General features: G+C 37.8%; 3 protein-coding genes across 4 annotated transcripts; 2 read left to right on the forward strand and 1 right to left on the reverse strand.

Annotated features, from left to right (window-relative positions):
* Positions 1–19,541: 19,541 nt before the first annotated feature.
* LOC139145139 (uncharacterized) lies at positions 19,542–25,413 on the forward strand. The gene is made up of 8 exons (XM_070716110.1): positions 19,542–19,647; positions 20,851–20,961; positions 21,557–21,709; positions 22,002–22,087; positions 22,585–22,726; positions 23,444–23,670; positions 23,783–23,881; positions 24,375–25,413. Exons 2-8 carry the CDS (start codon positions 20,877–20,879, stop codon positions 24,516–24,518), a joined length of 936 nt encoding a protein of 311 aa, XP_070572211.1. The 5' UTR covers positions 19,542–19,647; positions 20,851–20,876; the 3' UTR covers positions 24,519–25,413.
* Positions 25,414–42,523: 17,110 nt separating this feature from the next.
* LOC139145143 (lactadherin-like) lies at positions 42,524–84,089 on the forward strand. The gene is made up of 8 exons (XM_070716116.1): positions 42,524–42,709; positions 48,807–48,920; positions 74,666–74,818; positions 75,145–75,230; positions 75,703–75,846; positions 81,947–82,173; positions 82,284–82,382; positions 82,752–84,089. Exons 5-8 carry the CDS (start codon positions 75,819–75,821, stop codon positions 82,893–82,895), a joined length of 498 nt encoding a protein of 165 aa, XP_070572217.1. The 5' UTR covers positions 42,524–42,709; positions 48,807–48,920; positions 74,666–74,818; positions 75,145–75,230; positions 75,703–75,818; the 3' UTR covers positions 82,896–84,089.
* A 1,522-nt stretch (positions 84,090–85,611) lies between these two features.
* Positions 85,612–119,905, reverse strand: LOC139145074 (rab5 GDP/GTP exchange factor-like). Of its 2 annotated transcripts, none has more exons than XM_070716017.1 (7): positions 119,770–119,905; positions 105,680–105,883; positions 102,246–102,397; positions 93,588–93,833; positions 92,448–92,675; positions 91,408–91,664; positions 85,612–89,892 (listed from the first exon to the last, which is right to left on the reverse strand). In XM_070716017.1, exons 2-7 carry the CDS (start codon positions 105,853–105,855, stop codon positions 89,503–89,505), a joined length of 1,449 nt encoding a protein of 482 aa, XP_070572118.1. In that variant the 5' UTR covers positions 105,856–105,883; positions 119,770–119,905; the 3' UTR covers positions 85,612–89,502. The 2 variants fall into 2 exon arrangements, with proteins under 2 accessions (XP_070572118.1, XP_070572119.1); XM_070716018.1 differs by lacking the exon at positions 119,770–119,905 and adding an exon at positions 114,199–114,287.
* Positions 119,906–133,610: the final 13,705 nt, after the last annotated feature.

Genomic DNA, 133,610 nt, shown 5'->3' on the forward strand with positions numbered 1-133,610 from the left:
TGAGCCCTCTAGTGGCCAGTAGATACATGTAATTTCCCTCCTTATTCTGTCAGTAGTGTGATTCTTCTTTCTTATCGTGAAACATTTTTATGTCAACAACTTGAACCCTGGTACTGAAAAATATAATTAAGAAAGTAATATTGGCGTTGTGACATCACAATATGGCAAGTGAGTTTGGATTCGGCTAAACAAATACGGAAATAATATATCATTCAGCAAAAGTATAATGTCGATCATTGCCAGATTATGTCTGCAGAAGTGAACATGTTCATAAAAACTCATGAAAATTTGTCCTTCAACAGAAAAAGTCAAGTAGTAACGTTAGATCAAAATATTTTGAGGGCAAACTTTGGGTGTCCGTATCTTTCAGAGACATATATAAGTCTGAAGAAAGATCATTTAATCACAACAGAAATATCTTGAAAAACAAAGTCTAATTTCGAATGACATATTAAACTTATAAGTTAGGGTTTTGCCTTAAAGGGACAAAGTCGGCCATTTTTCATGAATTTTGATTGATACGAGATACTACTTACATTGTTTGACATGAATGAAAGATACTGAATGAATGGGTGACCATGCATATACTCGACCCCGGTTTTAGACAAATTAATTGAAACCATCGCGAAAATGAATTAATTGTCATGACCATTAATTCATTTTCGCGATGTTTTCATGTATCTTGCCTAAAACCGGGGTCGAATATATGCATGGTCACCCATTCATTCATTCATGACAAACAATATAAGTAGTATCTCGTATCAAGCAAAATTCATGAAAAATGATCGACTTTGTCCCTTTAAAATTACTTCGTACTTATCAATACAAAATTTAGGTTTTTTACCCGAAATATGTACCTTGCCATCCTTCGTGTTGATTATTGCAACCGTGATGAACTCAAGTTTCTCTACATTTAAAAAAAATATATTGTATGAGGCAAGGGGTTCATTACTTCTTCGATGAAAAATATTGCTTTGAAATAAAAAAGTGTATCGGTAAAGTACTCATGTGTCAAATTAATCCATGCAAATGTATATAATTCGATTGAAATCAGCATTTACAAACACGTAACAGTTTTTGTCGTCTCCAGGTGCACACAAACTCAATGCCCAATATGTTTACAAATGGGAACCTTTCTTTCTGTTTGCACTGCAGGCGAATTCGGCATACTGATCGCCAAATCTAATTTTTATTACATATCACATGTAGAAAAGGGGGTACTATTTCTATCACAGATGATAATTTTTCATGCCACTTTGTTACAAAGTATATATAGTGTGGTTAGAATGTCGATTGAGAGTGGACATAGGCCACCGAAACACACACATTGGACGTTCGTGCCACGCTATGTAGTGGGGTGTTACTTCTGCCATACCTTAATAAAAGACGCGGAAAAAGACGTCATCAACAGGTCTTACCGACTGACCCAATTTTGGTCCTTATCACTTAAATTGTTCATGTATGGTTCCTCCTTTTTCGAGATAAGCTGTTTAATTACAGAGGTGGAGAAGCGTTCTAACCGATAGATTGACACATATATACGTTACACATACACTGCTTTTGCAGGCGAATCGTCAAAAGATCCAACCAGCCTTTGTCGCACTTCAAAGCAGAGTTTACTCTTAGACTAATAGAAACTTGAATCTTACTTTATTGATCATGTGTACACCTGTATATGCACATATTCCATTTAAACTTTCAAATCAGGATGCAACATTTTTTGCAGCAATATATGAGAATGCCAGCGAAAGACCCATTGCCTTTAAAACACCAATTTGTACTTCTTGGCTTTTAAATACATGTACTGCCTCTATCTATCAACAATGAAGGCCCCAGGAGTCTTGCATGTACACCTGGGGGGATTAACCGTCAGAGGGTCGTACGTGAAATAGTACCAAGCAATGCAACCGTAATGTGTTCTTACTTCTAAGAGTATTGCATCTATTTGTCTCATTTTCACACAATCGCATCCGCTTTTTATCGTGGAACACCAAAATGTATGTTTTGGCGTCTAGCGTGGATGTCCCATGCACTGGGGAATGGTTCCAACTCGGAGGGGGCGGGTACGCACATTTATGGGGAATGTTTGCAAGATCTGGTCTAGCAAACCACTAAAAAATCCATATGAACAACAAAATGTTGAAGGTATCTGAGTTGGTTGGTAGTTCCCTTATATTTGCGTATCCTCCTAATGTGTAATTGGCGGGAGGGCGGGGTTTGACTTAATTCGCCAGTTTGGGAAAAATGTAAGTTAACAATAAAGGGTCAAACAGCTTTTCGGAAATTACAATGAAAACGTTGACAACGGAGCATCGTTATAATATCTGTAACTGACGTCCATAGTGATAGTGTCAATAAACCCTCTTTGTGCGCTTTCAGAGACCTGTTTCTCTGAAATTTTGTGTTTCAAAAAAGGGTTAATATTTGCATTTCGATGTGTCCTCACCAGTCATTTCTTTACACAAGTCACAACTCAAATAGAAAACAGATAGGTTATTCAGTTGCTTGAAAGATTCTAAAGTATGTCACACTGTAATACAGCACACCATTTTGGCTGTTGAGAATCTTGAGATATATCAGCCAGCAAAAGCCAGCCAGAGGTATTACAGCCTTTCCTTCCGCAAGCTACTATGGAAACTTATTTTGACGGCTCCGTTGAAACACAATAGGAGCGTGTACGGGCAAGTAAAGATATTAAATTTTCGCCAGTAGCGAGAACCCGTCGCAGGGTGGCTTAAGGGTTACATTTTGTACAGATTTAGTTTAGGACTAATACACTCACATTGACTGGAGATATCGTGCTTTTGATATCGGTTGGAACACAAGGAGGAAAAAATGATATTTCGATATAATAACTTGTGTTCGAAAATTTATACAAATTCAATGAGACGTAATGTGGTCATTTTAATGAGTTTCTTCGACACCACATACAGCAATAAAGGTTCTAAAAGTAGCATGTACTGCAACACACGCTCATGAGTACCTCTCTTTGGTTGATGTTGGCTAAATATTCCTGAGAATTGTTAGCCAATTTGGCTCAGAGCAAAAAATAGAACAAGAAAACAATATGATTACATCCATATTCCAGTCTTTTGTTCCACAATATAAAATGGTCCAAGGGACTCATTCATCTCTGAGATTATATGAAGGACATCCAAGCCTAGCTGCATTTTTCATTGAAAAAAACACTTCATCTGGCGTATATGTGCTACATATAATTAAACATCACTAAATGAGGAACACTTATTGTTTTACTCTCGCGCCCTATGGAGACATATCACAAAAATTACATTTATGCTTCCTCGAATCTCACATCAAAGAAGCCTTAGGGCATGCTTTCATCGAAAACTTCATTTAACGTTAAAAGTTCATCTTTAAGCATTGTACCTGTATACATAAGTTACATTTTTCATCCTTCATTTTCATCTCCACGTATCGAATAAGTTTGTCAGGCGCGAAAATATCCAGGGAGGCTTTTACAGATAAGTTCCCTTTTTTCAAATTGAGCAAATATTCTCGTCCTAGTGAAATGGATTATTTTTCGAATGATTTTTAAAATATCAGAACTGTTGTTTCATGTTCTTGGGCTATGTTTGACAATGCTCTTGCGTCTTCATTGTTGTTTTACGCAAAAAAATCCGAACCGCTGGGCTAAGCTGCGTGATACTTGAACTATGCATAGTGCTTAGAGGGACTGTGAACTATATGATACTTTCTCACAAAATGACATCGACACGCCAGATACCTTGGAGTGTTGCTATGATGTCACAGCATTTTATTTTTTAAGAAAATGAAATTATTCTCTCAAGATGAAATCTTTGTAACGTGGTACATTTAAGTTTACCAACCAACACACACATGCATATGTCGGTAGGAAAAACATTGAACAAGATTTTGACCAGTTCACGACATATATACAAGGGAGATAGCGAGTGCATATATGTCGTGATCCGGGGAAGTATTTTGGTCAAAATCGAGTGGTATATGGATGCGTGGTGTGGTTTATTATTATTATATCATAAGAGTATACTGAAATTCTGGCATTGAACGTCAAAAGGGATTTTACTCATGCCGAGAGCTCGCCCGTGTGCCAACCGTGCTATTTAGCGATTATACAACGGTTCTTTTCACATCTCGACCAATCAGATCGCTGCATTTGCGCCATCAATGTACTGGTATGATATAATGACAAATCTTGCACAAGATTCAACTTTCTAACCTCTACATATCTCGTCTTTCTATTTGATGTAATCCATTGAAAAGAATATATGCATGTTAAATTTCCTTCCCAATGTATTTTTTACCTAAAGGAAACGAATGAGAGAGAAAGTGAAAGATCCGAGAACATTCAAACAACAAACTGTTCTTCTTAAGAATTTTGAACTGCACGGCGTTTCAATAGAATTCAAAAGAATCACTTTATAGGAACGGCCAATGTGCTAGGCATCCGAGTTCTCTGGTGGTTCCCCTAAACTTCTATATCAGCCTGCGATTTTTTTCTTGAAAGTTGAACCCGGAAACTCTGTATCAGAATACTGTCTTTTTATAACTTGTATCTGGAACATTTATATTTGTGTATTTTGTATGTTAGGGTGGGGATTTTGTTAGGTGAATACATTGCGGTTGGTTGTGAGCTCAAATCTGACGGAGAATATAGTGATGTTTTTGTTTTGAAAGTTGCACGCTTAAACTCAGTGGTCATGCTGACTTTATTCTTTATCGTACACAGACAGTAGAGGGGTTTTCCCTCTACTGTCCATGGTAGATACAAACAAACAACATGGGAAAGTAAACAGCTAAGAACAACAGCGCATGCGCATTAGGAACACTGCTGTTTTACCGCGAATCCGGCAAAATAAGGACATTCAAACAACAAACTGTGCTTTTTAAGAATTTTGAACTGCACAGCGTTTCAATAGGATCACTTCCTTTGAATACTACCTTCCTCTATGAACAATCAAGTTCCTGATTTTCAGCTTGATCTATCATTTAGAGATATCAATTTATAGGAACGGCCAATGTGCTAGGCATCCGAGTTCTCTGGTGGTTCCCCTAAACTTCTATATCAGCCTGCGATTTTTTTCTTGAAAGTTGAACCCGGAAACTCTTTATCAGAATACTGTCTTTTTATAACTTGTATCTGGAACATTTATACTTGTGTATTTTGTATTAATCGGGTGGGGATTTTGTTAGGTGAATACATTGCGGTCGGTTGTGAGCTCAAATCTGATGGAGAATTGCACCCAGAATATGGTTATGGTGGCTCCATTCTTTATCATACGGTGACAGTAGAAGGGTTTCCCCGGGGTTTTCCCATCTACTGTCCCTCTACTGTCTATGCTTGATACAAACAAACAACACTGAAACGTGAACAGCTAAGAACAACAACACATGCACCGCTGCTTTACTCTCGAGCGCGCACCCGGACATATCATTGTAAATTGCGCCTGGCCGAATCCAGCGAATCGCACATCAAATAAGGACACGCTCTCATCGGAGCCCTAACTCATCATTTATTGATCAAAATTTCACCTGTATAAATCGTAAGTAATACATTTTTCATATTTTAATTTTTATTTTCATGTATAACGTTTTTGCAGACGGCGAAAAGTCAAGTTTGCGATCAAGCAAAGAAGCCGAGTGCCTTGCACGTTATGGTGTGTTTGTGTGTGTGTGTGTGGGGGGGGGAGGGTTGTTGACATATAAAATTCTTTCTTTTCATATACCACCGCTTTCAGTCTACCATCGAGGTCCTGGGAGGCTCGTAGTGATCGTGCCCCTACCAGACTCTTCTGTAGCGCCTTTTTTATCGAATTTTTGTCGAGGTACGCCAATCAAATCCATATATCCCATATGATGGGGAATGGTTATGCGGCTTTGGTACATGATCAGTGCCCAGAAAGCATTAAGCACTGCCACTGCAAGGCCAAAAAATTAAGGTCAAAGTTAAAGTTCTCGGTTTTTTTTCAAAGTTTGTTAACATTCTATTTTTGAAAGGGATTTTTATGGTCGTGTGAAGATAAGAATGGACAGTGAAATTGATCCAAATGTTATCACACTTGTGTAATTGGTTTGTAAAGTTGTTCCAAAACTTGCTGCAGTATCAGTACTTGTAATTAACTTGAGGCAAAGAACAGACGGATGATAGTGTTGTTTCACAGCAGGCTTCAGCTGTAATTGCTGAAGCAAAGCAATAAAACCTGTCGGCCGGTAGGAACTGATTAGTGTCTATGTGTGTGGGATAAATGTTTTCTACAAGTGTACACACACTTGTATTTCAGTAGTGGCCATGGCCGAGTACATGTTCAAAGTCGAGTTCTCGTACTATTCCCAAACACGGATAGTGGCCGTCTTCATTTCTGAGGATGACTTACACAGCATGTCTTACGCTGATGACTTGCCAATGCCGGTCACCGCTGATATCTGTCGAAATGACTTTCCATCCACGTACATTTCGAGAACTTTCGCACGTACTGCTTCTGGCGTATGTACACCTCTTTTCCCGTGGATCATGATTTCTTTTGCACAAAGAACTTCATACAGCGCGACGACAACAAGAGTCTAATGACAACTAGACACTGACTTGGCTTTGACACTCAGGGCGGCGGTAAGGAATGTAATATGATTCTGCATATGTGAAGTGCACCGCAAAGTGTACTCCCATGGTGTGTGTTTATTAGGGGTCCATAAAAGCTCTCTGATTTTCACCGCAATTATAACAAGTCAGTGCAACTTCTAAGGCAAGTTTTGAAACAACTTCACAAACCAATTACACAAGTGTGATAACATTTAGATCAATTTCACTGTCCATTCTTATCTTCACACAACAGTAAAGATCAGAAGTGAAATTTCGATTGCTCGACATTTTATTATTAGTCGCCAAGAACGTGCGCTAATTCGTTTTATTCAAAACTTGTTATGCGTTACTTGTAACTTCAAATGGTGAATATTCATATGTACTGTATATCTTTTATATTTTTAAAAAGAAGTATGCACCTCAAAATTTACACTTTTGCTCAAACTTTCCACAATGAAGCTTTCAACCATTTTCTTGACAAATCAAGTTTAAAAATCGAGGGTTAACATGCATCTTCGGGTACTAGAGAAACAAACTACTGATTATTTACTTATATCTGAAATTCAAAATAGCCGCCGTACAGGTGTTAGTTCAAGAGAGAAAATAATGTTTTGAATTTCACAAAACTAAAGACTGTGAAAACTTTCAATACTCATTCAAAAGGTTTCGACGTTGGCCTTAATAAGTTGAGCGATAGGCGAGGAAAGAACTGTAAAAATTTGAGAAGCCGAACATCTGTCCCTGGGCAGCATTCTAACTTAACACGGCCTAGAGTTGTACAATTTTCGCTACTGTTATAAAAGTGAAACATCACAGTGCACTGTGGTTGTCTAAACAGCAAGACTTCTTCGATGACTCCTTCATAAAAATAGCTCTTTGTGTTTATGATTTGCTTTGCCTCATGGGCTTACAAATGAATTTCCCCATTCAGAGCTCCGATAAATTAGCTACTTTATTAGTTCATTATTAGCTCACGTGTGTGAACACGTGGGCTAATGTCATAGCGATGTCTGTCTGTCTGTCCGTGTGTGTGTGTGTGTGTGTGTGTGTGTGTGTGTGTGTGTGTGTGTGTGTGTGTGCATAGACAGTAGAGGGGGAAGATCTTCCCCCCTCTACCGTCTATGGTGTATGTTAGTGTGTCTGTCTGTCTGTTTACACGATAACTCAAAAACGCCTGAACAGATTCACGTCAGATTTGGTACACAGGTACTATATGCTACTTGCAAGAACTGATTAGATTTTGGTTAGTGTGGCTTGCATATTAATGAAGTTATTCAATATCATTTTTTTCCGTACGATGGTTTCCCTATGGAGACAGTAATGACAGTGTAGACATATATCAAGAAATACTGCACAAAATTTCATGAAATTTTTCAGAGATGACAATCTCTGAACATTATGATGATACTGTGAGTGTCATGTCAATTATCTGCTCATTTGCATATTTAATGAACTTTTGTTATTAGTGACATAACTCTGAAATTCCTGCACCAAACTTGATGATACGTGCAACAAATATTGATCTGATATATATCTAAATATACTTAGAAGCATTTGGCAGTGTCAAGTTAATCAATGGCTCATTTGCATATTTAATGAAGTTTTGTAATTAGTCATATAACTCCGAAAGAACTGAACCAAATGTGATGAAATCTCCTGCAGATACTGATCCAAGAGATATCTAATTGTGGTGTAAAGCACTTAGTAGTGTCAAGTTAATTAAGGGTTTATTTGCATATTTAATGAACTTTGTAATTAGGTATATAACTCTGAAATTACGGCACCCATGTCAGTGAATTCTGGTACAGATATTGATCTGATAAATATGTAATTGTACTGACAAGCATTTGGCAGTGTCAAGTTAACAAATAGCTCATTTACATATTTTATGAAGTTTTGTAATTAGTCATATAACTCCGAAAGAACTGCACCAAATGTGATGAAATCTGCTGCAGATACTGATCCGACAGATATCTAATTGTGGTGTAAAGCATTTAGTTGTGTGGAGTTAATTTAGGGTTTATTTGCATATTTGATGAACTTTGAAATTAGTGATATTACTCAAAAATTACAGCATTACATTTGATGAAATCTGCTTCAGATATTGATCTGATAAATATTTAATTGTACTGAGAATTGGGCGTGTCAGGAATTGGGCGTGTCAAGTTAATAAATAGCTCATTTACATATTAAATACAGTTTTGTAATTAGTGATTTAACTCTGAGAGTACTGTTCGAAAGCTGATGAAACCTACTACATATAATGATATAACAGATATCTGATTGTTCTTATTACACGCCTCACACGAATGTCGATTATATTGGTATGAGTTGGGCTTATTGACAGAAATATTGAAAAACATAATACGATAAATCCTCATCAGAGATAGTTACTCTGGCAGTAGACCGTATACACGTCTAGTCTTATCAGAAGTCTGTCTTCCACTCCGCGTTGTGTGCTCAATTGAACTGCTATCAGAATATACAAATGTCTGTCTCTGTTCTTGTGTTTTGGTTTGTGATTATCCTGAGGTCTGCAAATGTTGCATAACATCTACTTGCTCGCTGTTTTGTCACAGGTCTTTGAGATAGGTCAAAGGTGCAATTGTTTTACGCAACTTCATAACAGTAAAAAATTATGCAGTAATTCATGTCATACTGTATTATTTCATGCGTCCAGTAGTGTCCGATAAATGTCAATACATGTCGAGTCGTCAGCAGCCAATTGAAACTGAATACTGTAGATGATTTTATTAAAATGGACAGTGGCTATTTACAGTGAAGCATAAAAGTAGGGTGAGAGACTATGCACAGAGTACAGTGATATTAAGTGCTTCTTTACATGGCCAAGATTCGGGAAAATGGGTTTTCCCATAGATTAAGCAATTTTGGCGGGAAAAAAGTTAATTAACTGTTAACTGCATACATTCAAGATCAAAGTTCACAGATCCTGGATTGTGATACAGATGTGCGGATACAGTGTTGTTTGTTTTATCTTACTGCCACTGGGCAATGCATCTCAGGCTTTCTGTGCAACCATCCGTGCCACTTAAACTTACAAGCCTTGACACTGACACCTTCCAAGTGTCCACTTTTGATCAAGCACAGACTATAAATCTATGCAAACTTAAAACTTATGAACAAGGGAGCAAACATCTTCCACTATCACATTATAAATCAGATGAAAAGCTTTAATTAATGTTCAACAAGGGAACTTAATATAGTTGAAGTGTTTTTTGCTTATAAAAGGCACGGATTTCTGTCATTGATCTAGACAATTGGCTGCAACTATTTGAAAGAAACTTACCCAGAAAAAACGAAACACTGTAATGTGGAATATGAGGCCATACAGTGAAGGTGTAAGGGTAAGAGACTGCGCACAGAGTACAGTTATGTGAAGTTTGGGAAAGGGAGGTTTCCCATTGATAAAACAGTTTTGGCGGGAAAAATGTTAAGTCACGTGGATTCAGGTGATAGTATCACTTACAATCTTTGATTAATTAATTAACTTGGATACATTCATGATCAAAGTTCACAGATGCTAGATTGTGAGACAGTTTGTTTGTTTCATCTTTCTACCACCCCACAATGGAGGCTTTTTGTTCACCCAACCTTGCCAACCGCAATAAATTTACAATAGCCTCTGTTGTGTGGTTAATTGAGATTAATGAATGTACCCGTTGTTATGGCCGAACAAAAAAAATGTGCTCTTCCGATAACCCGATCTACCTTAATTTTTACCTGGCGACCATGAACTTTTGAGAGGTACGTAAACACGAAAGTAAAAAATAAGAAAGAAAAAACCCTTAGAATCACGAGTTCGTTACTTTACATTTGATGTTTGTTTGTACGAGGACGTCTTTTCTGTTTTTTTGTCCTTTTCTACCGGTATATATGATACATTTTTCTGGAAATGTTCTGGCCAGTGTTTGACCGCCCTGAACCCCTAAGAAATGCATATTTAAAATATAAATATTTTGAAAAAATCCTTGCCCATGCTAGTTTGAAAACGATGTTAACTGAACTGCACAATTTATTTTACTTTATTTATTTATTTATTTTTGCCTACTTTCTTTGGTGGAATAAAGACATCAGTTCAGAGGCCGATAGCAACTTAAATTTACAAGCCTTGACAATGATGCCTTCCATATGTCCACTCCTGATCAAGCACAGATTGTAATTGCATAATGATTATGACACCAACTTTGAATAAAGTACTTAATATGTATCACGTGAACACTACAAGTGTACCACATCCGCAAATAGATAACCACACTATTTCAGAATGGACATGCAAAAACGTAGCTACAAAAAACGGCTTCTTAGGCATATGCAGAAGTCCTCAAAGGTACAAATGGTACAAATGAACTTGAAGAACAGAAAATCAATGATTGTCATGACGAAGGCTGTTCGCAAGAAGAGTCTGCTGTAAGGGCATGTAGTGAGTCTATGGTAACTCCACTAGAAATTTCCCAAGGTGAACCTGGAATACCAAGAATCTCCCCAAGAAAGTGCTATTTTTCTTATTCAGCTGTTTCACTGAGATACAAAAGGTAAGGTTCTGAAATCTGAAAATATTTGTTTTGTATTCTAAAAGGAACTCAATTTGTCTCAAATTTTAATACACACAAATATGGACAGAAGTTAAAGAAGGTGACACAAACTTCCATAAGTTCCCAAAGTGTTTTGTTACATGTTATCTGGAAATTTATGTTGAGCAAAGAGTGAATGTCATGGAATTGTTTAACTTTTTCAGGGAACTGGAGTGCGACGATTACAATTCGGCGAATAAGGTGACAAGCCGAAATGTGAAAAAAAACCCGCTTAAAAAGGAGAAGAAGCAACTTATACGCACATACTCGTGGGAGGAGGTAAGTTCACAACCCAATGATATTTTACGGAAAAGGTTTGAAGACTGCCAGAAGAAATGCCATCCATATGCAAACTGTATTGACATGGTTGACCACATTCATACCTTGAAGTGAAATGAAATCGCACAGTGAGGCCTTACTCGTCAGCAGGTCTGCAAAATCTTTGCAAACATATTTTTCTCACGTTGAAACATCACTTTCTACTTTAAGTAGATTGTATATTTCTGACCTTATATTTCAGATTGATGATGCTGTTGCAAGTGTTGGTGACTCTGATACAATATACATCAGTTCTGATTCCTCAGTTCATAGTGAAAGGTAAATATTTCATCACTGTATTCATTTTGTACCAATAAGTATGGTCTCCTACACTATCGGCGTTGATTTCTTCCATTGCTAAAGAATTCCGTCTAATACAAATTGTCTTTATTTTATATGAACGATCATTCTTTGATTGATATGTATGTCTTTTTAATATTGTCATCTGTTCTGATTCTTGAATGTTTTAGGGAAGATAATGGTGATGAGAAAACACCTTTTCAGCAAAGGAAAGATATAGAGTATGAGGTAAGGTAAATTTTGCGCTAGTATTCATGGTTAAAGATAAAGAAATATATTCGCGCTCCATCGCTAGTGTATGCTTTTATGTGACTTTGATTATGGCCACTGCTGATATAGATATCCTCACAATGTTGCAATCATTTTGTTTTTGCAGATGACGAAGACCACCACAACTTTGTCAGCCTTAGAAGAAGTGATAGAAATTAGTTCAGACTCCGAGCAATGTACAGACAGGTGAGCTGAATAAAACATTCTGAACCTTGCGACCGACAGCAGCAGAATTACAATTACTACACGTAGAAAGTAGAGTGTCTTAAAAAAACAAAAAACATTCAACTCAAGAGTGAATCCTGGTATTGACTCACTCAAACCAAACCTTAGTTCATTATAGTTTAAATGATGGTTGGCCCCCAGAAGATTTTCAAATTACATGCATTTCTGACCTATTGTACTATATTATTATTTTTTCAGTGGAGATAAGGGAGCCTTCAGTAATACAGGGGGGGTGGGCCGGGGGAATTGGGGGGAGGGTCACTTTTTAGAAAACAGTTCAAGGGGAGGGTCACTTTTTATAAACCTATCTTGGGGGGAGGGTCACTTTTTGACAGAAGCTGATATTATGGCCAAAACTTTGATTGTCCGTGTGATATTTCCTAGAATAGGAAATCACCAACAAAATACGCACACACTTATAGACCGCCATGCATAGTAATTGACATTTGGTGAGATTCCAAAATCAAATATCTTACACAACCATAGACTTGTAACCACTCTAGTCTAATCAAGAACAATAATATTAATAATCAAGCATACATAAATGTACAGATTTATCTAATTTTGTACTGAAAAAAAATATTCATAGTTTCATCATAGACCCTATGCATAGTGAATCGACATTTTGGTGAAATTCCAAAATCAAATTTCTTGCACAACCATGGACTTGTAACCACTCTAGTCTTATCAAGAACAATAATCTGAATAATCAAGCATACATAAATGCACAGATTTATCTAATTTTGTACTGAAAAAAAATTATTCATAGTTTCGTCATAGACCCCAATGCATAGTGAATCGACATTTTGGTGAAATTCCAAAATCAAATTTCTTGCACAACCGGGACTTGTTACCACTCTTGTCTTATCAAGAACAATAATGTGAATAATCAAGCATGCATAAATGCACAGATTTATCTAATTTTGTACTGAAAAAAAATTATTCATAGTTTCGTCATAGACCCCAATGCATAGTGAATCGACATTTTGGTGAAATTCCAAAATCAAATTTCTTGCACAACCATGGACTTGTTACCACTCTTGTCTTATCAAGAACAATAATGTGAATAATCAAGCATGCATAAATGCACAGATTTATCTAATTTTGTACTGAAAAAAAAATTCATAGTTTCGTCATAGACCCCAATGCATAGTGAATCGACATTTTGGTGAAATTCCAAAATCAAATTTCTTGCACAACCATGGACTTGTTACCACTCTTGTCTTATCAAGAACAATAATGTGAATAATCAAGCATGCATAAATGCACAGATTTATCTAATTTTGTACTGAAAAAAAATTATTCATAGTTTCGTCATAGACCCCAATGCATAGTGAATCGACATTTTGGTGAAATTCCAAAATCAAATTTCTTACACAACCATAGATTTGTAACCACTCTAGTCTAATCAAGAAAATCAATATCAATAATCAAGAGTACAGAAATGCAAAGATTTACCTTTTTTGTATTGGAAAAAACTATTCATAATTTCATCATAAACACCATGGATAGTGAACCGACTTTTTAGATGAAATTCAGAAATCAATTTCTTGTACACAAATGTTCATTTTACTTCCCTATTCAAGCAAAGTACATTTCAATACATTATCAAACATGTATAAAATACAGATATAGCATGTTTTGTGGGGGCAAATTGTCAATAATTTGCCTGATAGACTCCATGTATTATGATTTGATATTTTTGGATGAAGCACTAAATCAGCTACATCTTGCCTTCTTATAGTTGCACAAAATATGGTGACCCTCCCTAAACTGTATGAAATACCATATCTCTTCAAAAATTCTTGCGTGATAAATTGCGACTGTCCCTCCAAAAACACCAGCCCTCCTCTCTGTAATTTGTCCCTAACATAACAATTGAACCAATTGTTATGTAAATTAGCTGATACTGTTTTATTTATTCCCGGGGAGAATACCGCAGTGATGGGGGGGGGGGAGGGTCAAGTTTTAGAATGTCGGACAAGGGGGAGGGTCACATTTTAGACAGGAGGATTGGGGGGAGGGTCACATTTTACAGTACAGGTGTTCGCGAAATTCCCTGGCCCACCCCCCCTGTAATTACTGAAGGCTCGCCTAACACAAGTATGTAATTATCATGCACCACAACTCTACAATAATGACCAGATTTGCCAATCATTATTGAGGGGAAAACATCAGGAATATCAACAGGTAAAGCTGTGTCCTGCTACTGCAACCTGGCAATGAGCATAACATCGCAACAACCATCCCCGATTGTGTTAATAGGAATGTAGCTTTTGTTTGTGACACGAAACATATGGCTAGCTGGAAGGATATTTTATGTGATGGTAATGGGTCTTGGGAAACAAAAGGACAAAGACGTTCTTTTACAAGCACAATATCTCATCTAACAAACTCGAACAGGTAGATGACAGTTATTTTGGTAAAAGGGACGTATTTAAGGTAAAAAGAAGACAGTACGTAAATAAAAGTTCCCCTGATTTTCATCGAGTGGTAATCAGACTCATGAAAAGTGATGGAGTTGAAAACAATTTACATTTGTGCAGTATTTTTTTGATGGGCCTGAGCATAACATCGTAGTTAAGAAACACGGAAATTCAAAGGAAGGTAAGCCATATTACAGAACAAGTGAGTCAACAAAATCCAAAATCAAGTTATTGTCAGCATCTAGTAAAGCAAAGGCAGTTGTTCATCAGGTTATTGAGGATGCTGGTGGTGTCATGAATATCAAATCAGTTGGGCAGTTTCCTCGCAATCGAAAACAAGTGACAAATTTCAGACATGTGACCAAGAGGCAAGAATTTTTAGATAAAGATTCTGTTGTAGAGCTGATTGAAATGGCCAAAAACGATGAATTAGACAAGAAGCATGCGTACATAAGATCTGTAAAAGTGTCTCCAGAATTAATGGTTGTGTTAACCACTGATCAGCAGCTAAGTGACATTAAAAAATTTTGTACAAAATCAGATAACTTTTGTGTGTTAGGAGTAGATCCTACCTATAACCTGGGAAACTTCCACGTAACACTAACAACATTCAGACATTTGATGCTTCAGAACAAACACGGAGCACATCCGGTGATGTTAGGTCGAGCTCTTATACATCAAAGGAAAAACTTTGAAAGTTATTTTGAGTTTTTGTCTGCCTTGGTGAGTTTACATCCACCCACTAGGGGTTTAAAAGCTTTTGGATCTGATGGAGAACACAATGTATATGAAAGTTTTAAGTCCACCTTTCCAGAAGCATTTCATCTTATGTGTGATATACATATGAAAGATAATGTGATGTCTAAACTGACTGACCTTGGCATAAAGGGTTATACATACAGCAAAAGAGTATGTTTCATGATATATTTGGTCGTACGTTTGATGAGAAAAAGGAAAAGGGCCTTGTTGATGCTGTAACCCCAGAAGAATTTGATGAAAAATTAGTAAATTTGCAGAATGAGTGGGTCGACAGGCACCAGAAAGGAGGGGAATTTTTCAGTTACTTTCTGGCAAACAAAGCGGATCTGATAAAAAGTACAATGTTAGCTGATATACGCACTATGTGTGGACTAGGTTATCCACCAAAAATGTATAACCAAAATGCAAATGAGTCAATTAACAGCATGATAAAAAGGGATAACAACTGGCAAAAAAAAGATGTGTTATCTTTTGTCCATTCTATGCGAAAAATTGTGAATCGACAACAAGAAGAAATCAAATTAGCAGTTATTGGGAAAGGGGAATACACTGTACTTCCTGAATACAGCTCTTTCTCTGTGTCTGAACGTGATTTTTGTAAAATGTCTGCACTGCAACGAGAAAGAGTCATGGTAAAATTTAACAACGCTCTGCTAAAAGACAGTATAGTAACAGAGATGGCACAATCGTCAACAAGAGAGCTTACTGTTAAAGCTCATCAGTGTGATGTAGAATATATACCACAGCCTGTGCTTAATGAAATGTTTGATAAGGCTGCCTCATTACTATCAGAAGATACAAATATTTCCCCTGCTCCCGGCACATCTAAGTCGCCAAATGCATGGTTTGTCAGCAGTAGTCGAGGTGTACTTTATCCACATCTTGTTAGACAAAGTGTAACAAATGCGGATCAGTTTTTGTGATGGACAGTGTACACGATACAGTACTTACAAACTCTGTCCACACACAGTTGCTGTTGCTGAACACGTGTCAAGGCTTCAAAGCTTTATCAATGACTGTACACGCAAGATAGGCAGTCAAGATTAGATAAACTATGTGCTGTTGGGATGCCCAAGGGAAGGGGAAAGAAAGCGAACAAAGCTACCCAACGTCGAAAGGGTAAATCTAGCACAAGTCCCTCGGTTTTAGAAACGGTTGTTGATGTGATGGGAAATAAGCATATGGGCAATGAAAACACAGGTAGTGTACAGAAAGTCCCAACCCCAACAAGACCTAGACCCACGGTTGGTTCTTACATTTTGACGCTCCTTAAATTTGCCCATCCGAAAGTATCTAAATGCTATGGTTGTAATGGGCTTTTCAAGGAAATGGGATAGACCCACTGCCACCAAGTGATGCGATTGTTACAACACAGGCGCAAAGGGAATACATGCATAATGGCCAAAACAAAAGGCCAGCGCTTCAAATGTGTACTTTCATTTGAATGAATCTTGCATCAGAACAAAGAATGAATATTTCATTATATCTTTGATTTATGTACCAGAGGATTTAAAACCACATTTATCTGAACAGCATGTTGATCTCTTCAGACGTATGAATGTCAAAGTGTAAGCAGGTTCAATGCTATTAATTATTGTAAAATTTCAGTAATGTAGACTTATCTCATCACCTTATTTCTGCCACTGTATACAGTCAGGATGGAATTATTTTGCAATAAAATGTTGCATGGTGTACAATCCTTATGATTTAGTGGTGCTCGTATTACGTCACTGTTATTGAATTATCTTGCTGTAGATACTCAGATACGGGGAAGATAAATTTAACATTCCTTCTAAGATTTCAGCTTGAGACACCGCTTCCTATCACTGTTTACTCTACCAACCTCAGCTTAAATCTGCTGAGACAACTATGTCTGATCCTTCATGTGCCTTTCTCGTGACTCATAGGCACTTTTCCCGCCAAAACTGCTTGATCAATGGGAACTCACTGTACTGTTATACTTCACTGTATGTAGCCACTGTTCAATATGAGTGAATAAGTCTCCCGACGGCTTTCTCATACCTGGTCATATTCCACATTACAGTGTTGCGTTTGTTCTTGGTATAAAGTTCATACAAATAGTTGCAGCCAATTGTCTCGATCAATGACAGCCTCGGGTTTTCGGAAGAGCACATTTTTTTGTTTAGCCATAACAACAGGTACACTAATTCATTAATCTCAATTAACCACACAACAGAGGCTATTGTAAATTTATTGCGGTTGGCAAGGTTGGCTGAACAAAAAGCCTCCATTGTGGGGTGGTAGGAAGATTAAACAAACAACACTGTCTCACAATCTAGCATCTGTGAACTTTGATCATGGATGTATCCAAGTTAATTAATTAATCACAGATTGTAAGTGATACTATCACCTGAACCCACGTGACTTAACATTTTTCCCGCCAAAACTGTTTTATCAATGGGAAACCTCCCTTTCCCGAACTTCACATAACTATACTCTGTGCGCAGTCTCTTACCCTTACACCTTCACTGTACATAGCCACTGTTTATATAGTATGAGTGAAGTAATTAGTCTGCCGACTGCTTTCTCATACCTGGTCATATTCCACATTACAGTCTTTCGTTTTGTCTGGGTAAATTCTTACAAATAGTTGCAGCCAATTGTCTAGATCAATGACAGAAATCCATGCCTTTTAAAAGCAAAAAACTCTTCACCTATGTTAAGTTCCCTAGTTGAACATTAATTAAAGCTTTTCATCTCATTTATAATGTGATAGTGGAAGATGTTTGCTCCCTTTTTCATAAGTTTTAAGTTTGCATAGATATATAGTCTGTGCTTGATCAAAAGTGAACATTTGGAAGACGTCAGTGTCAAGGCTTCTAAATTTAAGTGGCTATCGACCGCTGAACTGATGTCTTTATTTCACCAAAAATTATCAACAGGTATACCACGTCATTCATCCCAATTTACCACACAACAAGGATGTGGGTTCATAACTTGTAGCTGGCACGGATGGTTGCACAGAAAGCCTGAGATGCAATTGCCAGTGGCAGTAAGATAAAACAAACAACACTGTATCCGCACATCTGTATCACAATCCAGGATCTGTGAACTTTGATCTTGAATGTATGCAGTTAACAGTTAATTAACTTTTTTCCCGCCAAAATTGCGTAATCTATGGGAAAACCCATTTTCCCGAATCTTGGCCATGTAAAAGAAGCACTTAATATCACTGTACTCTGTGCATAGTCTCTCACCCTACTGTTATGCTTCACTGTAAATAGCCACTGTCCATTTTAATAAAATCATCTACAGTATTCAATTGCTTTCTCATAATGATCATATTTGTTCTTGGTAAACTCATACAATAACATAGTTGCAGCCAACTGTCGAGATCAAAAATCCATATCCATGCCTTTTTTGTTTCAAAGCAAAAAACACTTCACCTATTTTAAATACGGCTAGTTTTCAATCGGGTTCGAACCCACAACATACGGCATCAGTCGCCTAGCGGAGAGGCCACAGAGAGAACCACTCGGCTAAATCTCCACTCCCAAAAAAAGAGTGGTTCAATAGCCAGCTAAATTACTTTGTTGAACATTAATTGAAGTTTTTTATCTGATTTTACAATGTGATAGTGGAAGATGTTTGCTCCCTGATTCATTAGATTTAAATTTGTATAGATAACAATAATAAGGTAGGATTACGATATTGTATCTGACAGGTGCATGCCTTCTCAGTTACACAAGGTCTTCCGCACCATCAAAGGGAACCACCCATTCAACTCATGCTAGCAGAAAGGTACACAGTGAGTTCAGCCCTTTAAAGCTACAAGTACATTCAGTAAAAATTAGGATATTTCAAGAAATTGAATGGCAATGAGGAGACATTTTGCCATGGTGAAATTGATAACTTATCGAGCCCTTGAATGAACACAGGTAGCGTTCTAAAATCATTATCAGTTCAATGGTGTGATCCTCGTTATGTAACCCCACAGTCAGTGCTTTATCAGGAGTGGACATTTGGAAGGCGTCACTGTCAAGACTTGTAAATTTAAGTCGCTATCAACCACTGAACTGTTGTCTTTATTTCACCACAAAATTATCAACAGGTACAACACCTTCATTAAACCCAATTTACCACAGAACAGAGGAAGTGGGTTTAAACATTGCGGGCTTGCACAGGTGGTTGCACAGAAAGCCTCCGTGGCAGAGTTGTGGTAAGAAAACAAACAACACTATATCACAATCCAGCATCTGTGAACTTTGATCTTAGAATGCACACAAGGTAATTCATTAGAGATTGTAAGTGACACTATCATCTACGTCTTCATGAAATAATACTTTTCAGTGAATCGGGTACGAAAAAAATGAAACCTCTTAAATCTTCCAGACCCCTCAAGATATCAGATGGTCCACCCCTAATTAATCTGCCGACTGCTTTCTCATACCTGGTCATATTCCACATTACAGTGTTTCGTTTGTTCTGGGTAAGTTCTTACAAATAGTTGCAGCCAATTGTCTAGATCGATGACAGAAACCCATGCCTTTTTCAAAGCAAAAATACTTCACCTCTCTTAAGTTTCCTTGTTGAAATAAATTGTAGCTTTGGTGTGATTTCTAATATGATAGTGGAAGATGTTTGCTCCCTTGTTCATTAGTTTTAAACTTGCATAGATATCAATAATAATGTAGGATTACGATTGTTAACTGACATGTGCATGATATCATCTGTTTATGTACCTGTTGCACATCTATTCAGTCAACATGATATTCTCAGTGACAAAAAAGTCTTCCCACCACCAGTGGGAACCACGGCACCCACTTCAATGCATGCTAGCTGAAAGGTACACTTGATTCATCCCTTAAAAGCTGCAAGTACATTCAGAAAAATTGGGATATTTGAAGAAATAGAATGGCAGACATTTTTGCATGGTGAAATTGACAACTTATTGAGCCCTGTTATATTGTCCTTTGATTTTGAATACTAAATTAAGGTGCACAGTGCTATCCTTTCATTTAATGTGTTAATTCAACGATACACAACATCTCTGAGAGTGCTAGGCTAACAACATTAGGATATGGAATAAAGATTATATTTAAAATTTCTTTCAGAATGCATTTCTGATACACGGGATCACTATGGAAAAATAAAATTCTTGTTCAGTTTATGGACTCAGTCCATAGTTCAGTTTATGGACCCAGTCCATAGTCCATAGTCCATAGTCCATAGTCCAGTCCACGAGTCGAGTCCAGTCCAGGTATTAGATTCTGGGGTCACATTAGCATGTCAAGTTGTTCTGTTGCGTAAATGCTAAAGTCTACTAGTCTGTTTACTGGCTAGAAAACTTTCTGTGAAGCCTGAACCTGTTGTAAAACACGTGAGCACATTCAGTTGATATCTGGTTTTGTTTATGTTTTAGATTTAAAGTTCTGTGGTACTGACAAGATGGCGAAGGACTCCACGCCCCATCTATTTTTGTTATTCGGCCTTCTAGCCACGTTTGTTGGAACCTATTGTAGTGGCCAACATGGTAAGTGTTCTGTTCATTTTTTAACGCTGTCTAACCATGTTCTGTTCATCTTTTTAACGCTGTCTATCGACCATTGATAATATAATTCAAATAATATGCAGTTTGTTTTGGCTGTCATTAACGTCCGGGGCGTCGAAACAACGAAATTGTTCTAGAAGCTGTGTGTATACCACCGTCGAAAGTTGCAGATCGATTACTGAAACAGAATATGAGGATCACAGGCGCACGATTAGACACTCACAATATCGATACACCCAACTGGCATGAAAGCCGAGGTGCAAAGCGTGCATCTGTGGCGGGTATCGTAACGAAGGGACAATATATTAGAAAGAAGTACTTGGAGAATGACAACTTAGTACCGTGACTGCTATTAGTTCTGTTTTTTTTTTAGTAGAAGACAATCGTTAGGCATATAGTATGAAAGCCCATTAGGGACATTTTTTGAAAGAAAAAAATATTATCTCGTGCACATTTTTCAAAAAAAAGAGCAAATTTGTTGACAACATGTTTGCACACCTGTTTTAAAAATTAATTTCTCAAAGTACGCCTGACTCACTGTATTGAGAGGACGCCGGCTTAATGTTTTTCACTACAGCCTGTGAGTCTGGTTGGGATTATTTCAAGGGAAAATGCTACTACGCGTACCAATCCCCACTGTACACATACGATGAAGCAAGGACTGTGTGTATTGCATTGGGTGGTTCACTGGCCAAGATAAATAACCTTGAAGAAAACCTGTGGCTGAGAGGTTGGTCATTTGATAATCGAGACTGAATAGTAATTTGAATACTGCTTTGTTCGTATGGTATTCATTGAAGGAGTCCTATTTCTTTGGATATTGTTTACCTGAAACAGAACTGCTTACCCCTGACAAATGTTAACCTCGTTATTCGTTTACACATCTCAAATCTGATTACTGTTATTGAGAATTACTAACTATCAATTGACTCTTCAACAACATTTAGACATGCAAACTAAACATCCTAAAACAAATTTAGATTGCCCAGTTTACGATAAACTCTCTCCCACGTTTATATCAGGGTATACTGAAGGCAAAGTACATATGTGGCTTGGTGCTAACGATATCGAACAGGAGGGCGTTTGGAAGTGGGAAGATGGTACCCGGGTAAGTCTATCTATCTATCTATCTATCTATCTATCTATCTATCTATCTATCTATCTATCTATCTATCTATCTATCTATCTATCTATCCGGGTAAGTATATCTATCTATCTATCTATCTATCTATCTATCTATCTATCTATCTATCTATCTATCTATCTATCTGTCTGTCTGTCTGTCTGTCTGTCTGTCTAAAACTACATCTGATCGTCTCTACACTGCAAATATTTTTTTTGGTTGGAAAAATGACCTGTGTAGGATTTGAACCAACATTTAGGGTATTCAATTCGGACGCTCTCCCAACTATAAGCTAACGGATCAGTTCAAGTTGTCTGGCGTGTGCCATCCTCTTCGGCATTTTCTTCCGCAAAAGAGACATCTGGTTACTCACAAAGGGGACGTTTTACATATCAGTAAGACAGCGCAGTGTAATTTCATGTTTTTGACTACTTTACTGGGGAACGCACTTATGATTGCTGGGGGAATTCTTCATCCCATAGATTACGTATAGTAATTGGTATACAGACCAACCAAGCAATTATGGTAATAATGAAGATTGTCTGCATTTTGAATATGACTGGAATGCATGGAACGATGCCCCTTGTACGAGTCGCATGGGTTACATCTGTAAAAAGGAAATACGTAAGTGTGGCTACTCTCCTTATACTTCCTTGTCTTTAGATTTTCACTGACCTAACGTAGTTAGCGCCTCGAAATTAAAAAGCTTAGAACTTTGAGCCCTTTCCTTGCGATATCAAGGATAAAAATCAAGGATCACCGTGCAAAATTTGGTACTTGAAAAAGAAATTACCAAATATTTCCTGACACTTGAAATTGATTCAAAATGACCGTCACTCTTGTGAAAGTTTTATTCACTCCTTTAATAAAAAACTAACCCCCTACAAGTGGTAGCCCAAAAACGTATACTAAAAGTTTGAGAATCTGAATATTAGTTCCGAGGCGCATTAACAATTGTACCGTAACATGACATCAATGGACCATGCCCACACTTTGTCTGGGCAACTCATAAGATCTTGCCGTTGGGAATTCTAACGTTAATTAATTGTGTGATTTCCAACTAATTTTATTGTATCAGTACAGTAAACGTTTGATAGAAAATAACGAACTCAACAAACGCACAGTACAGTGAACGAGATTTTCTTTTAATTCTTACACTTAGCTGAAAAAAGAGCTAAATAGTCGTTTCATTAATTCGTTTGTTACAAAACAATGGCTAGAAAGTCATGTATCGTACAGATTCTGGGATGTCCACATCTCTCGCAGGACATGGCAGCTTTCAGTATATTCCAGTTGTTTGTGAAAAACTATCCGATGTACTTGTCTTTTGATATGATGCAGGTGACTCAAGTTGTGGTGCCGTCCCTGTCGGAATTGAGAGTAGGGAAATACCAGACTCGCAGATGACAGCGAATAGTGTCTACAGTGCCAATCATATGTCCCACCAAGGAAGACTGAACTACGTCGGTCCCGGGTCAGATTCCTGGTGTGCTCGGCTTAATACTGTCGGTCAGTGGCTGCAAATCAATTTAGGTCGTGAGAGAACCATCACAAAAGTGGCAACGCAGGTGAGAACATTATTATCACTTAAGTGTACAGTCTTTTTAGGTTACTAATACGATTTAAAATCGATAATTCGATATGTATTATTATTATTAATGTTTACATCTTCATATCCAGGGTAGAGGTGATTACGACCAATGGGTGAAGAAGTTTCATCTGGCATACAACGATGGTCAAGACTGGAAATACGTACAGGACGATAGTCATTCTGCGAAGGTATACGAGAAAACATTCAAGTGTTTGCAGTTCTGCAAATGAGATGTTGCATTGAACATCGGCACAAGTGGGATTATTCCAAGTGGTATTGAAAATAAGTAATTCTCTAAGCCAGTAGAATCAGTCCATCTGCAACTGCTGACATTGCGAAAGAAGTGTAGGGCACTCCTGAAGTGGGTCTTGGTTTTACTACCCATATAGGGCAATTTTGTGTGTTGTCAAACGTTGGGTATGAAATATAGATTATTTGAAGCTGAAGACAGCTCAAATCGTCCATTTTTATTTCCAAAATACAAACAAAACAAGACAAAATAAAAAAAACCGAATAAATAACATAACAAGTGTGCAGATGAGTTGTGGAATATTATTTAGCAGTGAATTCCTAGTATTTTCTCTCCCCGTTTCTTTATGATGAATTCGTAGCATATATCATAGCTAACAAGAAGTCTTTAGCCACGTTTGTCTCTGATATTTTCACTCGCTTGCATTTCAGGTCTTTGAAGGAAACAGCGACAGGAACACTATCGTTTATCACGACTTAGTCACCGACACCTTCACCGCTCAGTATGTCCGGTTTTACCCCTTGACATGGCAAGGCCACATGTGTATGCGAGTAGAACTCTACGCTTGCACATAAACAGTGGTGCCAATTTTATCGATATGAAAAGCGCTTATCACGATGCAGTCGCTTAGCATGTAAGATTTTTATCAGCTAAAGGTATAGCGGTTCATATAGAAATCATAGCAATAATCTGTATTGCCTATTTTACTTTCCTTGATAAATAAAATAGATATTTGATATCATGATGGACGTGACACTAATAAGACCTACAGAGAGAAATCACATTTATGTAAAAATATCAATTCTAAGATGTTGGTATATCTTTGCGTGCAATCGTTGTGATGAAGCTACCTTGTTCAGATATCGACTGGCTGTTTGTTTTACTGTCATCACAATTTTAAAGTAGAACGCGCCACAGCGACATGATATATTTGGACTTTCAAATTGTATGCATTCTATTCTGATCTACCACTTGTGTGGATTTATATTAAAGCTCTTGAACAGTGTAAGAAAAGTTTTCACCTTGTTAGTTTTTCGAAAATTGGAAATTTTATATTACCGCATAGAGTTAACATAGGGATCGCGGCCATTTGGAGTTCAATTAACTGGAAATTTTAGGTAATTTGTCTCTCTGGTACCAAATTTTGCACGGTAATCCCTAATTTTCATTAATTTGTAAAGAGAATTGTCGAAAGTTTCATTGATGAAAGTTTGAGCAAAAGTTCAAGTCTGTCAATTTCGAGGTGCATGCTACCTGTTAAAGCGAACCACCTTTGAACTTTGCACACGTCAGTAGTTTTGGCGGGAAACTCACACTGGTACCTCTGATAGGAACTTTTATCTCACATAGGATTTACTGGATCGCTTGTTGTTGTTGACATCGTCGTTTTCTTTTCTCTTTTATGAATGCGACTATAACTACGTCTTTGTTTTTTTCGTAATAAATTGATAAAAATGCAAATAGAATAAATGTCTCTACTTTTTTTATATGAGCGTAAATTTGCTTTCAAATTGCAAGCATGTGAAAAGTACGTTTGCAAGTTAACTGTCGGAATAGTTTGATGTGTCGATATATGGTACAACTTATGATGCTACAACCCAAATCTAAACGTATCATGCGCTATGCTCTCGATGGTGGATCAACATGTCTTGGAGATTCGTCGCCACACATTCTGCTGCATTTTGTGTTTGTCTAAAGGCCAATAGGCGTCATTTCTGTAAGATATGCTGAAATCAAAATTCCCTGCAATTCTCTCATATATTCTCTGAACACTAAAATGAAAAAGCATTTTACGAAATTCACCTGTGAAATAGTGTATAAGTGCTTAATTAGTTAGAACACGATTGGAACTAATTTGGGATAATTGGATGGTGAAGGAATGTCAGTTTAATCTGCAAATGTAAGCTCATCCGCTTTTCTTTTAAAAAATAATATAACTTTTTTGATAAATTTATACAATCTGAAGATCCAATCATTCCAAAGTAGCTCCAATCGTGTTTTAGTACTTTGACCTGTTTCCGCTTTAAATAAATTTCCCATCAGTTTAATAAAACTCGATATTTGAAAAAAGAAAATGGAGGATACAACACCTATAAGTGGAAGAATGTCACTGTTGTATGTTGCTATGGATGGTGTCGTTTCTTCGATGATTCTAATGGGTATTGCATGCTGTACATTTATTTGCATGAAGTGAGCCACATCTGACGGGGCTGGGTTACGCGTTTATTAATAATCTTGTTCCAACTCATACATGCAGTTTCAGCCCACTATTAAGAATACCCGTATGCAGTTCCGCCATTAAATACATTCGCACAACAAACTTATTAAAGTTGAATTTAAACTCATCAACATGATGTAAAAACTAAGAAACACAGTCCTTTGAAATCAGACACAAATCGTTCAATTCAGCTCTCAAGCGACAGAAAGGGCTGCATACACGTACACACTACCATGTGTAACCTCCATAAATGTAATAATCTCCATAAATGTAACATCAACCACAATTGTAATAGAGTGCACCCATAAATGTAATATCAACCATAAATGTAACAAAAATCAACCATAGATGTAATAAAACACCAACCACAATTGTAATAAATGGTAACCATAAAAGTAATACAAAAAATCACCCATAAATGTAATACTTGTCAACTATAAATGTAATAAATCTATTTTGTCATTGCAATTGAGGAATTAGCCCTTAAATATTTATCAATGTAATAAGGAAAGCAACTCCATACAGTATTCATATCTTAATTGTTTTCGTTTAGTGTGTTTTGTATATTTGAAAGTGTATTTTACGTTTCTCTATTTTGTGTACAGAACTGATTGGCCATGGCGAGACACAGCTGTAATATGAATGTCAGTGCAGTCTCTACTGTAGAGTGGAGGAGACTGTATAACACTACGATCCTTTAACGCCGTTTTTCGAAATTTGCCGTACTTTCTTAATCAGTACAGTCGCCTCAAATTCGTCTTCAGTGGATAAACTGTGTGGAATAATCGATAGATTGTCTGTATTCCTATGTTGTCCCACTTGAAGTTTTTTCCTTCACTGGGGATGCTAGGATGTCTAATTTTGTCCTACAGTGCTAAAGGTAATGTTCGTTTGTTTTTACTGGATTGAAATATGGATATATGTTCTCGTCAACATGTTTTGTGTCGTAAGTTTCTCTTATAAGATTTTTTATTTCTCTGCTATTTGTTCTGAGTCATCTGTCATAAACTTTGTGTGGTATCACTGGTTGACGAGTTATTTTGACGCTTCCTTATTATGTAATTATCAGTGTCCAGAACTGCTGTTCCCCTTCCGTTTGATCGGTACCTCGCCGTTTTCTGATAGTGTTCTCAAAGTATTTTATTCTTTGTTTCGGAAAGGAAACCTAGTTTCAGGTAAGTATGCAATACATTACACTAGTCTTATTAAGGTTATTATTTACTCAGTGCATTGATAAACAAATGATCACATATGCAAGTTTAAGTTTATTACATTTATGGTTGAGTTTTATTACATTTATGGTTAATTTGTTTATTACATTTGTGGTTGCTGGTTGTTACATTAAAGGTTGGCTGGTCTATTACATATGTGGTTGATTTTATTACAATTGTGGTTGATATTACATTTGTGGACATTATTACATTTATGGAGGTTACACCATGCTCGTGTTTGCCATCAGAAAAATGTATAAAAACACAATTGGAACTAAAATGGGATCATTGGATGGCGAAGTAATGTCGGTTTAATCTGCTAATGTAAGCTTATCTGCTTTTCTTTTTTAAATTATACACTTTCTTCTATGATCAATTTGTAATATAACAACATTCAGCTATAGTGTACTAACACTTTTGAGAAATCTGAAAAATATGAAAATCCAATTATCCCAAATTACTTACAATTGTACCAATATGGTACACTTTAATGAGGAGCCCCACACCACAAAAACTCCGTGTCATGGGCGTAGAAAAACAGCACAAAAAGGCAATAAAATTTACAGGAAATTTCAGGCAATGAAGAGACTCATTTTGGATCAAGAAACATAAACAATCGAATTAACACAAAACAGTAGGCTGTCACCAGAGGGCATCCTGGCAATTCATGCACCCAAGTACATTACTGTTACACGATTATTCTTTTGTCAGGCAGGGACGTAAAGAGTTCTGAAATTTGCAGTGGACAGTTCGAAATCGTTGATTGCAGTGGAAAGGCTCTGTCTCTTTCAAATATTTGGCATATTACAAGTTTAGAGTGGAACATTGATATCTGTGCGTGTAATGCTTCTCTACTATAAAGGATGGCGGTACAGGCTAGGCAAGCGCGTGCCCCAAGCGTGCACGTGCACGTCACACGATGGCAGTAATAATTATTGTTACTAGTTTATTTGTTTTATTTTTTCCATGCACAATATCAAAAGAAATATTTCACTAAATTGCCTGCGATGCACGTCTCACATAATATTTACCTCTTGATGTATTGGAACAGTGGATGGATGGTAGGGTGGATAAAAGGTGTGGATGGATTGATGGGTTTGAAGGAAACCGTGAGGAGGAAGAATGAAAGACAGATTGAAGGTAGGATATATAACATTTAATTTCGCTTGATTTTCTCGATGCATTAACATACATAGAATGTGGCGATTTTCCACAGTCTCTGAAGAAATATGTCTGCACATCTCCGAATGATCATCGAACTCTGGTATCAATTAGCGATGAGTACGCCATCACTGTTGGTTGTCTGAAAGGTCGGCAAGGCCAAGAAAAATAAAAAGTTTTTTCTCATCCTCGCGCGCGTCAATTCAGACCCGCCACGTCAACTTTTTTTCTGCTCACAAGGAAATAAAATGAAACTAAAAAACGTCAAAATACGCGACGATCAAAATGTCCGCCCGAAAAGTGTGTGATAAGAATGTGTGTGGTGACGTGTGTAGATTTGGAGAAAATTCATCAAAACCATGCATGCTGCACAAAACTGGAGGAACAAAACTGTCAAATTTTTAAGCGCAAAAAAGTTGCCCGCCAGCATCCTGACTTGGACCATTCGCTCAGCGTGGCAAGTCAGGTGGTATGGAGGCCTTAGGCCGGCAACACACAACCCTGCCACGCAGAGCTACCCGACCATCCAATACGAAGATATAACGGCCTGACCCTTAACTGCAAGGACTAGTTATCTTAACACAAAAATTCGAAATAAGGAGCTGTGCATTAACTTGTAAGTGAAATCGAATATTTCTCCTCGAAAAAATAGACTGGAAGGCTAAAGATTTAGCCATCTGCACAATTTTTTGATATCAGTTGAAACATGATGTCACTTGCTTAGCTTTAATTCGTCTTCGGCATTAGGGAACGAGCACAATTAAAGCAGGGGGGCAGGAAGAGAAAATATGTGGTGCATATATTTTTTACAGGCCCCCCCCTAACACCAGAAAAAATTTTAGTGCCCCCCCCCCATCACCGGCAACAAAATTTTTGTGGCCCCCTCCCCAAAAAAGAAAGATTACATAGGTACAAAGTTGTACACATATATATAATCCTTATAACTTTTAATATATGCTTTAGTGAAAACAACATTCTTGCATTCTTGAAATAAATAATAAACAAATAAATATATAAATAATAAACAAACAAAATAACATATATTCAAGCTTTACTACTTGTAACACCTAGACAGCTACTTTTCAGTATTGTGTTGTGTTGATGTTCAGTTATTATGCTGTGTGTTGTGTGTTTAGTTTGAATACCCTGAAAACAAAATACATTTGGAGGACATTTTTGACAGATTCCTGCACAATCCTAAAGATAAGTGTTTTTATGAGCAAAATTCCATGTAACTTTCCCCCTTCAGTTTAATATAGTTTTAAATAAACCTTTTACTCAAAAGTCATCCGAACAAATGGTCACACAGGGGTCATGTACATATTACCCATGGTATATAGAATGAATGCATTGCCTTTTTAATTTCCAAAGTATGATACAGTAAAGAGTAAGAATTTTAGGACAATTTTGTCACTGAGAAGACTGAACTGAACTGCATAATTATTTTTGAGTCTGTTTGCTGGTAGGCATGTTTAGCATTTCATATACCGGCATGTCTATGCATTACTTCAACTGAGTATCTGCATGATGTTTTCAGATATTGGGGAAAATGTATAACATGACCATTGTGATTTCAATGCACTTTCCACAACCTAGTGTCTGCCTTTCTATGACTACCCAAGATATTCAATGTTACTCCACTGTAATGACAGTCTGCCATTGGAATGGTCCTTCATGGGCTAACTATAAAAGACCAATTAATGTTTTTTTCTCCTTTTTTCAGTATTTTTCCTGTGTGTCCACTTCGTATTCTAGTTCTTCCTATAGCATGATGAAATAACCAGTTTCAACCTAGCCTCTGTATCATTACCAACCATTATTATTGTTGACAAATGAAGTCAATTTTCAATAATAATATTGCTCATTTTACACATAACAACTGCATTGTGAGGTTTAAGACTTGGTATTTCATCATGCTACAAGAAGTTTAACAAGGAACTCCAGCTTCAACAAGGAAGAAAAATGCTGAAAAATATTCTCTGTCTGTCATGGTGTAAAAAATTTTGGTGGCCCACCCCTTACCTTCCCTGGAATTTTCATGGCCCAACCCAAGAACACTCATTTTTTTTCGTGCCCCCCCCTTTTCACTTCCGGCCCCCTGCCGTTAATTGTGCTCGGTCCCTTAGCGGATTGCACAGCGTATTCACTTTGTACAAACAATCACTTCTTTCTGCCCTACCGTGGTCGATAGCCATATAGAAAATCAAATCGACGTAGGTCACTCGATACAGGTTGACACCGTGATAGGGACTGTGATTATATTGAAAATCGACTGTTGAGAAGACTGGGATCACCCCCTCCCGGACACACACATAACCATACCCCGGGCAGAGGTTTGACGGGTTCTCAACGTGTCAAAGGTCATCGCAACACTACGATTCTCTGTTTATCACTGCTATCGATCATTGAACTTTGTTTCAACTTTACTCCCTCCAGAATCAGGATGTTGGCAGGCCAATGTGTGTCCATCCGTGACGACGACGGATCGCGTTTCCTCGGGAGCGCCTCGACAATCCTCGTATCCTGGTTTCTTGACCGGTCTAACTATATTACTGTATACAATGCAGGATTCGGGGCACAATTTTTTTTCGCCGAGGTCTCCGCTACGTATCGATCGGTATCGGGGGTAGCGGAAACCAAATAATTTTGAAATAAATAGATTTCTAGCCGTAATGATGTATTAGTACGCTGGTACAAGTTTTGATTGTATTACATAATAGAAAAGCCGGACTTTTTTCTCTATCTTACACTTGACATTATGACAAGCCGGAACTTTTTTATAAATGAGCACCTACGTTCAAAGTGTCTATAAAACCTGTAAAATGAAATTTGCAGCTTTTGTAATCAAATAAATTGGTGTCGGTTACGACGAATAAATTAAAGGGATGCTTTTGGTTGACCGGAGATTCAAATTAGTACAAGTAAGAAATCTTAAATCGTTTTTTTTTTTTTTTCCTAAACGATCGCAACTTTGCCCAAAATTTTTAAAATAATATAATTACATTTACAGATTTATGGAGCATTATGAGGTAGCGGACATTTTTTTTCCCATTCAGAATATGCTCAAAATCGTAGCCCATAGAACACAAGGTAGCAGAGGGTAGCGACGGGTAGCGGACAAGTTTCAGACTTTATTTTCTCTAAAAGATTGTTTGGAGGAGTCAAAATCGGTAGCCCATAGGAGACAAGGTAGCGGAGGGTAGCGGACATTTTCCCAATGAATCGTGCCTCATATCATGCAATAATTGTATTACTGGTGTGTCAGTTAGTTATCCGATCAAGATGTCTGTAATTATTTCCTATCTTTAAAATGCATAAAAAATATGAAATTTCTCGGGTTATAGTTTTCTTTCCCGCCAAACAAATAGAAATCAATTTTTGTAAGAATAGTCTGCCACAAGAAAATTAACATAATATTTGAAATTTTTGAAAGAGACATCGACAGAGAAAATCACTCATATTAATTCAATTCAATTCAATTATACTTTATTATCCACAATAAATGTAGAAGTTTGCCTTCAGGCTCATCATATACAAATTAAAATAATTACTGGCAAGAGCATTCTATAAAAAGGGACGCTATTCCACATTGAAATGCTTAAAAACACACACAAGGTAGCGACATAGATACAAAAATTGAAACACAGACGGAAACAACTAAGGACCAACTGGAGGTTTAAAACAACTACATCGAGTTTGAGTTTAAAATTGAAACTGCTGATGGAAGAAATTACTTTTTGAAGAGGTTTTTCTTTGCACGAGGAACCCGAAAACGTCTCCCTGACGGGAGCTTCTGGAAGTAACCATGAAGAGGGTGGTCAGAATCATTGACAATGTTGTGCGCTTTCCTTTTCACTGCCAGATGGTAAAGGTTTATAAGGGAAATTTGACGACAGCCAAAAATTTTTTCTGCCATCCTCACAATACGAGAAAACTGTTTCCGACAGTCAAATTTCCATACCACAAAATGATATTATAGGTTAAAACACTCTCAATGAGGGATCTGTACACCATTTGTAAGATATTTTGACTCACATTGAACGATTTGAGTTTCATGAGAAGGTATAATCTTTGTTGGGACTTTTTCTCTATATAGTAATTATTTTCATCAAATATGAGTTTTTCATCTAGAAATGAACCTAAGTATTTGAAACATGAAACGACTTCAACAGATTCATCGTTGATTGTGACAGGAGTAAAATCCTAGCAAACTTTACGACCAATTACAAGCTCTTTTGTTTTACCAATATTCATATCTAAATAGCTATCTATGCACCAGTTCTTTAAATTTCAACATTATGGAAATATTCAGAAAGAGAATCTTCCTTTTTAAGTAGCCCAACAAGAGCCATGTCATCAGCAAATTTAAACAAACAAGATATTGCAGTCTTGCACCTCATGTGATCTGTGTAAATAGAAAATAGAGTAGGTGATAACACGCAACCTTGTGGAGCACCAACATTTAGTACAAGTCGCTTGTACCAGCCAATACCGGAAGCGGTACAAGCGACTGGCGAGAGTCTAGATTTCCAACAATTTTGACTCTTCTCAAAGTAAAATGGCGTTTTATCAGATTGAAACGATCTCAAAACGGTAAATGGTATGAAATTTCAACGATCGAACATTTGATCAGTCATCGAGTCTTTCATTGCACCGAAAATACGAGTACGACAACACACCTTAATTTCTGTGAAGCAACGAGTGAACAAGCAATCATCAGTTGGACGGATATCTCGCGAACGGGCCTCGGAGTCGTATCTGCTCACGAGCTGTTGGGACGAAGACGAAAAAGCTTACACCAACCACACGCGTACTACATACCTTCTTATTATCGTCTATGTCAGGTTTCAGAGCATCATCTCATTCTTGCAAAGGGGCACAAGGTATTATCAGTAATAGCAAGAGTGTAAAAAAAAAATAATAAATTTATGATTATGAATACTGTTTATAAAATTAGATATTTATCATTATATGCATACGTACAAAAGTGCCCTATCCTGAATAATAATCAGTTTTTATGCCAAATTCGTACAGTTGTACTACAGACCCTGTTATTAATAAATGAATATTCTTGATAAAAAATTAATATTTCTGTCATTATTGTATACTTACAAAAGTACCCTACAGCATTCAAATTCTGAATGATGATCAGTTTTTATGCCAAATTGGCGCAGTTGGACTACAGACCCTGTTATTTATAAATTTACGATTATGAATATTCGAATATTTCTGTCATTATTGTACACTTTCAAAAGTACCCTACAACACTCGAATCCTAGATTATGATAACTGTTTATGCCAAATTCACACAGTTGTAGCACAGACCCTTAATTGCAGCAGCAGCATTGCGAACTGTTCAGAGAGTCTGCCGAGCCAGTACAGTGACCGCGCGCATCAAGTTTACCGTGCAATGCTACTGTTGCAACTATATTGACCATATTTCTGAGGGTCTGTGCTACAACTGCGTGAATTTGGCATAAATACTGATCATTATTCAGGGTTCCAGTGCTCATGGGTACTTCTGTAACTGTACAGTAATGACAGAAACATTATTTTTTATTAAGAATATTCATAATCATAAATATATTATAACAGGGTCTGTAGTACAACTGCGTTAATTTGACAATAAAACTAATCGTCATTGAGGATTCGAGTGCAGTGGGTTTCTTTTGGAAGTATGCAATAAAGACATAAATATGTAACTTTTATAGATAGTATTCATAATGATAAATTTATTAATTTTTTTTACATTCTTGCTATGACTGATAACGCCTTTTATGACCCTATATACTTGGAGGCGGCAAGGCATTTCGAAACTTGTGACGTATACTGCTCTCACTTTCGATTGATGAAAAATCCACACTGCCTCATTGAATATATGTTTTACGGCTAAAATAAGGAGAGAAGAGATGTGGTTTCACTATTCGATGACAGGCGATATTTCTATGTGTCATACCTGCTGCTGCGCGATATTGTATTGGCTGCTGTGTCGGCTAAGTACGCATGAGCAAATCGTACATTTCATAAACGTCCGCTATTCTCTATAGATAATTGTCTTTGGATGATTAGTACCGCAGATAACGGGAGGGAAAAAAACTCTCTCCCCTTCCCATATCTATGAAATAACATGCATAATCGTTAGAAATCAATATTTGACTTTCAGTTGAATAGGTACCGTAGAAGCTAATTTCAATCCGATGATATGTGTTCTGAGCTATAAAGTATATGTATTCATTCATCCGTTTATTTTACCAATAAAACAGCTCTCTACTCTGTCTCATTAATATAACCATAGCCGTAGCCTGAGGGGGGGGGGGCAAGGGGCAGCTGCCCTTCCTTCTGGAATTTTAGAAAAAGTGCAAATTTTTCGAAGACACAGCGGTTATGTTATGTTATGTTATATTTATTTATTAAAGTGTCATGTGTGGTCTTAAACAGCTTGGTTGCCACACCCAGCCCCAAGGGCTTACAAGACACTAAAACAGTAAATAAAGTACATAGATATGAATAGCTCGAAATGTAATTTAAGTATAAGAAGCTTTTGTCTCATTGAAAATGCATGATAGACATAGGATGCCAATTGGGATGGCATGTCGCTCATTAGAAATTTGAGTTTCTGATGTACATCAAATGAATCAAATACAGAGCACAAGTTTCTGGCTTTAGAGAACAATTGTTTCCTAATAACATTGTAAAGTGTGCAATCAAAAATAAAATGGAGCTCATCTTCTACTACATTTGGACAAAAATCACATAGTCTTTCCTCTTTAGGCACATTCATGTAACGCCCAGTTCAATTTTTAGAGGTAAGATACCAACTCTCAATTGTGCTAAAAGTGATCTTTTTGATCTAGAAATGGGAAACTGTAAATATTTCTCCATTCCATATTCCGTCTTAAACATCAAATATGTACGCAATTTGGGCTTTTCACTCAGTGGGATGTCCAGTTACTAATATACAACGTTTTTAATGCATCTTTCATGACAGGAATACTACAAACCTCTAAATTACCAAATTTCTCCTGCAAACCAATTTCTGAAAATAAATCAAACATATCTTTAGCCCAGTTTTTATATTTTAAACTGATATCCCAAGTAAAAACTTGCTTAATCATTCTGTTATCAGGCATAACTACTAATCTATTCCAGAGTCTTACCATGTTCAATTTATTTCTTAATAGACAAGGGTCCCAACCCATATCTCCATTTATACAAGTATAGGGGCAAATTTGTGGACACCAAGAAAATATCTAATCGCTCTGTTTTGAATTGACTCACATTTTGAAGAGAAACGGTAGCCCCAAATTGCAGAACAGTAGTCTAAAATTGGAGTAATACAAGAATGAAATAGAGTTGTAAAAGTGTTATATCTAAAATCCTTAAACATGTGTATCTTAGAAATAACTGATCCCAAAGCTCTACCTGCAGCACTTGCTAGGGTTTCAGCAGTCACTTCAAAATTTAAGAACTGATCCAAAACTAAACCCAAATATTTATACTGAGAAACTACGTCAAGATTTGTACCACCAAATTGAAAAATAAAGTCTGTTTTCATTTGTCCCATATTTCGAAAATGAACAATTTGTGTTTTGGACTTGTTCATCATCATACGCCACCTTTTGCACCAATCTTGTAGATGGTCAATCATCTTTTGTAAATTTGTCTCATTTTCAGCAAGCAAAACAATATCATCGGCATACAACATAATATTAATTAATGAGTTACCAACTGGGATACCTAAAGCTAAATCATTAATCTCAATTGCTAAATCATTGATAAAAATAGAAAAAAGTGTTGGGGAAAGTACATCACCTTGTCTGACTCCATAAGTTGTTGCAAACCAAGACGGTAAGGTTTCCGTTTACATTAATACATGATAAAGAGTTACAATACATACTTTTAATAGACTCATAGAACCTCCCATTAATATTATTTTGCAACAATTTGTAGAACAGTAAGTCCCTGTCAACCCAATCGAAAGCCTTTTCATGTCAACAAAAACAGAAAAAGTTGGTAAATTTTGAGCTTTTCTATTTCGTATAATAGAGTAAGTACATAAATATGGTCAAGACAAGTTCTTGTTTTTCTGAAACCATTCTGTTCGTCAACTATTATTTTTTCTAAATCAAGGTATTTCGTTAATCTATTATTTAAAATACCAGAGTAAAGCTTACTAATATTAGACAATAAACTAATCCCCCTGTAATTTAACGGGACACGTGGGTCAGACAGAGAACTTTTTGGGATGGGTTTGATTACTGCCTTTCCCCACTGTGAGGGCACTCTACCAGAAGTAAAACAAAGTTGGAAAAGGTTATGAAGAATCTTAATCGCATGATCATTCTTTAAGATCTCGTATGGGATTTTATCTGGACCAACTGCCTTGTTGCATTTAGAGCGATTAACAACATAGACAACTTCTTGTAAAGAAATATCACTATTCAGATACACATTAAGACTTGCATTATTTGCTAGATACATTGTTCACACTGAGTTTTAGCACCGATGATTTTTGTATAAAAAGAATCATCGAAAGTCGATTCATTCTCGATATCAATAAATATACAATCCCTCAAAATCACTTTTCCATTTATGTAAAACAAAATTAATATCATTAATTATCATACCATTGTCACCATAAACTTCAGAAGGAATGTCCTTCTTACACCTAGGTCCTAACTTATTAATTTTGTTCCAAAATTCTGTTGGATTTGACGCATTTAAATAATCTATATTAGACATCAACTTACGATGATATTCTCTCTTGGCAGTTCGAAAAGTTTTATCAAACTTTCTTCGTGCTGTCAAAAACTCGTGTTTCAAAACTAAACCAACTCTTTTAGAACAATGACTATTCAGAAATTTACGTTCTTTTTCCCTTAAATCTTTCCAAAGACTGGAAGTTCACTCGACCAGAATGGTTTAGACGTTTTACGTTTTCTAGAACAAGTAGGAAAATCTCGGTAATCAAGTCTCGAGTCCATTTCATGAAAAATACACTGACAGAGAGAATCATACAAATTATCAATGACATATTGATTTTGTTGGCTAGCTTGTATAGTATCTACGATTTGAATTATGGCATGCCTACACATATCAGAATCAAGGAAATTAGGTGGGATACTTGAAATATTGTACTTTCTTTGTGTTGCTTCACTAGTGGAACCAGACATATTTGAAGACGCTTTATACATGCAATCCTCGCATGTTGAAAACACAATAGAAAGAATAGAATGATCTGGAGCAGCACGATCACTTAAAAGTCCATGCAAATTAAAACAATCAATCAACTGAGATACTGGTAACACTTTGAATTCCTTACAATACTCAATATTGTTGTGCGGTAGAATAAAATAGTCAACTACCGCTTTACCTCTATGAGAAATTGAAGTAAAATTATCATTGGCAGGAGTAATCCTACCATTCACAATACACATTTTGATGTCTTTCAAAAACTCAATAAGGCTTTCTCCATGTTTGTTGATAGTATGGTCTATACAACATCTTTCACCTATATTATCAATATCTGGTACATAATCTAGCAATGAACCAACTCTGCCATTTAGATCACCACAAATAATAACATTATCAACATCGGAATTTATATAGAGCTGACAAATTAAATGACTAAAAAAAGAAGTTGAATCTCTACCCCAAGTAGAATTCTCGGTGACAAATAACAAGTAAACACCAAAAAACTATAATCTGTAAACTTGTTGACAAATTTGAGACCGAGTATACCATCACGACCTTTGTCAATGATGGACACAGAAAATGAATTGAACAACGAGTTCTTTACAAGTACACCGACACCACCAGATGCGCGAATGGCATTCTTATGCACAGCTGGTCTATTGAAACCAAACCAGGTGTGCCCATCGATTTCAATGGTTTCATCTCTTTTCAAGTGAGTCTCGTTCAGACAAAGATATCCGATTTCTGACATAAAATAATGTTTTCCGGTAGTTCTTTATTCTTTACAGTCCAACCATTAATGTTCCACTGAGAAATTGAAATCAGTGACCCGGGGGCTGGTTCACTCCCATCCGTCTTGGTCGCCGTTGGTTTCGCGTTCGCGTCGTTGTTCGGGTTCTTCTTTTTTAAGTAAACGCCCACTACCAGTAAATCTATACTGATCACCTCCTGGAATAGCGGTACTGATAAAATCGCTAATACATCCAAGACGATTCCCAGCACGTGTGCTTTGAATTGATGGTTTATTGTCAAGTGTCTCTGTACTTACACTGACTCTTCGCTATTGTTTATATTGTAGCTATGGTTTATTGTACGCCAGGTTAATTTGATCAAGTTTACATTTTGTAGTGCGCTGGATAAAATGAAGCTCTTTTGCTGTTTAAACGAATAATTAAAGATCTTTGTGCGGGAAAATGCAAAAAGAAGCGCGCGCACGCGTGGACTGTTCATTCAAGTAACACAGATAAGAGAAGTCGCCTTCATTTGAACACTGTCAACTATCGCAATTTGCCAAAAATGTCACATAGCGAAAGTCCGAAGAAACAACGTCGCGTCTAGCAGTCTATTTTGACATTTGCCAGGAAGCAGGCAGGGTAAGCATACCATTTTGCAGAAGGTCAAAGGTAAAAAGTTGTTCAGCGTGCCGTCAGGTCACCTGAATGCATGGCAGTACAGTGCCTGTACAAATGCGTTCGAGCTAATTAAGGTAGTATGCGCCTCGAAAGTGAAAGGCTTAAACTTTTGCTTAAACTTTCCTAAATAACACCTTCAACCATTCTCTTACCAAATCAACAATAAGAGTAAGGGGTCACCCTGCAAAGTGTGGAAATAGCGATACATAATGAGACAAGAGAATGTGTACACTAAATTAATGTAAACACGATTGGAACTAATTTGGGATAATTGGATCTTTACATTTTTCAAATTTCTCAAATATTTTAGGTGCCCTATAGCTGAATGTTGCAATATTGCAAATAACTCATAAAAAAGAGTGTAACTTGAAAAGAGAAGCGGATGAGGTTACATTTGCAGCCTGAATCGACATTACTTCACCATCCAATTATCCCAAATTAGTTCCAATCGTGTTTGTAATGGATAGCAAAATGTAGCTAGTTGCCTATCCAGAAGATAGAATACTTGAACTTATTAGACACCAGCAAAGAGTAATATGCTTGAAGAAATAACAAATGCACTGATATTGATTGGGTCTGCTTCCACTTCATGCAGAAGCTGGTGCTATACCTTATGATTGAAAGTCATCAAATTTAAAAAATAATCATGTAAAGAATGACACTTTTAAAGAAATACATAAACATTATGCACATGTATACAGTTAAAAGTGCATGTAGTAATGGGTAGTCAAAATGAAGTCAGTGCCTTTAAATGATACAGGTGCGGTATGATGATAATAGAGAATACAAACAATTAGTCTATGTATCGGCCTTGTCATTGAGTCGGGGAATCGCAGAATATATATATATATATATATATATATATATATATATATATATAATATTTCTGAACCTCAATCTGAATTTTATTTTAAGTTATACAAAGATGTTGACGGACAGTCATCATCTTTATATAAAAGGCCTGCGTTTATTTCAACTTCCGGTGAAGTTGTGCCAGAGCCAGTATAGAGATCCACATATCTGTGGAGCAGCGGACGACAACAAGGATGCTAAACGAGGTCGATTCCGGACACAGGATATCATTTACAACGAATTTACTTTCTGCAGGAATGTTTTAAAAGCTGTATCTTGAACTTTAGTCTTTTACCGTGAAAAAATATACACGGACGTTGCATAGATTGGAAGTTGTCTTACCTGCGGACCATATTCAATATATTTCGTCATCCCATATTTAGCAACTTTTAACAGTGCTTTAGTCTCTCTACAAAATCACCAGTCAACGGCTTCATCCATTCTTCGCCGAGCACCAACCTAGCTACATTACTGAATTTCTAACAAAAAAAGCGATTGCATATATCGCTTACTTAAATTTACGCCTCTAACGTATACGCACTTGAAAGTTCATTTCTACGGAACAGTTTGTTCTTTAACGCCGTATCCTTATCAATTTTGCTAATTTTGTCGCTTCTAACGACCGTATCGGTATCAGGATTTTCGGGTCTCCGACTTCAGATTGTATACTTTGTTCAACACGGCCTATGCGGCTTCATAACGATGCCTACAATTCATACGGTTATGTCCCTGCCCAAGGGTACTGAGTCAGGAAAAGCACATGCGTATATATGTACTGCGGGATTGAACGACCCCTTTTCGAGAATGTAGACTTCTTATCAACATTGAATTGAATTGAATTGAATTTATTTCACCAGATGAAAATATATATATACATGTTAAGTAAGTAAACTTATCAAAAATCTGATGAGGTCACGGAAATAGTTCGATCAGAACTAGTCTAGTCCGTGACCCAGACAACTTAATATACATATACACAAGTATGTAACTGCGAAAGACATATAATAAATGTACAAGACTTGCACTAATCTATAACTGTACATATAATTGAAAATGATATTTACATTAAATATAACTGAAAAGTAATAATTATACAAGAAAAGGATGCAAAAACTGTTCAATTGGTGAAAAGGTGAGTTTTTAAGATAGTTTTGAATGTATATCTGTTTGTTGTATTTTTTATGTAGTTAGGTAGAGAATTCCAGTGGCTGGTGGCTGCATATTTTACATCGTGTTTACTTTATGAAAGGTTTACTGTTGGTAAAGGAAAGTTGTCTTGAGTAGCGAATCGGGTTGGGTAGTCATGCGGTAAAATGTAGACTTTTTACTGTTGTATGACTTTTTGACCTATCGCGTAAAGTTTTGACATCGATATTGGGCCAAAAATTGCAGACATTTTAATCCTCGTCTTTTCAGAAAATTGTCGATTTCGTACTTTTATATTCGAAATGTTGAGGGTACAACGGTACCGCATTCGGGACTGAATGCCCGGGCCTCTCCGGGAGTCATGTTTGGATATGTGAGAAAGAACGATTTCGTTGGATGACTGATATGCTTGCAGACTCAAAATATTAAAGAAGGACAATGAGTGTATGGTGATCGTGAAGTAATCAGCTTAGACATTCCATCGTGTGTCTTATGATAAAAGAGTTCACACGTCTGTTAAAGCTGAGTAAATCACTAACATCGTTGTCTAACAGAAACCACATGTACATCAGGCATGTCTAACAGAAACCACATGTACATCAGGCATATATAAGAGAGATTGATAGAATGAAAGTCATAAGGCAGATTGAAAAGCATTATAGTAAACATTTATCAATACAAGGTCGTGTCGAGTCACAATAACACAGTAATCAAGCCATGATATGGTATATTGGACCCTAGGATAAACTGACAAAGTCTGCGCATTAGACCAATCCTTGAAGTCTGCGCATTCGACCAGAGCTTGAAGTTCTCATCCTGCAGAATGTGCCTGGTATAATGTCACTCTATAGAAATGGCAAAACTGGTAATGTTGGCAGGCAGAGAATAAAATTACACTGTGATTGTATCATTTATTGCCGTTGTAATTTATGTAATTAAAATTTGAAGAATGCCATCGTTTAAAGTACACCATTTACATCTACATTAACTGCATCCTTGACATGTAGCGTTTGGTCATCTGCATACATATTTAGAGTATGAAAGTTAACAGATAATGGAAAATCATCAATAAAGATAAAAAACCCACATAAGAATCAATCTATAATCATAAAAACATATAAGCGATGTTATTCTCAGAGGCGCGGTAAACAATTTACTGTTGATGAACAAAAAGAAAGATTTAACAATCTAGTAGCTACATGTCAGACAATACATACATCATTAATGTTGAACAAAATTTCATTGTTTAAGATGATTAAAGCTGTTTAACATGACGGCATTAGGGGAGAAAAATTATGATAAATTTGCACAACTAACCCAGATATGATCGAATTCGCTTTCTTTCCATGAAAACCGGAAAACTGTAAAAACTATTAAACCAGGTTGCAGAGCGGAGGGGCAGAAGTCGTGAGAACATCTAGCATGCGTAGCCTACACTGATATTTAAACCTTGCATCTCGTGTAGAAATATCATTTAAAGTCCAGGCGAGCTGTGTCTCACATCAAAGAAGACTTACTCCCATCAAGGCTTGAACCTTCCTTCAGCGATCAGAAGGGCACCTTCTTGCATCGTAAGTGATAATTGTTTGTTTTATGTTTGAGAATTTACCAATTCAGGTTACATAAGATATGCAAATGTCTTTGCTGTAATGTTTTACTCAAGTTATACCACTCTCCGCCTCGTGCCCATTGTTCTAACCATGCTCTCTAATTTCCATAACCGAATATTTAATTATATACCACCTGGCTTTCTTTTTGTTTAAAAAGTGTCCGATTTACAAGTTCTTTTGTTTAAAAGTGTCCGATTTACCAGTAAATCGGACAGTTCTTTTGTTAAAAACTGTCCGGTTTACTAGTAAATCGGACACTTGTAAAATGGACACTTTTTAAACAAAAGAAAGTCACATGGCGACGAGTAAAAAAAACAAATGCGAGACATTATACCAGAATAAATTTATTTTACCATCAAGTACAGAGTAAAGACACTTTAAAAGAATCACCGGACTGAATTAATTTTGCACGACTGTACATCTCAAAATCAATTACAGGTCACCGTGAAATAGCGGTATTGATTGCAAATATCACTTCTGTGTTAAGGTTATTGTTATCACGATCATTCGAAGCTGAAATTTAAGACTTCAAAGTCAGTTATCAACACTGAATGTAGAGATTTCAGTCGCCTTTGGTAAAGTTAAATCTAGCTACAGGCAAACACACACGCAGTACCACAGTCATTGTGGATCTACACGTATTTTTTTTGTACTTGCAGTTTCTGTTGCGCCTTTCTCTGACGTGGCTGTGTAGCTTGGTCTTCCGATTGTGGCCGTTAGCACTGGCGTGACAGGGGGACTTTTCTTTTCCATCTTTGGCTTTGGTAGTTGAAGTGCACCGGATACAGCTTTCATTTGTACTTCATCCGCCATATCGATATACGTAGAGCGACTCGGCAATGCGTGTATGCTGCTCAAAGTTTTCGACCCAATGAGCAAAGCGTGACTCTAACGTCGATATGCACAACACGCACCTTTTCACTTCATTCAACCAACCAATCAATCAAACATAATTCATACAATTCAAGTCAAACCAGGTGCGCAACCACGTCATCGCACTACAATAGCAACACATGTCAACTTTGTTTTATCCAATCATGGGTTATTTTTTATACTTTCGTTCAACAAGGTGTCAAAACGCGTGAATGTTTTCCTGCCAAAGTTTCAACTTGCACTGCACTAAAATTACAAATAAAAACTTTCGGCGTGCAAACAAGGCTCTAATTCGTGGCAATTCGTGGTATAACACGGTCAGCGAACTCGTAGTCGGCGGTTTACGGAATTTAACGGTACAGTTTGCCATAAAACTCCTCGGCCCTGCGGGCCTCGGAGTTTTACTGGCAAACTGTACCGTTAAATTCCGTAAACCGCCTCCTACTCATCCGCTTACCTATAGGAAACGGACGAGAATGTCAGTGAAAGTACCTCATGAATTTTAGGCTGCGTTCCAAACACTCTAGAGATACTCGGGAAAGAGCAGTCTTTCTTAGATGCTACATGTGCAGCCAACGAAGCTGTTCGTGCAAACAGGTGTTGGTGCGCAGTTTTTCAGGGGGCGGGCAAATTTAAAAACTAATGAGCGGGCGGGGAGAAAAGTCCATATTTATAGTGGGTGGGGAAGAAATTTCAGTTTTTACAGTGGACGGGAAGAAAATTTCTGTCGATGGCTACCGGAAAATAGGTAGAGGAATGGGAATGTCTTGGTCGATAGCACTTCAGGGAAGTCACATGTTGATTTCTCAGGATTTTTACACAGTATGTTGTCTGTGTAGTCCAAAATGAAGATGAAGATGGTTCGAAACAAATTATTTGGAACAACAAAAACGTTCTGTTTGGAAGAAAATCAATTTTCTTCAAAGAATTCTATGATTGTGGTTTTATTTATGTTGGTCAATTGTTTAAAAGAAATGGTAATTTTCTGAACTGGGATGAGATGAAGGACAGGGGTGTTCCCCAGTCTTCCATTCTCAAATGGTTTGGTTTGATGAAAGCAATGCCAAGCAAGCGGAAGAACAATGATTCCATCACGAATTTTACTCTGCTAGATCAACAGATCATTTTTAAAGTCGGATCTATGAAAATTGCAATAAATGCATGTACTACAAGAAATATCACAAAATCCATCATAGATTACTAGTTCGTTTCTCCGAAATCAAATGTTTTTTCAATCATATTTTTAATACAAGTATTGACTGATGGGCTCATCTTTATACTCTTCCTTACAAGGTTACAATCGATACCGAAATTCTACATAACAATTTACCTACCAATAGTGTTCTGTCTAAAATGACCCCACCAAGGGTTCCATCAAATAAATGTACTTTTTGTAAAAAGGAAGTTGAAACATTATCACATATTTTCTATGACTGTGAATTTACAATGGAGTTCTTGGCTGGTTTTCTCATATTATGGGGTAGTAGAGTTGGTCTTAATGTTTTTCCTAGAGCAAGGCAAATACTAATTGGAGAAAAGAACCTCTCGTTTCTAATACTGATTGCCAAATGTCATATTTATCTGGCAAAGATGGAAAATCAAAAACCAAATCATTTGATTTTCAAAAGATTACTACAAAAGATACAGAAAGTAGAATATTGCATAGCATTCAAAAAGAACAAATTGACTTTACACAACAAGAAATGGGGTGGTATTCTAACAACTCTTATTCCTAGAACCGCAATACAGTGAATTTATTACATGTAGTTGGAAAATCTTATGTGTACACAGTCTCTGAGACTTCTTGACTGACGTTTATTGATATCATTGCATGTAGTTTTTGTAATAGACATGTATGTACCCTCCCGCTATTGAGATTGTAAACTATTTTGATGACCTCAATAAAAAATTTGTTTAAAAAAAAACTTCAGGGAAGATTAAGTGCCTAATTTAGGTGGAAGCAATGTCTAAATGTTGAAATGATGTGATCTTTGCTCTCACAGTTTTGCAATGGGGAATTTTAGTGGTGGGGAGAAGGTAGTGGGGAGCTTGAATAGTTGTGGGGAGTGGGGCGCGGACAGACCTTAGATACTGGAGGGCAGTGGGCACCATAATTCAGAGGGAGAGCATATTTTCCGCGTATGGCCATAGGAGGGTAGTTACGAACGACTCTACTTTCCCCTCCAAATTTTAGATCAAGGTAAAAATTACGTAAAATCAGTATATTACCTCTTGAAATATGTTCCGCGATGATTTTGCAAAACTGCAACATTTGCAGTTGGCGGCACTGATGCTACAATCACTACCCTCTCCAGTCTGCCATCAAGGTTCTATGATTCTTATAACAACCCCGCGTGGCCCCCCTTTTACGGGTTATAAGAAGTGACGGTTATCAGAATGTCATATCTCTCATGAGATGCGGAAAGGTCCTGCGTCTAAGCAACGCAGAATGCCCTAGAAGCATGTCAGGAAACCGATGCTGCATAAATCGAGAGTAACGATTTATTGCCCATTACTATCGACTAGGGGAGTTCTAGGCATCGACCTAAAGCCCAACCCGACTGGTCTCATAGTAGTGAAGTCGAAACAAAATCTATCTGCTAAACGTGAAGTGTCCATCCCGGGACTGAAGAGTTTCTCTAAAGTCTATGGCCCAACCAAGAAGCTAAAGACTTGTCCTCTACACTCAAATACTCACTTTTCATCAGATCGTATTACTGGATTGAGTGTTGTTTGTCTATTGTTCAGAAACCACTTTGCTACTGTCAGCTCCGCTGGCCAACGTCACATCTCGCCCACCATATAAGTGTGTGACTTTTCCGTCGGTGTAAATCATCTGCGTCCGTCCGTCGTCTGTAAAAATTAGACATTCTACAGAACATATGTTATGGAGATTATAAACTGACGTTAACTTTGCTATTTTTATGTAATACGTATAATACGCTTGCTACATTTCGCCCACTACACTTATTATCTTTCGCTTGGTGACCATGCAGTAAGTCGAGAACTCATGCATGTAATGATAATGACATTGACGTAGTAGCGTGTGAGCTTGATCTTGTGTATGACATGATAAGTTTACATATTTATTGTTTGCAAATATTAAACCATATTATATTATATTAGACGTAGATTTTACGGATGCAGGCGAAAAAGGGACAACGACTGGCAGTATGTACCATCCATAGAAATAAACTATGTTAGGCCCTCAAATAAATTGTGCTTTTCCGATAACACGGTTTTCAAAAATAGGGTATAGGTAGGTCGGCAGGTTTTTTTCCAAAATATTTTTATTTTTAAGAATGCATTTACGCGTGTGCAGGGCGATCAAACACTGCTGGCCACAACATTTCCAGAAAACGTATCATACATATAAAAGGGATAAAAACATAAAAGACATCCTCGTTCAAGCAAAAATCAAATGCCAGGTAATGAATGCGTGATTTGAGTATGAGGTTTTCCTTCCTTTTTTCCTTCCACGTTTACGTAGATTTAAAAGGGTTAGGGTCGGCAGGTATAAAATGGGGTAGGTCGGGTTATCGGAACAGCACAATTTTTTTCTCGGCCTTTGAAAACTTTTAGTTGTTCAATAACCCCCTCCCCCGGCGACGTCTCGCTGGCTACTATTCTATGGGAGACGGAGTGCTCTTCTCACAAACTCTGGTCCACTTCTTCGATTTGCAATGAGATACCCTGATGCAGATTTGAATAAAGTTTACATATGTAAATGTTTGAGTGTTTCCTTTTCATTTTTTTAAATGCCTTTCTCTGTAGCTAGCCATCGGGTGGCTTTGAAATTGGCGTTGTTGCGTTCTAGACATAAACTCGTTCTGATTTGTTCAAATCAGGATGTAATTTGCATATATTAAGGTTCAGTCACCTTTTTGTCACTGTCGCCATATTATTTACTCATATATAGCTTTCAAATTTAGACTTCATATTCGTAAGGATGACTCCACTCATACTTTTTGTCTTAATGATTCGGTAATTGCATAAATATTTTGGCACTGTTTATTTATCATCTTTGTTCAAACAACATTTATCTTGAAAGCACCTGTCAGACGTTTATCAATTTTGTGCGTATCTTATCATTTTTCAATTAACTCCATCATTGATGTTTTTCGACATTATATTTTCAGAGGTTTTTTTTATATGAAAGCGTCAGAAAATACTTTACCAATTATAAACGTATTTCAGAAGAGTTTTTGTCCTCTACGATGACTTGTATATGCCAAATTTGCTGTAATAAATTGAATAATATTGTTGGACAAGCTTTAAGTGCTGTCGTTGAAAATTTTGTTTTGAATTAAAAAGTGGCTGGTACTAAGCGGACATGTTTTTAGAGAATCAGAACAGCTATTTAACTTGTTAGAATTTATAATTTTCGGTACTATGAACTGATTTTGTTTGTCTACAACAACATTGTTTGTTGTAATTTTCTTGTACATTCAAAAGGTCAGATTTGGGCATGTTTCGCATATCATTTTATAAGAATGAGAAAAACAGCACTCCGTTTAGCTGGTGAGCTTCCTGTTGAAAACAAAGCTAGCTATCAGCAAAACTGACATGCAGCTATCAGTGTTGGAATGTGTTCCTATACTGTAGCCTACAAGATATGATATCATAAAGAAAATTGCGAAATTTTACTTTTTCCTTGGCACATATCTTTAAAGGACAATACAGATATAATCTGAAGCTTGCGGTGTCGCATTATTTCAGTAACTTGATCTTAGAAGGACCATTTCATTCATGAAGAGTTCGTTTAACTTCAAGTTCCTAGCCTTAGAATGCATACAATTCACCATGAATAATTTATTTCATCTCTGGAAAAGTAGGATATTAGGAATCTTGTCTTTGTAATGACAGTGGCAGCATGTAGCCGAACGTTTTGCATATGGTGATCCTTAGAATTGGGAATGTTGTCGATATTCAACAAACGAAGATACAAAGGTGAATTGTTTAAACTGTGTGAGACAATGGGGAACAAGAACAGGTGAAACGAAGTATGAAATACAGAACATTTGACGCATGAAACGCACACTTTCTCTCGCTACTAAATTTTAAAGATGGCTCTTCGTATTTATTATTGTCATGGGCTTACAAATGAATTTCTCCTATTAATAGCTCTGATATATTTGCCAATTAATTATCTAGTTTATTTCTTCATTATTTATTTCTGTTTTAGATTTAAAATTCTTTAGTCTTCCGGACAAGATGACGAAGAAATCCATGTCTCACCATGTCTTGTTATTCGGCCTTCTGGCCACGTTTGTTGGAACCTATTGTAATGGCCAACATGGTAAGTGTTCTGTTTATTTTTGTATAACGCAATCTACTGCCATATGAACTGTGTTGGAAACAACAAATACATTGAGCATCAAGAGTATGTGGTTTCCCCGTAATTTGCATCAATGTGACAAAATTGTAGTAGAAGCTGGATATAGATATGCCGTCGTCGACTGTTGCAGATCCTTTATACAAATGGCGCTATTCATAAGCGGGGCTCTTAGCGAAGATGAAAGTATATGCGAACGGAGTAGGAGAATGGCATGGCAACCAACAGTTATGTGCTGTGTGTAAAAACTGTGTTTGTGAAGAAGCGAATCGTTTGGCCATGCAGACATTTCTATCATCGCTAGAAAATTATAAAAAAAATTCTGTCTGTTGAATGATCCCGGTATCAGTCCGAATTCATCCTTAAGGCTGCGTTCACAAATAACGGTTGGGGGGGGGGGGGGGCTAGAGGATCGCAAATCTCATTGAAATCTCATTTTTTGAGATCTCCCGTGGATACCCTCAAAAATTTTCAAGTTCTCCCGTCTATATGATCAAAAAAGTTCAATTCCCCCCAGGCATTTCATGTATCTGCACATTCATTAGAGATGCACGCGAAGAAAAAATAAACATGTATTTAGCAGTTCTGCTTGCAAATGTTCAACACTACCACGGTTATTAGCAGTTGGCAGAGCCATATTTTTAAGGCAGGTTCTTAAGTTGATTCATTTTTAAAGACAGTGGGTTTTTTGATTTATCAGTCAAAGCCGACTTTAGTTGATCCAACTCGATCTGGCCATGCAAATGGCACCTGCTGAAGAGCACACAAAATGACGATCAGTAGAGAATATGCAAATTGTGAATTCCTGGCTACATTAGATGCTACTTATGAGTTTTATAAAATTGACAATACTGGAAGGTTAAAATATTCCATCAAATAACCTTTTACTCTCTGAAATTTTTGGTGTAATAATGGTAAATTTGGTAAAATTAAAATGATTCCATTTAGTCACTCATTTTTTCATGAAATCAGTACAAAGTTTCACATTTAACACAACTGGAACTAATTTGGGATAATTGGATGAAGTTATGTCGGTTTAAATTAAAAATTGAAGCTCATCTTCTTTCCTTTTTAAGCAATACACTTGTGTTTAGGAATACTTTGTAATATTGCAACATTCAGCTATAACCTAACACATTTGATAAATTTGAAAAATATGTAAAGATCCAATTCTTCCAAATTAGGTCCAATCGTGTTTCTTGTTTTATTTTACGATGAGAATGTGAAAATTTAGAAAATCAAGCATGGTGACCCCAATCTTTTTTCTTAATTATTTAATTATTCTCATATGCCAGGATTCAAAACTCCCTCACAACTTTCAAGTGTTCCGGTCTTGTGTTGCTTTCTGGCCTGATCTTGTGTACAAATATGTTTCACTGTCATGAGTGTCACATGACCCGAACTCTTCTTCAGCTACTTCATAGTCAGAGCTATCTCTCAGTGTCAATGCCGGTATACAGATACAGTGACACTGCCCTTAGGCAGTAGCAAGGCAGTAGCTGTATTAACTTTAATAATTTTGACAATAATTTTGTTCAGTTTATATAACTGCATTCTTGTTCTACAGCGTGTTGAGCTGTCCAGTATTCAGCTTGCGAACACAGCCTGTGAATATCTAATCCGCATTTGTATCATTGACGAATGACTTTCACTCTGGACTCTAATTCAATTATCACCCAATATTCACATATGATGGCTTTGTCGACTAACTGAATATTGTGTTTCAGCATGCTGTAGGGAGACAGCAAGAAACTGCATTTGATGTATTGAATAAAAATATTGAAAAAAATATCAACAGTTGCAGCTTCTGCCCCGATACTTGGCCTACTTGTTTTTTTTGTTTTTTTACGAAAATTTATAAATTTTTAGATTTTTTTGAGACAAAAGTAACGAAACGTGACAAAATGGTTTTAGATCTTGTTTAATGATTAAAAACATTTGCAATTGGATGACATTAAAATGATATTAAATATTCTTGAATTACCCACCAAACCTTGGAATCGTAAAAAAGGGAATAAACAAATTTTCAGGTCCCCTATAGGCAGAGCAAAACTTTCAAGTCCCTCCTCTACTACCCCAAAAATTTCCGAGTCCCCCTGAATTCCTCCAACCAGCCCTACCCCCCAACTGTTTTGTGAACGCAGCCCTAGATGTAATGCGTGTTGTATTGGTCGTTCAGTCTTTGTACCATGACAGGCAGAGTAAATGGCGTTGAGCAATGTTTTCCCCTTCACATTCGTCCCCTGGCATTAGTTTCTGTAATCATTTAAATGTTTACAAACACAAGCTACAGAGTTAACCTTCTACCTTCATCTTTGTATCCAGACCCATTGTATTGAAAGGCAGCCTACCTTTTTCTTATTTTAGCTCACGTGTTAGCTCACGTGATGTAATATTCATACGCATTGTTTTGCATTTTTAGATAAACTAATTACTAATTGGCACATTTAATGAATTTTCTGATTAGACTTATCTGAATAGACTCAGAGTTGACAAAACTCGCTGTGTGAAACGAAAATACTCTCATAACATATTAATGAAAGTCGTTTAGCATTCTTACATCAGCTGGTTACTGATTTGCATATTTAACGAACTGGAATGACTTTACCAAAGTTTATGAATCTTACTGTGGATATTAGTGGTATTTTATAAGTGGAAGACATTTCGCATTTTCATTTCAGGCATTTGGTAACTTGCCGTTCATTGAACATTCAAAATTAGGCATGTAGACTGAAGGGTCAACTTGATCAAAGCTTGTTAAAGTTGCTTCGATAGCTGATTGGTAATTAAGTATCGTTTCAAAATAATAACTGGCTAGTAGTAAAAAGTATGTGTACTTTTGAGATAAATCTTGTTTTTTCCTACAAAACATCTTGTTTTTTCTACATAAACATCTTGTTTTTTAACACAGGGAACTCCCTCTTACGCACATGCGCGTAAAGAGGGAGTTCCTGAGTCAGCGCTAGCTATGACTGCGCCTAACATCAATATATACTAAAAAAGAAAAAACCCAGAACTGCTCCAATATGCAGTAACCCACGGAGCTGGTACGAACTTATTCACACGATAGATAAAATTTTAGAATTTTCCTCCGAACTTAAAATATGTCTGAAGACCATTACTTCAAACAATATGAGACGTTTTAGATAAATGGTACTGATATCTAAAGTGTAAGTAGTTGTATCTTTTTTAACAAATGAAATGTTGTTGGAACTACTTTCTTCCTGGGTATGAGTAAAAATATCTAAATCTTTTCGGTCTTTATCAATAGTTATGAAAATAGTGCAAGGCGTTCTTGAATCTGTTTTTAAAGCAATATTTCCAACTAAATCATCAAACTCATCTCCTGTACCTAATTTTATACATTTGATAACAACTGTACCATGCTCAATTATTTTCATATTATCAGTCATCTGTTGATTGGCTGTCTGTAAATTTAATTCAGCTGTCTCCTCCCCCACACTTTCAGACCCAGTTTCTTTAAAGTGGTATCCCAAATAATCTTACTGGAACCCTGCTAGCTGTATATGAACAATAATTCTCCCCCTCGTTTATCCACCTTCGCAGTGTATTATCTGCCTTCATTATTGTATTAAGAGGACTAATTTTAAGGTGAACCGGTATACCAAGTAGTGCAATGTATGGGTTATTAGGCTTAAGATAAAGACAAAAATCGGACAATTTATATTTGTTTACATTGCTATCAAAATAAATCACATTCGGAGTTCCTGGTGGTTCATCAACCCCACCTACAATTTCACTATCCAATATATCTAAGATGTTACGCGGTACATTATAAGGCATGAATTTCTTACTATCCCCATCCCACGTCAGAGCAAAAGGAGTTGGATCATTCGAAGCCTTTGTAGCGTCTATTATGGACTCATCAATGTCTTTCAGTTCAGAAAATTCTACTGCATGCTCGTGGGTTTGCACCGCGGCAGAGGCTAAGACAAAAAGTTTCTCGCGGTCCTTATAACGAAGGACGTAATCCTTATTATGATTAGTAGCTATCTTAGTATTATTGTTAACTTTAACATCACTTAAATCTTCAAGCTCAAGATTTTGTACACGAATTGTACCTAACCCGAAGTTAATTGAATCAGACATAATTAACCTATATACAGTAAAAATTAAAATAATATACAACGTACAACGATGATCATTGATATTGAAAGCAAAACAGGCAAACCGGTTACTATGTATTTTAACCCTTGTATTGACGCATCAAAGTTTACGAAGATAAGACTGCTCGAGTGTTCACTCTTCAACTCATGGTATAACATAACGGGGGCGAATAGTATATTAAAATATCAAGAAGGCGACCGACCGAAGAAGACTAAATCAATACAACCAGGTAACTACAATATCGATAGGTTAAATAAAGCAATCGGGTTGAAACAGAAAATTAATTTTGAAAAAGATCTGTCGACAGGCCGCGTTCTTCTAACTTTGGATAAAGATGTTAAAGTATTTTTTAATGCTACAGGTAACTTCGCTAACCTCGTCGGCTTTTCAGATAAAAATGAGAACAACCCCGTGACAAAAAGTACTATAAGTCCAGGTCGAGCAGATTTCTTAACAGTCAATAAATATATAGTTCATTCAGATGTCGTTGATTTTACTGGAAGATATGTTACAAAGCGTTCCGATAGTGGCTCGGATGAATACATACAGGGAGTAGTATCGAACTGTTTACAAACACTTCCTATCCGGGATACAAAAGGAATAGGTGAAAAGATCACCTATGATTTAAAAAACAGCTCAATTTCCGTGCCATTGAGAAAGGGTTCAGACTATATAGATTCAATGCGTATTTGGATAACAGATCAGGATGGAAACATGATCAATTTCAATAACTGGCCAATTAGTTTTTGTATTGAATTGCTGTAGTCGTTCCGCCTACCGGTGCGTTCCGAAGGAACCCTATCGGAAGATAAACCATCCCACGACCAATCCACCAGCAATATAGATCATCTCATATTTTTTTTGCTCTTGACTTGGCTGATAATAATCTGAGAATTGAACTGGACTTGACGTAGAGTTGCTTTGCACCGCTTCTGCTTCTTCCAGGATTTCTGCATCTGTATCTCTTAACTCTGCCGCAGCATGTGCATCCTTTGCTTGATTTTCTCTTTCCCAGTCAGCCTGTAGTAATCTTTTTTCTGACCAGACGTTGCGATCATGTTCAAATTTTTCTAATGCTTTATCATGTCTAATTTTCTCTTCAATAAGAGCGTCACCATTCCCAGAAAGCTTTTGTCCGATAATATTTCCACCTGTGAATGCCGTTGCATTTAATACAGCACCAAGAACTGTCATTCCTATAGCTGAAGCCATGGTTGTATATTATTACAAAGTATAAGGTTCTGCAGGAATAATATTTTTCTGTTCAAGGAGATCTTTTGTTGCAACCGCGGCAGCAGTCGCACCGCCTAATTTTGCCAATCGAGTTAAATTTGGACGACTTGGATCGCCCATATCAATTTTTAGAAATTTGCTGGAGATCATAAGATATCCCATCGCAAGTCCTGCGATTACAATACCATCGTACATTGTGTTTACAACTGTTTTAGTATCCATGATTGCTGACTAGTATATAAAAATAAAAATAAAAAATATGGGGGAGAACAGGTTTAACATTAGTCATAATAAATAAAATTATGTATTACTCCATCTCATGCAATGTAGAGGAGCTGGGAACACCCCCCTCCCCCTCCCCTCCCCTCCCCTAGGAACCCCTGTCGGAACTGTTCCGGAGGGAGCCGCTACGGGCTCTGTTTTTTTCGCTTTCTGAAGTGGTTCATCTTTCCGGGGGGGACAAATATGCCGAGCACGCCCCCAATATAGCCCTAATGCAGTCAATGAAACTCCCACAATTCCTAAAACAAGATAACATTTATTATACCAGCTATCACACTGTTCTTTCATTGTAGGCGGTAGGTCTATACAGTTTGCTTCAGTCGCTACCGCATCGCTATCATTAATCATTGCTTGGCGTTTCTTCTCCTTGTTTTGCCTGTTCCATTCCGCTACTCGCTTCCCTGCAGCAACTCTCCCTGGATGCTTCGGCGGTAACGTCACTTTCTCTATGTTGCGCTGTGTCGGAGTCGTTTCCGTTTGCGGTGTGGGAGTCGTCGTCGTTTCCGTTTGCTGAGTCGGAACCATTTGCGAAGTTGAATCCATTTATTTCGGGTACTATGTTAAACCCGATTTTTTTAAAATTTAAATGTTTACCCGTAATTAAACCGGTGGAAATTAGAGCAAGTATGGGCCCCCACGTGTAGGCTATCCGTCCTGATAATCGTTTTATTTCACTGTTTAAAATAAAATCCTTTTTAAGATCAGTGGCATAGTTATCTCCATCATCGATTGGAACTACCTGACTTATTGCACGGGCTCCTAGATCTATGAAACTTTGAGTGATATTATCACTTATAAGAGAACTGTATTTCGCTTCGTACATTTTGAAGGCTCGTGTTATGAATTCATCTTTCCACGTTTCCACTTCTCTAACTGTAAACTCCTTGCCAAAAAATAACTTACTTTGACCACTTGCGATGACACAGAGTATTTTTTCACGCTTTGTTTCTATTATGGATCGAGCGTCCGACGCTGCGGTTGGTAGTGCCACTGTTGTATTTGCCGCTGCCGATGTCTTTATTAAATTCTCCATTGTTTGCAGTATGTTATCTATTCTTAGTAAAAAATAAAAAATTCGTTTAAACCTGAATCCGAAATAAAGTATTAACATAGTCTGGAATGTTAGTACTCCTTACGACGTACGAAGGGATTCCGAAAATTCTCCTCATTAAATCTCCTATTTAAATCTATATGTATATAGAAACACAAATAATGAGTACAGACCTATTCCCAGTTGCTTTTCAATTGAATAAGACGAGCGTACCGACAGTACAGCATGCTGATATTCCTACCAAACCGAATGGAGGAATAAAACCTATTCTCATGGACTTAGAAATATATGTAACACCGCACAGAAAAATTTACTTTTCATCCAAGGGATGTGTTCAAAGATAACGTAATCACTCATCGATCAGCGAAAGAAAGTAATGTCTGGCTGGGCAGCCCGCATATGAAATATTGGGACCAGCAACTGAATTTCGCTGTATGGTGTAGCACTACTGGTTGTGGTATATCATTCGCCCATCTCTTTGATAAGAAATTTCCTCCGCAAATACGATCATTCTGCCGTTTCCATGTATACTTTACAATACGTAGGATCCTTCACGAAATGGGCGTTGCACTTCCAGACGATACCCCCACCTTCAAAGCTGGCGACAATCCGTACAATCTCGTCCAATATGAACTTCTATGTACAGAATTTGGAAATATAAGTCCAACGAAGTCCGACTTTCGTTATCGAAAAGGTCAAAATAAGGGTCTTGGTTATGGATATGAATATTACACTAATCGTGGGCCTGTTTGACAGCCTGCCGCTGTATACAACGGTCATGACTTTTTCCTCTCCTCCGACGGAGGCGTTTTCTATACACATACAATTTTTGGAAAGAAAAAACATGTACTGTCCGACAAAGACCGACCACACTACTATTTCTTTAGAAATGATGGATCGGATGGTCAATACAATAGTTTCATTCCTCTGAAGGGAGACTCGGGACTAACAAAGGCCGGTCTCGCCCGCCTCAATGAAAGCCTTGAAGCCTACGTATATTGCATACTTGGTGCACAAGCTAATATTCGAAGTACCATAGTGGGCGATACTGGCAGTGCAGAGCAAGTTCGAAAAGAATTTGGCGTTCTCCTCGAAGATGAAATTCGTAATACCGACAAAGTAATTAGTTATAGGCGATATCAAGACACAATAATGAATACTGGTGTCAAACTTGATATGGCAGTTTCGCCCAATTTACTTCTCTTACCGTCTGAGATGGTCATTCTTTCGGGCCCGGCAATCTCGGGTTATAATAATGAATTGCAATACGCAACAGAATCTATGGTCTTCGGGGTGAATGGTGATATAAACACGGAAGTTCGAGAAAGTGCTATACATGAGATGGAAGGGGTGGAGGATCCTGTGAAGTGGCAGGACGAGCCCGGAGAGTCACCTCACAATGACACGAGTCGGATTCGGTCCCCGAAGGCCCTATCGCCTTCGGAACGGAAGGCAGCAGCCGTGACCAGCGCAGACCCTATTCACGAATATGGTAAAATTGGTTTGTTATCTTTAGCAATATTCATTACATTTATTTACAGTATATAGATCCATTCCGATGACAATATACGCGACCCCGCCATTCAACATGATTATAACTGGACCGATAGGTTCTGGCAAAACAGAATTTGTAATGGACCTCCTCACCGGTCCGTACCGAGAAAAATTTGAATACATAGTTTTCATTTGCCCGACATTCATGAACAATGAAACATATAATAAAAGATTCATTTTCGCCGATGACCAAGTGTTTGCGTTTCCAGGCGACATCGATGCTGTGGATGATACACTAGCCTACGTACGGAACGAATGGGCCGGTACAAACACTTTAATAGTACTCGACGACTGCGCCGCGTCCAAAGATATAAAGAAGCGCAGTGACAATTTAGTCAAAATTGCTTTCAGCTCAAGACACGACAGATTATCTGTCTGGGTTCTGACTCAACAATATACTAGTATTAGTAAACCATTCAGGGAAAACATACAGATGTTAGTACTATTTTTCACACCGAGCGAGACAGACAACAAGACTATTATAAAAGAATATGGAATGAGGATGTCAAAACAGAAGGCAGATTCCCTAATCAGTCGATTGCAAAATACAAAATTCAGTAAACTAGTATTTTATTTACAGCATCCGTACGGCATAAAATTTTTCGTATAATATAGCAATTATGGCTTCGCCGATAGGACCTGAAGGCAACACTGAAGGAACTCTTAGAGAATTATATTACAACCCGAAAACTGGTTTTGGAGGTGTACAAAAATTGTATGACGCAGCACATGCCAGCGGACTCCACGTTACTAAGAAAGAGGTGCAGGAGTGGTTAAAAACTCAGCTAACTTATAATCTACATAAACCGGTACCTCATACTCGTGGCGCGTTCCGAAGGGGCCGGCGCGTTTTCGTAACATCGATAGACAATTTTTGGCAAGCTGATCTTGTAGATTTTCTTCACAGTTCGCAAAAGAGAATCGTAACATTCGATACATGCTAACAGTAATCGATGTACTCAGCAAGTATGCATGGGCCAGGCCGATACAGTCAAAAACGGCTGATGATACGTTACAGGCGCTACAAGACGTGATTAAGAAATCCGGGAGAAGGCCCGACAAACTTCAGACAGATGAGGGACGGGAATTTACTAATCGAAAAATGCAGGGGTGGTTGGAGGAGTCAGGCATTCATTGGTTTCACACCTACAGTGACAAAAAAGCTAGCGTTGTTGAACGTTTTAATCGGACTCTTAAGACGATGATGTGGAAATACTTTACATATAAACAGACACGAGAATGGCTTTCTATTCTACCAGAACTTCTTGAGAATTACAATAACACCGTACACGGAAGTATCAAAATGAAACCCGTTGATGTCACAGAGGAGAACGATTGGCAGGCATTTTATACACTCTACGGTCCTGAGTTGGCGGCCGCGGGCACCACCCCTGAATTCAAGCCGGGAGAACGGGTCCGAATTACAAAATACAAGACCACTTTCAAGAAAGGATATTTACCAAATTGGACAGAGGAGATTTTCGTGGTTTCAAAAGTTGTGTACGCAGCTGGACTGGGAACGCCGCCAGTTTACAAAATAAAAGATCTGAATGGAGAGGAAATACTTGGCACTTTCTATTCTGATGAACTTCAGAGCGCTGCTGGTGCCGACGAGCTGTACAGAGTAGAACGAATTTTGAAGACGAAAAAAATTAGAGGAAAGAAATATTATCTGATAAAATGGAAAGGTTATCCGGAAAATTTCAATAGTTGGGAGCCAGAGGAAAATGTTATTAGAACTAACGTAAGTACTTCGTAAGTTCCTGTGTTGGTACTTGTCAAGTACTAACGTAAGTACTACGTAAGTACTAACGTAAGTATTTACGAAAGTTATTCAATAAGTACCATGGAGGAAGTCTTAATTTCTTGAAAGAAGAAAGTGTCAGTTTACCACCCCGCTTCCAACCACCTGGCCAAGTATTTATCATGTACTGTCGTAAGTAATGTTCACTTACTGCATCTTTTTCGGCCGTATGTGGATGAGGTGGTACAGGGGAGGATCCTCCAGAGCCACATATTAAGTTTGCAAGATCTTCAAAGCGACTTCTCATGTTGCCCTTATCCGTTCTTTCGAGTCCCCCTTTTTCAGCTTTATCTATAAGTTCTGGCTGAAGTATAATGTACACAACTGACATGAGCCATAGACAAGTAACTTTAAAGTCCACCCTTTTCATCATATCAAGTGCCTGTAAGTCAAAAGAAGCATTATAAGAGTGCACAGATTCACAAGCGTTAAGAAGTTTGTGTAGGTTCTTTAGTGAGACTCGAGGTTGTTCTAGTTGTTCTTGACCAGGTGGATAATAAGCTTTTTCAAGTTCCTCCTTGCTGAAACCGTCTATTAAAAATCCCTGGCTGCCGCCGCTCCATGCAATTCCAAAGTCAAAAGCTCGTGGATATTCTACTGGTCCGACTGTCTCGGTATCAATTGTTGGATTAAGTATATTCTTGAGAAGGAGGGGGGTAAGAGATTGATGAATTACCAAACATGGAAGCCTGTAGTCGTGGCAAATTTCTAAGAAAGTCTGTTTGAACTTGTTGTGAATCTCTTCTAGTTCTTTTAAGGCGGCTATTTCGTACGACCTGGCTCGAGTCAACACATTCCGCCTGCAATAATCCCAAGGCATATCTTTGAATATGATAATGAAACTATGTAAATGGTCAAATGCTCTAGAAACAATCTTTTTTTCTTCCGCTGCCACGCCTCGGATTCGAGAAAAAGTTAGATGTTGAATTATGGAAGAGTCACAAATAATGTAGCGTTCCGAAGGGAGACCCTCCCCAGCCTGACATTGTAAACTAAGAGTATGTTCTATAAACTGATTCTGAAAATCAGCAATCGAAACGTGGCGCCCATTATAAAAGTCGGCAATGTTGCTGGAAAAACTAGTGTCAAATTCTGGTACGTGAGTCTCCGCCAAATTTACTGCATCGTAACTCTTACCACTTCCAATTGGTCCATTTATGAATATGTATGACATTTTGGGGATACTATATCATAGAAAAAAATTTTTTAAATTATTTTATTAAGATATATACGATAAGACAATGACAATACTTTCTATTTCAAATGCAATAAAAATACTTGAAACCGGAGAAAACAATATTCAAATCAGTGACGGCAAACTCATATTTGGCGAATCTTTGGTAGATCCTATTATATATGTAGGACAGTGAGCTAGAAGTAGTTTCCCCATCGGACCTAAGGGACTGGTCAGTTTCTTCGGCCTGGGGGGGGGGGGGGGGCGGTGGATTATTTTTTGCCGACGTCAAAAAGTGGCTGACCCCCCCCTATTCCAAATTTTGAAAACAGGTGACCCCCCTATTCCAAATTTCGAAAACAGGGTGACCCCCCCCTGGGGCGCGACATAGGTAAAAAAAAGGTGGACATGTCGTCATGTATATATATATATATATATATATATATATATATATATATTATATATATATATATATATATATATATATATATATATATATTATATATATATATATATATATATATGTATGTATGTATTATATTTTACATTTTACATACCGGTATATTTATATTTTAAATAGTCATTCTATGTTTTAATGAAATTGTTGACATGTCAGTTGTAAGATAGGACTTTCAAAGTGTCAATCTTAAAGTTTGAATACAGTACATTTTGAATGAGCTGTATTTGAATGAGCTGTGAATGTATTTCACACTTTCTATGCTTAACCAGATGTCCTGAACTGTTGTACAGAAATGGATGTCAATCATTAATATCAAAGAGGAAAAAGCAGTGAATCAAAAACTTTGATGGGTGTTAAGACTTGCCAACCATCCAATTAGATTTCCTGAGGAGCCATAGAGAGCTTTTTTAGCCAAATCTGATGTGTACAGTGTCTGAGAGGATCTTTTCTTGTAACATTGAAACCATAAAAGCACAGCTAATAATGACAAAAACTGCCTTTTTTAACTGTTATTTTGTTCATAAAAAAGCATCTTTCTACAGAAAACCTGTGAAACAAAGGAAAATAATTGTATCAATGAGAAGGAAAGATATCTTGTCATTTTTCTATCTCTAAAATAAGTCACTGTATCAAATATATATATTGTGAAATATTTGTGCAAGTTGCTTTCTCATACTGAATTGTCATAGAGAGAACAGAATTTGTCATCCTTTTCATATGAAATGCAGATTTCGTAATGGTACACTTTCACTTAGCAAACATCAAGATATCTCTGATTTATTCAAGAATGGCGCCCGAAGGGCGCGCCGAAAAATATGAAACATCCTGATATCTCTGATATATATGCCTGGTATATTTAAGTCATGCACCTGAAGGGCATGCTGAAACATAGGGCCAAAGTCCCTGAAGCTACTATAGACATGGATACAAAATTAAGTATTTCCTGACTGTATGAAATTATCTCACTAAGGTCATCCTACGGACAAGTAAACTAAATATTAAAGCTGTCTGACCAGCGGTTTTGAAAGAACAAGCAACTCAACAGTTGACAGAGCTCTGTGAGTTATGTAGAGAATAACCTTTTGTGACACATGTATTGATGAAGAAGGTGGATATCTTTGATTAACATTGTGAGTTCTATTTAATAAGTTGAGACTGTACATACTCAGAGAAAGCACACTGAAGAGACAAAGGTTTGAAACTTAAGAAGTTCAAGGTCATCAAAAGCATTATAAGGAATCATGTTACACTTTCATTGCACTGTTTACACCGATTGCATAATTGCTATAAATAGCACATGAGGAATCTTTATACAGCCCAGCTTTACCATAAAAACCCTATCACTTTGACCACTCTTTTAATTGACCACTCTATTTTTTTCCTCAAAAAGTAATTTTATTTTATCCTTAATACCAAGTCAACCATAAATGGAAATTAGAACTTTCTCTTTCTCTATCTCTATCTCTATCTCTATTGACTATTTTGAGCAATTTCTTTTAGATAACATACAGGGCACAATAAATGACGGTTCAGAATATGTCAAAGTTGGGATTCAGGAAAGTTGCCTTTACATGTTTTAATCCTCCAAGATGGTAAGCATTTCACTATGAACTGTCAAAAAAAGTTGAACTTTCTGATAATTCTACACTAAAATTATTTTGGCTTTGATGATTTCCTAATTAATTCAATTATTTAAAATCATATTAATTATTTTTTCTGGGTGAATTGATAGGGTTTATACAGTACAAGAATTACATACAATGTAAGTCAAATTTTGACCAAAAATGACAAAAAAATTCCTTAAAAATACAGATTTGCATATTTCATCACAATTTGAACAAGTCTAAGTTGGGTTACCCCTAGGGACCTGTATACCAAATAACAAAGCTGTCTGACCAGCGGTTATGAAGAAGAAGATTTTTTACCAAAAACACCTTTTTTGGCATTAATTTGCCTATTTTCAACAATATCAAAAAATTAAAAAAAATAGTTTCTCAAAATCGTATTTTAATCTACACAACAAATATCAAATCAGTAAGTACTGCGGTTCTCAAGATATTTGAGTGGACGGACGCCTCACAAACGGACATACATACATACATACATACATACATACATACATACATACATACAGACATACATACAGACTGACGACGGACGCCGGACGGATACCCATCCCTGAATAGCTTCTATAGACTATAGTCTATAGTAGCTAAAAATGTCTGATATATTAAAGTAATGCGCTTGAAGAGCACACTGAAAAATATTGAACATACAGATATCTCTGATGTATGTATGCTTGATATGTTAAAGTTGGGCGTGCTGAAAAATATGACTGATTATTATAGTTACGCGCCCGAAGGGCGCGCCGAAAAATACAACTGAATGATGAAATTTGTGGCTGACACTAGCATTTTAGGCAATGATGAGCCTGTGTCAAAATTCAAAAACACACTGACCCCCCTATTGGGCATTTCAAAAACATGGTGACCCCCCCATCACCAAAGTCAAAAACAGGGTGACCCCCCCCCCATGAATCCACCGGCCCCCCCAGGCTGAAGAAACTGACCAGTCCCTAAGTACGGTTCTAAGATCCTGCTACATGCGATGAAATGTGTGTCCGTTGGCAACCGAGTCTTCAAAAGTTTACTGATTTAATAGTATTCCGTACCTTAGGTGAAAGTTTCGATGCAAGCACTGCTAAAAGTTATGCTGCAAGCCTAGCCGCTCACTCCAAGAATACTACCGGATTTTACAATCCATCTAAAGTGTATCAGAAGCGAGGGAGCGGGGCGCAGCCAGTTGCGTATTTTAAATTTCTGTTTAAAAGAGGGGGAAACACTTCCGATTTCGCTACATGTATTGATATGGTTCAAGAAATTGACTGCGGTTTTAAAGCAGTGAGCCCATTGCCAGTCCGAGAAAATCCTGCTATTGTACCTCGTAATATCCGGAAAGGTAGTAAGATAGAATTCTTAGCATTTAAACCGCGCTTAAGTAAGCGTGCTCTTTCTTTCACTGTTGAAAGGTTATTTTGTGCTGCGCCTAATAAACCAGAAATTCAAGATGCGGAAGAACTAGTCGACTTAGAAAGATTAGGCGAGATATATAAACAAATAAATGCTGACAAAAATATTATAGTGGATTTTGATGACCTATCATAGAATAATTATTTTTTCATTTTAAAAATTTTAGGATAGTATATATCATAAAGATTATTATGGCCCGTCGATTACATACAGCATTCAAGGGAGCAGTTTTATGAAAAGAATTTCCTGAAGTCAAGCGAGTCAAGGATATCGGGGAGCTGGTGGATATTGAAGGTATGGCCAAAGAAAGAAAGATGTACTCTGTTATACTGAAATGGAAGTCAAATTATCGGATCCGAAAACTGGTAATACACAAAATCGTACATTGCCTGTTAAATTAAAAGATACATACACAAAAGGGTTGGTAGGAGGGTCGGATGTGAAACGACAATTAGTAAAACGCTACGACGATATGCTTGATACAATTGAAGCTGTTGAGGGTTCTGGCCTCGTTCTCGAGGAGATACTTAATTTTGAAGTAATTCTAGTAGAAGTTTTACTCGGTGCCGGGGCTGGCGCAGTCCAACTTCCCGGATGGTTAAAAAATAAGCATTGTGTGAGCGAACTTATTCTACCGGTGGGGGCCGAGAATTGTTTTCAGTATGCCGTCGTAGCAAGTATAAAGTTGAGCGATCCCGAGTTTCGCAAAAAGAAATGTGGTCAGGTAAGGAGAAAATGGAATACGTTTGACAAATTTATTGCTGACTACTGTTGGGATGGAATACCCATGCCCACGCCCGCTGATCTGACCGTGTTCGGGCGCTTCGAGCAGCAAAATCCGAGCACGAAACTTCAAGTGTTTCAGATCTATGAGTCCGATCCCGCCCCGTCAGACATAACTGTGTTATATAGCGGAGCCGAGGGACCCGGCGGAGCGGATCGGGTAGCAAATATATTACTGATAGTTGGTGGGAACGGGGGTCACTTCGTGCCAATTACTTCGTTAAATCGTCTTCTTAATTCTCATACTAATCGAAAGAATGAGCGCAGACAGAAGTGTATTTGTATGGTTTGTAAAAGAGGTTTTAAGTCAACAGAAGAATTAGAAAAACATCAGGTATACTGTGGAACAGACGCCGCCCAGCCAGTTTTTCCTAAGGAAGTATGTCAATTCGAAGGACATCGGAAGAAGGTCCCCGCCCCCTACGTCGTCTATGCAGATACTGAGGCAATTATTGAGAAGGGGACCGGCCGACACATTCCAATTTGTCTTTCGTATGTTATGGTGGAACGGTGGGGAGGGGTGGACCCGGGGCGGCCCACCGTTTATGGTAAAAGAACATTCACGGGGCTCTCCTGTGTTACAGACTTTCTGAAGGATATGAAAGAACGGGCTGAGAATTATTCAAAATCGTATTATTGGAAAATAAAACCGATGAAAGATCCTTCTAATTACGACAATCCAGTCTGTATTGCATGTGGAGAGCCGGCAGGATACCGAGTAGTGAAGGAGGGGGCGACCTTTTATTGCGAGGGATGTCGCCCGTCGAGAACTATTCCTATCTACTTTCACAACCTCAAGGGATACGATGGTTCTTTTATTTTGAAAGAATTACATGAAATAGATGATGGTCCCGGACCAGAGCCTAAAATCATAGCTAAGACGAGCAATGGAGGAATTATGGGTCTCTCGAAAACATTTATTTTTAGTGCCTCAGTTGTTGTCGGCGGAGAGTGGCCGAATCGGAAGAGGGAGATAAAGAAACGTTTCTTTTCTATAAAGTTTATGGACAGTGCTCAGTTGATGATGGGGTCGCTCGCTAATTTGGCAAAGACTGTGCCGGACCACGGATGGACGGCAGTACCACTTTCATACCCGGACATTCAGCGGGTGAAAGGTTTCTTCCCCTACGAATATTTAGACTCAGTTGACAGACTGGTAGAGGAGGAGCTCCCGGAGAGGGGGGAGTTTTATAGCGAATTGACGGAAGAGGGGATTTCTGAGTCTGATTATGAACATGCATTGAAGGTGTGGGACGAAGTTGGATGTCGAACAATTAAAGACTATATGGAATTCTATTGTGAGACTGACGTTCTACTTCTTGCAAATATATTCGAAAATTTCCGTGACACATGTTTAGGGGCATATAAGTTAGATCCGGCCCATTACATGTCAGCGCCCGGCTTGACATGGGATGCTATGTTACTTTACACAGGTAATAAGTTTAAACTCATTCAAGATGCTGAGCAGATGACTTTCATTCAAAGGGGAATTAGAGGCGGCATCAGTCAGTGTAATATTCATTATTTACAGACAAATCATCCAGCTTATGCTACAGACGAGCCTGGCGGAGCTGGGGCAGCTGGTGGGAATTACGATCCAGAGAAGCCGTTAACCGAAATAAAATATCTCGATGCTAATAATCTTTACGGATGGGCAATGAGTCAACCAATGCCAACGGGCGGACTTCATTGGATGACGATGGAAGAGTGGGAGGAATGGGAAGGCGGGGCCCGAGGCGGAGCCGGCGGAGCGTGGGGACCTGGCGCCACCTTTCCACCAAGTTTTCTAGAAGTAGACTTAGAATATCCGGTCGAATTACATAAAGAACACAGCGATTTGCCATTAGCACCGCATCACTACGAATTTCCGAGGCAGGGCAGTCGACTGATTACAAGTCTTATGGACAGAGAGAGATACATCTTACACTACAAGTTGCTGGAATTCTATCTTCGGATGGGAATGAGATTGAAAAAGATTTATCGGGTGCTTGCTTTCGATGAGACTCCGTGTCTCAAACAATATATTGACTTTAACACTGAAATGAGGACAAAGGGGACGACAGATTTTGAAAAGAATTTCTATAAGCTGATGAATAATGCAATGTTCGGTAAGACAATAGAGGATGTTCGAAAGTACAGAGACTTTAAATTTGTTTCGGACCGGAACGGTACGGATAGTGGCAGTAAAAAGATTCAGAAGTATAATCCAAAGACGAAACATATAACTTTCATAACTTCCGAAAAGGGTGGAGATTCCTGCGACAGTGTCCTACTGGAACTGAAAAGGGATCAATATGAATATAAAAAGCCAGTTTTTATTGGTGCCGCAGTACTGGAACTTTCTAAGCTGCTTATGTATGAGAAGCATTACAATTACTTTCGAAAGCGGTTCCCTGGAATACGATTAGCCTACATGGATACTGACAGTTTTGTTTACAGTGTGCCGATACCCTCCCCGGACGTAACTTTCAATGATATAGTTCGGGAAGATGTGGAAAAGAATGGTAAGGAGTCGATCTACGATACTAGTGGGATGAAAGATGAGATGGGAGTTCCGAAGATTAATAAAAAAGTGATAGGTAAATTTAAAGATGAGTTGAATGGTGTACCTATTCTTGATTTTATCGGCATACGCTCGAAAGTGTATGCTTTTCGAACTCCAACTTCCGAGACGAAAAAAAATAAAGGGATAAAAGATGTTTGTGTTAGAAAACATTTGAACTTTGAAGATTATAAAGATTTGTTTGAAACTGGGAAGAAGCCGGAGCCGGCACAATTTGTACAGTTTGTACGGAAAAAGGCTGGAGAAATCCGTAGTGAAAAGCGTAGTAAAATTATGATGGCACCAAATGATATCAAGCGTGTGCAGTTATGTGATCTGGACACGGGCGAATGGCTGGCAGAAACAGATCCGATAGGAATGACCTACGTTACGGTTTAAAATTGTAAAGAATCTAATTTACTATTCTTAATGTCGAGCATTGCATCACTGATAACATAAACGTGGGCAAATATATTATCATCGCGAGCGTCGTCGCCAACTTTTACTGAAGTGTCCATTTTTATTATCTCAAGTTGAATTCCATCCTTTGTGTTCATTACTCTTAGACCATTTCCATGAAATTCAATATCTTTAAAACTACGCAGATCGATAAACAGACAGAATTTATTCTTCAAATAATCAACTTCATCTATATCAATTTCACACCAATCTTTATCTTCAGCAAAATACCGTCGTGCCTCTCGCCAAAATTGTCTTGGTAACATCTTCTGAGCGTACACTTTATTTGCAATGCCTTCAATCATTACAGACACAGATTCAATGGATGGGTTAAAGAAAAGTTCGCTATTAAGTTCTGACTGATTCTGATTTTTAGTGAAGAGTATAGCGATACCTCTAATGCTACGTCGTGGTACATTTATATTTTCATTGATAACCGTGGTTGATTCTTTGAATGGGATTGTTCTAGAATGATGTATATGCTCGTAAAGGTAACTTTTTCCACCGTTGTAATAACCAGCAGTTTCTATCGCGAGTTTGGGGTCAGTTATTGTTTCGTATTCCATTTGAATGTTTTTTAATTTATAATTGGGTGTAACAACATTATTACTAACAAGTAATTGGGAGGCGGGTGCCAACGTAATTCCCCATTCGATATGACTCCCTAACGCTTTTGGATATGCAACTCCATGGCCTGTTACGAGGGGGTGAGTGAGACGAATAGCATATTTTGTTTTATATGTGTCGAAAAGTAAAAGATCGTCCCATTTTGAAAGCCTGTCGGCATTTGCATCGGCTGCGCCACTTCTCAATTTTCTTAGATTTTCGTTCTGAATTCCGTACAGTGTCATGTTCGTTCTCTCCTTTTTATGTTTAAAGAGATCGCGATAACATTCAAGAAGGTTATATCTATTCAAATTGAAAAGTGGCTGACCCTCAAATTTGAGAACCATACGCTCCACCAAATTTTTTGCAACATTTTGAACTACTCGGTTATCTTCATGTCCTGTTACTTCGAGATCAAAAACCAGGTCAAAAGTATCTGGAACTAGTACTACTCCGCTTTCTAACTTTGGACATCGTATGTCAAGTGTCTGGCCTGGATCTGCCTCACTTGGATTATTAGCAATCACATGATGAGTTCTTTCTGACTTCGTTCCCTTCGATATTCGGTTGGTGAAATTCGGTGATAATTATTATTATTATTATTATTATATCTTTATTTCGGACTGAGCGTCCATATAATAGTCAAATAAGGCAATAGTATGAAAATTCAGTTACAAAATTAAATTATGGTTGAAAAGATAGAAAAATTGATTATATCTACATACATAATCCAATGGGTTTCTTTTTAAACAGACATTTAAACATAGAGTAACTTATTCCAGTGTTTTACCATCTCTGAGTTGAAGTACAATGATTTACATACATTTCGTACAATTGCATTGCTACTTTTCAAAAGTCTTTGTCTCAGGCTGTTTATCTGATTTCTCAGAAGAGCCATCAAAGTTGCTTATTCTGTTAGATACAAACATTAGACTCGCGCTGCTCCGTTTCTCATAACCCAATAACAGTCGTGCAGCATTATTGTAAGCAACTTTCAAATTTTCTCAAGACATTTGCATAATAGCTATTCCATATTGGTCCCCCATACAACTGATAACAAAACGCTTTAAATAGAATGCATTTAACATGAAAAGTACACATGTGGAATTTTCTCATTAGCATATTCGCTACAACGTAAAATATCTCGTCTGCCGCTCAATGTCATCATCATCTCTGAAATGGTCAGTTAACACGAACCCTAGATGTTTTTCTTAACAACAAAGGTTAATTTAACCCCGTTCAGATACACACATGGAATGCGCCGAATCTTACTGTGATTCGCAAACACGCACATACAGTTAGTCTTTTTACTGTTGAAAATGATGTCGTGAATATCACTATAATGAGTACAGAGATCTATTAACTTTTGTGTACCTTTGACAGAAGGACTAATCAAGCAGATATCATCCGCGTACATTAAGTGATTAACAAAAATGCCACCAATATTACAGCCAGTATTCAAGTTTGATAAGAGAACACTCAAATTATCAATATAGATATTAAAGAGCTTTGGTGATAAAATACCACCTTGCTTTACACCGTTAGTGACAGTAAAACCCTCAGATAAACATGTACCCCAACGAATAATAATAGTTTGAGTTCGATATCATTTGACAAGAAATCTGACAAGGTAAATGGGAATTTTACGTTGAATTAATTTCTTGAAAAGCGTCCAATGGTTCATTCTGTCAAAAGCCTTAGAGGCGTCCATAAATGTAATAAATACATTACTACCATGTTGTCTATAATAATTGATATTTCCTTCAAAATAAAGACGCACATATCAGTGGAATGTCCTGACTTAAAACCAAATTGGTTATCAGTCGTTCCCAGATAAGAATCAATGTGACGCAATAAAACAAGTTCAATTATTTTAGAAGCAATAGTGGAAAGTGCAACAGGACGATAATTGTTTTTATCTGTAATATCACTATTTTTGTCTTTGATAATTGGAACAAGGATAGTGTTAGAAAGTCGTCTAGGGCAAACTACATGGACAAGCATAGCTGTTAAGCACATACTAAGCAAAACAGAAACTTTCTGACTGGCAAATATAAAGTGCTCAGCGGCAAGATAATCTGAACCAGACGTTTTTCCAGTCTGTAGCTTACTAATTGCATCACTTATGTCACCTGGTAATACAGTGAAATTGTCTTGCAGTGAACAACTGTTCATAGCATCTAAAACAAATTCCTGATCCCTATTATTGTTTACAGAATTATAAATATCATGATAATGGTTACGCCACATTTCAACAATATTTGCATCACCTGTACATCCATTAACATTATTTGGCCTACTCAAATTTTTAGTATTGTTAACAGACTTCCAAAATTTGTCATAATTGCTGGAAGACAGATTTTTCGCCATAGCATCGGCTTTCATCTGTTCCTCATTACGGCGACACAGACGCAGAGCATACTTAAACTGCGCATGCGTGCGGCGTTTAAGGTCATACAATGGACCTGTCCTGGGTTTACCAGAATCACGCCAGAGCTTAAACGAATCACGTGCAATAGAATGAATCTGTCTCACATTGTCATTCCACCCTGGAATATTAGAATTCGTACTTTTGGTGGGTGGTTTTAGTGCCAGCAACATATAAACTATCAATAATATTGTCATAAAACCTCAAGATACAATCAACATGATTGGAATTATACAATGAATATCTTTACAACATAATGCTTCCGTTGGAATATCAACTTCAGAAAGAAGCCTATCTGAATTCACATAATACTCATTGCGTGATTAGTACTAACCTTGGACCAGTTTAAGCGTACCTCTGTATCATTCTTAACAGAGTCATTACTTTCACATGAAGGTATGGTACCAATGTCACACTTAATACTAAGTGGGAAATGGTCAGAAACGATTACATCATACAAAATTTCTACAGACTCAATACAAAGATGAGCTGTGTATGAAGAAATACAATGATCTAGCCAGGATGTTGTGCCATGCACGTCACTAACATATGTGAAAGAATTTTCTGGCAGTAAGACATTATCTGACACAAAATAGTTGTATCGTTACAAAAGCTCAGCAATGATTTACCAAAGAGGGAGTTGTGATAATGTTCTATCGTACCCCATTTTTCGTGTAATGTATATAGTAGTGAAGAAAAAAGAAATTACAGTTAAAAAGAAAATTAATCACATCTTAAGTTTCACTTCGTGTATATAATAACTTAGAAGAAAAAATTCAAAAATCACATCTTTACATAAATATTTCCGTCTGCCTGAAAGATAAATCGATTACCTGTGTCGCGAATCAATCGAAGAACCCAATATTCTTGTAAATGTTGGACTTCCATTTCATCATTGTCAATCTCCTGAAAGACGTTTATGAATTCTAGTCGCTTAAAGAAGTTAGTCTTTTGACATTCCTTCACGAAAGCTAAAATGTTATGATACAGATTATCATCTTTGAGTCGGACACCTGGATTTGCTCGAAGGATATGTCGATTTACCCGCCGAAGTTTGCACCATTCCAATTCGACAGAGAAACCAAACAGGTCTTTATTTTTAGAAAGAAACTTTGCAATATTCTTTTCACCAAACATGTCGATGCCGTATTAATACATAATTTTATTTATAATGACTAATGTTAATCCAGTTAAAAATATCCATAGCTGTTCTCCAACAAATCCGACCACCGATCCCGCTGTTTTTAATAGAAAACTGACAAGGGAACCGATTAAACCTGGTATTGCAGCAGCACTTTTTGCGGCCAATGTTTTTAACCATTCGCCAAATTGCTTTACAATTTCTTTCGCTTTTGTGTATACTTTGGGTGGATCTGTTCCCCCTGTGTTTGCTCCAGTTCCTCCTCCCCCTCCTCCTCCTCTAGTCACAGCCAGGGCAATTGTTGATATTGTCATTCCAAGGGCAGTCAGTATTGCAGCGATTGTAATACCATTTCGTTTAAATAACTCTGTCAGCTTCAGCCTGAGTGATAATTCTGGATCAGAAATTACATCACGAAGAGACCTAGTAGTAGCCAGACTTTCACGTGCCTCACTGATCTTACCATGTTCGTATTCAATTCGATCAACAATTTTAGCTTCTCTTGTTATGAGTTCAGCTAGTAGTTTCTCGGCTTTTTCTTTTCCTGGGTGTGATCTTCAGGAATTTCCTTTAACTGTTTTTCAACCTCTCTTTTCTCTAGCCTTATTTTAACTTTTTCATTGTTAAGCTCACCAAGACGCATATTCGCAATTCTTAATTCATCATTAATAGCTCTATATTCTGGGTTTAGATTGTTCCATTGTTCGATTTTATTTTCAAAAGCTTGTATTTTATCTGCATTACCGGAAGCATCTTGCCGTAAGAATGTCAGTTCATCTTTGTATATACCCATGTCTTCTGGCGTCATCTTCTCAGCCGGTATTTTATCGTTTTTCACATCTTCAGAATACAATGTTGAACTAACAAATTCGGGCTCTGCGCTAGAGTGATATTCGACTCCACTCCATTGGTATACTTTACTTACAAATTCATATCCTCCTTCTTCTCTTTTTACTGTCTCGAGCGATCTAAATCCACGTCCTGTAAGTTTTGATAGCCTGAGGTTTTTATAATACAGCCTTCCATCCCTAATCTCAGCATTCAAAATTAATTCGTTTCGTGCTGCCGGATTTTCAATTTTATTCTCGTTTAAGAATTGTTCAGCCATTTGTATTTTAAGTTCTACTCCAAGTTTAGTCGAAGGATCTACCTGCGGGCTAGCAAGGAAAGGATCAGCTTCTGCAAGGGCATTATCATCGTCTATGAAGTATGTTTCAGCAGTAGCGTCATCATCATTTAAATTTGCATCATCGAAATCCTGGAGTGGTATATTTTCTTCTCCTCCTTCTGCCATATTGTCTTTCTATATTACTACAATTATTTTTTATCCCCCTTACATATACAGTAAAAAAATGCACATCTCAGTTGTTGAAAGCGTTGAACAATTGGCTGATTACATAGAAAGAACAAGTGCTGCATATCGACGAAGTTATAAATTAATGGGTCGAATTGATATGGCTCTCAATATTACTAAGGGAATTCTTGTAAGTTCTGCTGTAATAGCAGCAATTCCGACAGTACCAGTTCTTTTAGCTTTAACTCCTATACCAGGTGTTGTCATTGAGGTAATACAAGGAAAAACTGGTGTAGCAAAAAGACGAGAAAAGTATAAACATTATTACGTCCAATATAAACAGCTGCTTACACAAATACAAGAAAAAGCCGCAACAACAGAAAATGGGTCAGAACTTATTCAAAACATATTTCATCAGGCACTAGAAATACAAAAACAAGAAGGATTTAGTCCACCGCTGGAAAGATACCTAAGACATTATGGATTAAATGGATATGAAACCTAGAATGTTTCATCTCAATCATGACATCACAAGTTACTAAGCAACCGGAACGGTATTGCGAAAGTCCCACTGGAAACGTCCCAATAGGGGTATTGCGCAACATCCCTACGGTTCCGGTAGGGTATGTAGCTGCACATAAATTACATGTACACTGTAGAGGCCAACCACTGACCGTACAAGTAGTACAAGGTCCAGTAACTTCTGTTCATCACGCCAGTGTTAAAAAATTGTTCCAATAACTATATCACGCACTCCTAATTCACTCATTCAGGGCTTCTGGACTCCAATCCATCTGTAGAGCTTGAAAGTGCCAGTCTGTGTTGAAGAGTCTCCGTCCATTATTGAAATGTGACTATTTCTTTCTATACAGATGTTGAAATACCAGGAAAACACTGACGTCAGTTTCCGGTAGCTATTACAATGAGTAATCTGTCAATGAGTGACGTCAGTGCCGACTGTCCACGTACGTGAGGTCACCCTCACTTCATGTAGGGGACCTACCAGCAGCTTTCATGTCTATACATACCACACTGGATTATTTTTAGATAACCATCTGTTAGCTATATCAATAACAAAAGCCCGTTCCGTCTACACGGTTACTGCATATTGGAGCAGTTCTAGGAATTATTTTTAGTATATATTGATGTTAGGCGCAGTCATAGCTAGCGCTGACTCAGGAACTCCCTCTTTACGCGCATGTGCGTAAGAGGGAGTTCCCTGTGTTAAAAAACAAGATGTTTATGTAGAAAAAACAAGATGTTTTGTAGGAAAAAACAAGATTTATCTCAAAAGTACACATACTTTTTACTACTCTGGCTCGAAGTACTTGACCATAATTGATGAAATACTATGTAAATTGATGATAAAGTTGTAAAGCAGCAGTGAATGACATTGTACATTTACGCATCGGCTAATTAACAATTTGCATATGAGTTTTAACAGTTGACCATATATTATAAAACTTGAAGGACTTTACCAAATGCAATTACACTTACTATGAAACGTGGTCATACGATGGTAGCAGTCACAGAAATTCGGTACTTTCATTTCAGTTAAGTACATATTTATATACTTAATGATTTTTTGAATTAATGTTGAATATTGTCCTTGATGTTGACAGTAACAATTACAATGAAGCTTTAAACTTATGGCAAAATTATAGACAGCTGCAATGTTACTGAAACATGGTAGCATTTTCAGTTCATGTCAGGCGAACGTCTTTTGTGTGGTACATTACAGCCTGTGAGTCTGGTTGGGACTACTTCAACGGGAAATGCTACTATGCGTACCAATCCCCACTGTACACATACCATGAAGCAAGGACTGTGTGTATTGCATTGGGTGGTTCACTCCCAAAGATAAATAATGTTGAAGAAAACCTGTGGCTGACAGGTTGGTCATTCTTGTACATAGTCATTGATAATCAAGATTGATAGTAATTTGAATACTGTTTTGTCCGTAAGGTATTCAGCGGAGTCCCATTTCTTTGGATGTCATTTTGTTTACTTCAAACAGAATTTCTTGTCCAACACAACTATATTAGCCTCAATATGTATTAACTCCTCACAAATCTGTTTACTGTTATCGAGGATTACTTACTATCAACTCACTCTTCAATAACATTTAGATATCTATCCTAAATATCCTTAAACAAATCTGGATTGCTCAGAGCCTTGATTCCACTTTACGATGAACTCTCTCTCCAACGTTTATATCAGGATACACTGAAGGCAAAGTACACATGTGGCTCGGTGCTAACGATATCGAACAGGAAGGTGTTTGGAAGTGGGAAGATGGTACCCTGGTAAGTATTCTCTCTCTCTCTCTCTCTCTCTCCTCTCTCTCTCTCTCTCTCTCTGCTACACAAATGCATCTGATTGTCTCTACTCTGCAAATATTTTTGGGCTGGAAAAATGACCCATATAGGATTTGAACCAACGTTCCGAGTATTTAGTTTGGATGCTTTACCAACTAAGCTAACGGATCAGTTCAAGTTGTCTGGCGTGTGCCATCCTGTTCTGTTCTTTCTTTCACAAAGAAACATCTGGTTACTCATAAAGGGGACGTTTTACATATCAGTAAAATAGTGCCGTGTAATTTAATCTCTCTTTTACTGCTTCCCTCCTGTTCTGCTCTTTCTTTCGCAAGAGACATCTGGTTATTCACAGAGGGGACGTTTTACCTATCAGTAAAATAGCGCCGTGTAATTTAATCTTTTTGATTACGTTACGGGAGAACACACATATGATTGTTATAGGAATTCTCATACCCAATAGATTACGTATAGCAATTGGAAGACAGACCAACCAAGCAATAATGGTAATAATAAGATTGTCTTCATTTTCACTACGAGTGGAATGGAAAATGGAACGATGTAACTTGTACGGATCGCATGGGTTACATCTGTGAAAAGGAAATAGGTAAGTGTGGCGACCCTCATTATAGTTCCTGTAGAATGGTAGATGACTGTCTTTAGATTTCCGCCTCGAAATTAAAAGACTTAAACTTTCGCCCAAATTTCCTCTGACAACATTAAGCCTTTTCCTCGCGAAATCAAAAATAAAAATCAAGGATCACCGTGCAAAATGTTGTACTTGAGACCTAAATTACTGACACGTGATATTGATTCAAAATGGCCCGTCACACTCCATGAGCTTAAAATTAACCCCCTACAAGTGGTAGACCAAAAACGTACACTAAAACTTTGAGAATCTGAATATCAGCTCCGAGGCGCATTAACAAGTGTACCGTAACATAACATCAATGGAGCATGCCCACACTTTGTCTGGGCAACTCATGAGATCTTGCCTTTGGGAATTCTAACGTTAAATAATTGTATGGCTTCCAACTAATTTTATTGTATCAGTACAGTAAACGTTTGATAGAAAATAACGAACTCAACAAATACACCATGCCCTGAACGATATTTTTTTTTGATTCTTACAATTGACTGTGGAAAGAGCTGAATTTCCTTTCATTTTGCCGTTTGTTACTAATAATGGTTAAAATGCTTCTGTGGAGAGATTTTATAGACGCTCTATCACATTCGCTAACCTATGAAAGCCCGTAAGGGACATGTTTGAAAGTAAAAAATAAAAAAATTATCTTGTGCTCACGAGATAGTTTCTCGTGAGCACAAGATCTTTTCTTGTGATCACAAGATCTTTTCTTGTGCGCACTAGATCTTTTCTTGTGATCACAAGATCTTTTCTTGTACGCACGAGATCTTTTCTTGTGATTACGAGATAGTTTCTCGTGCTCACAAGATCTTTTCTTGTGCGCACGAGATCTTTCTCGTGAGCACAAGAAACTATCTCGTGAGCACAAGAAAAGATCTTGTGATCACGAGATAGTTTCTCGTGAGCACAAGATAGTATCTCGTGATCACGAGAAACTTATCTCGGGAGCACAAGATAGTTTCTTGAGAGCACAAGATAATTTATCGTTCTTTTGTGGTTGACCTAGGGAGTAAAATTCCAGTCCTTGCATTTTGCGGCCATACAGTTTAAAATTTATGTATCAGAGGCCGCAGTATATGACACTACAATTTCAAATCTCATGCCAATTATATAATAAACGGAATCAGCGATGTTTTTTATGATCTGATTTATACTCTCACTTGTCCAAAATTAGGTTTGGATGGCTTCTAAATTCGACTGCCGAGATCAACAATAATGCTTTATCAATTACACAGTCAAGTACATTTACTGTTTTTAGTTGATAGTACTCTATTCAGTAATATAATGTGCTACCAATATTTGTATATTACTTTTACTTTGATCAATGTCAACTTTAAATTGTATATGTTCATTTTTACACAATGTTACATGATCTTATCGTATAGTGAACATTGAAAGTGTGATCAAATTTAGCATTTATTTGTAATCCATAACTTTCAGGAAATGAATAATTCAATATTCAAGTTTATAAATGTCAACATTTTCATAGCCTAAGTTTTAACTTTATACCTGATCCATCAACTTGGTGATTAGCCATTTGTTAAAAATCAAATTTTCTAAATTCTATAAAATATTAGAATAGGTTGATAATGCTGTGAGGATGATACATTATGGTCGAAATTGTCTCTCCAACAAATTTAAACTTAATTATGGTTATTTCTCGATTTTCAATTTGCATGAAGTAAAAAGTCAATCATTCTGTCATATAATTTTGTCTAGGCCTATAATTCATTGACAAAAAGACCAACTGTAGCAAAATTATAGAAAAATATTTCGACTTGTGCACACAAGAAAAGATAATAAGCGAATGATACACTATCTTCAGATCACACGAAATTATCTCGTGCAGAGAAGAAAAGATCTCGTGATCACAAGATCTTTTCTTGTGCGCACGAGATCCTTTCTTGTGATCACAAGATCTTTTCTCGTGCGCACGAGATCTTTTCTAGTGATCACAAGATCTTTTCTTGTGCGCACAAGATCTTTTCTTGTGATCACAAGATCTTTTCTTGTGCTCTCAAGATCTTTTCTTGTGCTCTCAAGATCTTTTCTTGTGCTCACGAGATCTTTTCTTGTGCTCTCAAGATCTTTTCTTGTGCTCACGAGATCTTTTCTTGTGCTCTCAAGATCTTTTCTTGTGCTCTCAAGATCTTTTCTTGTGCTCACGAGATCTTTTCTTGTGCTCACGAGAAACTATCTCGTGAGCACAAGATCTTTTCTTGTGCTCTCAAGATCTTTTCATGTGCTCTCAAGATCTTTTCTTGTGCTCTCAAGATCTTTTCTTGTGCTCACGAGATCTTTTCTTGTGATCACGAGAAACTATCTCGTGATCACAAGATCTTTTCTTGTGCTCTCAAGATCTTTTCTTGTGCTCTCAAGATCTTTTCTTGTGCTCACAAGATCTTTTCTTGTGCTCTCAAGATCTTTTCTTGTGCTCTCAAGATCTTTTCTTGTGCTCACGAGATCTTTTCTTGTGCTCACGAGAAACTATCTCGTGAGCACAAGATCTTTTCTTGTGCTCTCAAGATCTTTTCATGTGCTCACAAGATCTTTTCTTGTGCTCTCAAGATCTTTTCTTGTGCTCACGAGATCTTTTCTTGTGATCACGAGAAACTATCTCGTGAGCACAAGATCTTTTCTTGTGCTCTCAAGATCTTTTCTTGTGCTCTCAAGATCTTTTCATGTGCTCTCAAGATCTTTTCTTGTGCTCTCGAGATCTTTTCTTGTGCTCACAAGATCTTTTCTTGTGCTCTCAAGATCTTTTCTTGTGCTCACAAGATCTTTTCTTGTGCTCACGAGAAACTATCTCGTGAGCACGAGATCTTTTCTTGTGCTCTCAAGATCTTTTCTTGTGCTCTCAAGATCTTTTCTTGTGCTCTCAAGATCTTTTCTTGTGCTCTCGAGATCTTTTCTTGTGCTCACAAGATCTTTTCTTGTGATCTCAAGATCTTTTCTTGTGCTCTCGAGATCTTTTCTTGTGCTCACGAGATCTTTTCTTGTGCTCACGAGATCTTTTCTTGTGCTCACGAGAAACTAAGACTGATTTGATTATGCCATAGAGTGGAGCAAGAGGGCCGGAGCACTGCGGCAAACACCAAAAGAAGTGACAGCTTCCAGTGTGCGATGTCTGTTGGGATTTTGGTCAATTATTGCTTTGTTTCACACCTTGCGTTGCACTGTACTGACAAACGAACATACGGAACGTGTACAAAGTTAGAGTTCCGATTTTGTTGCAGATGTCAGTTTAATTTTCGTTTTCGCGCATTAACAGTAATCGCCAAACTTTCCAAGATATATAGTTCAAGTCTTCCGCCATTTTAATCTACAGCATACCGTGACCATGATAACAAATTCACTACTAAGGTGTCTACTATGGTCGCCTCAAATTATATCAAACCAAAAATAAATGCACGGGTTTCTTTCCGATCAGTTGATAGACTGTATCCTCTAAATAATTATTGCAAATAAATTAGTTCTTTGCCACTACGTAAACACATAAAACTCGTTCTTTATTTTAAAGAAAACATGTGTTAAACGTAATATTACATTGTCAAAGTTGGAACCTTTCACATGGGGAACCACTGGACATTGTTCATATTGGTAAGTTATGAAAGAGTAAAAATGTTCACTCTAGCAAATGTGTTAATGTCTTGTTTTGGGAAAATGCAACACATACTCAAATGTTATACTAAGGACAATAACATCATATCGCAAAGTCCAACAACCAGAACATTGTCATTGAATACTGTAAATCTGGTAAAATCGAAGGTAAACAAAGAGAAATTATTGGCTTCATTGTTGGAGTTATCGAAATAAAAAAAGCTAATTTTATAATGTGCTGTAACACATGTCATCGCTTATAAATACTAACCATTGAAAGGTAACTGTGATCAAAAAAACTTCTTTGGATAGCATAACAAATAAGCAAACAAGACTAGCAAACACTATCACTAGTAAATCTTTTGTGTGTAAAATGACAAATTTTGGAGCACAAGAAAAGATCTTGAGAGCACAAGAAAAGATCTTGTGCTCAAGAGAAAAGATCTTGTGCTCACGAAAAACTATCTCGTGAGCACAAGAAAAGATCTTGAGAGCACAAGAAAAGATCATGTGCTCACGAGAAAAGATCTTGTGCTCACGAGATAGTTTCTCGTGAGCACAAGAAAAGATCTTCAGAGCACAAGAAAAGATCTTGTGCTCACGAGATAGTTTCTCGTGCGCACAAGAAAAGATCTTGAGAGCACAAAAAAAAAGATCTTGTGCTCACGAGAAAAGATCTTGTGCTCACGAGATAGTTTCTCGTGATCACAAGAAAAGATCTTGTGCGCACAAGAAAAGATCTTGTGATCACTAGAAAAGATCTTGTGCGCACGAGAAAAGATCTTGTGATCACAAGAAAGGATCTCGTGCGCACAAGAAAAGATCTTGTGATCACGAGATCTTTTCTTCTCTGCACGAGATAATTTCGTGTGATCTGAAGATAGTGTATCATTCGCTTATTATCTTTTCTTGTGTGCACAAGTCGAAATATTTTTCTATAATTTTGCTACAATTGGTCTTTTTGTCAATGAATTATAGGCCTAGACAAAATTATATGACAGAGTAATTGACTTTTTACTTCATGCAAATTGAAAATCGAGAAATAACCATAATTAAGTTTAAATTTGTTGGAGAGACAATTTCGACCATAATGTATCATCCTCACAGCATTATCAACCTATTCTAATATTTTACAGAATTTAGAAAATTTGATTTTTAACAAATGGCTAATCACCAAGTTGATGGATCAGGGATAAAGTTAAAACTTAGGCTATGAAAATGTTGACATTTATAAACTTGAATATTGAATTATTCATTTCCTGAAAGTTATGGATTACAAATAAATGCTAAATTTGATCACACTTTCAATGTTCACTATACGATAAGATCATGTAACATTGTGTAAAAATGAACATATACAATTTAAAGTTGACATTGATCAAAGTAAAAGTAATATACAAATATTGGTAGCACATTATATTACTGAATAGAGTACTATCAACTAATAACAGTAAATGTACTTGACTGTGTGATTGATAAAGCATTATTGTTGATCTCGGCAAGTCGAATTTAGAAGCCATCCAAACCTAATTTTGGACAAGTGAGAGTATAAATCAGATCATTAAAACATCGCTGATTCCGTTTATTATATAATTGGCATGAGATTTGAAATTGTAGTGTCATATACTGCCTCTGATACATAAATTTTAAACTGTATGGCCGCAAAATGCAAGGACTGGAATTTTACTCCCTAGGTCAACCACAAAAGAACGATAAATTATCTTGTGCTCTCAAGAAACTATCTTGTGCTCACGAGATAAGTTTCTCGTGATCACGAGATACTATCTTGTGCTCACGAGAAACTATCTCGTGATCACAAGATCTTTTCTTGTGCTCACGAGATAGTTTCTTGTGCTCACGAGAAAGATCTCGTGCGCACAAGAAAAGATCTTGTGAGCACGAGAAAAGATCTCGTGCGCACAAGAAAAGATCTTGTGATCACAAGAAAAGATCTCGTGCGTACAAGAAAAGATCTTGTGATCACAAGAAAAGATCTCGTGCGCACAAGAAAAGATCTTGTGATCACAAGAAAAGATCTTGTGCTCACGAGAAACTATCTCGTGAGCACAAGATAATTTTTTTATTTTTTGCTTTCAAACATGTCCCTTACGGGCTTTCATACTAACCCCACCCCGACAATCTTTACTCTATTTATTTGAAAGATATGTTTAATCACCTCGGAAAAAAATGAAGAAATACGAAAATAACTGTCACTGGAACAGGTTGTATAACTTATGTGCTTTTGGCAGTCTGTAAAGTATTGCTATTTCTATGCCGGCGTTCTCCTTGTTGGTGCAATCCAAGTAATTTTGTATAAACATCAATTCGTGCACTTGCTATTAGGTATCGTACACACTTTAGGATCATCATGCCTGTATCTCACTCAGGACATGACTCATTCCTTTATATTGCAGTTGCTTGTGAATAAAATATGATGTACTTGTCTTTTGATATGATGCAGGGGACTCTCTTTGTGGTGCCGTCCCTGTCGGAATTGAGAATATGGAAATACCAGACTCGCAGATGACAGCGAGTAGTGTCCACAGTGCCAATCATATGCCCCACCAAGGAAGACTGAACTACGTCGGTCCCGGGTCAAATTCCTGGTGTGCCAGACATAATACTGTCGGTCAGTGGCTGCAAATCAATTTAGGTGGTGAGAGAACTATTACAAAAGTGGCAACGCAGGTGAGAACATTGTTATCACAAGTGTATAGACTTTTGAAAACAATAATGATACTTAGCAAAATAAAAAATCGATATATATTATTATTTAACGGTTACATCTTCATATCCAGGGTCGAGGTGATGACGACAAGTGGGTGAAGACGTTTCATTTGGCATACAACGACGGTCAAGACTGGAAATACGTCCAGGACGATAACAACTTTCCGAAGGTACGAAAAAACATTCAGTTTTTTTTTTCAATTGGTTGCTTTGAACATCGGTACAAGTGGGATTATTCCAATAGTATTGACAGGAAGTTACGCTTTCGGCCCGTGGAGAGTCAGTCCATCTGCAACTGCTGATATTGCGAAAGAAGTGTGGGACACTCCTGAATTGGGTCTTGGTTTTATTACCCTGATGGAGGCAACTGTATGTTGTCGACGTTGGGTATCAAATATAGACCATTTGAAGACTTTGAAAAATGTGTTGTGGAATGTTGTTTCTCAATGAATTCTTAGTACGCATCCTAGCTAACGGTCGTGGAAGAAGTCTGTCACCACTTTTGTGTCATTGATATCGTTCACTCCCTTACCTTTCAGATCTTTGAAGGAAACAGCGACAGGAACACTATCGTTTATCACGACTTAGTCACCGACGCCTTCACCGCTCAGTATGTCCGGTTTTACCCCTTGACTTTGCAAGGCCACATGTGTATGAGAGTAGAGCTTTACGCTTGCACATAAACAGTATTGGCGCCAATTTTATCGATGTAAAAACCGCTTATCGCGGTGCAGTCGCTTAGCATGTAAGATTTTTATTAACTAAAGGTATAGCGGTTCATATAGAAATCATAGCTATAATCTGTATTGGCTATTTTACTTTCCTTGATAAATAAACGGATATTTGATATCACGATTGAGGCGACACTAATATGACCTACAGAGAGAAATCACATTTTACTTGAAAAAATATTGATTCTAAGATGTTGTTATATCTTTGTGTGCAATCGTTGTGATGACAGTACCTTGCTTAGACATCGACTGGCTGTTTGTTTTACTGTTATCACAATTTTAAAGTAGAACTCGCCACGGTGACATGATACATTTGGACTTTCAAGTTGTATGAATTCTATTCTGATCAACCACTTGTGTGAATATATTTTAAAGCGCTTTAGTGTAAGAAAAGTTTTCACGTCGTTAGTTTTCGGCGGCCATTTGGAGTTCAATTAACTCAAAAATATCAAAATACCCTGCAATTCTCTCATATATTCTCTGAACACTAAACTGAAAAAGCATTTTACGAAATTCACCTGTGAAATAGTGTATAAGTGCTTAATTAGTTAGAACACGATTGGAACTAATTTGGGATAATTGGATGGTGAAGTAATGTCAGTTTAATCTGCAATGTAAGCTTATCCGCTTTTCTTTTAAAAAATAATACAACTTTTTTGATAAATTTATACAATCTGAAGATCCAATCATTCCAAAGTAGCTCCAATCGTGTTTTAGTACTTTGACCTGTTTCCGCTTTAAATAAATTTCCCATCAGTTTAATAAAACTCGATATTTACAAAGAAAATGGAGGATACAACACCTATAAGTGGAAGAATGTCACTGTTGTATGTTGCTATGGATGGTGTCGTTTCTTCGATGATTCTAATGGGTATTGCATGCTGTACATTTATTTGCATGAAGTGAGCCACATCTGACGGGGCTGGGTTACGCGTTTATTAATAATCTTGTTCCAACTCATACATGCAGTTTCAGCCCACTATTAAGAATACCCGTATGCAGTTCCGCCATTAAATACATTTACACAGCAAACTTATTAAAATTGACCTTAAATTCATCAACGTGATGTAAAAATTAAGAGTCTGATATAGTCCCTTAAAATTTACTTTGCCGATGCCTTTACAATACCGGTAGTTAATCTGAATTTGCAAAAGAAAAAAAAGCAGACAAAATTATTGCAATTGTCAAAAATACAGTTTCATTTATTTAGAAACCTGGGAGAAGTGATATCTGACTTCATCATTATTGCATCGCCTGGTTGACGGGACGATATAGTGCTGGGTTCATATAATAATGTCATTTGCCGTGTTATTCATTATGGATCATGGCGCTCTGCATTATAGTTCCTGGAACACTTGCGCCCCTGTCACTCGACGCTGTCGCCATAGTGACGACAAAACATGTTAACCACAAACCAATAATGGGTGGAAGCAACCTAGACTCAAATTCAAACGGGATTGCCGTACGTCAAGAAATGTATCCCTCTTTGACGTTTGTATGAGTCTCTCAAAAGATTGTAGAACACATTCTTCTCTCTTCTTTAGATCACGAAAAACGAATTTACAAAGTCCGATTGTTGACAGGGCTATAGAGGAGGGTAGTATTTAAAAAAGAAAGTTTCTTTAACAGGCAAGAGATTGTAGAGAGTAGTCCTGAAGTTGAATGTTGTGCAAGGCTGAGAATGATTTTAGATAACTTAAAGCGCACTTCAATGCACGAGATTGGACCTACGCTTGAACAACAACGCAGACTTCAGTCAGGCTGAAGAAAACCTTTATTGTTCATCTAATTTTCTGTATCTTTTGAACGTGTTTGATGAGCAGTTATTTAAAATCTTCTCATCATTGCACGCGTACATCATCGGATATAGAAGCGGACACCAAATATGAGGGCTACCAAATATATCCACTGGACAATGATACAAACACATTATCACTGAATAAGCGTGGAGTACTTTGAGCTGATTCTGCAACGGTTTTCACATGAAATCAAAAATGGAAGGATAGAAACGGCAAAGTCCAAGAAAAATTTACAACTGCAAGACGTTACCCAGGGACGTTACTTATTCACATCTAAACGTAGAGGGCGTTTTGATTGCCAGCAAATGCACTGTGCTGCAACAAGAAGGAAGGAAAGGGGGAGGGGGCGAAGTAAGATGAAGACAAAACGATAGTGCATTGATTAGTGTTTTCCACCGTTGGGGGGGGGGGGGGGGGAGTGCGGGCTTGACAGGGAAATTTGACATTTTTTTCCAAACCACGTCAATTTCCAAATCCATAGGCTACAAAAATGTGAAATACCCAAGGGTGGGGAAAATGGAGGCTACATGCATATAATATAGGACTTTGTATCAGTCACTGTTAAACCTACCATTTTGTGGCATCGTCAATTCCTGCCGGGAGTGTTTTTTGCAATCAAATTCCCAGGATACGATTTGTGATCAATTTCCCATGTTGCCCCGTATTCTTCCCCCCCCCCCCTGCCTCCACTCCCAACCAGGATAAGATAAGATAGGTGCATAGACAAAGGCAGATAAAAACAAGAACAAAAACAAATGATCCCTTTCAAGTGTCTATTTACTAATTCAAATTGCTGTGACAATAACAACTACTGATTGACAAGTCTAGGATACATAAGGTATAAATACAAAGCAATCATAACACAAGTGTATTTGGGCAAGTCATAATTTATTTCCCATGTAGTACAGGACATATTCCATCTAAGTGTATCAGACAAAATGTCATTAAACTTACAATTTTGCACAAAAACCCAAAGCATTGGTTGATAATATTCATAACTCAAATTTTGCACCAATTTGAAATAAATCGCCAAGTGGTTGTAAATACAGTGCAAGATATTTTACACTTCAGAAAAATGCAACTAAAGACACACTAACAACTAAAGCAACTTCTGAAATATTTACAAGGACTGAATCCTGTATTCAAGTAATCCAGACTATGGATATTTTAGGAAGTGCTGGCAAAGATCAGATTTCAAGTCCCCTATAAAGATACTGTACCTATCAAATATATACTTATATTTGATTTGGTAAGAATAAATGGAACAGTCCATTTCAACACCCTCATATGCTCTCGTTCTTTAACTTGTTCACCCCTGTAAACAGGTCCACAACCACCAATGATATAAAACAATGTGCTGGGGCCAAAAAGTGGTTGAGACAGAGTTAAGCTGTCGTGAGCGGTTTTTTATTTCAGTTCCATTTTGCTTTTTAAAGTGACTACCTGTATTGAGTTTATGCTGTATATGACTAAAACATAAAATACACAATGTTTGTATGTTTTGACGGTAACAAATCTTTGGTTTTTGCACTTGCAGCTATGGCAATGTTGCAGTGGATTTTGTCCCACTGGCACCTGGGTTGATAACCTTGTTATCTTAAAAAACTTCTGTGGCTTCACTGGACGAGTCTGTTGTTGATCTGTCATTTTCAACATTGAAAAAATGATTTGTGTGTGAGTGTTTGTGTGTGTGTGTGTGTGTGTGTGTGTGTGTGTCTTAGGAGAAGAGAAAAGAAGTGATTTCACTGGAAACCCTGCCATTTGGAAATGGTGTGCTGGCACTGACCTCAAACTCCAAATACGGATTACTGTTATCATCTGCTTGAAAAAGGGCTAATTACAGATTTTCAGTTGGAGAAAAATTCTAGCAAACTTATTACCCCCATATTAAAAGTATGGCAAATATATTTTTTAAGAGACAAGATGAAAAGTAAAGGATTCTAAAGCTCTACATTGCACAAGTTAAGTAAACTGCAATACCTACATGTATCAAACATAAGTATCTAAACTTGTTATGCAACACACAAATGTAAAGACTTAACAGCTGCATCTGAAAGACATTTTGCAAAAGCCTCATTCTCTCTTCTGACCTTCTAAAACTCCTTCGAGAAATTGGTCTGTGTATCTATTATAGTCATGCCGCCACGGTCCATGTTAGCTATCATAATGTTAGCATGCAAAAACTACATACACTTGGGCAGTACGAGGTTAAACATTTCACTGTGTGAACTGTACTGCAAAGGGACTTTTTGTGTCTCCTCTTTATTCTGGTCTCAAAGGTAAGATTTATTTTTTTTTAATTCACTGCTGTCCACTTTATAATGTCAACTGTAGCACACCAAATATGGTTTCCATAAATACAGCCACACATATGTATCATTATTAATGAAAAAACGCAAGTCTAAATGCTATGCATGTGGTATCTGAAAAAATACTAAAAAAACCTTAGGAATGAAAGTGTTTAGAAGAAAGTGATGGAGGAGTACATCAAAATGAAGGATGAATTATTTTATCAGAGAAGGCAAGATACAATGGCTTATGTGCAATAATCTGACAGTTATTCTCTGCTCACAGTCTTTTTCTTTGTGAAGCTGGTCTGCTTTCAATGTATAAGAATTACATTACACATGTCACCAGTGAGACCAGCTTTACAGGGGCAATGCACATGATGCAGGTTTAAATCCCTCCATCCCTATTTTATTGTACATGGGTCCACACATGCTATTGTACACACAGGGAACGAACCAAATCCTGGTGGTGTGAGGGTCAGAGTGTCTCAATAGTAAGTCAGACTCTGTAGATTTGACTGAGGATTAGCAGAGGCATAGCACTATCAGTGGCATACATTTTTGAACTCTTCATCAAAAGCAAATACTGTAAGTTCTCCCTAAAAACTTGATGTGTTTTTACCCCTTTCCCACCATGATTTCGCAAAAACTAATTGTTATCAATGGGAGGTGTTAAACCGTGTACAGAAAACGGGGAGACAAGGTTAAGCAATTTCTGTGTGTGCTTTCTGTGGCAGTGCAACATTTTCATCACCCCGCCCTCTCTGTGTATCTTCCCACACCTTGTGATAGGAATACCGGTATTCATCTTGTACAACAGTTTTACCCTCGAATGGGTTATGACAAAATCATAAGAATATAGCATGTATGATTGCTCTACCCCGTGTTTGACTGGCAATCCCTGAGATACTGACAGGCATTAAGGTATGAATCAGACTCATGGGTGTTCTATGACCAAAACGAGACTGAAAAGTCTTAACAGTATATGAAGAAGCAAGCAGAACTGGCGTTTCTTATGTACTCTTGGCTACTGGGTTAGACTGGCTACTTGTCAAACACTAAAATGCTCCACTGAATGTGTGTTGTGTATACTGTTAGCAAATAGCTCAAAAAGTCCAAAATAGGATATTTATGAAATTTCTCTGTTACTTTTACTGTGGATTTAGTTTTTACCAAATGAATCATAATGAAAAAGGTGGTACTGATGTATAAATACATCAACTCAATGTTCAGGTGTATGTTTTCCTTGTCCTGAAGTTACAAAGGATGAATTCTTTGAAAATTTCTATATAAGTTCACCAAAGGCCTCCCATACAATTTCATTTTTCTGTAGCTTGCACATCGAACTGACAGAGGCAGTGAAACACTGGACATCACAGAGCTGTGAATTATCTAATCTGTACACCACACCACTACTACAGCAGTAACATAAAGCAGCACTTTATGGTTACATCCCAACACAAGTAAGGCGCTTTAAATAAAATTCTTTGTTTGCCGTCCGGGTGATGGTAGGTTTTCAGAGAAAATTAAGAAAACAAACACAACGTTAACACTATTACAAATAAAAAATATCATTTTTTCCAAAAGAAACAAAATAAACATTGAGCTTATGTTAATACACTTGTAGTTTTTGTCTGTGTTGGTTTTTTTTGCTGGTTGGCTGGTAAGTTTTTCGAAAATTCACAGATGGCAAACAAAGAATTTTCTTTAAATGGCCTAAACATATATGCACAACTTAGTGATAATTTGAACCTGGAAAAAGTCAATATCAAGAGGTACACCTACATGTACATGTCTTTTATAACACTAACGCCGTTAAAATGGCTCTGAAATATACACTGTCTGACAACATTCACTGATTCTTTCAAATTGAAAATGTCTCCCTGGCAGTTGTGTGTGTGATGTTTCACCAGAAAACAGGAGCGGGATGCTAGATAAGGCAATATTATTTAGGTTCTTTTATGCAGCAACAATCGCAGCAACAATAATTGCACATTGGCTGTTCTCCACGAAAATAAACACATTTGAAATGTGAAAACTTTCAAGTTAAGAGCATCATGTTGAGAAATTGCACCATTGATTTCATCTCTCTTTGAAATTTACCATGCTGTCCTTGTGGGCATGAGTCACACAATAGGAAAAACTAAAATATTTGAAGAGGGACATTTGGATTCCCATATTTGGAAATGTAATCTGATGATTGGGTCATGTGATTTTCTATATTTGGAAATCTACAGTGGGCACTGGATCACGTGACTTTCCATATTAGGAGATGTCAAGTGAGAATACATGTAAGAAAATATTGTTTGGTCGTCCACAATTGTGAACATCACCTGTGCATTATAGAAACTTTCACTAAGCGCAATGAAAGTTAAAAAGAGAGTGAAAATTCTCTGTCTTATTGAGGAGAAAAATTGCATATTCTAACATCCGACAGATACTAACTTGGAAAGTATCTCCCTTTCGTTAAAGTCATTTTGCGACAACTTCTGGTTGTAGGGGAGGCGGTAGTCGGTTTGTTTCAGTGCTGTTGTCTTGGTCTAAATTTGCTGGTTGTTTCGGCTGTTCAATGATCAGAGGTTTATTGGTCAGTACATCCTGTACGGCTTTCACGACACTGTCCCTGAAATCCTGGATCTCTCTCTGCAGACTTAACGCATTCTCCCGCAGCCGGTCCTGCCGCAGACGGAGCTCGTCCAGCGTCGCCAGGTTGGCGTACATCAGCCTCAGTCCCTCGCATATGGGCTCACCGTACTCCGTTCCCGGGGGCGTGACCTCTCCCGACATATAGCGGTCGTATTCTTCTTGTGTCAGCGACAGAGACTGCGCGTCCAGATTCTCAATGAATGTGACTGCACAGCACTGGAAGAGAAAATATAGTGATAATCAGAAAAGTGTAAACAATATATTTGTATCGTCAATTTTGTACTTGTAAAACATTATATAGTGTACAACCATTATTACTCAAGAAAACTTTTTAAATACATTGAAAGTGAAGCATTTCTAGATAGTATGTAAATTTCATCGGTTTAACATTTTGTAGCATATTTTGTATAATGCATCATTCAAAGCAATGGATCACGAAGGCTACATGCAACTTTTACAGGAGTTTGCTTATTTTTCTTCTATTAATTTTGAGATATTAAAGACCAAGAAGCTGTAACTTTTTGATGATTTTTTCTATGTTTTTTGTTTTAAATGTCAGTTAGGTTCTTGTTCTACTCCCTAAAACATGTTGTGAGACAGTATTCAGCTTGTTAACTTGGCCTATACATGTGTAAACATAGTTGCTCTTGCCATAGACAGTAGTTTCTCTATTGTCTATGCTATTGCTGACAAGAGAATTCTGATCTGGACTACAATTCAAAATAATAACAGTGAATTTTACCGGTAAAGACACTATTTTGACAAGCTAAATACATATAGTGGCTGTTTAAAAATGCTTTGGGGAGTATAACAATAACTTGGGATTGATATACAACAGAAAAATTCTGAAAAAATTATCGAAAGTTACAGCTACTTGCCAATATTGTAACAAAGCTGACTATTTATGATTACATAAAGACCAAATTAAAACACCTCATTGAAAAGTATTACATTTTCCTTGACTTATAAAAATATCTAATTTCTGTAAAATTGTAATACAGTCTAAAATTTTAGTTAGTTGCTGAAAGGGATTACTTTTCAACACATTTCTACTTTCACAATAAAATTTACACCAAAATTCTGATTGAGTATTACAGGTTACATTGTATTTTGCAGACTATCTTTCAATTTATCCACCCCTTTTTGAGCCAGCAACATTTTCTTGGTGGAGGTTAAAGTGTACTATACTAACATGCCTAGTTTTTGTTTTGTCAACACAGTACAGTGCATGTACATTTGGGTATGTGCTGCCCTTGTAGACAATTGAACTAACATTCTGACAGACGCTCAGTCAAACAATATCAGTTCACAAAACTAATGTACAGGCTGTGTTGACTATTTGGTGTGAGTATTTCTACATACAACAGAGGGTAGACCTGGTTGATACACATGTCCATGAACAAATATTTTGAGAAGCTTGTCATTAAAGGTATACAATCACCTGTATTCTAAATATGCCCATATATGGTCAAAGGGGCGTTTCTTGGTATTCAAAATGCCCATGTGAGGGCGCTGTTTTTAAAAAGCGGCCACCCGCTTGAAATCTGTGATTGGTTGATTTTCTCTTTCCATGGTAACAGTGGCAAAATTGAAACAGGTGACAGTACACCTTTAATATCTGAGGTATTTTAAGTCACCATTTGCTGATACTGGTAAATATATGTATATGTAGGGACTCACATGCATACACAAGTAAATTTTGCTGATTGCCAATGTAAGAGTAAAACTCACCAAATTAGTAAAGTAATAACCAGCTTCTCCCTGCATCAGTTTACTGGGATGACTAAACCTGGTGATGTACTGGATATTGGAGTGAAGTTGTGGTGGGTTGGCCTTCAGTATGATGTATATCAACACAGGGAGAAACTCGTCGGCACTGGCAGGCTGCCCTTTGGATATCCGTAAGACTGTGAAGATGTGCTTGCTACAGCGGACAATGCAACTCAACTTGTCTGCTGGAGAACGCCGTGAATTCATTTCTATTATATCTGTGGAGTAAAGCGAAAAAAGTCGTCGTCAGTCAAAATAGTTATATGTAGGTACCTGGTGTCATTGTTGGCCATTTGCTTTCTATATGCTGGCACTGTGAAAATCTTGAAACGAGATTATATAGCAGTTTCATTTTAGTAGTTTAGGAATATCATTTAGTTACATATTCACACTTACACTTACATGTACATGAGTGTACAGATTACAAATACTGTTTCGCATGTTTGTAAATGAATATTCTATCTTGTGATATAAGTGTAACCATCACAAAGTTTCAAGTATGGCAAAGTGCTTTGTTTCTTTATTCAAACCCTTCACTACAAGACTTTGCTGCATCCCCAGTTTGCAAAAGGGGGTTGGACCTGTGCACATGGGAAATGGGATGAAAGAGTCGAAGGTGACATTCTCACATGACAATACTAACACAACACCCACCACCTACTGTCACTTCACTTCCATATGTTCTACACTGAACGTGAGGCATGATCAAAGACAATATCAGACCATTTGATACCACACTGACAAAACATTTATCATTTCACTTCGTGATAATACAAGGGGCAATCATTTTTAAACCTTCTCCATTTTGCACAAGTGTGCCTGCTCTCTTATATCTATCATGAACTGCCTATCTACCATTCATTATCCAGGCCACAAAGTTCTGTCATGTACAAAATCACAATCATGTTTTCCATTATCCAGGTTTTATACCTATGATGTAACTGACCCTGCATGCATTGGATAGAGTCAACATCTTGTGTCGAGAACACAATTCCACTGACCTGTCTGAGCGCTTTCTATGAACTCAATAACTTCGGGCTTTTTCTCGTCGATGTCTGCATCAATCATTTCGGCCGATATCCAGTGCAGCCTGCGAATCCTGTTCTGAATCGCGAGGTCTTTCTGTTCGTCGTCGCAGAACGGCGGACAGAACACGGTCTTGTACAGCCTGGTCATGATGAACTTCTCCATGTTGTCCATCATTTTTTCATGCTGCTCTGGAGTGGACCCTAGAAATAGCCAAATCATCAGTTACAAAGTCTTTGGATACCATATTTATGCTGGGAGTATGGTTTTGATATTTTGCACTTCCACACAGTGTCACTGCTTGCCTGGTACTGTGGACTATTTTATTTTCACTGGAATTTATTTTAGCTGAAAACAGATTTTTTATGTTTCACTGTGATCTTATTTTCACTTCATCTGGTCTGACTACATGCAAAGTATAGAAAATTAAAATTTTCACTTTGGATTCTATTTTTAGCGGAAAAAAGGTCCAAAAGCAATTGGAAGTGAAATAAAATATCCACAGTATAAGCCTAACTTTTTGGAAGTTTTGGGATCACTTGTTCAGCAATTTGTCCAAAATCACAAGGGGACTTTGCCACTTACTGTAGGTCTTATCAAACATAGATACCCTAAAAAAATACAGTTTGATGATGATACTCTTGTTCTCATTTTGCCACATAATCATGAATTGTACGGCTGAACTCAAAAAGCTGAAAGATGGGTTCTTACGCCAACACAACTCTTGACCTGGACCCCTTTAACCCTTTGAGCGCCAAAGGCAATTTTTGTCACCTTTAGAAAATATACTCCCGTCAATTTTTTTCAGATTTTTGTCAAAATTTTGATAACAACTGTAGCCAATGAAATGTGATATCCATTTGGTCCAAAATTATCAAAAAAATTACAGAAAAATTCATAAAAATTTGTAAAATTTTGCACTAAAATTATGGTGGGACAAAAATTATAGTGCTCAAAGGGTTTATCATTACATTTGGTATTACCTGGTTATTTTCTCTATTCATCTGAAAAGAAGGACTGTTGCAGTCTACAGCGAAAATATGGGTTAAACGATTACAAGATCCTATGCTTGGCTAATGAACTACATGTAATAAGTCATAACATTTCATCTCTACCTTTAAAAGAGGAATGTGCCTGTAGCCTGTCGTTCATGTTCTGGTAGAAATCCTGAATGATTTCCGACTGCTCTTCCACGGCCAGATCTTCGTTCTCTTGCAGTTTATCGATTACCGCCCGGCTTTGCCGGGAAATGTCCTGAGCTGCCGGTTTCTTCAATGCTTTGAGGAATTCTGTGAAGTCACTGGCGGCCTGTTGGCTTTCCAGGCTAGGTTGTCTCTGCCCGGTCCACGGATGAGGAGCATCTGTTAAAAAGGTGAGGAAAAGAGCAGGAGGGGGTGAAAAGGGATGCTTGGTTACATGTACATTTTGGAAGTGTGTGTGTTGATGTGAGTACTCAGTTTTGGCATGTCTGCCATAAGCAGCAGCATCTCCACAGTGCGCACAGGTTCCATCGGCTTATACATGCACTCGTACATGTACCTGCATCATTTTTCTCAAGTATCTCATCAGCTAACAGAGTTTTCATCACAGTTGGGGCACTGTATAGCGATCTAATCTTTTGAATTTTTTTCTTGGTTTCCAAACATCATCAGCCAGAGCACAGAACAGCCCACTGGTCGCTTGGCATTTGTCTAGAACTTTGCTTCAGTGTAGGCAGCAGTTACTGGCTACCCAAGCTTCACGACCCCAACCCCCAACAATCAAGGTGACAATATGCATTTAATCCTGTTGTGACATTGATAAAGCAACTTGGGGCAGGTCTACACAGAGCAGTGAATATGCCCATACTTGCTTGAATTATCCTCATCACCTTAGGGACGGTCTCAGATTGTCGCAGAAGTTCAAAAAGCGAAATTTATTCGTTTAGCGGGGGAGGGGGTTTGACCTCCATTCAATTAGTGAACTTCACTTTCGCACTTTTATTTTGTGATCACAAGTTTTCGTGTGTTTATTTTAAGTTAAAGAAAAACTGCACACTCGTGCCAACAAATTTGTAATTACTGTTTCCATTTCGTTTGTGCCCCAAACACAATTTACCTATAGTAACATTGTATCCTAAACATTTCATTCATCAAATTATACAAAGAAAAAAAAGTATCATTTTTTTAAAAATGTGCTGTTTATAAGCGTCTGCTCTAACCACTAGATGTCTTTATTCTCACTAGTTATGCACCTGGTCATAGTCATTTTAATATGATTGAACCATAGGCCCTCGAGAAAAGCGGTTTTTCTCGAGGGTCTATGATTGAACATGCCTAGGCCCCTTTGTCAAAGCTTCTCGCTTATTTGCCGCCTTGCCGAGTACAAGTTGCGTGTTCGCAAAGACAAAGAACAGCACAGGAAATGCAAAAAGGGAAAGTAAAATAAAATGAAACTTTATGCGGTAAAATGCCCTGTTAGTACTCAAATCTGATCGATAACTTTAATTGTAATGTGGCAAGGGGAATACGTCTTTAGTAGCTATAGCAAAATGCAACATTGTACTCTCAGGCAGACATGAACATTTCGCACTTTTGAAGTTTCGTTTAGGGGGAGGGGGGAGGGGGTTTTGATCTAAACGAAGGAATTTCGTTTCTTGAACTTCTGCGACAATATGAGACGGTCCCTTAGCCGCAGGTGCTTTCGTGATTTCATTTTTATCACATTTATTTCAGTTTAAAATTTACAGCACATGACTAAAAATTGTCCATGCTTATCTCTCCAAAAAATGTTGTTAAATGTTCCTTGGAAGCTTCAACTTAAGGCTTCTCTCATTCTACAGCCTCCACTTTAAGGTTTTGCGGAAGTACGCATGAGCAGATACAGCAGTGGGTGGTCCGAGAAAACAGTATATGTAGACAGTTCCATGGTATAGATAATTACATGTACATGTATGTCTTTAGTTTAGGAAGGATTCTTTCTGTGGGCGTAGCCTTAGATTCAGATTCAAAAAGTGCCATTTATATCACATATTGAAGGTTCAATCTAAACAAGTATCTCTTGAATAACCACTAGAACTCACGCATCATTCTTGGAAAAAAATTGTAAGAACAGGTAAAGTTTTTTTTCACTCAGAGCTTACATTGAAAATATTCTCAAAAGCTTTCTCCTTTTAATCATTTCTGAGAATTTTAATTTCATTATAATTATTGATTAAGAGTATTACTACAGTACTGATATTAGTTTACATGAAGTTGCAGACAACTCGCATTGTCTATCTTGCTGAATTTCAGCTGATGGTTGTTGTTATAACTTTTTCCTTTCATTGTTGCAATCCTGGAAAACGGTTTTAGAAGTTCCTTTAAAACGATCTGTGCTTGAGATCAATTTCTATTGTCAGGAAGGGAGAATAAAAGTTATATTTAAAGACATAAACAAGTGTATGCCAATATAAACACTGCACTGTGGCTGTATCTAAACCAAAACGAACATTTCAAATAGACTTTATCAATTACATGTAAGATGATGCACATCTCTAAGGTGAAACATGTAAGCTTTTGCTATAACTTTCCCTCAAAGTTTGATAAATGACCAAATATAAGGAAAATAATTTTTTTTAGTTTCAAACTTACTCCAAGGAGCTGTAAAAAGAGCCCCCAACCACAAGTTTTACACCACAAAAGTATTGTAAAATTTTGATATCTGTCCCTGAGATTTATCTTAGCTTAACCCTTTTCCTGCCGAGCGCCCTTGTCCGTTATTCTCCCAAGTCAGTAGAAAACCGCCCCATAATATGTGCCTGCAAAAGATTGGCTCTCCTGCATGTTATCCTGCCAGGCATTTTGGCAGAAATCGCCCATTTTCAGGGTAGTTTTAGCCGTACTTATACGTGTTAGACTTCGATAATTTCTACATGCCCGTAGATAGGGGAAGGAGCTCAAGGGTTACTGCAGAAAAAAATTGAGGTCACCGGCTTTGTTTGCCCCTGGGAGTGCGTCATTTTATTGCCGTTTCATGTTTATTTTTTCGGAAATAAACTCCTTCAGTATTACGCACGTCCGCTAGGCACAAACATCACCTCACTCGTCTGTTAGTCAGAGACCCTGAGGGTCGTGCTAGGGGTGCAGAAGCACCGTCAAACCTGTCCTGTTTCCCCAGGGTAGGGTCAATTGACGTATTGACCTTAAACGACTTGGCAGTGTAGCACAAAAACTACGTTTTTGCCGTTGTATTAACGACATGGCTGAGCCATTGAAGCACAGCTCAACGTAGTTTAGCCAGCTCAGTTGGGAGTTGGCTTACGAGTGTTACCGTTCATTACTGACTTAATCGAGTGGTCCTCAGTCAGGTACGGGTTTGTACCGACATGGCTTGGGCTGCAGCTAACCAGTGATAACCAGTCACTACACCCAAGTCTTCAGTTCACTTTTGCGATGCACGGGTGCAACGCAATATGCTTCCATTGTTCTAGCCATCGACGTGTCCACATGCCTGGCAGCCATATTGTACTGCTAGCTGGTTTGCATAACAAAAGCAGTCCCTGCTAAATGCAGGCGGTATCCCCGTACATGTAGCATATTGACCTTATGTCACCTTTTGAATTCTCTGTACGCAAACAGCGTACGTAGTTACCAATGCGTCGGCAAGAGGATACGTTTGCCTGCAAACCAGAGCCAATACTTCAGACGATGGAATAAATAAAAAATCCAAAGCTACGTCCATTGAATGGCACGGCCAAGGCGGTGAAGGACATTGCCTGGCTTGAACTTGCAGAGCTGAAGCCCAGCTTAGTACGTCGGACACCAGTTTGTAATGGTATTTCCGAGTCGTTCATATCCGTTCCATGGGAGGAACAAGTCGAGCCGTCCCGTCAAAAATACGTTCTCATTTTCAGTCACGCACAACTGAATAAGTGACTTTCGTCTCGCACTATCGGCATATCTGCCAAGTCGTTTGCAAGAGGTAGCCTTCTAGATTAGCATTGCCGAGTTGGTCAAGTTCGGCAGCAATCTCTATAGTGCCAGGCAGCCAAGTACGTCCAACTCCGCCAGAAAACGTCACCATGCTATCCTGCCAAGTCCGCTAAAAAGCGGTAAAAAAAAACCAGCCCCCTCGGGTGTGGGGGACTGGCGGACAGGTTTCTGCACCTTTCCCTGTCTATCTACTCCCTGCGAACCCATTTCGAGGGAAAAAGGCGTTCCTTGTCAGAAAACCTCTCCTCGGATGACCCCTAAACGCACAGGGGATAGCAAAACGTAGTGCCGTCGACTTGGCAGGAAAGGGGGTACCCAAAAAGGGCCCGATTTCCACCGGGTTGGGAGAATAACGGTCACCAGTGCTTAGATTCTGGCTACACCGAATTTCAAGCGGATTTTCACCGACTTGGCAGGAAAAGGGTTAAACAGAGCACAGAATGTTAAAGGTATACTGTCACCTGTTCCAATTTTGCCACAGTTACCATGGAAGGAGAAAATCTAATCAATCATAGATTTAAGTGGGTGGCTGCTTTTTAAAAACAGTACCCTCACATGAGCATTTTGACCATACATGTATATTGGCATATTTAGATTACAGGTGACTGTATACCTTTAACCCTTGTAATTTATGGTGTACATGAAGAGTACCGGTATGCTTCTAGAGTCAAAGGCAAGTGCCTTTATGGTGTTTTCTATCCTGTTGAAAACCCCTTGCCATCCCTGTTATGTGCTTCCTTGTTTATAGACTAGATTTTGTAAGCCAAATGTTTTAACACAGTGGGATAGCACCAACTTCTGGAAGCAAAAGGGAGAGAGGGCTTGTTGGAACTGATTTTCTTTTCACCCATCAACCACCATGGCATATGTCAATTTTGGAGTATGGATAACTTTGAAAAGATCTCTGGGCTTAAAGTTAATTATGACAAATCAAAGGTTTTTAAAATTGGGTCCCTTCATCACCAGAGGATTAACTATAACATTCGTAATCTGGTGGTATGGTCGAATGGTCCAATCGATTGTCTCGGAGTTATCATTCCCCTAACTGATAAAGGTACTATTTTTGAGTTGAACTATGTACCCAAAATCAAATCTATGAGGTCTGTCCTCAACACCTGGTCCACAAGAAATCTTTCTCTTCTTGGAAAAATTGCCATTTTGAAAAGTCTTATCCTTTCCAAGCTATCCTACCTTGCTTCTGTTTTACCAAACCCCCCTGAGAAAGTTTTTCAAGAAATAGATCGTATAATTTTCAAGTTCATTTGGAATAACAAAGGAGATAGAATTAAGAGAAGTACGCTCATGAACGATCGAGATTTAGGGGGCTTTCGTGCTCCTAATTATAGAGTGACTTGCAAGTCGATGAAGGTCGGTTGGGTATAAAGACTGGTTGAAATAAAACAGAAAGCCCAATTAAAGGTATACTGTCACCTGATCCAATTTTGCCGCAGTTACAATGGAAAGAGAAAATCTAACCAATCACAGATTTTAAGCGGGTGGCCGCTTTTTAAAAAAAGCGCCCTCATATGGGCATTTTGAATACCAAGGAACGCCCCTTTCACCACATATGGGCATATTTAGATTACAGGTGACTGTATACCTTTAAATCCATTTATAGTTATCTGTTGTCGTCTGTTGGAAGTTTATTTGTGTTCCAATGTAACTTGCATACCCGGGATATCATGTACCATCATGTATTAAAGTATATCCTTTTTTGTATGATATGATGTATTCCTGGTGTACGCTAAATTTTAAGAAGGATGTGTACTCCCAATCAGAGGCTATAGTACCGGTATGGAATAATTCAAATATTCTGGTTGCTGGAAAAACTGTATTTTTGAGAAATTTCCATGACAGTAATGTAAATTTCATTTCTGACTTTTTCCTTAATGGTGTTAAAATGGATTATCAGACCTTCACTAATAGATATGACATATGTATTGATTTCATTTCTTATTATAGTATTTTGAAAGCAATTTCTTTGTATGAGAGAAAACACAATATGACTATGCGTTTGCCAATGAATACTTACCATTCTGATATTTACAAACAAATATTTGATAAGAATTCATCTGGAATTGTGTATTGGAGTCTTATAAAAGGAATTGTAACAATGCCAGAAAAGGCCATGAGTTCTTGGTCGCTTTTATTTTCGACAAAAACATTTGGAAGAAAATTTTTTGTCTTCCATACAAATGTACTATAGAAAGTAAAAGTAGAAGCTTTCAATTCAACCTTATTCATAGAAATATTTTTACAAACACAATTTTAAAGAAAATAGGTAAGATTGAGAGTGAAATGTGTAATTGTTGCTGTCAAACACCCGACTCCCTTCTTCATCGATTTTGGACTTGTCCCATTGTAACTGCCTTTTGGAGAGAATTTACTCTGTATATTTTTGATTTTTTTAACATCGATATCACCCTTGATGCAATGTCTGTCTTCTTTGGTTATGATCTAAATGCTAAGGACATTCTTTTGGAGCATTTACTTATTTTGGCAAAGAAATATGTCAACAACTGTTTTATAAATTCTGCGAGGTTGTCAAGTTCTGCTTTTATAAACACGGTCAGAACAGTGAGGGATGTAGAAAGAAATATTGCTGTAAAGAATGGAAATCTTGAGAAACATTAGTCAAAATGGAAACATTATGTGTAGTCCTTTTGAAGTTTCCTTTTCCTTTTTTTGTGCTGTGTAGTTTGTCCTTTGTCTCTCTTTGTTGCTTGTTAGTTTTTTTGTCAGCTTCGTGTAGCTGTTTTGTCTCTGTATCTTTCCTTTGTCTGCTTCATAATAATAAAAAAGCCCAAAAGCAGGTATAAGTTGTACGCAAAAAAAAATTTTGGAGTATGACAACAGAATATATTTTACTGAATAAACACATTGCCAAACATAGAAACCATAGGCATGCAGATGTACAGCAGATCTGACTGTGCTAAAAGTGGATAGGGAAATGATTCAAATATGAATATAGATGTCCCTGTGTGAAACAAAAATCTGCAGGCTCATCCTTGTTATGAGGTAAAAATATACTGACTAAAAATAAAGATTTCTTGACAGGCGGAGGATTTCTCAAATTCCCTGAGTCCCATACACTGACATATTGAAAACAAGTGTACTGAGTCTGTACAACACTTTTTATAATGTGTTCTTTTTATTCCCGAGTAGAACAATTAGCAATACACACCAGCGGCTGCCGTGGGGCTCACATTCACTGTCAACGAAGAACACGCAGTTTGTAAAAATTTCGGACTCAAACCACTCTATCAACACCAAATAGACCTCATTAATAGTGTTTTACAAGGAAAAGACTTTTTCTTTGCACATGGACGAGCAGTGGCAAGTCTCTCTACCACAAGGCCAGCCGCCCCTCCCCCCAACCCCATTGTGTTTCTTGAATGTTACATGTCATACCCAATCCATAGTGCATTGGTGGTGTCAGTATCAGGTGTAGCCAGTCCCACGCTGAACTTGACCCCGCTAATGTATAGACGTTGCCGACCGCAGGCGTAAAACAACATCGCTGTGTAAATCCTGTTGGTCAAAACCATTGCTCAGAAATTTCCTTGACTTCAATTGATGTTATAACTTTATGTATCAATCACTTCATGTTCACATTGACCGCTCTCTGCTATCGTGCTGTTTGTATAATTGTCCATGCAAATTGCGGGCCCTCTCTCTCAAGCACAGTGGTATGCTAAGCTCCGACTGTCTCTACAGCCAAAATCACAGTCCTCGGCAAATTGTACAGTTGTTCAAGTTAGATATATGTATCATTAATTTGTCATAAAAGTTATGTAAACAATGGAATCAAACCAAGAGGTTACAGTTAGTTTGCTACTTTGAAGAGGGGCAAGGTTGGTTGCAGGCCGGGATCTCTTGTATTCATGGTGTCACTGCTGCGCTTGATCATGGAAGATAAAAGTGTTGATTTTGAAAGCTGTTCACGTTAGTGCTACATGTATCGGAAGAGATGCAACAGAAACAGAGGATCTCAGAGCTGGAAAATTTTCATTTGCGTACACAAAACCCAAATCAATCCACGATCGACCTGACATGACTTTTGTACAATGTAAAATCAATTCGTTCGTGATTGTCTTATTCTGATGACAAATTCTTATGGATAATTAATAAACCCAATTCATACTTCCATGGTCTCCAAACATAATCTGCCAGAGGTTGATTTTTGCATGTGTCTGCGGAGCGGATATCATGCTCTGGCTCATGAGATTGTTTTCACTGAACTGTCTTCACCCATGAGATTGCCCTCACCTTCCAAAATCAGAAACAACTTTGGTAGCGTTTATTTTCTTGAGTATAATACATTCAACTGTTTCTCAACAACAAACTGCATACCCTCACATTTATACATGTATGTGTGAATGGACTTAAAGGATTAATTTTCCCATTTCGCTGAATGGACAAATGGCACGTTGCTCAAGCTATGGACGTGCTCGTGGTACACCAATGCTCAAACTGGGTGAAAGTTTAGTACTTACTAAGTTTAATGGCAAACAATTATCTTACCAAAGTGAGCCCTGAATATAAGGGTTTTTCAGGCTACATATTAATTAAAGGAAAATAAGGCACACTCCTACGAATAGTCTGCGGTTTCATTATCAAAATACAGTATAGAGGTTACACACGTAAGTACTTTACACACAATTATTGCTTGAAGGAGCCATTTCTTGTCCTGGATGATGAAGAAACATGCACGTGTAACAGCAAAAATGTCAGAATGATGATGCACACAATTCACATTCTTTTGGAATAAATCATGAGAACAAATGATCAAAATAGGGTGATCTACCACTATCACCTTACCTTTATTTGGCCCCTGAGCACCTTTCTTGAAGAAGGTCTTGACAGTCTTAGTCTTGGGAGCCTGGTGTTGTTTTCTCTTCTCTTCAAATTTGTTAAATGTCAGGGGTGCCTCCCCATTGGTGCTGCTTGGCGCTGGCTGTCTTGCTGCGAGCCTATTCGGGAAAGAGTGTGACGTACATACATGTAAGCACATTGTCAAGAGATCACATACATCTACAGCAGTCACAACTCGGTTTGTAAATGCCCAAATAACAGATTGAACATAGAGTTCAAATATACGCACAAAAACCATGTTCATAAACATACATAGAAATACATGTCTTTCCTCATGCGTTTGTTCAGATACATGCAGGTTTTACTCATACTCCAGTCACAAGATATCTTGGGAGTACCGAGTCCTTTGGACACCACTTCTGGTACATCCATAGTACACCTAACACGCGCATTTGAAGTGACTCCGGGACAGAGAAAGAAATATCAACAACTGTGACAAATATGGACAGGCAAAAATCACACACATAGGCACACATACATTTACAAATACACTAAACACGATGACTGGATGACAGACACAAGTTCTCAAGGTAAAAAGGTCTCCAATTCTCAGTAAAATCCTTCCAAATGACAAAGAAGGAAATCCCTTACCGACACACACAAATTGCATCAAACAGCTTGGCAAGGAGGCGTAGTCCTTGTTTTGCGAGTAAGTTGAACATTGTCAAGAGATTTTTCTGTGTAAAAGATATCCTGAAAACTGTTGACAATTTCTGTGTCTGTACATAAGCACATGGCAAATTACACCTTAGTAGCAAGCCAACTCTGTACCACTCTCTAGAAAGACCAAGTGCACGGTTGTCTTCAAGGAGACACATGAGTTAGACTATGCAATGGTGTGGGGTGAGCTACATTGTATGTTTCACTGCTAAATCTGGCTTCCAGACACATGGCCCTCACTGTACAGTGCATGTGGGGATTCACGAACACTACTGAGAAGATGAGTCTGGAATACACCTAATCGATGTTGTACATGTATTTGACTTAGTATGCTGGACCACAAATTTAAAGCTTCTCTTCTTTGTCTTCAATGTGGGGACAGCACGAATCCTGTACCATCACTTCCTTGTTAATGCTTATCAGACACAACAGAAATGATATACTTCAGGAACATTTATTCATTTACCGACAGTTTCTTGCAACTGCTGGTTCTAGTGTAAATATAAGTGGTTTTTTCCCACACCAGGCAGTGTGTCTTCAGTGTGGCTGGAGAGATTCAATACCGAAAACAAATGTACATTCTGGTACGATACAAATTTCTCCAGCAATAAGTGGGTCTACTCACATTCAAATTGACTAATTTTGGCGATTTGCATGTTGTGCCTTCTTAAATGCTTGCATGAAAGTCTGGCACGTGCGCCAGAGTTTCTTGGTAACACATTAAGTTCTTGATGTCAAGAAGCCATCAAGACATCAAATTATTGACGTAGAGAAGCCAAGATGGGAACGTCATGATGCCCTTAACTATTGTAAAGAAAGGCAATGTACCCTTGACTCTTCGACATTTGTGAACATCTTGATGCAATGTACGGTACATGTATGACCTTGCATTTCAACTAACAAAAGAGTGACCAGACATCTATGAAAACTTAATTTGCCACATGCATGTATTTAATTTCCCCTTAGTATTAAATAAAACGTATCTTAGGAGGGCATTTTACATGTATTATCATGTCAGTCCAGTAAGGTTTTGTAAATGAAAATTTCAGATGTTAACAGGTTTGCCGGAAAAAGTAAATTAGTTAATACAGGGGTCCAAAGTCTGAATGCAAATCATGTTCTAATGAATATCGAATAATGGTTCTTCACGAAGATTTTATTTTGTATGAAACTGTGAAAATGTAACAAGTAAATCCAGATCATTTTCAGAAGGAAAGTGATTTTTGTAAAAAATGTCAGTTACAACCTTCTTGCAATGATGCTATGTTATATATAAACTACAATAAATGAGAATTTCGCTTTGGTATGGCCCACCATTAGTATGTTTATTACTTATTATCTCTACAATTCAATAAATTCTGAACCAATGCTATTCCTCTGTGTTTTATTAAGCAGCAAAAGAATTGTTCTGTTTCACAGATTGAATACTAGATGAAGATTACGTTGGTCTCGATACAAAATATTCTGATCGATAAATTTTGCCAGAAAGACGAGGACTACTTGGATAACAAGGTGCAATATTACATTCAAAATAACAGCTCATGAGATCATTTTTATGTATTTGCTTGTAGTTTTCATTCTGGTTGTAAAATATCCTTCTTGCTCTACTTCTGAGATGACAAATGTAAAATCATCTACCATCAAACTCATCCACAAGGCCTGCATGTGTCTGCTGTCTGATGTTAATATTGATGACTGAATTTTGGCCTGGATTAGAATTCACTCGTCAACAATATAAATATTGGATATTTTAGAATGGTGCATAGCGTCGTCAACAATATAAATATTGGATATTTTAGAATGGTGCATAGCGTCGATAGTACCATGTACCAAATGTATTTGACAAACTCAAGGGCGAGGAATAAGAAAATAAACTTGTTTAAAGAACAAGGCGATGAAATATTGTGAAATGTGTACAGCTATATATATTGCCCTTGTAATAATCTAAGGTATGAGTTGTCAAGTTAGGAAAATGTACCTCAAGACAAACATTTTTTACTTCTAAATTTTGTCAACAAGACTGGAGACTGTTTTTGCGTATGATTCATTAAGTCACCATGGGTAGCCATTTTTGGTGACCACTCTCACCAAAAGGATGTGCCACTGACTATAAAACAGTGTTCTCTTTGAACAAAGTAAATTTGAAAAGCTCACCTCAATAGGCTCAGTGTTGGGAAACTTTATAACTTTTAGGGTAAGCTTGTAATTGTGAAAGGTACGGGTGAAATTATGCGTTTAAACGCTTAATTCTCATCCCTCCATTTTTGGATCAAACTTTGCCATCAATGGGGTTGGTCTGAACCATTGCAAAGGGATTAATCTTTTCCTGGCTGGCCTGTAACCCATACCATCCTAGCAAGTAAGTCTGCAGCTGTACTGAGCCATAACCTATTTTCACTGACTTGCCAGGTCTCATGAGCAAGACTGTAATGTATGTATACAGTACTTGTGCCCAGCTTGGCAGTTTAAGTCCCCTAAAAATCCACCTACACATATAGTGTGTCTCCCTGGACTAACACTGTAGCTAGAGATTATATACATGTAGCTCTGGACATTACTGAAGTCCAATGACTTGGCCGGATAGTGGCCCCTGAATGCCAGCTTCTGGTCACCCTGAAAATCAATGCAGTTTCCACTGGCTTGCCATGATTAGAGTTATCATTACAGTGATGAGGTGGCCTTGGTGAAGTGAAATTCTTGTTTGGTGTGCCTAGTATTACCTTGTTGCCTTGAGGGCGTCACTCTCTATCTGGGCTTCTTTTGCCTTCTGGTAAACATCCCTGTAGCATTTGGAGCAAAAGCCCTGCCAGGCCTGGTTACCATAGAAACCGCAGCCATTCTTACACAGCAGCTCAGACTCGTTGACGTGGAAACCCTTCTTCTTCTTAGTTGTCATCTTGAGTTGTCATAGAAAATCATAATTTCTGCAGAAGATAAATAAAGATGTGAAATGATCAAATATTGCCTGTAAACTACTTGCATGGAAATCAGTGTTTTTGCTAAGGTTGGCTGGGAATAAATATTGCTTGGTTTTGGGAACCCTGGTAAGATTCCTGCTGTCTGCTAATCTGATTGCATTGATATACCAGGAAGAAGAACCCCAGTACCATTGACCTGCTTTTCACCCTCAACAAAAACACTGGTATATATGGCTATGGCATGTAAAACCGTGTAAATCTGACCACCAGCATAAATCCTGACGTACAGATAAAGAATAACACATAGGGCAATATCGCGATTTGTGGCCTGCCCAAGGGATGGCGATCCTGACCATGATGGTGATGATACCTGAGCTGCAGGCCACAAATCGTGATATTGCCCTATCTTCATGTGTAATCAATTCTATTATACCAAACATTTGAAATCATCACAAAATTCAGTATTTGTAATGTGCGCATCAAACAAAAGGTTGAAATGATGTGCAAATTTTCGAATGACGCGTTTTAAGTATCTCATGCAAGACTTCCTGGTGAATGTACACTACGGGGCATGTGCGAGTTTCGAATAGCTACATGTAGCGCGGGAGAGTTGACGGCAATAGCAAAGTGAAACATGTTAAATAACATTTTTGGAATGTCATATGGCCGAGTTTTAGTCAATCATGAGACAACTGCTATAGGTGGGGTGCAATAATACACATTATTTGGAACTATACAATGTCTAATGTCTACACAGTTATAACAATAACATTGAACAGAATGTCAATGTACATCAGCACCTTACAGCACAGGGCTAATCATCTCATCTGTGTCTTATCACAGGTATTTTGGCAAATTCTGCATCATCTGTGAAACATAACATTATTGCATGATAACTGTAACCCTTTCATCAGAACTCACCATTGATTGACAAAAGCAGACAGTATATTCATGTAGTTGAGAGCATATAAAGCAAGGTACAAAAGACTGGTCAGACGGGCTGTATACTGACAATTATGTCACCTAAAAAGTACCGGCTTGTCCAGCTCACAAGGGGTGTTCAAGCAGTGAAACTGAGAAAACTTCAGCAGAATTTAGAGAGCCAGTTGCTGTAACTTCTGATGGATTTTTTCACTATTTTTTTTGCCTGTAAATTGCAGGTTCTTATAAACAACAACTAATTTGTTTGTCAACACAATGTCTATATCTGTAAAACGCACTGTTGTTGTTTATACATAATACTTGAATTCTAGCAAAGACCAGAATTCACTTGTCAACAATAACAAGACATTCTACACATGCACAGGCTGAGTCGACAAGCTAAATCTTAAAATACTGTGTATCTCTACATACTTTAGGGAGTAGAACTAGAATCTGTAGTTGACATTAAAACAACTGAAGTGAAAAATCAACAAAAAGTTACAGCTACAGTACTTGCCCTTCAGAATACAGAGCATATTTCTCTTTCAGTTGTCAGTTAGGAAAAATACCGTCAATGACGCTGTACCTTCTCTAATGTGTGGCCAGGTCAGGTAATTGGTTGTTGGAATGGAGTTGTTGGCAAATAGTTGATGATGTAGGGGCATGAGGTGGGATATGGACCCAAAGAACCCAAAAGATGATTGAATACATCAATCAAAAAAATTCTAAGCTACAGTATAAACTGCCTAAAGATAGTTCAATGTGGAAAAAAGTTAAATAATTCAGAAATAAGAATTAACAGTTCAAAATAGTAATGACGCACTTCCCTACTGACCTGAGTGCATGTGAAATACTCAACCTGGCATCTGTAAATTAAATGTATACCAAGTGATCATTTTAAGTCACTTATAACTGTTTTTAATGGATTTTCCAAAAGAGTCCTATGGAAATGATGAAAAACGCTTATCTGGTCTTGTGTTTGTAAAACCTCATGGCTGAAAATTGTCATAGTATTGAAAAAAAATTGAAAGTGAAGAAATTACTGTTTTTAATAGGCATATTTTCCTTGAAATACATGACTGTGTAAAGAATATATGCTAAAAGTGTTTAAAAGTAAATTTCTTTTCAAAAAATAATTTAATCTGTGACCAAAGGATTTTTATTCTTTGAGTTTGCAAATTCAAACATTGCAATTTGTTCAATCATCTTGTGCAGTGCAAAATTTATAAAATGACTGAAAAGTAAAAAAATTGGCAGAATTACAGTCTTTGTGATGTAAAATTATGGGTTGACATCACGGTAATTGTTAATCTGTTCGAAGTACTACTATAGTATAATTTAAAACAGAAAAGTTCATGCAGAAACGGTAACATATATTGTCAGCGATGTAGTGTTAATTTTGACTTTACATCAAAATATGCCTTTGCTGGATACCAAATATATAGGGCGAAATATTAAAATCAGACATGTTCAGCAAAATCCACACAACAGCATTGATCCTTTTCTAATTTGATTTGATTTGCTAATGTTATCCTTGTATGACAGTCAGTACAATATGGAACTTGAACACAACACAGTGAATAAGTATGCTGTAAATGAAATGGTGTGGCTGCATCCACATGCAGCAATACGAGTGCCATTGTATCTCATCCCTCATTTCCAACCTGTCCCATCCCTGAAAAAATAGTTTGGTCTTATATTTATGATGTTAATAATTTCTGTATTTGTTAAAATGTGCGCATCTCAAAAACTTTTGATCATAAACATTTTTACTGTTTTTTATGGCTGACCAGTCAGTTAACCTGTTTATTTTGAATATTTGCGCATTTTTCCTCAGTATTTGACATTTTCAGAATACCTTCTTATTCAATTTGTCATTTTCTAAAAGTTAAAATGCTCCTTTGTGTGGTCAAGCTTTCCACAAGCATCAAATGTGGTACGTCATATAGGAAGGTCTGCCTCTAGAGGGCGGGCATCATGAACAGTGTTTGTTAGTTATTTCCTCCACATAAACTTCTGATCGTACTGTAAACATCGAACATGGCCGACGTCCGATTTTCCTGTCTAAAACTTTCACTCATTTTCGTTCACATGACTCTGAAACTCCAGGAAACGATTGGGAAGAAAGAGTTATCTTGAAATATTGAGGTACTCGCCGATATTTTGCAAAATTAAATGAGAAAAAATGCTAGGAAAATGCCGACAGGCTTACACAATGACCGTTTTCAGACTCAGAGGCATATGATCAGCTGCAGATTATGCAACAGGCCCATATCAGGTGAGGCCATGAGGGGATATCCACGCAACTCAGTACCAAACACTAGTAGCGCACACAGAGTGAGCAAATACCACAGGGAATTGAGTAATCTTGTTGTTGTTGTTGTTGTTATTGTTGTTGTTGATGGTGATGATGATGATGATGATGACGATAATAAAAAATATTAAAAAACAATGTGTCATTCCTTGATGTTGTTTGTCGATGTTGTAGATAATTGTAAAAGAAAACTGTTATCGTGACAAAAAAACGACGTAGGTCGCCCAGCCTATAACTAGTATAAGCCACCTTCAAGGACCAGAAAAAACACCCCATTCACGAGCGATCGATTGAAATGTGCTATCATAGGCACTGAAATTTATCTCACTGACCTAATTTGGGCTTCACTTGAACTACCGACCTGCAAACGAGTGGAAAAACGGCGATTTCCAAGTCGTACCCGGTCAAAATCGATCACATTTGAACTTCCCGGTCGATGGTGATGGCTCTGTCGTCACTGGGCATTTAAATTGACCAATTGGGGGCCCTGTAAAGGCTGCTTTACAGTGCCTTGATTAGGGGCATCTCGATTCCACCCTTGCTTGTATAATAGGACGGGAGTGACGTTGGGCGACCTACGTCGTTTTTTTGTCACGATTACAGTTTTCTTTTACAATTATCTACAACATCAACAAACAACAGCAAGGAATGACACATTGGTTTTTAATATTTTTTATTATCGTCATCATGCCATTGCCATTGTCTACAGCCTTTAATCATACATCATGCAGAGATATATACGTATATATACCATCCTTGAAGTTGGGGCATTATACTAGTGATTCCTACATGTAGGTGTACAGTATTTACGCTGATCTGAATGCAAGCAAAACACTTGTCATGCACACATATATATATATATAATTGATAATATCAATACTTCATACTTAATGATTTTATGAAAATGTTTGATTGACAATACTTGTACATCACAATTATTTATCTTTACTAAATGTGTGATGACAAAATGCAGTGGAGTGAGCCAGTGTGATATCCAATTTTACACAACAGGGGACTACACTGTTGCTTAGCAAATACTGCTTTACGTTCACCTACCATTTCCTGACAAGATCTTCATTTCAATGGACATTTTTACTGTAACAATTACAATAAAAATTCTTGCCACTATTGATGATGCAATCATTTATACAGGAGTGCATGCCTTTATTATGCGTTTTACATCAAGCTGTGGTAAATAAATTCAGGCAAAATACACATAAGGGGAGAACCATTTGATTTTTGGGGGGGTATGGAGGAAATGGGTATGGGAGCAAATTTTTTTTTTCCTGTCACAGTGACAGCAATTTTTTTTTCTACTGTCAGAGCTGCGTCAATTTTTTTTTTCAAATGGAGTAGCAATGCAAATTTTTTTTTCTTTGTCATCAAGTTTGTGATGCGTTGTCATTATTTACGGCCTGAAACTCAGAAATTTCGAGTGACACCCCCCCCCCCCCCCCCCCGTCAACCATGATGAATTTGAGTAACTCCCCTCTCTAACTCTGAAATTTTGACTGATACCCCCCACTTTGAAAAGTTAAATACAAATACATGTATTTGTAAAATTTACAAAATACAGCAACAGTAAAGACCTTTGAAATCCTGATGTACTCTGGTAGACTATCGTCAGTTATCTCATGATGGTTCAAAAAAAGTGAACCCATCAATATGAAATTGCAAGTCACAATAAACTAAAGATATAAAAGCTCACGCAGTACCTAACCATATAGTATATTGTTTAATTTGGATGGGTATTATGACAGGGTTTTCACTAGGATATCTGACCGGGCAGAATTTGAAAGTACAGGGGGGGGGGGGGGGAACACGCGAGAGGCTTAGGGGAAAGTGTCACAGGGGCTTTCCCCTATCTTGCATGGAAATTTTTCAGATATTGATGTGTGCAATGATGCAGTCTGATGCAATCTGAGAGGTGTTTTTTTAATTTTTTTACTATGTGAGACTGTTAGAACACCCCAAGGGGGAGAGCACAAGAGGGGGTTTCCCCCTCTCGTATTGGAAATTTTGGGAAATTGATGTGTTTAACCCTTTTCCTGCCGAGCGCCCTTGTCCGTTATTCTCCCAAGTCAGTAGAAAACCGCCCCATAATATGTGCCTGCAAAAGATTGGCTCTCCTGCATGTTATCCTGCCAGGCATTTTGGCAGAAATCGCCCATTTTCAGGGTAGTTTTAGCCGTACTTATACGTGTTAGACTTCGATAATTTCTACATGCCCGTAGACAGGGGAAGGAGCTCAAGGGTTGCTGCAGAAAAAAATTGAGGTCACCGGCTTTGTTTGCCCCTGGGAGTGCGTCATTTTATTGCCGTTTCATGTTTATTTTTTCGGAAATAAACTCCTTCAGTATTACGTACGTCCCTAGGCACAAACATCACCTCACTCGTCTGTTAGTCAGAGACCCTGAGGGTCGTGCTAGGGGTGCAGCAGCACCGTCAAACCTGTCCTGTTTCCCCAGGGTAGGGTCAATGAATACGTACCTCCAACGACTTGGCAGTGTAGCACAAAAACTACGTTTTTGCCGTTGTATAACGACATGGCTGAGCCATTGAAGCACAGCTTTACGTAGTTTTGCCAGCTCAGTTGGGAGTTGGCTTACGAGTGTTACCGTTCATTACTGACTTAATCGAGTGGTCCTCAGCAGGTACGGGTTTGTACCGACATGGCTTGGGCTGCAGCTAACCAGTGATAACCAGTCACTACCCCAAGTCTTCAGTTCACTTTTGCGATGCACGGGTGCAACGCAATATGCTTCCATTTTCTAGCCATCGACGTGTCCACATGCTGGCAGCCATATTGTACTGCTAGCTGGTTTGCATAACAAAAGCAGTCCCTGCTAAATGCAGACGGTATCCCCGTACATGTAGCATATTGACCTCATGTGCCCTTTTGAATTCTCTGTACGCAAACAGCGTACGTAGTTACCAATGCATCGGCAAGAGGATACGTTTGCCTGCAAACCAGAGCCAGTACTTCGGACGGTGGAATAAATAAAAAATCCAAAGCTACGTCCATTGAATGGCACGGCCAAGGCAGTGAAGGACGTTGCCTGGCTTGAACTTGCAGAGCTGAAGCCCAGCTTAGTACGTCGGACACCAGTTTGTAATGGTATTTCCGAGTCGTTCATATCCGTTCCATGGGAGGAACAAGTCAAGCCGTCCCGTCAAAAATACGTTCTCATTTTCAGTCACGCACAACTGAATAAGTGACTTTCGTCTCGCACCATCGGCATATCTGCCAAGTCGTTTGCAAGAGGTAGCCTTCTAGATTAGCATTGCCGAGTTGGTCAAGTTCGGCAGCAATCTCTATAGTGCCAGGCAGCCAAGTACGTCCAACTCCGCCAGAAAACGTCACCATGCTATCCTGCCAAGTCCGCTAAAAAGCGGTAAAAAAAAACCAGCCCCCCTCGGGTGTGGGGGACTGGCGGACAGGTTTCTGCACCTTTCCCTGTCCTTGGACTCCCTGTGAACCCATTTCGAGAGCAAACGCCGTTCCTCGCCCAAAACCTGTCCTCGAACGACCCCTAGCGTGAGCAAGGGTTTGCTACACGTAGTTCCGTCGACTAGGCAGGAAAGGGGGTACCAAAAAGGAGCCCGATTTCCACCGCCTTAGGAGGATAACGGCCGTGGCTGCTCAGCTTCTAGCTACACCGAATTTCAAGCGGATTTTCACCGACTTGGCAGGAAAAGGGTTAATGGTGCAATCTGAGTGGAGTTTCAGGTTGTTTTGCACTCAGTAAAACTGTTTGAAAATGACATTGAACACTGCAATATTTTTTCACATTTTATGCATGATCAGTGTTTGTGTCACAATATTCAACAACCAAACAATGGCAATTCAATTTGTGAAAAATAGTTGTTTGCCAGAGACAGAAGATAAATAAATATACAGGAATGGAAAATCTGTGACCTTCTTGTGTCATTTCTCCAGCTGCCAGCTTCTATGAAAAGCATGAATATGGTATGTTTAACTGTCAAAATGGTCATTGAACTGAGGTAAATGAAAACATGTTTCTGTGATAATAAAGGATGAATTCACAACAGTTCAGTTGATGTGAAATTGATGTGCGCCACGGTGCAGTGTAGTGCAATCCGATAGGTATTTTAAATTTGTCTTTTACCAGTAAAACTGTTAGAAGAGCCAAGGGGGAGAGCAAGAGAGGGGGTGCCCCCCTGACTCGCATTGAAAATTTTGAGAAATGGATGTGTGCAATGGTGCAATCTGAGATGTGTTTCAATTTATTTCGCCAAAAAAAATTGAGTAACCCCGCCCCCTTCTTCCTCTCCACATTTTGAGTAACGCCCCCCTGAAGTTTTCAATTTTTTTAGTGACCCCCTCCCTTGTATTTCATTATATTTGTTGTTCCTCAATTTTTCATTGTCAACTTGTACGTCTTCCTAATATATTTATATTGAGAGAATAATATATTGATTTTAACACTAGTTTATTGACTCCTGTCTTGTGTTTTAAAATTTTCACAATTTACAGAAGTCAAAAAGTCCCCTTTAGATAGTGCCTATGCCATTGAGATATTGCAACAGAAATCCTGAAATATGATTTCTTGGGTCAGAAAAGGGAAGGAAAACATTGAGTGTATTGAGGTGTAAAGTAGACCTATGTAGTGCATGCTCATATCATAAGTGCTGGGAAAAAAAACATAAGAATTGCTTGCGGTAAAAACATTTGCGCCGCCTATGGCGGCGCGCCGGCAAAGAATACATGAGAATAGGGTTTCCAAATTTTGCTAATTTCTGGTGCATTATGACAATTTTTTTTTTCACTTCTGTCTGTTATGACAATTTTTTTTTTCTCAGGCCATGACAGGATCAATTTTTTTTTTCTTCTATCTCACCTGGCGACAAATTTTTTTTTCTCAAAATCCTCCATACCCCCCCAGAAATCAAATGGTGTTCCCCTAAGAGAGAGCCAGAGGACCAGCTGATGCAAATCCCCTGCACTACACTACATGTACATGTACAGTACATTCCAAATACACTATGTCAACAATGCTTTCCCACTTGTGAAGGTGGTTGAACACGGTAAACAAAGTTGTTGTTTGGGGAAATCTACACTAACATGTTCTGATGGAAACATTGGGTCATCGTTGAATCTTACAACATAAGATGGGGCGCCATCATGTCTTTCACTTTGGAGTGATTCTCTCTCTTTTGCTGATGTGTTACTTCAATAGGGGAAACTCCAGGCTGGCATGCTTAATGGGGATTTCCACTTTTTTTCATTATGTTACTATGCTTGGCCACATCTTTGATTGAAAGATACTGTAGATAACGAGTTTCACTTTCACATCCTGTTCACCTTGTTCCCTTCACAGCTTGGAGTGTGCTGTACAATTTCAGGACAATGAATATCCCACTGATAATAATAAGATATTCTCAGTTCACTTGAATATTGAAACAACGACACTTTGCATATTAAATGAGTATTTCTTCCTTAAAGCTAGTATGCGTCTCAAAAGTGAAAGACTTAAACTTTTGCTCAAACTTTCCTATAGGAATCTTTAAAGCATTCTATTTCAAAATCAAGAATAGAAATCGGGGGTCACTGTGCAAATTTTGGTACTAGAGAAACAAATTACCCAAGATTTACTAATATTTGAAATTCAAAATGACCGCCATCCCTGTGTTAATTCTAAGGAGAAAAATAAAATTTTTGAATTTCGAAAAACTAAGCCAGTAAAAAGTTTCCTTACAGCAAGAGCTTTAAAATGAACCCCAACAAGTGGTAGATCAGAAAAGATACTACAATTATACAGTGTCGCTCAAATTTGATCAGAATTGGTATATACCAGTATGGGTTACCAATGATCAACAATAAATGTTGTTTCTATCTGTTCAGTGGAGGAAAATTCTACGTTGATGTTATGACAATGATTTCTGCACAGTACAACCAGTAAAACAACAAGAAATATTTAAACCAGAAAAACAAGAATGACAAAAATAATTAAGGTCTAACTTTAGGTACTGGAGGTCAACTTTAGCAACATGCACATCAGAAACAAGCCCCTCTTAGTTTAGTATAAACGGTCTTCCCCATCTACTGTCTATGGTTGCAGCTGGTCAGTTAATATGTAACAGTTCATAAACAATGACAGGAAATGAGTCAAGATCAGTGGAGTTTGCCTGTTTCTCAATGGCATGCCTCCTGTACATTTGCAGGATTTCACTTTTTCTTACCTCATTTGCACATTTTTGACACTGATGTGTTCATGAGAACAAATTCACATCTCAACCCCTGCATCTACCTGTACACCAAATAATGAGATGGTAGCTTTGGCGGTATGGGAGCCTTTGTGTGTGACGGACATACATCCAAACATACCCACAAATATACAGACATGCAAATCAGATACAAATGAACTGATTCAGCTCATAACCTCACATTGGTAAACCAAATGTGAGCTAAAAAATTGTAAAAGTTTGAGAGTCCAAACATCTGTCCCTGAGGCGCGTTCTACCTCAAAATAATATTTAAGAAACGGCACTTGTCACTGAGGTCAGAATTTGTACCTGAAATCAATATGGGTTTGATCTTCATTTGCATATGAATATTTTTACAAGCACTAGGTATGCAAACATATCAATATGCTGCCCTTATCAGTGCAATGTTATGATGTGATGGAAAAAATGTCACTTACTAATAAAGACTTTTCTGTATTTACAAAATTTACTTCCCAAATCAGGTATTCAAATATTACTTGGCATATCAGTTTTACACACAGAGTATCAATGCCTCTCCCAAACAGGATTCTTGGTATTAAATTTACTTGGTAAACGTGTTTTGTATCAGACCATACAGCTTTTGAACATACATGTTCTTTTGACGTATTTGCAAACCATTTACTTGATGGCTGGAATTTTTTCAGAGTGTATCGTTTTCAAAATCAGCTGTTCCATGTCACTACTATTCTCAAATCAACTTCACAAACAAAGCTTATCTTCGTGTACATAGGACTCTCAGAATTGGTCTGCTTCAAACATTTGACTGCTTTGCTTGCTTGGGCAACGGCCTATAAATTTCACCGTCCACTTGTCTATCATGACTCAGATATTCTGTTATATCTTCGATGTGTGTTTTTACAGTACTGTATGTCACTTGTTACATGAATATTTACAGAGTGAAACTCTCTTGTAAAATGAATAGTAACATAATAAAATAAAATAAACAACTATAAATAAATAAATAATTATATAAAATGAATGGTAGAACATTTCTTTTCCTCTGTTCTGGAATCTGTTATGATGTTCAAATAGGCATGAACTGTTTTGTCCTCAGAAACTGTCATACAACACATCCAACCTGTCCTGCATCTGATGTATCTACAGAATACCGTACAACTTGACGGCAGTCCAGATCCAGTGCATTGATAGGAAAAGCAGGTACATGTACGTTGAAAATCCTTCCAAGGTGATAGGGGACAACTTTACAGACACAATACACAATCCAATCAGTAAGCATTTGATATATTGATTACTACTTAAACGCTAGGACACAATGGATTTTCTGCAAAGTACACATCTGTAGGCTAAGTGATCGGCAATGTTGCGAAGGAAAAACTATCAATATCATTCAATAAAGTGGCCTGAACTGATCATAGTTTCTGAAAGTTTTGTTGGTTACATTTTCAGAGGTATAGCATACGGCTTTCTCTCTTGTTGGGAAATGAAGCCCCAGTCTGGATATCACAACACACTTGCTATGGCAACAGGGATTACAACACTGCTATATTGAGTAAATATGCTTAGCAGTTTGTTTCATATCTGTACATAGGTTAGGAACCGGACCTCCGCTACAGATCCACTGCACAGTCAATGTAAATGATACTTTATGTAACTTAAGTACAGAGTATGACTCAATTATCACATGCACGTTAAGTTGTATATTACTAGTAACAAACAGTACACTATGGCAACCATTGCAAGAAAGCCTATATCGAGCTGAATAAGCGTGACTTTGGCAGCAAATTTTCGAGGTAAAAATATCCAATATTTCAATGGCCATATGGAAGAATGAGGAAAAACTTGTTTGCTCTACCAGAGTACCTACATGTAGATCAAGGTTTGATTATATTACAATTACATTTTAAAGCTGCCAGCTGATGTACATTTTGAATTTCAGAAACAATTCCTCAACAACCACGAACACTTTGTGTGTAAAATAACAAACAAGTGTAAAATTAATCCCAATCAGGATATTTCACTTCCCTGCATTTTTGTAGACCTTTAACCCTTTCACCACCATGGTTTGGCCCAAACGTATTGTTATCAATGGTAATTGTGGACTTGTTTACAGGGAATTGGGGGTGAACAGGTTAATGTAGGTAAATGTTCTGGTTCCAATATCTGAAGTTAATCCCAAAAACTAATTTAATATTACATTCTGTGTAATTTGATATTCCACTTCAAATGTCAGTGTTTTTGCTGTGGGCGGTGAGCAGTTAACTGTCAGCGGGGTTCCCCTTCGTATACTATACATCAATGCAATCAGATTGAGGAACAACAGCAATCTTACCAGGGTTCCAAAATTATTTACCCATATTTCTCAACCTTAGCAAAAATGCTGTTTGTACTACAGCTGGGCATTGGCTGGATAATACCTGTAAACTCAAGATTAAAATAAAATGAAAATTCTGTTTGGCTTTATAAACTGCAAGAAAATTGGTGTATTGAACTTCTATTCCACTGATTTTGCACTTCACAAATGATACCATTGGGAGAAAAGAGAGCAAATTACCTTGAGATAGGACAGGCCTGAAGGGAAAACTTTTGAATGTCATTTGTAACCGCCACACTTCACAGAGCGAAGAAACATGGTACAACTTACTACTAGAAGCAACTTTACAGTTAAAAAGCAGCTTATGGATTTCAAACAATGGAAATGATACATGTCCCGGTATGTATACCTAAAAACAAAACTCTTGACATAAATTGTTTGATCATTTTTTAAAATCAAGCTTGATGTTCAGAAAAAAAGCACCATCATCACTGAACATGTGATTCATGAGTGAAACTGGCAGACTTTCTATTCATTACGGACTGAATTCTTCAAGTGGGGATAAAAAGGAACTACAATATACTTAAACTCTGAGGAGTCAACTCCTACCATATTTATCTTCTACATAATAGTTTTTACTCCCAATAACGGCAGAAAATAAATATCATTATTAAAGGCCACCAATGATTTTCAATTTGCTACTGATGGCCTTGCACAGCTTTTTTTAGCCATGGACTAAAATAACTAACCTGTTCTTGTCTTTACGATAAGAGCAGGCATTTCTCACAGCATAAAAAAAAACACACACACAGGACAGGTTACAGAGGTGAATTCCATTTGACAATGACCTCCCATGTAATTATCAATGAAATTCATGAAATGACCCCGGATGACACATGATGTCAAGACTGTTGATTGAGAAGGCTGAGTCAGCCTTGAGTAAACGTTCAAAGAAATTCTTTCCTTCATTCATACAATCCTATACAGAATATCCTGATTTACTCAATCTCACTGTCAACCAATTTTACTAATTTGCCAAGAGGTACACTTTTGTTGAAATCATGTACCACATCAGTTTACATCTTCCATTTCACAGAGAATAAGGGGCGTTATTATGAGACTAGGTCTTGTAATTGACCCACTTGAAAATTTTGCTCAGTACAGTACGCAAAGAATATACTTGAAGGAATTTAGCTGCTGCTTTAAGTGCATTGTAATCGTAAAGAGAACATCAAGTACATTTAGTAGTAATACTGGTGGTGCTAGTCATGTAATACTGAATACATGTATTATAATATCTAAGGACGGCCATATTCGTTGTCAGCTGCTGTTGTGGGCGGTAGCTGCTTTTTCTCGCCCTTGTATCACGGGAAGCTGATGTTAACTGTTAAACCAAAACCACCCGTGACCCCCATGTCTTCAACATTCAAGCTTGTGGTTGGCCAGTGATGTAAATTATCGCATTGGGCTGGAAAACCTCCTCCTAAAGTTATAACACTCAAAAATACAACATCAAAGACGACACGATAGGTAACAGATGTCTACGCGAATGATGTCACGGAAGTAGGCCACTAGTGCACTGCAGGCGTTCTAAATCAACTCTTTCCAATGTTGCCTGCCATTCGCTGCTTTCGCATCGATGTTTCCGTCCTTGAGAACGTTTCTGTCCGTAGCATAGCGATTTGTATCGTGATACAAAACTGGAAATGTCTATAACGCGTTTGGATTAAAGGTGAACGGCATTTGAGAGGCGATTATTCATTGATCGATCGGCTGTATGCAAGCGTTTGTTCGCTGACAACGCGAAGCCAAACAAGATCTGCGAGAACAAAATGAAAGAGACGAGTGTCGCACGTCACGTGCACCGTACGCTGAGACACTGGATCGCTCTAATGATTACATGTCTCAAGTACAACAGGTCACCGGAACCTGGTGAGATTTACATTTTTGGGATCCACGACTACCAGAAATTAAAATTACGATTTGAACGAAATCACTACGGCCCATGTTACCGGCTAAACAGGAAGAACGCGGCCAGTTGTCGTCGATGAACATACAGATATGTTCCGCCGTTTACAAAATAAGCTGTCGTGCGAAGAATAAGGGAAAAGATATAGATCAAATCGATATACTCACCTAAATTTTACCAAAATATCAGATAACAGCGGTGGAATTCGATGTTTTCAACTCAGATGGGAGTAACAGCTCACCACTATTACCGTTTATGAGTAATCATGTGACTGTGTGTCACCCGATGTTTCGATCCCACAATGCACCGCTCTCAAGTAGTCCTGCTGCTCGTACGTGGGACAGTGTTCGAATGTACACTGTACGATGCAATGCCTCCGCCTTCCCAATACAAATCGAATATAACAAAATAAAAAACTATAAAGTAAACTAATTGAGTTACAATCACTTCAACATCATTACTTCATGCAGCTACAGGGTAAACCTCTTCTGTTATGAGATCGGATAAATTGGCTTAGGCCTAAATATCATTTCCTTGGAAGTGAGGGGGGGGGGGGCAAGCAAGTAGTGATTTGACTCCTTTCAATCTCTATTTTCGTGGCCCTTTATATATAAGTCGGAAAACCAACCGCCTTAGAATGATCATTGTTTGCACATACACGGCAGATACCTCATCATAACACTGTCTTTCCATACAAATGCCCTTTTCATTGTTTTTCATGTTAGGCCGTGTTAATAAAATTCTTTGTTTGCCGTCCTTGGATTTTTGAAAAACCTACCAGCCAGCCAGCAAAAAAAAACAAACACAGAAAAAAAAACACAACACAGATCAATCGCATAAACTCTAACTTTTCCATCGGTTTATGGGTCACAAGTATGAAAAAATCATCTGTTACATTTACAATGCAGTGTTTCTTATGCTCTTCATTAGCATGCTGAAAACAATGCGTGGAAACAAAGGTTATATTTGTATAAGTACAACAAGCATACTTAGAGTTAGGTGACTCTGAGTCTGAACAAAAATTCCATAATAAACAATGGCAATAAACACTATACCAGTACATAATGTACAACATGTACAGTGTGATAGTAATCAACTGGTTGTGTTACGAAGATCTACAGATTGTCTCTGACGGAGATTTATGCACTCAGTCTGGGTGGTCATAGGTGCCAGTAAAACTATTAATTAAAATAACAAGATCTCAAATATGAATAAAAAGCATATTTGCGACAAATGCTACTTACGTATACGAGGATGTTTACAAAGTTTTGAAGAAAACAAAATATATTTGAATTAACACCTAATGAAGGAACCTAAGAATTTCACGTAATGAGTTCAATTTTGCAACGTGTCTAAGTGACATTTGTATATTATTCTTGCAAAACCTGAACATTCCACATATTAAACTGCAAAAGTTACTGAGTATAACAAAGTATAGATGTCACTCAGAAAACAAATGCTAAACATCTTGGTAAAAGGTGAAACTACTGTCTCTTCCATACAACACAGTCCCTCTATCCATAGTGGATAGAGGGACTGTGCATATACAATTAGAATTTTTGCAGTAAGAAGAGTGGGTAGCTGAGCAAATCATAACAGCCTCGAGTACAAATCCTCCTTTTTAAGTGTCAAATAAATACAAGTCCTGAGCACTGTTTCTGCTGAGTTAAATGCTCCATTAGCTGTAACTTTAAAGGCTATTTATTCTGAATTTTGTGTATCAACTAGTCTTTTACCCGAATTCTAATAGCGCTGATCTCGGTGTCAGGTTTGTTACTATATATAGCTGCGCGCGCGACTTCGAACACCGCTGCCTGAAAATTAGTCTGGTTCCCTGACCCATTTCCCCGGTAGAGGGCGTGGGGAAATATAGGGTCAGGTACCGGCTAATGTAAACATGGACGCTATTGGGTTAAAATAAAACAAGCTGTGATTGGATGAAAGTAACACTTGTAACTTTTTCTCATGTTTCTTGGGTTTCGCACTTTCATACGGTGGCCCCTACACGCCACGGAACTCTATTACTTATGAATATAAACTCTAATTTTTCTTGACAATATCTTTAATATTTGTAAGAGATTTTATTTCTCCACCGCAAACTTTTAATTTTGTACGGGCAACTTTATCTTAACATTATCTTAACTTTAACTTCTCGAAAGTATTTTTAGTTTTGACCATAAACAAAATATGTTTCTCAAAAGTATTTTTTATTTTGTAAAACAAAAGTAAAATTTTTTCAAGATAACAAACTCCTACACGTCATGGAAATTTATTACTTTTGAACATAAACTCATATTTCTTGGCAATATATTTAATTTTATTTCTCCACAGCAAACTTTTATTTCTGAACGGGGAAACTTTATTTTTGGGGTAAACTGTTTTAAAAACTTTTAACAAAAAAAACTTTAACTTTTAAAAAATAACTTTAACTTTGAACAAAATATTTGTTTCTCAAAAACGTTTTTTATTTCGAAAAGAAGTAAAAATTGTTCACAGCAAGAGTTTAAGATTTTTGCTGAGCGCGATCTGAGTTACTTAAATGACATAACCTTATGTTTTTAGAGCAGAAAACTTAAATTCTTAAAGAAAAGTTTTATTTTTCAAGAGTAAAATTAATTTCTTTATGGAAAAAAGATTTTCTCAGAGCAGCAAATTGAAATACAGTTAATAAAACTTTTTCCTCAATGGAGAGAAATTATTTTCTGAAGACAACAAAACTAATTCCTTCAAGATATATTTTCTACATATGAGAGTGTGGTTTAAGATTTTGGTAAAACTGAACTGAGAAAGAACGAAAAAGGGATGAAAAGTCAAACTTACTTTTCTTCAGAGCGAAATTTATTTCTGAGAGGAGAAATATTTCATGTGAGGGCGCAATTACCTATAATGCATAGCAAACTCTTTCTAGCGAGAGTAAACATATTTTTGGGAAGAGTAAAACATTTTTCCGACGAGCAAAACTTTATTTTAACGGCGGCGGAAGTTAAAGTATCCCACCATGCAACACCCAAGTTTGATGACCCAGAGTCTCCGAGTTGGTAGCCGGTATCAGACAGTTCGTGTCGGTGTGCGATGGGACCGCATTGGGGTTCTTCGTTAGCTCTGCATGGCATAGCCCTGCATACAGGTCTATAACGCCCGGAACACACAGACCTGTACGCAGGGCTATGCATGGCAGGGCTGTGTGTTACCGGCGTTATGTGGTGGGAGGCCGTATAACGCCGGTAACACACAGCCCATGCAGAGCTAATGAAGGAACCCAATGCTACTTCGTGTTCGTGTCGGCTACATGGACGACCTGCCCAGCACACAGTCCATGTAGCCGACAATGAGATGCAAATGATATGCGGTCAAGGTCTCCTCAACTAACTTTCAGCTGGTTCTTCACTTTCTACTATTTTATAGTATTTTTTTACAAAGGCACAGACTATTCTACCTGCAACTTAAAACTGACAGTGATTTTGTAGCTCATTCTTTACTATTTTCATAGTTTTTGGTAGCCGGTAACAGACACTTCGTGTTCGTGTCGGCTACATGGACGATCTGCCCCAATGCGGTCCATCCTGTCGCACAACGTCTGCAGTCAGGACGAATCACTCAAACACAAAACCGTTCTTCGGGGACTCAGACAAGTGGCAGCTGTTGTACTGAACTCGTTTGCGTGCCCGTGCCCATAGCCCTGCATACGATGCTGTGTGTTCCCGGTGTTATACGGCCCCAACAACACAGCATAGTACGCAGGCAGGGTAGGGCCGGGCTAGCTGCAGTACAGTACGGCAAACCGTCCGACCCAAATCCCCAGGTAAAACCTCGAGGTACTGTACTGCAGCTAGGGCCGGGCTAGCGTGCCTGTATCGCCGATGAAGTCAGTCATGGTTGTCTCGGAGACTCTGGGTCATAAAACTTGGGTGTTGCATGGTGGGATACTTTAACTTCCGCCGCCGTTAAAATAAAGTTTTGCTCGTTGGAAAAATGTTTTACTCTTCCCAAAATATGTTTACTCTCGCTAGAAAGAGTTTGCTATGCATTATAGGTAATTGCGCCCTCACATGAAATATTTCTCCTCTCAGAAATAAATTTCGCTCTGAAGAAAAGTAAGTTTGACTTTTTCATCCTTCCTTTTTCGTTCTTTCTCAGTTCAGTTTTACCAAATTCTTAAACCACTACGGCGCGCCAATGTTTCAAAAATATTTATCGTCATAGAGTAAAAATTAACTGTCAAATTTTCTTTCTAAAAACAAGTCTTTAAACGTGTATGAATAATAAAGAAAAAAGTTCTTTCGTCCATATCATTGCATTTTATTAATGTACCTTTTCATAAAAATAGCATTCATTTGAAAATACGTGTCATTAAATATTTGAATGTGCCTGTACAGATAAAGATGACGTGCAACCGTCTTTCTTGATTGAAATAAAAATTCGATGGAATTACGGAAGAAAATAAACGAGAAAAGTATTATTGCAAAAAAGGGCAGAATGTTATGTAATGCTTAATTGTAAAATATTCTTTAAACCGTAATGAGAAGATAAACTTTTCAAAAATTTGGAAATACCACACTCCCATACTTATTGACGTACACATACACGTGTATTTGATATAAAGGTGCAATGAATGCTGATTATAAGGGAAAAAAGAAAAAAATCAAGCACACACAAAAAATATTGAAATGATTAAAAACAAAACCACAAATAGTACTTGCACTACTACAATAAACAAAACGAACCACCATCAGGTCTGACTAAAAAAAGAAAGAGAATCACAATTGAAAAGTCGACCGAGATCGCGCCGGCGTTGAGGCTGTAAAGAAACCAAAACGAGGTCAGCTTGGAAAAAAACCAAAGCGAGGTTACCAAAAAAAAAAAAAAAAAAAAAAAAAAGAGTTACCAAAAAAAAAAAAAAAAAAACTCAGTAGAAAAAAAGAGGCCCGTTCGAGAAAAGAAAACAGAGTGGGACACCCCACAGAAAAAGCCCAACATGAAAATTGAATAATTGTCAACGTCATGATTGTTACAGTTTAATGCCAGAGGGTTTGGGATCATCACACTCGGATGTTGGACATGATATTTGGGGTGTTTCAGCGATAAGTCTCAGCTTCTAGTCTTCAATATCATCTCATGGACGTCCAAGTTACCGACACGTCCCATTCTATATTAAACAGTTACCAGTTTTGGTTAAAAGTGGACAAAACACTCGTGGTAGTTCGTCGCTGCCAGCGGTCCCCTTGCTCCAATGTACACTCGAGGTGGTAAGCCAGCGGCTGGCGGTCCCGTCGCTAGTACAGTAGGCCTACACGCCGGCAACCAGCGATCCCCTCACTGTAAAGTGTAGGGCCGCCTCTCCCAAATCATAGACAGTCTGTGCCCAAACCCCAACAAAACGATGGCTTGCCGCTAGCCCACGGTTAAGTGTGGTTCGATACACAGCGGCCGCCGTGTGGGTATGCATAGTAAAATTGCATACCACGCAGCACGCTGCGGCCTAGTTCTGCATGGCAGGGCTGTGTGTTACCGGCGTGACACGGCCTCCTGTATAACGCCGGTAACACGTACACAGCCCTGCCATGCAAAGCTAGCAGCGGCCGCTATGTATCGAACCACACACGTATCCCGTGGGTTTAGCCTCTAAACGGAGTGTGGCATAGGCAAAAATACTCGGGCTGAAACACTCTGTTTAAATTCGAGGCAACGTTTTCACTAGTACCTGTAGAACGCGAACGCGCCCGACTTGACAAACACTGATCAAGCAGCCGCTATTAACACAACCAGCAAAGGGAGTGGTAGGGCTACGGAACCGCAGCAAGGCCGGGCTGTGAGTTACCGGATACGGCCAGGCCGTATAACACCGGCGTTATGCCAGGCCGTATAACGTCGGTAACTCACAGCCCTGCCCTGCCACCAAGAGCTATGTATAGGCTACTGCACAAATATCGTAGCTCCATATATTGGACTGTGTGGATATAAAGATTTCTGCAATGGGGATCGACATTCGTGTATGTGCCTGTCTAGCCCTGTAAGTATAGTGAGAGTGTCTGGCGTTGTGAAGGCTGGACACTCTCGCCATACTCGTAGTCGTAAGGTAAGGCTTGTACAGTTGCGTCGCTTGTCTTGTCGAACACGGAAAGCGATGGACGTTCTCTCAACACGCGGCAGATTTCTTCAAAACTATTCATGTTATCATGATTTGGGTGATCTTTGAGGATAGACGAGGAATTAGCAAACAACGAGGTGGTTTATTATCATGGTATTTGAACCCGATGTATCGAACCATATGTATAAAACTATGTAAAAATCATGTAGGCCAAACGGCGATGACAGTGCGGCTCGGTGGAAGGCCTGCAGTGGGCTCCCTGCCATACCGCGCCTAAGGCATCGATATGTTCGCAGTGTTGCTATGAAGGGTCATGGGTTGTACGTCTCGCTCGTGATCTGACCTGTGGACTGCACTGCCTGAAATTGGCTCAGTTAACTTGACTCTCTGGAACTATTCACTGTTAACTTGGACGTTCTTTAGGTGATATTGCCCACTTCATTTCATCGAGTATGGTTTCAAGTAGAGCAGGGCCCAGCCAAACAGAGCTAGTTTTCAAGATGTCACGTTGTCACTGAAATGCTCGATTAATATTTCGTCAAACATTGGAGTATGTGGTGATCGATTCCCCGCTGTTGGGGATTCATCGATCGAAGGAAACGTGAACCATGAGTTTTTTAATAAAATAATTGTAATTTCGGGCTTGTTGTGTTTTTTTTCTGTGGCGAGTGCTCGTTTTTTTTCTTTTTTCTTTTTTTGCTGTGGCGAGTCCTCATTTATTTTTTTCTTTCCACAGGACTACGCGGTTTTTTTTGTATCTCTGTTCATGGCATTTTTTATTTTTTCGTTTTTCTTTTCTTTTATTTTATTTTTTTGTAGATGAGATCCACTTTTGTCTAGAGCCATCACTGCCGAATTTTTTCTCTGATTTTCTCTCTTTACATGTCAAAGCGGCTGGTGATTCATATTATATTTTTGATTATCTATAATACGTTTATTATGAGACGTAGTACTTTTTAATTTTCTGAAGTACATAAATAATTTTATGTGTGCATGGCTTTTTTTGTCTGATTCTTTTACAATTATTTTCTGTATGTGGTTCACGTTTTTATTTTTGTACTATTTTTTCCGAGTGGTAGTAGTGATTTTTAGTGATTTTCTTGTGAATTTTTGGGACGTATCACTGTATAACATATTTTCTTTTTTCTTTTGTAAAATCAGCACTCATTGCACCTTTTTCGCGAACTATTATACGTGTATGTATGTCGATAAGTATGGATGTATGACTTTTTCAAATCGTTGAAAATTGTTTATTTCCTAATTACATTAAAAGATTTTTTCTCAAGTTAAATGAAGTATTAAATGGCATTTCTGTCTTTTATTTTTTAATTATACTTTCTTACTTATTTCCTTCCTAATGAGACCGAATTTTTATTTCAATTGAGAAAAAGTTTATTTTTGCACTGAATCGATAAATATTTTTGAAACATTTGGCGCGCCGTAAACCACACTCATATGTAGAAAATATATCTTGAAGGAATTAGTTTGTTGTCTTCAGAAAATAATTTCTCGCCATTGAGAAAAAAAAGTTTATTCTCTGTATTTCAATTTGCTGCTCTGAGAAAATCTTTTTTCCACAAAGAAATTAATTTTACTCTTGGAAAAATAAAACTTTTCTTTAAGAATTTAAGTTTTCTGCTCTAAAGACATAAGGTTATGTCATTTAAGTAACTCAGTTCGCGCTTAGCAAAAATCTTCAACTCTTGCTGTGAACAATTTTTACTTCTTTTCGAATAAAAAACGCTTTTGAGAAACAAATATTTTGTTCAAAGTTTAAATTATTTTTTAAAAGTTGAAGTTTTTTTGTACAAAGTTTTTAAAAACAGTTTGCCCCAAAAATAAAGTTTCCCCGTTCAGAAATAAAAGTTTGCTGTGGAGAAATAAAATTTCTTACAAATATTAAATATATTGTCAAGAAATATGAGTTTATGTTCAAAAGTAATAAATTTCCATGACGTGTAGGGGAATTTGTTATCTTGAAAAATTTTTACTTTTGTTTTACAAAATAAAAATACTTTTGAGAAACATATTTTGTTTATGGTTAAAACTAAAAATACTTTCGAGAAGTTAAAGTTAAGATAATGTTAAGATAAAGTTGCCCGTACAAAATTAAAAGTTTGCGGTGGAGAAATAAAATCTCTTACAAATATTAAAGATATTGTCAAGAAAAATTAGAGTTTATATTCAAAAGTAGTAGAGTTCCGTGGCGTGTAAGGGCCACCGTACTTTCAGGCTCACTTGACACCAACTTCTTGTTTGTACCACAAAGCCGTGGAGGTAGAAAGAAAGACTTTTACCTCCATGATTTAGCCACTGTGATTTAGCACACCTCTTGATACTTTTAGAACGTCGACATGATGCCTGGCATTTTTCACGAAATTCGGACACCATTCTATCCATCGAAATCAATCGTCGTTCACAGTTCCAACAAAGTTTGCTTTAAATTAGCTGTGATATCGCAGCAGTACTTGTGGCATGTATCGAACGTGCTCTGGTCATTGGGTCACTCCACAGTCGGCGATGACTCAATGACCCTAGCGCGTTCGATACACGCCACAAGTACTGCTGCGACATCACAGCCAGCCTTCAATCACCTCTATTTCCCTGTACTTTAAGTTTATGTTTCCCGTCTCGTGTGCCAATGTTTTTGGTTCGGATACCAGTGTTCGAACATAATTCTGATCCAGTCGAATTTTGACCGGCGTTTTCATGGTAGCAGCCATATTTGTTGTAGCATGTTCTGTCAGGTGACTAACCTCCGCCATCTTGAACAAAATTCTGTTCAAGATGGCTACCCGGTACCTGACCCTATATTTCCCCACGCCCTCTACCGGGGAAATGGGTCAGGGAACCAGACTACCTGAAAATCGGACAAATTGTGTTACTGCATGCGCGGTCGTTGTTGCAACTTATAGTCTGAGCCATAAATTCATATGAATTAGTGTGATTTTCTGTATGCATTATGACGCTAGCAGGTTTTGATTTCATCGTTCTTGCCGAAAATGCAGACAAATTTTTGCACATTAATGAAAGAAAAATGACGTTAAGTGATCAGCGCTATTGCATACTAAAATGCTGAATATTCTGTTTGTCAAGACAGCAATGCCGAATGGCCATTGCTATTTTTGAAAACTGAATTCTAATCCGGACTTATAAAATGACCACATCGTTTTTTGGCACAAAAACAGTGTTCAAAGTGAAAGCAACTTATACTGCGTACGAACTATTTGGAGCATTCAACAACGAACATTTCACCGGCGGTAACTGCTTGCCCCACCACCGGGCTGCTTGCCCCCTCGTGATCAATCGCGGATCGCGCAGAAGCTGATGGAAATTCAGTTCCATTCCTTATTCGAAGCTAAACCAGTCAAGAATTGTTTTCGATCCGTCTTGTATGGAGACCAAGCCAATACAGCGCACTTCCGCCGATTTGGAAACTTTGAGGGAGAAATAAACTTGTGAAACGGTCGATCGATCTTCACTTACGGTATACTGCAGTCCACTACAACAGGAGGTGCACATGTACACTTTACGTACAGCGGTTGATGTACCCCTTTGCGATAGGTAATCTGATTTGTATCGAAACGATCGTACGACATTTGCGTTTTTGAGACATTTGAGTAAGTTGCTGCGTCATTGCCGACAAAGGAAGGACACAACGCATCGTATTTTCGAGCATACGATCTGTGTTTGTTTTTCATATTTCGTCCAAAAACCTACCCGCACGCGGACGGCAAACAAAGAATTTATTTTACGGCGCCCTAGGCCGTGTAAAGAAATTTCTTTGTTTGCCGTCTTTTGATTTTTGAAAAACCTACCAGCCAGCCGGCAAAAAACAAACAAACAAACACTAAAAAACACAACATCGCATAAACTTTAACTTTTCCATCGGTTTATGGGCAATAGGTATGAAAAATCATCTGTTACATTTAAAATGCAGTGTTTCCGGTGTTCATATAAGTACAACAAGAATACTTAGGGGTGGACCATTTGATATCCTGGGGGTCTGGAAGATTTTTTTTTTTGGGGGGGGGCATTATTTTTTTTCCACATGTTCCACTGGATGTATTTTTTTCCCCTTGTGTTTCCTGTAAATTTTTTTTGCATTATTCCTTCAAAGAATTTTTTTAATGCAGCGATGTTTCGAACTTTCAAAAACAGGGTGACCCCCCTGCACAAGACAAAGGTAAAGCAAAAAGTGGAATACAAATTGAATAATTCATATATATATATATATATATATATATATATATATATATATATATATATATATATATATATATATATATATATATATATATGTATGTATGTATGTATATAATTTGGGGGTTTTTTTTAAACATTCAGTCATTCTCTGTTTCAATGAAATTGTTGTCGTGTCAGTTGTAAGATAGGAACTTAAAAGTGTCAATGAGCTGTGAATGTACACTCTTTTTATGCATAACCAAATGTCCAGAACCGTTGTAAGAAAAATGTGATTGTGAAATATTAGTGCATGTTGCTTTCAAATACTGAATTCTCATAGAGGAAACAGAAAAGAGTCAGGAACTTGTCATGCTTTTCATATGAACTGCAGATTTTATAATGATTAGTACACTTTGCAAAACAGACTTTCAATTTACAGACATCAAGATATTTCTGATATATGAAAGTCATGCAGTTGAAGGGCATGCTGAAAAATATTGTTTGAAATTTTAAAAAATGCGCCCGAAGGGCGCGCCGAAAAATTTTAAACATACAGATATCTCAGATATACGTATGTCTGATATTGCACTGGGACGGGGCTCTGAAAAATATGTCTTATTATCATTAAAGTTACGCGCCCGAAGGGCGCGCCGAAAAATGCAACTGAATAATGAAATTTGTGGCTGGCACAATGCATTTTATGTAAGTATGAGCCGTGTCGAAATTCAAAAACTCACTGACCCCCCCCCCCCCATATTAGGCATTTCAAAAACATGGTGACCCCCAACGTTAAACAGGCCTATGAAACTGAATGATGAAATTCATGGCTAGCACGATGCATTTGATGCATTTTTGGCAAATATGAGCCCACGTCGAAATTTAAAAACACACTGACCCCAATTGGACATTTCAAAATAGGTGACCCCATCACCAAAGTAAAAAAGAGGGTGACTCCATGAATCCACTGGCCTCCTGGCCCAAGAAACTGACCAGTTCCTCATTCCCGCTAATTTTTAAAAGCATCTTGTGCGAATTATCATAACCAAGCTCTCCCCAGTATATTTGGTCACACTGAGATAAATGTTACACCTTAATTCCAATTCGATACAGTTATTTCAGCCATAGTAATGGAAAGATACTGGGCCACGCCCAAAATGAAATGGCAAAATTGGACATTTGGTATAATACTGGAAATTGAAAACACGGAAATGTGCATTGTGGGAAATATAGTTTGTCAGAGGGAAATTTGAATGGTCGCAAAGTGCCATCCTCAGTATACACATCTATACATATACAGTATACATACCTGTTTCCTACATTTCAATCTCAGCCCAAAGATTTTAAATTTAGAGATAGGCATAAAAGTTAATAATCAAGATGATAAAACCATTTGAAAATTGAAAATTAGTTCCATTTTGATTTTCTTTTTTGAAAATGCAAATCGGTTTATTAGTTGGCCAAAATGTGCCACGGATTATAATACTTGACGATAACAGTTTTGTTTTAAAATCTTCTGAAGTGCTGTCATTTGACTTGCCAATGCAATCTGTCCATGTCACAACCATACCAGAGAACAATAATATTTATTGGTCAACACACAAGAGATGATATGTAACTGAAATTAATTTCAAGAGGCTTTTGGAAAGACAAGAAGGGTGCACGGAAATGAAAAAGTTACATCCCAAATGGTTCTTGCTGATACTTTGATAGATTTTTTTTTCTTTCCACGTTAGCTTGCCAGTTTTTTTTTTCATAAGTCATCTATGGCAGAATTTTTTTTTCCCTTGTATCTGCTGGGAATTTTTTTTTCGAAAATCTTCCAGACCCCAAAGGATATCAAATGGTTCACCCCTTAGAGTTAGGTGACTGTGTGTCTGAACAAAAATTCCATAATAAACAACGGCAATAAACGCTATACCAGTACATATTGTACCACACAGTGTTGATAGTAATCAACTGGTTGTGTTACGAAGATAGTTTGTTTGTAGGTTTATGCACTAGGTGGTCATAGGCACCAGCAAAATTACTAATTAAAACCAGATATGAACTTAAATGCTCACGTGTTCCATTATATATTGCAGTTGTGTGAATTTAAATTTTTGCCACATGTTTGCAACTTTACTGAAGCTCTACAAGCCCAAAATGGTATAGAAAGCACAGGCGTGCTGTTTTCTGGGTAGTTTCTATAAGTGTAGTTTATTCTACGTTTCGACGTTCTCTTCCGTAGCCTAATCACCAAGGTAAGAAACAGAATTATCCGGCCTGCCAAGAAAACTGCACGTTCTAGTCGAAAAATAAACACAAATCCTTCATTGAGTTACCTAGTTAGATGCGGAAGGATCTCGGCTGTCCAAAAAACACACTCATGTCACGATAAAATGACAACTTCAGGATAAATCTGCCGTGTTTTGACAAACTAGGCATTTCTGGCGTCCAACGTTGTAATAACGCAACTCATTATCATAATTGTACGCCGTCCGCATCGCTGATTGGTCCGTGAGCAACGCCATCAACGGCATCAGACTGAGATGCACCACTTTCTATGTGCAGACACCGTCCATTATGTTAATGAGTTGCGTTATTACAACGGTGGCCATCAGAAACGCCGATGTTGTCAAAACGCGGCAGATTTCTTCGAAAGTTGTCATTTTATCGTGACATGAGTGTGTTTTTTGGACAGCCGAGATCCTTCCGCATCTAACTAGGTAACTCAATGAAGGATTTGTGTTTATTTTTCGACTAGAACGTGCAGTTTTCTTGGCAGGCCGGATAATTCTGTTTCTTACCTTGGTGATTAGGCTACGGAAGAGAACGTCGAAACGTAGAATAAACTACACTTATAGAAACTACCCAGAAAACAGCACGCCTGGTATAGAAAGGCAAATGAATAACACTAAAAACAGTCGGTGAGTATGGAGCATGAGGTTGGGCAACTGTAACAGAATGTGTGGGCAAACAGATGGGGAGGCACTCTTTGCTGTTGCTGACGTCACGTTGTAGCGAGACCTGCGTGGAATCTAACCCTGCGTACGATGCTGTGTGTTCCCAGCGTTATACGGCCTGGTGTTGGGGGCCGTATAATGCCGGGAACACACAGCATCGAACGCAGGGCTACGTTGAATCATAACTTTCATGGCAATGTTTGCAACCTTTGCAAAGGAAGAGAAATTTTAGGTATGAATACGAGTATGAGATAAGGACCAAAAAAGTACCTTCTGCCGAAGACGAAACAGCTTAAAACCGTTTAATTGTTAGTGTCAGACTCAAAATAGCTGGGCATCTCATTCATATTGATATTTCCACGGTGTTTGGATTGTGTATGTTTATCTCTTACAATCATGGTAAACACGAGCATGACATAGAAGCCCTTTCTTGTTGTATGTCATTTGAGAGCCTTGCCAAACGATTTGAGAGGAATGTTTCCGGTGTAAAGGGACACTACATTATTTTTATGATTTGAAATTAAAACGAAAGTTAGTTCTTGTAAGTGTACTTTATCGAAGAAAGAATATACAGGTTTCTCAACCGTGGACAGAAACTGCATGTGCGACTTGGAACACGATTAATGATAACCGGATGCCCGAGACAAATACTAGTATGATGGTTCCTGCAAAACATATGTACGAAAAATAATGGTGCACATGGTGCTGCAGTCAGAATTGCCCTCTCTCTGCCTCTCTCTCTCTAATGTAGAGAAGCACTTGCTGTTTCATGAAGTAAAAACGAAAATACCCA

The sequence above is a fragment of the Ptychodera flava genome, chromosome 12 (assembly GCF_041260155.1).
Source record: "Ptychodera flava strain L36383 chromosome 12, AS_Pfla_20210202, whole genome shotgun sequence".
NCBI lineage: Eukaryota > Metazoa > Hemichordata > Enteropneusta > Ptychoderidae > Ptychodera > Ptychodera flava.

What these genes read in the sequence shown, in the direction of transcription:
- LOC139145139 (XM_070716110.1), top strand. Translation starts at nt 20,877, where the DNA reads ATGGCGAAGGACTCCACGCCCCATCTATTTTTGTTATTCGGCCTTCTA. An exon ending in AGTGGGAAGATGGTACCCGG is followed by an intron (nt 22,088 to 22,584) that starts GTAAGTCTATCT and finishes TTCATCCCATAG; the next exon opens with ATTACGTATAGTAATTGGTA. An exon ending in ACGATAGTCATTCTGCGAAG is followed by an intron (nt 23,882 to 24,374) that starts GTATACGAGAAA and finishes CTTGCATTTCAG; the next exon opens with GTCTTTGAAGGAAACAGCGA.
- LOC139145143 (XM_070716116.1), top strand. Translation starts at nt 75,819, where the DNA reads ATGGGTTACATCTGTGAAAAGGAAATAG. An exon ending in CATCTGTGAAAAGGAAATAG is followed by an intron (nt 75,847 to 81,946) that starts GTAAGTGTGGCG and finishes GATATGATGCAG; the next exon opens with GGGACTCTCTTTGTGGTGCC. An exon ending in ACGATAACAACTTTCCGAAG is followed by an intron (nt 82,383 to 82,751) that starts GTACGAAAAAAC and finishes CTTACCTTTCAG; the next exon opens with ATCTTTGAAGGAAACAGCGA.
- LOC139145074 (XM_070716017.1), bottom strand. Translation starts at nt 105,855, where the DNA reads ATGACAACTAAGAAGAAGAAGGGTTTCCACGTCAACGAGTCTGAGCTG. An exon ending in TGCTCAGGGGCCAAATAAAG is followed by an intron (nt 93,834 to 102,245) that starts GTAAGGTGATAG and finishes CCTTTTTAACAG; the next exon opens with ATGCTCCTCATCCGTGGACC. An exon ending in GTTATTACTTTACTAATTTG is followed by an intron (nt 89,893 to 91,407) that starts GTGAGTTTTACT and finishes TTTCTCTTCCAG; the next exon opens with TGCTGTGCAGTCACATTCAT.